At 37.7% G+C, this 144,179-nt stretch overlaps 2 long non-coding RNA genes across 3 annotated transcripts; both read left to right on the forward strand.

The window, feature by feature from the left end:
- Positions 1 to 13,093: 13,093 nt before the first annotated feature.
- Positions 13,094 to 17,170, forward strand: LOC109501462. 2 transcript variants are annotated; one of them, XR_006596477.1, is made up of 2 exons: positions 13,094 to 15,334; positions 16,622 to 17,170. It is a non-coding gene; the product is annotated as an uncharacterized LOC109501462 (long non-coding RNA). The 2 variants fall into 2 exon arrangements; XR_002159525.2 differs by having other exon boundaries at positions 13,094 to 15,281.
- Positions 17,171 to 37,582: 20,412 nt separating this feature from the next.
- LOC111560914 lies at positions 37,583 to 113,061 on the forward strand. Its single transcript, XR_002743240.2, has 5 exons — positions 37,583 to 39,129; positions 96,875 to 97,109; positions 101,361 to 101,463; positions 109,853 to 109,881; positions 112,965 to 113,061. It is a non-coding gene; the product is annotated as an uncharacterized LOC111560914 (long non-coding RNA).
- The last annotated feature ends 31,118 nt before the right edge of the window (positions 113,062 to 144,179 follow it).

Consider the following 144,179-nt stretch of genomic DNA (forward strand, 5'->3'; position numbering starts at 1 on the left):
TAAAGCCAAATCCTTTCTCACACTTGGGATATTTTCAAAAGATTCTCATTTATAATTCAAAAAGAAACTTATTATGCTTTAAACCTTTAAACCTGTTTGTTTTAAACCTGTAAGACATCCTGAGTCAAGTGAGGCTGGCATTTTACAGTTATGATATTGTAGAATTTATATTTTCATTTGTAAATTAAGCAATATTTTGGCTCTAAAATTATGCCCAGTATACTTAATCCAAAATAGATATTTTTGTACTTCTTTCTCTTATACTGTGTATTTATTGTATATATTATACTTATATTACAAATAAGTGTTCAATTAATGATAAACTCAGAATTAAAATCACGGAGAATACTTGATACATAACTTGAAATTGATAACATCATGAAAGAAGTTGTACCCCTAACATAGTTCTTCCACTTTAAAATAAATTGTATTCTGAAAGAAAATTATTAGGTCATTTTATGACCACCACATTATGAGTATATGAGGTTATTGCAAGGAAAAAGTATATAATGGGTGAATACATAAAGTATATTTTAATTATTTCCTAAGTACTGATTACTGGGTTTGCTTAAGTCTTGCATTTAATTTTTCAATTGTGCAATCTATTTGTTTATTAAGTTATAATTGACATATTATTATGTTAGTTTCAGGTATACAACATAGTGATTTGATATTTATATACATTGCAAAATGATCTTCACAATAAATCTAGTTAAAATCTGTCACCATACAAAGTTATGAAATTTTTTTTCTTGTGCTGAAGATTTACTCTTAGCAACTTTGAGATGTGCAATACAGTATTATTAACTATCATTATTATATCCCTATGACTTTAATTTTATAACTGAAATTTTATACCTTTTGACCCCTTTCACCTCCCCACCCCACCCTGCCCTCTGGCAACCAGCAATCTGATCTGCATACCTATGAGCTTGATTGTTTTGTTGTTTTGTTTGTTCTGTTTTTTTAGATTTCACACATAAGTGAGACCATGTGGTATTTGTTTTTCCCTGTCTGGCTTATTTCACTTAGGATAATGCCCTCAATTTCCATCTGTGTTGTCACAAATACCAAGATTTCATTCTTTTTTATGGCTGAATAGTATCCCAATTTAAAACTTTTGATATGTAAATCAGTTTTCCATAGGGTGGAAATCTTTTCAAAGCACCAGGCTTTGTAAAACACACTCCTTGTATATAACTCACAACATGTTCCATTTTAAGTTGTATTCTATATTTATCTAGAGACACTCTGTATTTAATTTAAAATTGCATTCTATATTTTTCTCAAAACATTCTGAATGTGTTGGATAGTAATTGCACAGAAAGAACTATCCTTGGAATTATATCATTTTTTATTTATTTTTCACTTTTGTTTGCCCATCATGAAGTGTGCACCAGCAGACTCTGGTGTTTTTTGCTCTGAAGAAAAAATTCTATAAATCTGTATGGTTTGTAGATCATCTGTCTTTGAGTTGAGGCTTATACTCCAGAATCTTCTTATGAAAGCAAAGCTCTTTTGCACCAAGGAGTAAACTCAAGATGTGAACTATTTGCTGTAGGGAAAAAAGATCTTTGTTCCCTGGCTGGATTAGGTGGTAGGATACCCCAACTGTGTTCTTGCTGGAAAAAGAACATAGCTGAGAAACAATTCTACTTTTGTCTCTTTCACAAATAAAGATTTCTCCTGTTTCATATCAACTTTGTGGATCAGCTCCCTCAACTTTATACAGAAGTGACAAAGATTTAACTACCTACGGAATTTTATCAATCTCTTCTCAAAGGAATATGTGGGGGAAAAAAGGATTAAGAAGCTCTGCTTTCTTATTCACTACAAATCTTTATTGAATCTTAATAATGGACGAATAGCCATTTTCAAGGAACTTTTTAGGAGAGAAGCACTAATCTTAGAAGTCTTAGAATCTGTTTTTAGTCCTATCTCATCTAGAACCTCAGACTCAAAATGTCTCATTCCTAAACTTGTATCTTCTTCCCTATTTGGCCCTTCCTTGAACTGCCACCCAGCTCCTGAGCTAGACATCTGGTTCATTCTTAACTCCTTCCTCTTCGGATTTAGCACATCTCTGCAGTGATATTCCCTGTCAGTTTTACCTTTTAATTAATTCTCTGGTCCACCTGCACCTTTTCATATGAACAACCATCAACCTAACCACGACTCTTATTTCTCTACTAGACTGTTGAAGACATGTGTGAATTGATTTCCTCTCTTCAGCCTTGGTTCCCTCATGTCTATCTTCAACACAGCCAACAGAATGCTATGTCTAAAACTGGGTATTTGTAAACACCACTTTTGTACTGAGAACCCAGCAGTATTCCCTTACCATCCATTATCTGATAATCTCTACACTCTTCCATTTTCCTTCAAAGATCATCATGGTATAGCATTTACTTTCTTTTCTAGGCTTTAACACTTCATGTTTCTTGTTAACCATGTTTGTTGCTCATTCTCTTTTCTCTACCCCCACTGGTCCTAGCCATGATCCTTTTACACCTAATTCCTAAGCATGCCCTTTAGGCCTCAACTTAAATGTAACATTTACTAGGAAGCTTTCTGTTACTCTCACTCCCACTTCTGGATTACTCTAAGTATCCTCCTCTGAGTTTCCAAAGTATTCCTTGAATATTGCTAATATTGTACTGCTACTTTGAATTATAATTTGTTTATATATTTGTCTCCTCCATTTGAAAGAAAGCTGGAGCTAAGACATTAATCCTTGTCCTTACAGAATTCCTGGTGCAAGGTAAATGCTCACTCAATGTTGGTTAATTAAATTTGGTCTTTAACCAGTCATGGAGCTTAACTAGAAAAATATAAGGCCTCAAGATATGTTACTTAGGGAAACCATGGCATTATCTATTTCATCAATAACAAAGGTGATAATAATTTCTAAATTTCAGAGCCCCTGTGAAGATTAAATAAAGTAGAAGGTAAAGTTTAACTTTTATTTTTAAAATGCATCCCTTCTGCGGTGCCTATCATCTCAGTAAATGAGCCGTGCATCTACCCTTCTACTAAAATGTTGATATAATTTATATCTTCCTCTTCCTCACTCCCATGAATTGAAATTCGTATTGCTTCTATCTCAAAAAATATTATCTGGAATCCTTCTACTTCTGGATGTTACCACTACCACCATCCTTCAGACACCTTGGCAGTATCCTAACTTTGTACTCCTACTTCTTGTCCCTTTTCAACCTTTTCTTATTTTAGAATTCAGAACATCTCTTAAAAATAAAAATCTTATCATAACTTCTTATTACTTTAAACCTCATAAAGACTTTACTCTTAGACAGAGTGTGAGCGGGGGAGGGGTGGAGAGAGGTAGACACAGAATTTGAAGCAGGCTTTAGTCTTTGAGCTGTCAGCACAGAGCCTGACGCGGGGCTCAAAGTCATGAACTGCGAGATCATTACCTGAGCTAAAGTTGGACGCTTTACTGACTGAGCCAGCCCCAAGATTAATGTAATTTAAAAGTACTTTTTGAGTACTCACTACATGCAAAACACTATAGAAATATAGAGGCAAACTGGAGATTTCTGTCCCTGCTTTAAATGTGTTTGATTTCTAACAGTGGAGCAAAACAGTAAACAAATAATTTAAAAAGTAACAGCCTCATATATTTAAGTAAAGAAAAAGTAGGCAGCGCCTTATATATGAAGTGGTAACTAGTCTAAAGAGGGAGGGAAATTTCTTTATTATAGGTATCGTTAATAATGAGTGCTCATCTAATTTCCACTGGTAAACTACAAACCTCTAAGGGGTGAGGCCTGTGGGTTAAATGTCTATAGTGCCTGCAGAGCCATCTGTCCCCTTGCATAGAGATACTTGCATCGATAAATCAGAAATTCAATTGCTGTTAAGCCAGCCCTTCTCCCAAAATTCTCCTATCATGATCAGTTTCTCAGTGAGTAGGTCTTTGGTGTATATGAGGAAACTACCTACATCTATACATGTAAAGTTACCATAAAGTAACTCACATATCTTATATTTACAAAGTGCAGCCAGGCTGGAGGCCAATTTTCTTGTATTGCTTCTGGATTAATTATCTTCATAACAGTAATAATATGCAGTTATTAAGTTATTGAATATAGGTGCAACTATAAGTTGTAACTGAGTAGTTACAGAATTAGTTAAAGGATTTCTTATTAATAAGAAAAGCTAAAATGCTGTCTTCAGGGAATGATAAAATAGTTCTAGGATCCATTGACGAGAGGAAATCCCTACCCAGGAGAGGAAAGTAACAACTATTTGGTTCAGCAAACTAGAAGTCTGTTGTTACTCACATAGGTAGTACAGGCGAAGCTTGTGTGGACAGTTGTTTCAGAAGTTTAAGAGAAATAGAGTCTAAGAATAATTTAACTATAAGAGCTTCTGAAGAGGGAATAAACAAAAATATTAGAGAATACAGCTAAAGATTCCACAGGCAAGGATGTGTGGATCAGGAAAAGGCTGAGTTAGAGTACCTGAATGAACATATCTAGAATTTCTAGAACTCAATTATGTTGGATTTTGGCAAGAGGGTGGAGGAAGGAAGTAATATAATATATCTTTATCTGTCTCTACCAAATTCTGAATCAATGTAGAAGGAGACAAGGTCAGATAGATTTTTTTAAGTCACTTTTACTAGTGATACTGTTTGCTGCAGAATAAGAACAAGGTATGGATCTTTCGTCAAAACAGGCTAGCTACTTCTTTCCCCAAAATGTTAAAAGCTTCCCACTGTGTGTACAGGAGGCAAATGAGAGCATCCTAGGGAGAGGCCACTTTTAAAAAGACTCTATAAGGGGCTTAGCCACATATGCTAGGTTCCTTCTTCCCATCTCAACAATCAGAAAGACCCTTTCTCCCATGGGAGACGTATGGAGAGAAAGGCAATGCTGCCATTATCTCCTCAAAAGAGAAAGCCCCCTTTTCTCTGGGATCAAGGAGGAAAACTACTGGGAGGAGGGGTGAATTCTTATAAAACATATATCTTATGTTGAACTCCTCTATGATCCAGATACCTGTTATTTGCCTGTCAGTATTCATTTTGCCTTCATAGGTCATTACCTATAGTGGAGTAGCCATTATTTCACTAAGGAAGGAAACCTCCTCAAGTTATCTAATTTTCATCAGAATTGTCCTAATTTGAATAAGTTGTTTTAGTATCTATAATCGAATTGATGCAGGAAGATTTTTTTTTCACTCAAATCCATAATCTCAGAGTTGCTGTGGTCCAGGTTACTCTTCAATTATCAAAGTTGGATAATACTATAAATCTCTTATGACAAAGTTTCTATGCTCTATCAAATTTAGTTTGTGCTCATATAAACTAAGATGTAGGTGATGCATATTTAATGAGGGAAGGAAATTTTTCTTAGTTTAGTATGCATACCTAATGCATATATTCATTATAATATATAATGCCCTTAAATATGGTCTAATTTATAGTCATTGGATAGTTTTTCATGTGTCTGTTATATTAACTTAAAATCCAAAGAGTGGCCTCTCCTGCCATTTCCTGCTTCTGTTTGAGTGTTTTGAACTTCATCTGTGTCTGTATGATGCCAACTGATGAAGTCAGCAAACACTAACCAGTCCTGTTGTTAGTATCCTGTAGAACAAGTAGTCGGTTGCTGGAGACTATAGTTCTTGTTGTCATCTGGTTCTGATCAGGTCATATGGTTTTGCTCAATTGTTTTCCTTAGTTTATTATGTTTACCAATCAAACTCTAAAGTGGTGTGGAATAAGAAGTTCATTTTTAAAATATACTAAGGAAAGGGAGTGGGTAGTCTGCCTGCCCCAGAGTGTGTCCTGTCATTACACAAAGTTCAGTGATGACATTAGCCGATAAATCTTTTGTAGACTTGGGTTACCTAAATGAATTAACTTTCCTGATTTGTAAAATATAAAATCAATGATGCTTAAGCCATATGTGACTTTATGGATGAAAATTTTCAAGTTGACTCAAATTGGGGACAAGGTATTTATTTTCCAGTATTCACTAGAAGTTCTCTGCTTGCCCACCATTCTTAAGATCAGAAAAAAAAAAAAAAAAGAAAAAAGAAAGAAAAGCAAAACATAAATGTAAATATCAAAGAAAGAGCCCACATTTAAACGAAATGCTAATTCATCATTTTCTGATATTTTTTCCTCTTGCTATAGTAATGTCTATGGTAGTGTCTATATAATCAAACAATCCAAATAGTCCTATTCAAGTCCTGTTTGAATCAAGGTGATTGAATAGCCAGTGATTAGCTTCATTTATATATAGGGACTATCTTAAGGATTCAACTGATAGCTGATAACGTAGTCTAATAAATATATTATTAAGCTTTCTGAAGTAGTTAGCTTTAGATCAATTCAGTGCTGTCAGTTTCTCCCTAACCAAAGCAAATCTATCAAAAATTTAAAAAAAAAAAAAAAAGAAAGAAAGTTTCAAGACAAAATTGCCCAAATGCTCAAAGACTACAAATTGATATTTTGAGAATTAGGTAAATGTGCTCTCATGGTTTCACACCCCCATCCTTCAAAATGTCTTCCTCAAAGAGAAATTATAGCAGCTTATTTTATGTAAATAAAAACGTAATGGTATTGGTATGTAAATAGGGGTTTGGGAACAGGAGTGTTCATAAGAATCCCTTGAGTGGTTATGAAAAAATGCAACTCCCTGGCCTCATCCCAGAGATTGTGATTTAGGAACAGATATTTTTAAAAACTTTTGTCAAGTGGTTCTGAGGGAGGTAGTCCAGGAAAATCTCTTTGACAGCACGGCTATAAGCAATTAATAAATATATCACAGCTCTACTTCCGTATGTACCTAGTGATGACCCCAGGTGTGCTTTGACTTTCAGCATTGGAATTCCACATACTGATTGGTGGCTGTGTGGCCTTCCTCTTCCACTTTTCTGGGTCCAAAGAAAGAAAGGTTGATTATGGAGCTAATATTACAGTTTTGTTTTGTTTTATACTTGATAACTTAGAGGGCCTTCCTATCCTCTTTTAACTTGAGAAAGGGGGTCATTTTCTCTCTGCTTTTCCTCCGGAAGCCAGTGTCTGGAGAGCCAGGATAATGGCACCTGGCAAGGCAGCACTGTTCCCTCCTCTTTGAGGACAGGCTGATGGCTGGCAGAGGTGGGGGGGGGGGGCGGTGCGGAGTGGCAGGCAGGGCTCTTCTGGAACCTGACCAGAAAAGTCCTTCACACTTAAACTTCTTAAAGGACAAATATCTTCCGGCTCCACAAATACCCATCATCTAAAAGATATAACTTGTCAGTAAACATGAGGCAGAAAAAGGAAAACTAATAAGCAGTCTAAGAGATTTCCTCCTGGCTCTACCATGACAGATGTTGTTTTCAACTACATGGTAATGAGCAATCAGCAAGTAGCTCACCTACAAAATGCTGAAACCATTTTCCAGGGAAGCCTAAGTTTCCATTTTAGAGAATTCTGACTATTTGTGTTTCTTTATCTATAATCTCTTAACAGACTTCCTTGGGAGCCAAATCTCTTATTTAGTTTATATCAAAGAGAGAAGTTTTCCTTGTAGTTAGAGGGAAAAGAAGGGAAGGTGAGGACAGACAAGTAAACTAGAAACAGGATTTTCCTCAGGAGGAGAAGCCATTAATTTTGAGAAGTAGAGACCCACAGAATATTCTCAGATATAAAGCTGAGAACTTTGGTTGATTTTTTCCTAATGTTGTCTAGAAGATAATTAGCTTAATCTTTGATGCATGCTATGTACTCCTAATCCTTGGAGATACAAGAGTAGGAAATGTAAAATTAGCCTCACTTTGCTCAAGTTGGGAGGAAATGTGAGTCCTCTATGATTTGAGAAGAAAGAGGGAACAAATCACAGCTTTTGCTTGATTCTTCATCTGGAAAATGCTCACATGTCTTTAAATCACCTGCGGTCCAAATATCCAATCTCTAAATCCACAGATTCTTAGGAAAGAGTACAGACCCAGCCTCTTAGGGACACATTCAAATGCCACATAATTACTAACAATTGGTCAAGCACTTGTGTGTATTCAACCACTAACTTCCGCCATCACGTAACCCTGTGTTCCTCAGGAGTTCCAGCATGTGACTGCCGGTAGCACAAAGGACCAGCTCCTGCCCTCTTCCCCTTTGGTGTCCAGACTCCAGCTAAGTTGTAGTTTCTGTGTATTTGTTTTGGATCTGCCTAGATCCGCTGTGGCTGTGAAGACTTGCCAGAAGGCAGCTTGGATAAATGCTAGCTCTATGACTGTAGTGATGTCATAGTTGGGGGCAGCAAACAGCACTATTCAATTAACTACATAGGCCAGGTACTAGCCTCCAAGTGGAGCTGAAACCATTGAAACACTGACACTATTAAGCAAACACTTTAAATTAAAACTCCTAATCTAAGTCACTAAAAAACTTAATGCAACTAATTGGATAACTTTAAGTGCATGGAAACAAGAACATTATTTTTATTATTATCACCTTTGAAAAAGAATGCAATCTTTCCTTTAATATGAAAGACTGTGTAGTAGTGTGGACAGACTATTTATGTGTTGTGGTCACACTTGATACGTGTATACTTCCTTGTGTAAAAAAGTACAGCCAGGAAACCAAGTTGATTTGAATGCTATTTCAGATAAGAGGTAAGAACCTAGCAAATAAACTGCCCAGGACTGATGATAAGTGTTGTGTCTGTCCAGTCCTCCCCCTCACCATTATTGCTACTTGGAACTGAAGATGAATAAATATTGTCTGTTTTAGGCTTTGAGTGTTAAGGATTCCAGAGAGAATACTCTATATTTTGCTTGAGTACTTTTCAGATATGCCACTGTAAAACTTCGGCTCCATACTTTGAATATTTGTTAATTCATAATTGATTAACCACCTGCTATGTGCCAAGTCTGTAATAGACATTGTAATTAGAAAGTCACAGAGGAAGACCCTATCCACCTTTGGGAATCTTACAGTTCAGTGGGAGGTTCACAGATGAACACTGATCATTTCATTACTGGATTTGCAAGTTAACCGAGAAGTAAGAAAGGGTACTGCTGGAGCCCTTGAAAATTTCACGGAGGCTACCAGTGAAGTCCTCTGGTAGGTGGTGACTATCAAGTAAGAATTTGTTGTGCAATTTGTGGAAAAAGGGGAGGATAATTTTGTCTAAGGAAGAACATGGCCAAGGCACTTTGGAGAATTTGGAACAGGTAAAAAGCTAAAAATACAATAGTTTAGTTAGACTAAGTGAGAGAATAATATGAGCTGAGTCCAGGGTTTGGATTTTATCCTGAGGATAATGGGCAGACATTGAAAGATTCTAATGGGAGGTGACATGATCAGATTGGCAGTTTGGAAAATTCATTCCGGCAGCCTTAGGGAGGATAAATTGAAGAGAGATAATCTTGGAGGCAGAACAAGGTAGTTAGCAGGCAATTACAGTGAAGAAAAACCATGGAAAGGAACTGAATAAATTTGGGTTAGCTGAGAAACATAAGCACATACATTATGCAGTCATGGAGCATGAACAACCTATGTACAAAGTGCAACGAGAGGTTGCACAAATTATCATCATACACTTTTTGAGGAGACGGGTCTACACTAATAGACATGATTTATTCATTTACACGCACCTTTTCTTTCTCCATGTACATCTCTCAGCCAGGTGTTAGTGTGTAATTCCATGCAGAGCTTGATAATTTGTTGCTATATCATCATTTTCCATAAAACTGGGTTTGGGAGAAAGAGATTAACGAAGGTCTTCTTCCCCCCACTTGTCTACTCAGAACCTGGTTTATGAGCTTGAAAGATAAACAGAGATAAGTGAACTTGAAATTAATGGTAACTCTCCCACGCAGATTTTATGTTTACCGTCTTTGCTTGAAATCATGCCAACCAAGTAATTAAATGCTATAAAAATGGCAATGCCGTGAGTTGGGATCCATTGGACTTGTCAATGATTTACAGAATATTGATGCAACTCTAAAAGTATTTTAGATATGGCTGGACTTTGTGGGGGGGATTCCCTTTTATGTTTAATGACTTGGTAAAGTTAGTAAGTCAGTGGTGGAGAACAAGAAGACAAATGCAGATACTGAGTAAAATATTTGGATTACCAGATCCCAGAATAAGAAAGATACTTCTGCATAAAACCAAATCAACTATGCCACACACTTAGTAATGGCTAAAGAAACAAAATATCTTGAGCACCTTTTATGCTTCAAGCACTATGCAATGTATATATGCACATGTATTATTTGTATGGATGTTTTATTTTCTCATTTAAGGCCTCATTTACTTCAAGTTAAAGCAGCCTCTAAAAGTTAGGAATCAGGATTCATCCCCAGATGTCTGACATCAAATGCTAAGCTCTTTCCTCTCTCCTGTTTATTCTACCATGCCTGCTGTTTCCGAAATAGGCACTCATTTCCTTATTTCAGGAGAAAGGAACATTTCCACGTCATATGTAGCCTTTTAGGCATTTAACCAGTATCGTGCCTCATTGCTTAACAAAATTTTTACCTTAACTGTCTGAATATTTCACATGGTCTTTGTTGTTAGTCACAGATGTACGGAGGAGAGTAAACTTATAATTTCCTCAATTATGTGGAAGTAACAACTGTAAGATAGGACATTTTAAGCTGAGCTCTTTATATATGGAGATTTGGGGCTAAGCATATTCCATTATTTGGTTTAAGCTTTACCCTAATATGTATGAGACAGGTCTATGCCAATTTCATCTATAAGGAAATTGATTGAAAAGCTTGAGCAGTTCATTCAGGGTCCTTTTACTACTGAGTTGCTAGACCAGGCAGGATTCAAACTCAGGTTTGCCTGCCTCCAGAATCCTACAGGTTAAGCATCACACTGGAGTGTCTTGTACTTAAAAATCTATTAGAGCACTGACGCTCAAAGTAGGCAGTCCATAAACAGTAACTGATCCCTAAGGAGACAAAAAAAACTTATCCCAGGGGGCACCTGGGTGGCTCAGTCAGTTGAACATCTGACGTCGGCTCAGGTCATAATCTCGTGGATCATGAATTCAAGCCCCACGTGGGGCTGGCTGCTGTCAGCCTGTCATCGCAGAACTCGCTTCCAATCCTCTGTTCCCTTATCTCTGTCCCTCCCCCACTTGCGCTCTCTGGAAAATAAATAAGCATTAAAAAAATAAATCAACCTTGTCCCAGAATGGAAATTAGTACACATCTTCCTTCTTTGGGAAAGTTACACTATTTTTTAAAAAGTGCCGGCTTCCTGATGTAGTTGGCTTACATTCCCATTAAGTTTCTGCTTATCTTGTTGCAGCCCAGTAAAGGAGTCCTATATGAAGGGCACTGATTGACAGACCACATTTGACTATCAATGCATGATAATTGTGGGCCCACCAAATTCATTAGGTGAGAAATATCCCAAAGAAGCTGTAAGGAAACATTTCTGAAGCCCATAAATGTCTCATAGTTAACAAATACTCCACCAAGGAAAAAAGAAGTTTTCATAGATATATTTCAAAATTTTAAATGAGATACATAAATCTTCTTTTTAAAAATTTACCATTGGAAGTTGTATTCCACAGGCGCCTGGGTGGTTCTGTCAGTTAAGTGGCTGGCTTTACCTCAGGTCATGATCTTGCAGTTAGTGAGTTAGAGTCCTGCACTGGGCTCGTGCTGATAGCTCAGAACCTGGAGACTGCTTCAGATTCTGTTATCTCCCTCTCTCTCTGACCCTCCCTGACCCCTGCTTTGTCTCTCTTGGTCTCAAAAATAAATAAACATTAAAAAAAAGAAGTTGCATTCCAAAATGTATTTAGGATGTCTGAGGTATGCACAGTTGTGTAATTATATTCAGATTTTAAGTACTATACTTGAAAGAGTTACAGTAATGACATTGTTCAATGATTTGGGCATGTGATATGTTTAGTTCATGTTAACATTTTTGATACTACCTTTAAAATTATGAATAAAGTGCTTCCCAGAAATTCCATAGAAATATACACAAATCAAATGAAAATAACAGAAAGGTGGTAGAGAATCAAATGAACAATTAGTTAATTTTTTCAAAACTACCATCTTTACTCTGGTTTCCCTGAGATTGTTACAAAGGTTTTAAAAAGCATGATTGCCAAATATAATACAGTTCTGAGGTCAACAATGTTTATGTCAAAGCCTTTAACTAGTAAAAGGACATTTACCATTCCTGTTTCAGGAAAGCTTTCTTTCCAATATCTCTAATGTTTACTTTTTTTTTTTTTTTTGCTTTTTCTTTCCTTTCTTCTTTCCTTCTTTCTTCCAGTGTCTCTCTCATTTTCTCTCTCCTCTTATTAAGAAAACTTGTCTATTCAAAACAAAGTTCATTGCCTCTGTAAATTCTAAGAAGGCAAGGAAACCATTAAGTTCATCTTTATTGTTTAGCAAGGAGCAATTTCAAACTCAGTACAGTTCTGTGTATTTGTTGCACAGTATATTGAGACTTCCTACATAATCTCAGAAACTGCCATGTATATACTAATGTCCATTAGTCTTAGAACACACAAGTTTGCAAATTTGAATGATGCAAAAGTTTAGAGTTGTGTTTTTGCCTATTATCTGTTGGATGTTTGATCAGGAATGCAACATGAATCTATCAAACTATTTATACAGGGTTTAAGCTTTTAATCCAAAAAATGTTTACAGAGCACCAGTTATGCGCAAGTAATTAGAAAAAGTCTTGGCCCTTTCTCTGAGAGGTGCTGGTAAACAACGCCATTTTTTCCTTTTAGGCTATAATTCTGTTCAGAACTGAAAGAGCAAAGGTTCTCAATGCCCCCCCCCCCGCCCTTTTTTTTTTCCCTTCCTGAGAATCAATAGGCAATTACCCTGACCTGGGAGGCAAAATAAATTCACTCTAATATGTGAGTTTACCATTGAGAGGACAACATATACTTTTACATGCCCATTTAAACACATGCTCCTCCAGTCATTTCTGAACTCCTGGGAGAAGAGTTTCTTTATATGTCATGAAAAAGTATTACCCCTAACTGACAGAGTAAAGGCTTTTAAATATTCAAATAATTCTTTCAAAAGATGATCACTTATTTCCAGTCTTTTTTTTTTTTTTTTTTTTTGCAAGGATGATATTGAGGTTTACTAAAATTTTTGTTGTTGTTGGTCTCTGGTACCTGGAATAATCTTCCTATCACGTCTTTGGTGATATAACTTCAGTCATAATCTTTTACTACTACAGATAATGATGCACTTTGGCTAAGCGGCTTAATAACAACCATACTTTACATTTCTGTGGCCTTTGCCTGTTCCAGTGTAGGATTATTATTCTCCTTATACCTTGGAGAAAACTGAAGCTCACAGGGCTGACCAGCTGTGAAGCACAGACTTACACTTGTCTGTCTGGGTTTAAATCCTGGCTCGTCAAATATGTGACTGGGGGCAAGTTACTTCACTTATTAGGCTTCATTGTCTCCATCAGGAAAGTGGGGGTAATGACAGCACCTGCCTTACTGGTTGTTGTGACAACTTGAATCAGTTAATATATGTTAGATACTTAGTGCCTGGCACGTAGTAATACTACATCTAGGTCAGCAGTTGGACCTAGATTTTTAGGTTGCACCTGGTACCAGTTCCTTTCATCACGGTTGTGCTTCACTTATGTCTCATCTCACCCCTTCCTATGGTGGTGCTAGAAGAATGGGATACTAGACCAGAGGGAAAAGAAGCATGTTCTTATGATGTAACTTCTACAGCTTCTTAAATTGAAAACCATCTAGGTGATAACAATGTCAGTGGCAACAATTTATTTAGTAAGGCATCCAACGGGCCAGGCTCAGTACCACCTGCTTTACATGCACCTTTCTACTCAATCCTCATAGCAGATATATTTATCCTCATTTTACAAATGGGGAAATGGAGACAGCAAGAGATTGTGCCTCTAATCAGAGGACAGTGATAGGTATCAAAAGGAAGTTTCACATCTGACTTAATAATGGTATCCTTGGAATGAAACAGGAATGTGCTTAATCACATCAAGTGATCTGATACTCAGAGCTCATGTTCATCCATTACCTATGATTTATGTTCTGGAGCTCATGTACTTATTCAGAAGTAGTGGCAGGTAGCATGGGGGTGATGGAGGGATCAGGATTACAGGATGTAGGTAATGACAGTAGCAAGCAGGTTGTGGGATGACATGACAGCACAGGAGGAAGGAGGAGAAATTTTAAAAGCATACCTAATAACTTAAAAACATTCCACTCTCTGACATTTCAGAGAAGGAAAGGTAGCCCTACACACCTCAATAGTCCCTTAAAGCTTCAATGTCTGCTTTTACTGAAGTCATGAATGTTCATAACAGTGGCAGGATTTCATCCAGAAAATGTGAGATTCTGCTTTGTGTCTTCTTTCTATTATACTTTTTGGAAAGTGTTTACCCCCAAATGGTAAATAACCATTTTGGTGTTAAAGGGGTAAGCTACAATTATTTGGAATGTTTCCATACTTAAAAATTTTTTGTTTTTGTTTTTAAGTAGGCTTCATGCCCAGCACAGAGCCCAGTATGGGCCTTGGCCTTGAACTCACAACCGTGTGATCAAGACCTGAACTAAGAGCAAGAGTCAGATGCCTAACCAAGGTGCCCAAGAACCCCAACCACACTCTATTTGAAATCTACCCTTTGGAGCAGTAAGGATGACTGAATTCAGAAGTCTGGTGAGCCTGAGGGTTCAGCATGACTAATAATTTGGATCAAACAACAGCATTTTAGAAGTATCTTGAACATTTTTTTTTTGTCTCAATGACATCAATGGATCAATAGATCAGCTCCTGTTCAGTGTTCTTCTTTGAAAAATCATCAATGTCTTCTCAGCTCATCATTATTAAGTACATTTGCAATTTGTTTGTGAAATATAACCCTGTGTTATAGGCTTTTCCCTTCTTTGCCCAATTGAGTTATTTCAATGTGATTATAGCCACTGATCCCTTCCAGGCTGGGTAATCAAGTTCTTTACCATCACGGGCAAGTTGTGTTTTGTTGTGTTAGTAAGTGACTGAAGGCTGTTCACAGGGCAGGGTGGAATCAGGGTTAGCTCAGTTTTCCTACTCCTTAAATGTCAGTGCTTGCCATCTTCATTAAGTATCATGAGAAAATATCTTAATACACACCAACAATCAACAGAACCACTGGATTCTATTCCTGAAGTTGATAGAGTTTGGACAAGTCACAATCTCTGCATTATGACTTCATCCCTTTTAAAGTAGAATTCTATCATTGCAGTTCCCCTCCTGTCACTAGGGATGCAGTAAAGATAAATGAGGTGATCTATGCTGAATATGTGGAAGTCCTTGAAAGAGGCTGTATCAACTGGTGGTGATTATTTCCTTGTTGTTGTCATTGTCTCCCATGCCCTTCTCCATTAGCGGTCAATATTGTGCTCTAATGGACTGGTGTGGGAGTGAAGCTCTGACAGTCAGTGAGGTTTACACAAGGAGTCAAAAAGCAACAGGATTAGATGGACCAATTCAGTCCATAGAAATCAGAAGGGGTGGGGGGGGCGTCTTTCTGAGAGACGACATCAACCAATTATGAGCAGGTGTCACAGTATAATTTTAAAGCCATATTTAACATTTTCTTCTCCTTATCTCCCTCCACCAGGCATCTTCCGTTCCCTTTCACCTTTAATGTCAGGGCACAGTCATGATGAGCTAGGGGTAAATTCAGTAGCAGGGAGGACTTTGAGGTCACACCTATATTTTAAGGGCATAATATTTTAGTCAGCGCTAGCCCACCACTGGGTGGAGTCAGCATCTTCCCATGAGGATGAGATGCAAAGAGGCATACATGTGGTTCTCTCCCCCACAATCAACCCTACACATTCCAAAATTATATTTTACAGTCACTCTTAGACATAAAGCCATATTTCCAGAAAGTCTATGAATATATAAACTCATTAAATTAAAGGACATAAGTGGATAGTTGATGTAGTTCCTAGCACATGGTTGATTAACATGAACCCCTTCCCTTACTCTCCTTCATTAGCAATCAGTATCATGTCTGATGGACTGATGTATTAGGACCTGGTAAAAAGAACATAGTGTGGGTGTGGATGAAAAGTAGGGAGAGTCAGGCAATGCAGAAGGTAATGAAGAAGTCTCCCAGAGGAGGCATTAAATATGAAACTCTGGGGCTTTAGGGAGTTTTCATGAGAACTTCGGGGGAACTAGAGCTTAGGGACCTGAGCACTACAATGTGGGCAATCTTCAGGTGTTATGATCATGCTGTACTTCTAGAGAAGGATCATTGCTTTTCAGTGATCTAGTCTTTCAGTGTCTTTGAGGTCAGTGGAAGATAAAAAGAGAATTGATGAGCTGAAATGACAAGGTTTTGATACAGTGAATTGGGTAGGGTAGACTTGTTCTTAAGGGACCTTGGAGAACATTGTCTCAATTTTTTTCTAGGGAGAGCAGAAGTGGGAGACTTCACCATTAAATCATAGGGACAGACTCTTATTCCACAATAAAATTTGCAAACAATTTCTCATAAATCTCTGCCAAAGGGTAGCACTTAGCATTTCTCTTTAGACACTGGAAATCTATCAGTGACTTAGGCACCTCTTACTCTGGAACTCATGTTTTCTTCCCCTGCATTTTTTCATAGCACAATATGCATGAATGTGACCTCTGGGACAGATTCAGTCATCACAGAGTCAGCATCTACTTTGGGTTCATCATCTGTTTCTTGTGCCACTTATGGTATCTTGTTATCTCCCACACCAACCCTTTGAAGTATGGATTATTACTATCCATTCATGGATGAAGAAATTGAAGGTCAAAGGATATAAATGACAAACTTAGCACACTACAGGAATATGTGGTGGAGACCGTCTATAGGAACCAAGATCTTTCACAAGTTTATTTTCTACACAGGAGCCGCTTTCTATCAAATGTTCTGTAAGGAAGGTCACTGGGATTAAGAGTGAGAGAAGGCTCCTGAAGCTAAAAGGATGATCCTCTACTATGATCCTCTACTACTCTCTGTTTTATAGTCTTGTTTTTTTAATAGAATTGGAAAGAAAAGTAAAGCTTCTCTCTTTCTTAGGTAAAAATGACCAGAAATGTGCAAGGGAAGAAATGGTTACAGCTTAGCTAGGTTGACGCAATAAAATGGCTATAATACTTTTAAAATAAAATATTTATACCCCATCAATAAAAATGTATATCTTTCTCTCTTTTTCTAAAAAAAATGTTGATTTATTTATTTTGAGAGAGAGAGAGAGAGAGAGAGAGAGAGAGAGAGAGAGAGAGAACACATGGGGGAGAGGCAGAGAGAAAACGAGAGAGAGAGAGAATCCCAAGCAGGCTCCATACTCTCAGCACAGAGCCCGACACAGGGCTCAAATTCACACATCATGAGATCATGACCTGAGCTGAAATCGAGTCAGATACTTAACTGACTAAGCCACCCAGATGCCCCATTTTCCCTCTATTTTTAAGACAATAATTTAGAATGGATGGTAACTTCAACTGGAGTAAAATTATTTTTGCTACTTTTGGTTTTTTTAATTCATCTCCATAGAATATTAACAGTTTTGGGGCACCTGGGTGGCTCAGTCGGTTGAGCAGCTGACTTCGGCTCAGGTCATGATCTCGCGGTCCGTGAGTTCGAGCCCCGCGTCGGGCTCTGTGCTGACAGCTCAGAGCCTGGAGCTTGTTTCAGATTCTGTGTCTCCCTCTCTCTGACCCTCCCCCGTTCATGCTCTGTCTCTCTCTGTCTCAAAAATAAATAAACGTTAAAAAAAATTTAAAAAAACAGTTTTAAATTACAGAGGTCATGAACTCCAGTGTATCCATTTTTCAGCAAGGAAGCTGAGTGCAGATATGCCATATGAGTTACCCAGGAGAGGAGTTATGAATGTCTAATAGCTAAGCTGAAAATCCGGGTCTGTTCCTTCCCAGACTTCTCATCTCCTCTCTGCCAATCTACTTCATCACTTCCTTCAGATTTGAATACACTTCTGTTTAAGGAGGTCTTTCCTAACTAATTCTTATCCATGACCACTATCTTATCCAACATTGCTTCAACATTTAGGCATTACAGATATACTATAAATTCTAAAACCAGATGTCAAACAGATCTATTTCATTAGGTAGCTCCGCTTTTTAGAAGCTTAAGTGTTGTTCCTCCCAACTAAACATCAAGTCTTTCAAGTCTACAAGTACTTTGTAATAATAGCTCCATTTTATTTGGCGAAAGGGCATGCTAACAGAATTCTATATAGTGAATGGGAAAATGAAAATTTACCATTAGAAAATTTTTCCAGGTTTAAGATGTGAATACTAAAGCATTTCCCCTACAATTTAGTGTGACTGATAATGGCTGTTGATAGTAGGATTTTTGTTATGTTTCACTCTGTTATCAGTCCATCACATGTTAAGCTTATTTCTGCAGGCATTTCTTTTGTAATAAATAAGAGTTTGCATCTTAACTCGAACATTGTTTCCTAGTAAATTAAAAGAATGCAAGGCATTAATCCTATGGAAAAGTGATGCAGCTATAGCCTCGGTGTAGTATAAAAGTCAATCAAAATGAGACAAACAGTTAATGAGACAACTTACTAAGAATAAACAGTTACTCTATTTATTTGTTGCAGTGGAGATTGGCAAGATGGGTTAACTAAAGCCCTATTGAAGTGTAGTAGGTCTGAACAGAGCTGAGGATGTTGAAGGATGTTTAAAGGGGTTACACAGGAAATGTCCTAGTGCACCCTCATGCATTCTGTGTGCCAAGGAACAGGCTCTGCATGCAACTAGTGAGTCAGAACACAGCAGGCAAAGAAAACATCATACGTACATTGTGACATTCAAGAAAAGATAAAAATGTCATTCTCAAGCAAGTAGAGAAGGATGCAGCATTTTGCAGAATATGTTGAAGGTAAGCGTAGTCTCCATAAAGACTATTTACAAGAAGGATTTTGGGTGTGTGCTGAACTAAAAACTAAAAGCTATCTGCAAATAGTAATGGGGCCTTAAAATGAGCCAGATGCATTCCATCATAGAACCGCATAGGACAAGGAACCTCTGTGGCTCACACAGAAGGAGCTTAACAGAATTGGGTAAGACACCAGATTCAATTAGGGAGAATTACCGGATCTTTACTGAAAGTTTATCTTGTTATCTCCAATGTTTAAAAATATAAATGTGTAAGTTAATGCACTGAAAATGATTCCCTGCCAGAGATCCACAGCTTAGCACCAACAAGATGGGGATTTAAATACACGATAATGTCTGCGCTCCTACCTCCTCTGTTGCAGGGGGTTTTAGAATAATGATGTTCATGCTGTCTATAGGATACAGAAATCTTGATATTTTTATTAAGCCAATAACCAGCCTCTATAGTCATAAATCCTATAGTTTTACCCTAAAAGGAGAGGGCATATGTTATAGACTTAATGTGTTTGTCCCCTCAAAATTCATATTTAGAAGTGGGGCCTTTGGGAGGAAATTAGGTCATGAGTATGTAGCCATCATAAATGGAATTCATACTCTTTTAAAAGAGACCTTAGGGAGCTTCCTTGCCCATTCTATCTTGTAATGACGCTGCAAGAAGACAGCTTTCTATGAACCAAGTAGTGAGCTCTCACCAGATAGCGAATATCACCTTGGTCTTGGACTTCCCAGCTTCTAGAACTATAAGACATAAATTTATCTTGTTTATAAACCCTCCAGGCTGTGGTGTTCTGTTATGATACCATAATGCCCAAATGGACTAGGACATTATATCTAGAATTTGGGGACACCTGGAGTCCTACCAAAATCTGTCAGTTTCTTAGGGTTCCCTTAACAAAGTACCACAAACAGAGTGACTTAACAGCTGAAATTTATTCTCTCACATTCTTTAGGCTAGATGTCCAAAATCAAGGGTTGGCAGGGCCATGCTCTCTCTGAAGGCCTTAGGGAAGGATTCTTCTTTGTCTCTTATAGCTTCGGATGGTTGCACGCAATCCTTGTCATGTTGCCTTCTAGTAATCTTGACTGAACTGACTAACTATACTAGATTGGTTCCTCCCAGTTCTGCAGTGAGGCCACCATGCATTTTTTTCATCCACAACTTTGGTTTACCTTGCCCTGGGTTTTGTCTTGCATCTGATAAATTTTGAGAATAAATCTATAAGACGTTAAGGCAGAGCACACCAGGGTCAGAATAAATTCCTTCCAGCAGTAATTTACCCACCAGCTGGTTAACAGGGAAACCTGCCCAACTAAACAATTTCTGTTGTCTGACACAAAGGATTTCTGTCTCCTCCCGGTCTCTCTCTTCTCTGTTTTCTGATACAGTGTTTGTGAAACTGGAAATAGTGCAGTTGTCCCTCCCTTTCAAGTTAGACACTGAAAAATCTTTGAGAGTGTATCTTTTTTTTCTCAGAGAGACCAACAGTTTGCCATTAGGCTTTCCTGGCTGATGAAAAGTGGATGCTTCAGAAGTGACATCCATGAGGTCTGCTCAGCTTCCAGCCTGAGATTCTAGGGCTGCTGAGGAAGCAGTCCTTCAAGGAGACTGAGTCTGGATGTGCATCTCAGGCAGCTCCATTGTGAGTCTGCAGTCTCAAATTCCTTTTAATTGACCAAAATATCCCTAGGAAACTTCACTTACCATCCTTCCCAGCCTTTATCTCCTGCTTCCTCCTACGTCCACCTAGAAGACATTGTTCTTCCATGACTGAGGGCATTAGTCTTGTGCCTCCTGTCAGCAGTATGCCTTGTGCTTTACACGAAGGAAGTATTGTCTCCGCTTCACATGAAGAAACAGAGGATCAGAGGAGTTAGTGATGTGTCTGACATCACACAGGAACAAGTAGCTAAACTGGGTTTTTTAATTCAATATGGCTGATTCTCAAATCCCTCAACTTCTACTTCACCATTACGTGTCATGATGACCTTCTTCCTTAAAATTTTTTGAAGGCAGGGGGAACTTGGGTGGCTCAGTCGCTTGGGTCTCTGACTTCGGCTCAGGTCATGATCTCGTGGTTCATGAGTTCGAGCCCCGCATCTGGGGGACTCTGTTCTGACACCTAAGAGCCTGGAGCCTGCTGCGGATTCTGTATCTCCCTCCTTCTCTGTCCCCTCCCCTACTCTCACTCTGTCGTTCTCTGTCTCTCAAAAATGAATAAACGTTAAAACATTTTTAAAATTTTTTTTGAGGGTAAGTATTTAGTTCAAAGTTCATAAGTAATACATGCTCAAACACACAAGTTGAAAAAACTAAAGTCCCAAATCTCCCTGGCACTTCCCTTCCACTCATCCTCTCCTTAGTTCACCAACACAGGGGTACATAGAGCTTCTCACTATTAACAATTCAGGGTTTATCCTTCCCTATTTTTCTCTATGTATTTCAATATGTATACAAATATATATATATATTTTCTTATATGTGAGTGTTGCTTTTTTCCTCCCTAAAAAATGGATAATGTTAGGCATAGTATCTTCAACTTGATCTTTTAATTTAATCTACCTAGATATCTCTCCAGATATATGCTTGCAGAAGTAGTTTGTTCTTTTCATGGTAACATGATTTTCCACAGAATGAATAAAATAGAAAATTTTCAATCATTCATTCATTGATAAGAAACTGCATTTTCCCTATGCTTTCTTGATTTGTTTGGTTGCTTTGGGTCATTATAAAGCATGCTAAAATAAATGTGTTTGTGTTATGAATCCTAGTCCTTTTATTTCTGCAGATAGACTCCCCACAGCAAAAGTATGGTAGTGTTTTTACTTAATAGAAACTTAGAGTTAGCCTTCCAAAAGTTTGGTAGCACCTCATTTCCGCATCAACAGTGTATCAGGGTACCCATTTCCCTATACCATTATAAAAACTGGATATTATCAATTTTTATTTTTGGCAAAGCTGGGGGTGAAAATGGCCTCCATTTATTTTTGCAAAGCTATTTTAAGTTAAAGCACAAGAGTGACCTCCACAACAAATCCTTGTTTTGCATTAAAAAAAAAAAAATGTGTGTGTGTGTGTGTGTGTGTGTGCATGTGTCTGTGTGCACATGTGTGTGTGTGTGCATAAGTGCCCTTTCAAAAAGATACATTTCTGGAAGGTAAAGGAGACAAATGGCTACTTAAATTCAAGGAAAGCAACATAGGTGATGGCTGAACAGCCAGGGGTTGACATTGGATCCTTGTCTCTGCAATCAGAAGCATAATACCTCACTCTTAGCTACTAAAAGGAGAGTAGGAAGATCCATGAGTTCATATCTTCAGCACATTTGCACATCCTTGGGAAGAATTCTTTGGATATGCAAGGATGTTTTATCTTTGTTCCACAGATTACAGAATACAATTTCTTTTTTTTAAGTTTTTTTTTTAACATTTATTTATTTTTAAGACAGAGAGAGACAGAGCATGAATAGGGGAGGGTCAGAGTGAGAGGGAGACACAGAATCCGAAGCAGGCTCCAGGCTCTGAGCTATCAGCACAGAGCCTGACGCGGGCTCAAACTCACAGACAGTGAGATCATGACCTGAGCCGAAGTCAGACGCTTACCCGACTGAGCCACCTAGGTGCCCCCAGAATGCAATTTCAAAGTAGACACTACCTCTTTTTTAGGGAACTCCACAAATTTCATGTTGTACATAAAAACAATAGCATTAAAAATCTATTGCACTTATTATGGAAGAGGCATATCATAACTAGATGCTTGTCAGTTTTATTCTCATTGCAAGGGGCTGCTGACGTCTTCAAGCTTACTTATTTCTGATTCTCATTGTCTAACTTTAATTCTGATGTTCTTTAGGAGACACTGCAGTCTAGGCACTGAGAGGAAAAAGAGGAAGAGAGATAGCTAAAAGGTCAAAGATATTTAGAAAGTGGGTTTCTATGGGTATGTGGAGCTGTACAGTTTGGTGTAAAAATTCCCCTCGGGTAAGGCTTGTCCAGCAGGGTATTTCTAGTTGTACTGAATAATGTGTATATTGTGAACAATACTTTTTTTGCAAGCAAGATGCAATGTTGCTAGTTTCAGGTAAAAGTTGCTGGAATTGGTCTCTACATAAAAAATAAACTTTTGATTCACAGAGAGCAATTATAAAAGATGTCACTTCAAACATTCAGCCTGGAGTGGGAGCCTGGAGAGGGTTGGCCTGAGAGCAAATTAGCTGAACTGACTTCTGCAATGCCTTCCAGCTGGTTAAGTGAAAATGACTCTCAGTGAAGATGTTTGGTTTTTTAGAGACCTACTTAAGCCCTGCTTACCATTTACCATTTAATGAGTATTCTAGGAAAACAACCCAAGTCATACCACACATGCAATGTGATTGTGGGTTATACCTCTCAGACTCTGTTTTCCAATATGTCTCATCGTGCTTATGAATATTATGCTATAGCAAAGGAAATGTATATTTACATCTGTGAGTATAGTTTGCAGCTGGACAATTATCTCATCAAACTGCATCTGGTTGATGGTTGTAAGAGAAAGGAATGGTCTCTACAAGGATGAAAGTGCGGTGGTTTATGGAATGCCACAGCCAGGATCAACAAAAAGAGGATGGGTTTTAAAGGCAGAAAACTTTGAATTAGAGCTTGAGGTCACTGCCTATTCCCTGCACCAGGAATTCTCTGTCTGCAGGTATCCATGTAGCTAATTCCCTCACCTCAATCCAGATTTTGCTCAATTGTCTCCTTTTCAATGAGACCTACCCTGTCTACTTAATTTAAATTATGTGGCGTCTGGGTAGCTCATTTGGTTAAGCGTCCAACTTCGGCTAAGGTCATGATCTCACTGCCTGTGAGTTCGAGCCCCGCGTCAGGCTCTGTGCTAACAGCTCAGAGCCTGGAACCTGCTTCAGATTCACTCCCCATCTCTCTGCACCTCCCCTGCTTGCTCTCTTTCTCAAATATAAAATTAAAAAAACATAATAAATAAATAAATTGCAACCATGTCCTACCTAGAATTCTAGATTTCCCTCTTGTTTTTATTTTTTATATATTATGTAGCATCTTCTAAGATCTTTTATCAGATATTTATTTTACTTTAATCTTTATCATCCTTTTTTTTTTCTTTCAAGTATATGAAATTTCCTCCACAATAGCAGGAAATTGTGATATGTTTCATTCCCTGATGTATCTTAATATGTAGAACTGTGTCTGGAAAATAGTGAGTGTTCAAAAATGTATTTGGTGAATGAACAAATGGACCACTTACTAGACTTTCTGGTACATAACAGGCTCTCAAGCATATTACCTGACTTTCCTTCTCTTCCCTTCAAATAACTAAATCTAAATAACAGATTCTTGTTCAGGCCTTTCTTACTATTACAATACCATGTGTATAAATCAAGTTATTGGATTTGATGCAGCTGAGTCCTGCTTATGCAATTTTATAAAAGAGGTACACTCATCTATAAGAACTTTAAAAAATAAAAATAACATGGGGCACCTGGGTGGCTCAGTCAGTCGAGTACCCAACTCTTGATTTTGTCTCAGGTCATGATCCCAGGGTCATGATATTAAGCCCCATGTCCAGCTCTGCACTGAGTGTGGAGCCTGCCTAAGATTCTCTTTCTGTTTTTTTTTCCTCTCTCTCCCTTTGTTCCTTCCCCTGCTCACACACTCTCACCCTACAATAAACATAATAAAATAAAATAAAAAATAAAAATAACAGCGTCTATAGTAAGGATTTTGAAAATTACATCTACCTCAATGTAATACATAATCTATCCTTAAAAAAAACTTTATTTATTTATTTTGAGAGACTGCAAGAGAGAGATCGAGCCAAGAGGGGTAGAGAGAGAGGAAGAGAGAGAATCCCAAGCAGGCTCCATGTTGTCAGCCTGTGGCCTGACATGGGGCTCAGTCTCACAAACCATGAGATCATGACCTGAACCAAAAACCAAAGTCGGATGCTTAACGGACTTAGGCACCCAGGCATACAGATAATCTCTCCTTAAAAAAAAAATAATAGCTAGAGAAGGAAATTCCATCATCCCTTCAAGTATTTATTCAGTGTCTAACAAACCTTACATTTCTTTCATGCATCCAATTTTTTTTCTTATTTTTACTGATTGTATTTTTGTCTGGTTGATTCCCAACGACATGCTTGGAGGAGTCCTCTTCTTGTCCAGTCCTGCTGTAGAAAGGGTCTTTCCAGTCCAACTTTTCTGTTTACTAACCTAATGTAGATTCTTTGCTTTCAGTCCAGAGGTTGACATTTTCTAGAACTCTCTTTTGAATTAGGGAATCTGTTGCAGGTTGGGTTCTCCAGAAGACAGACACAGAGATGAAGTTAAGAAAGGAAAAGGTAGTAACACCTGAGAAAGGAGAAGGGATGGAGGCTGACTGGGCAGAAGGAGCTGTGAGACTAGAATGAACCTGAGAAAGCTTCTACCATGAGGGGTGTGGAGCAGAGATCACTTGTCATAGAAGTCCTAGGTTAGGAAGAATGGACAGGCCCTTGCACCACCGCCTTACTCAGTCATTAGGTGGAATTATCCCAAGAAGAGCACTGCCTCACCTCTAAACCTGAGGAGGACCCAGAAGCCATTAACCATAGGAGTCCTTCAGCTAAGCATCTTGAAGGAAGCAGCTATCTCCTGTTCTGAAGGAGAATCTGAGCAGCACATATTCCTGTCTTTCACAGTATTACAGCGTCTGCTGTCATAACCCTGCCCCTGTCTCCTCAGCGCTCACCCTCCCTGTGCCTGCTGATGACTCCCTTGTGCAGACACTTGTGACCTGTCACCGCAGGATTTCTCTGATGTGCTTGGCTGGTGTGCACAGCAGGCCATAGGTGCTGGGGAGTGTTGTCTCAAGAACATTGCTCTGCCAGTGAAGGAAGAGAATTGGAGGAGAATATAACCCACCTTCCTCTCTGCTTAGATGGGAAAACGCTGACATATGTTCTATCCAGTCTTCCAGATGTCCCCCAATGGAATGAGCTTCAGCTGTCTGCAGTGGTAACCTGCTTGATAATGTACCCTATATTGACTTCTTGTCCTTCCCTCATTTCTTATCGCCCTATCCCCCTATCAGCACATTTTAGGATCACTTTCCAAATAAATTACTTAGTCTCATGTCCTGCCTCAGGTCTACTTTCTCAGGGAATCCAGCTTAAGATTGGTGTCTTGCTCTGTATGTGGTTTATAGCATTCTATTCACTGAATAGAGATGAGACTGGGAGTCAGGAAGCCTGGAGGATGTTGGATATTGGATGTTCTTCAGTCCCTCTAATCCCAGGAAGGTCAAATAACTTGGCAAAAATTATGCAATAAATTACTGGGAATGTTAGAAATGGAACAAATGGTCCATCATTGATTTAGGTTTAGTTGAATTCTGATTTTATAATAAGGGACCGATGAGTATTTAAAAACAGACAAAGTACACACACCCCAATATTTATAGCTGCATAATCTGCAATAGCTAAACAATGGAAACAGCCCAAATGGCCATCAACTGATGAATGGATAAAGAAGCCGTGACACATGTACACACACACATGCACACACACACGTGTGCGTGCGCGCACACACACAGATTATTACTCAGCCATCAAAAAGAATGATATCTTGCCATCCAGAAAAACATGTATGGAGCTACAGAGTATTAGGCTAAGCAAAGTGAGTCAGAGAAAAACAAATGCCATGTGACTTTACTCATATGTGGAATTTAGGAAACAAACAAAAAGCGGGTGAAAAAAGAGAGACAAACTCAGAAACAGACTCTTAACTGTCAAGAACAAACTGATGGTTACCAGAGGGGAGGTGGGTGGGAGGACGGGTGAAATAGGTGATGGGGATTAAGGAGTGCGCTTGTTATGATGAATACCAAGTGCTGTATGGAAGTGTTGAATCACTAAATTACACACCTGAAACTAATACTACACTGTATGTTAACTAATTGAAATTTAAATAAAAACTTAAGAAAATAAAAATAAGCAAGGGATGTTGGTCCTTCACCTCTATCTCTTGTCTGTTTCCTCTGAACAGGATACATCATTTCCTGCCGAGGCACTACAATTATGCTGTTTAATGTTTTTATGGCTTTGAGTTTTAATAATGCTCTCATTTATTTTATCCCATTCAAAATGTTTATTTATTAATTTTGAGAGAGAGATAACAAGAGGGAGAAGGGCAGAGAGAGAGGGGGAGAGAGAATCCTATTCAGGCTCCGTGCTGTTAGCACAGAGCCAGATGTGGGGCTCTAACCCACAAACCGTTCAGATCATGACCTGAGCTGAAATCGAGTTAGACACTCAACCCACTGAGCCACCCAGGTGCTCCCCCATTTTTTCCCGAAGTAACCTGGTCATACAGCTAGAGATTTGAGAAGGGTCCATTTTACTTTGAGAAAACTCAGGTGTAGAGAATGTAAATGTCTTCTTTTGTCCATAATTAAATTGTTAGCAATTGGAGGAGGTGATACTCAGGCCCAGATTTTTGTGCTCCACAGAGTCAGCTTGTCACGTTATCTTGTTGGTTTCTCTCAAATCTATACACAGGCACAAAGCATAGTTTTACCTTCTTTCCCCTTTATTCCAGCTAGCATCATCAAAATATGTGTTCAATGTATATACATTTTTATACTGCCATATTTGCATTCTGCTGGAATTCTGGGTGGAATTAATACATTGATAAATAGAAGAGAACTCCCAAGTTATACAAAATCTCAACTTCATTATTAGCTTTGCTGTTGCCTATCAAAACTTTCTGCAATGCTGGTGACAGAAAAGTGAATGAATCCTTTGCTACTAGATTACCCTCACCTTCTTAGCAAGTGAGAGGTCAAGAAAAAATAATGAATGAAAATCTAATCAGAGGAGTGAAGAAAAGCCACTTGAATAATCTATACACTGGAAAAAAGAATCCTTGCAAAGTCTTTATACTTTAGATCCATATAGAGAAAAGCTACAATTATTCAATGTGTACCGTAACCCCTGATGGGAATTTTGAAGAGTTTTCTCAACCGGCAATCTTTTCACCTCATCTCCAACTCCAGTTATTTAGCTGTATAGAATTCGCTGCCTGCAGTGTATGCAAATGGAGTGGGGAGGGGGGCAAAAATGACGAACATGAAATTCTATTTTGATAGGGAAGATATTGAACTTCAAGTTGTTGCGGTGGAAATTAATGCAAGTTGTTTTCTTCAGGACCAACAGAAATATGAGCAGCAATGAGTAGTGGAAATATGAATACAAAGTGAGGGCTACTGATGAGACAAGTCAGTCACTTACTTCCTTATTAGTGAGACAATTACACCTGACTATGGGAGGGTCTGTTTAGAATCCTTATGGTGCCAATTCTAGCCAGAGCTGCGTGGTTGGGACCTGGGCTTAGAGGCTGAGACCACAACTGAGGGGAAATCTCCCTTGACTTCCCCTACTCCTTATCCTGGGAGTTAAGAACCCCGAACTCCTAAGCTAAAGTCCTTCCAGAGAATATGATCTTTCTCCTAGATAGAGACCAAGGAAACCTGTGGGAATGAGAATATTCCATTCCTCTTAAGAAACTCAGGTCTGCATCAACTGATCTCCATCATATAAGACCAGCAGTGGAGCTCAGGGAAATGATCAGTAGGGCACATCTAAGCTGATCAGGATAAAAAGGACCAGCGCTCCTCCAGAGCACTTCTTGTCTCCTGGCTGACCCTGATAAAAGCTCTCCTGAGTCCCTGCTCAAATTCAAAGTTGCTGATTTTGGATCCCTGACCTATAGCCTTGTCTCTGTCTTTAATAAATCTCAAATAGAGCAAGTCCTGTCAAACCCTTCTTGTGTGGTATCTGCCTACTGTTACCTTGTTACCTAATGGACTAGGAAGTCTTTCCATACTCCTCTGGGCATTTCAGGATCTGACACAAAAAGGAACCATGCTCAAAATCCCAAAGGATCACTCACCTTACTAGAATAGGGAAGTTTATATGTCTCCTCATCTTAAGTGCACCATTCAATTTTATAGGCCAAAGACATTTTCCCTTGAGTTGGTCTGGTCAGAGAAGATGTAAAGATTTTTCAGTGTTAGAAATATTAGGCCAAATCCTGCTCTATGAACACACTTCTCTTTGGGAAGTGATACTTTGTAGAAGGTAGACTTCTGCATGAAAAAGTTAGTGTATCTGCTAAAGGCTGAGTTTATGTCCAGAGGTAACTCTAATCCAAGAGTGGCAGCCAGAAAAAGGGGAGCAGATCACCTGGACAGCTCAGTAGGTTAAGCATCCAACTTTGGCTCAGGTCATAATCTCACGGTGTGTGGGTTTGAGCCCTGCATTGGGCTCTGTGCTGACAATGTGGGACCTGCTTGGGATTCTCTCTCTCTCTCTCTCTCTCTCTCTCTCTCTTTCTCTCTCCCTGTCCCTTTCCCCACTCTTTCCCTCTCTTTCTCTCAAAATAAATAATAAACTTAAAAAAAATTCTAAAACTTGATGATAGCCTTCAGACAAAGCAGGTCTTACCTATATAAGTATCCAAGTAACAACAATCTGGAATCTGGCCTCTTCACACGTATCCATAGAGCCTATCCCTGGGGATTAGCTATCGCCCAAGTCAGTCCTCTGTTTCATCATAGTTTTACTTTTTTTTTTTAAATTGAAGTATAGTTCACACACAGTGTTACATTAATTTCAGGTGTATGACACAATAATTTGACAACTCTTTATATTATGCTATGCTCACCACAAGGGAAGCTACCATGCATCCCTATACAGCACTATCGTAATACTACTGACTATATTCTCTCTGCTGTACCATTCATCCCAGTGACTTATTCATTCCATAACTGGAAGCTTTTATCTTTGACTCCTCTGTACCCATTTTGCTCATACCCTCCACCTGGAAACTACCAGTATGTCCTCTGATTTATGGCCTTGTTTCTGCTTTCTGTTTTTGTTGTTGTTGTTGTTACTCCACATATGAGCATATGAGTGAAGTCATATGGTGTTTGTCTTTCTCTGCTTTATTTCACTTAGCATAATTCCCTCTGGGTCCATTCATGTTGTTGTCAATGGCAAGATTTCAGCATTTTTGATGCCTGAGTAATATTCCATTGTGTGTACACACACACACACACACACACACACACACACACACTGCATCTTGTTTCTCCATTCATCCATTGATAGACACTTAGCTTTCTTCCATATCTTGGCTGTTGTAAATAATGCTTCAATAAACATAAGAGTACATATACCTTTTTGAGTTAGTGTTTCCATATTCTTTGGATAAATATCTAGTAGTGGAATTACTGGATTGAATGTACTGTTTTCCACAGTGGCTGCACCAATTTGCATTCCTACAACAGTGTATGAGGGTTCCTTTTTCTCCAAATCCTCACCTATTCTTATTATTTCTTGTCTTTTGGTACCAGCCCTTCTGACAGGTGTAAGGTGATATCACACTGTGGTTTTGATTTGAATTTCCCTGATTACTGGTGATAATGAGTATCCCTTCATATATCTGTTGCCCATACACATATTTTCCTGAGAAAAATATTGGTTCAGGTCCTTTTCCCATTTTTAACTGAACTATTCATGTGGTGTGTAGTTGTGTTTTTTGGGTTTTGTTGTTTTTTTTGTATATTTTGATTCTTAGCCTCTTATCAGATATATTTTTGCAAATATCTTCTCTCATTCCATATATAGATTGCCTGTTCATTTTTGTTGATGGTTTCCTTCACCATGCAAAAATCTCAGTAGTTTACTTTTAGCATAGCTTTATTTTTAAATGATAGTTTTTGAGAGTCTTCTACGTGCTCTCACATACCTTACCATTATTTCACCTCTACTTTATTAGGTAAACATGCCAGGAACAATTTTAACCATTGTAAAGAATAGAAGGATCATATTAGTTAAATAATTTACCCTACATCACAGTTAATTAGATAGCAGTGCTGAAATTTAAGCCAACATTTGAACTAACTCCAAAATTTACTTTCTAGAAATCCGAGGTTCAAATTTTGAAAAATAATTCACATCAGAGCTCAGTCTAGAAACCAAGATTTCCAATTCTTAAGGATTATTTGTGTTTCACATCAGACTCTCAATGTATTTCTGTAGTTTTAAGTTTGGGGACATTTAAAGTTTTGGGTTATCATAAATGAGTAGCTGGTCATCAATGTACTGTTCACAGAATTTACACAATTCAATTATTAAAGAGAAATAAAGCATAACAGGTGGCATAATTATACGGTTTCAATGTGATAATCATTGAGCTATATTCCTGACTTGGAGGAAAAGTGATCACTAGTTTGTCACAGCTTGATGAAAATATTCTCAAAGGTGATAACATTTTTTACCATGAGAGTTTTAGCTCACAAAATAACCCTCTCTTATCAAATAGGTTTTCCAGGATTTGGGGATATAGAAGGAGATGCTAAAGGATGACTAAAACTTCTTCCCTTTTCTCTGCCTCTTTTTTTTCTGTGCTTACAATTTTCTGTAAGGGTTTCTTTATATGAACAAAATCTTACAAATCAGACATAACCTCACCAAGGGAATTCAGCCACACAATACAAAATTCCCATGATGGGATGGTACTTCTGACAGAAACTCAGCCTATGAAATAGTATGATTTTGTGTTTTATCAACTCTCCCTAGATAAAAAAATTGTCTGATTAATTCTGCTTAGATCCATGGAGTTACCGCTTATCTTCTAAAGCAGGCCAGCCCTTGCCTTCTTTCTCCTAGTGAGAACTGGTTTTTATTTTTAGTTTCGAGGCAATATTTCCTAGTGTTTTTAGACTTACATTGGTTAATATTGCTGTTGTTCTGTTTTGAATGAGTCTCTGTTAACTATCACCTTCATTTGCCAGCAGAAATGTTCCAAGAGACCAAAACAATTTATGATGAATTTTCTTTTATAGCACAGTAAATGATGGAAACTCAGCTGCCAGACTACCAAAGGAAAGAGTTTTAACTGTTTAGCTCTGGCTAACATGTTATAGGAAACATTGACGAATCAGCAGAAGCTTTATATAGCCCAACAGGAAAAAACACTAATATTTGGACTTCTTGTCATATTTAATTTTAGTTTCCGAACACGTGGACAACTTTGCTTTATTTCTTAACTCTCAGCAAAGAGACAAGCAGTTACCTTAGTCAAAAGTTGTTTTTGTGAAAGGTTATTTTCATGGCCCTGATGAAACCATTAAAAATAATCTTGCTTTCAGAAGTGGAAAAGGAAAAGGGCCTTATCAAACATAGAAAACAGTTGCATTACTAAATCAGAATTTGAGTACAATGTGAGATCTTTGGAAATTCTAGATAAAAATCCTGCTTGAAAGAGAAAAGAAAAACAAAGAACAACCCCAAATGGACAATAAACTTATACTCTTCATGAAGTTAAGGAAAACTAATATCAATTAACCACATGTTTTTAATAATGTTTCCTATTAAAAATGTCCATGGGAGTACCTGGGTAGCTCAGTTGGTTAAGTGTCTGACTCTTGATTTTGGCTCGGGTCATGGTCTTTCTCTCTCAAAATAAATAAACTTGAATGAATGAATGAATGAATGAATGAATGAAATGTCCCTGAATTTCAGAGACCTTTTTATATTACTGGAGTCTCTATTGGTTTGTCCCTAATATGGTTGAAATCCACTTGCTGACTTAGTTTGTTTCTCTGGCTACTGAGATTTCTATTCCTCCAAATGACATCTCCTAGTCACAAATATGGGATTTAACAGAAATGAAGTAAAAAGTTTTATTTCAAGAAAAACGAAAACTTATATTCACACAAAGACTTGTACACAAATGTTTATAACAGCTCTATCCACAAATATCCTTGAACAGCTGAGTGTGAAGACAAACTGGTAATGGAATATTCAGCAATAAAAAGGAACAAAATACTGATGCATGCAACATCATGGGGGAATCACAAAGTCATTATGCTGCGTGAAAGTTGTTAACCTCAAAAGATGACGTTAAATACGATTCCATTTAAACGACTTTCTCAAGTAAAAACTGTGGTGATAGAAAGCAGATCAGGGGTTGTCAGGAGTTACAGCTGGGAGTAGGCTTGTTGCAAAGGGGATTTTTTTTTGTGGTGGAAAACAGTTCTCTCTTCTGATTGTGGTGGTGGTTACATAAATCTGCACATGTATCAACATTAATAAAACTATATAACAAAAAAAGTCAATTTTACTCTGATGATTTAAAAAATACAATTTATTATAAAAAGTAATGAACAAGAATTTTAAAAAAATGATTTCACTACTTTTCCTTCTTCTGGAATCCCATAGAAAGAATGTTGCTATTGGAAGCTGACAAAAAACTATTTTTCTTTGCAATATCTTGGGCCTCTCCCAACTGAAACTGGCTTTTTCTTCATAAGGGCAAACCTGGTGGTGATGATGGTAATGATACCTTCATCATGTATTTAATCTGTGCCAAGCATCACTCTAAGTCCTGTACATGCATCTCTGCATACTTATAACAGTCCTGAGGAAGTTGGTCTTATTCGGGCCTCCATTGTACGATGGAAAAAACTGAGGCATGGGAATGTTAAATAATTTGCCCAAGATCCCTCATCTAGCAAGTGGCTGACTTTGTGTTCAAATTGAGGCACTCTGACTACAGGGGCCTTTGCCCTCAGCTATGATGCTTACTACTTCTTTCTAAATTCCGCTGAGTAAACCTTACGAATACAGAGTCTCTATTCAAACTACTTGGTTTGACTTTGTACATCCAAGTTCTTGTAAAGCATCAAGGGTTTTCTTTCCCCCTTTAGTCCCACTTTCTTTTCTTTCTTTTTCTGAAGGTGTATGAGTAGAACACAACCATTTTAAAAGTTTGTAGTTAACTTATCTGAGCATAGAGTCTAGATCTAAAAAAAGAGTCCATCTGCCATCTTCCTATTGCTAACGTAGGTTAGATCTTAAAGCACCTGGCCCAAGAAACACAGACAAATTGCTTTTTGTGTCATTTTTTTTTTGTGAGGAAACATCATGTATCATTGTGAGAGGTTCATGTAAATGGAACTTGTTCTAAGCTGGCAGAATTAACTAATATTTTCTCCTCAGCATTTGGATAAACACAAGACAGTTTTGGATCTGTTCAAATTCCATCAGCCTATTATTACCACTGTGTATTTAACTGAAGGAGGATGTTTAATATCTAAAGAGAAAACACTGCATCATAGAAAAAGCATCATTTATTTTAGATATTAGCATTTCCTCCCCCCAATTTTTTACTGATACTTAAATCATTTCATTTTATCATTATCCTACTGGTCAAAACAACTACTCTCACTTTGCCTCACATTCCAGAAATAATAAAGAGGAGTACCAAAGGTAAAGTCATTACCAAGAATAAATCTGTTGTTCAGTCCGAAAAAGAAAAAATGTATGGTTGCACATTTCCACCACAATGACGCATAGCTTGTATCTTGCTGAGGGTCCAAAAAAAAAAAAAAAAAAAAGGAGCCAAGCAGCTCCTCTGAAATAATATAGAAAACACTCAAGCAATGATAGCAATTTGAACTTTGGGGTGTGGTAGAAAACCATGGAGGCAGGAAGAAATAAAAGGAACAGATGTCACAGAAATGAACAATAGGGAAAGGCAAGAGGACAGATAGTGGCAGCTAAATGACAAATTGACAAAGCCCAACAAAGACCCCTCTGAACAGGCTCTATCATTGAAAGGTCTACTTTTGTAGATATTACTTTTGTAGATGGAGAAGTAATACAATGACTATAACCCATTTGATCAGCTTAAGTCACCCTATGTATAGTTTAGTAAGCTACCATGGGAAGTTCTGAGAGGTCTGGCTGCCTCGTGATTCTGGACTGATAAGGGTGGGAGACATTCAGTATTTCTATCAGCCCAGAAGAAAGGGACAATAGAGACATACTTGAGCAAAAACACATGATGTTATTCCCGTGCCTGCAACCTTTTCCTTGATTCTCATCCCACTTAGAATAAGACCCAAATAAAACAGGTGGTCTAGCTGGCCAAGATCAGAAATGAGATAGTCTATTGTAGAAAAGCATTTCTAGAGAGACAAGAAAGAAAGAGAATGTGGAAACAATTGCCTTTGACAGGCCTACTTCTAACTGATTTTCAGCCCAGCAATGTGGTATTGGAGAATTGTTAAAATAAGGGTACTTACTGTATCAAAACTAAAGTATTAAAATGATTAGCCCACTATTTAATTTTATAATATTTATTCATCAGGATTCTCAAAGAAGAATGAAAATTTGCAAGCACATGCTTCTACTAACAGCTCCCAGATTTTGTCATTATATCAGAAATGTATTCCTGCCAACAGTGTAATACATTTCCATTTCTTTTTTTAATTTAGCCTTTTGAATTTATACATATTTTTTCACAGGGTACTGACAAGGAATGTTGGCAGAATAGAGAATCCAGCTCCTGTTTATTTATTTCCTCATTTTATAAAGTATCAGAGAGTGCTTCTCTCAAGTCCTTAAATCCTGAGGCAGAGGAAGAGATTTTCTATCCCCTTGACCTTCTCATACAGCTTTTGAGTATTGAGACCCACTTAGCAGGAGGGAGATTATTTTCTCATGCTGAGTTTCACAAACACTGGGGGACTCCTCTACTTCCTCCTGGATCCACATCAAACCCTAGTGAAGCCTTTTCCAAGCTGTAAACATTTGCCATACAACATTAGCATGCCACACATGACCTGAAACACTGCTCCCCACAAAAGCAGAGGCAGGAAGGAAGGTTCACATCTGTGATTCATAAAGGGCCACAGAATAGTCTCGACTTCTCTGAGACATTTTTTTTTCCTTCTGAAATCTACCCTAACTCCATAGACTCTATATTCTGTCATGAGCCAACAGAAGTAAATGCATGACATGATGAAGGCTGAATCGAAAAGGAAGCCTCCCACACTTGTTCACTATTGGTGGGAGAATAAACTGATATATCCTTTCTTGAGGGCAACTTTGTAACTTACATCCAAAGCCCTTAAAAATAGCATATATTAACCAGAGAGTCTCACTTCCGGAAATATATCCTAAGGAGATAATCAGGCAGTTGAAAAGATGGGTCTTTTAGGACATTCACTCCAAGGTTATTTATAAAAACAAAATAGAAACAGTCAAGTGAATGCCCAACAATTAACACTTCTTAAATTCACGGTACTCCTGCAAAGGATATACATTTGTAGCCAAGTAAACACTTGATGCAGATCTATTTTTACTGTCATGTAAAGATGCTCATAACATACCATCATATTTTAAAAATTATTAAATAGTGGGGAGCCTGGGTGGCTCAATTGGTTAAGCGTCCGGCTTCCGCTCAGGTCACACGATGTGGCAGTTCATGGGTTCGAGCCCCACATCAGGGTCTGTGCTGACAGCTTGGAGCCTAGAGCCTGCTTCCCATTCTGTGTCTCCCTCTCTCTCTGCCCCTCCCCCACCCATGCTTTGTCTCTCTCAAAAATAAATGAACATTAAAATTTTTTTGAATTATTAGATAGAAATAATAGTTTGTTGCCATTAAAGATTTTAAATTATGTAAACATAATATAATTGCACAGAAAAACCTGAAAAAGGCAAGATGTAACAAAATGTTATGTGTACCAAAATATGGTTATTATTAGGCCCTAGGATCATGAATTTTTGTTTTTTCTTAATTTTTATAACAGAAATATTTATGTCCTGTGATGAGAAAAGTGATATCTATTTCTGTTTTGAAGAAAAATAACTGGGAGAAAAATAGGAGTGATTGCTTTTTCTGATTCACAATGACAGGCAGTCCCGTTCTTAGACACTGAGACACAGATAAATCATCAGATTCTGTTACTTCCTGTCAATAAGATGGCTCTGGGAAGCCTTCAGAAAGGTTAGGCCACAAGCAAAAAGGCCCAAGTGATATGAAGTTGGAAAAAAATCTGGATTAGTGAGTGGCTCCTTAGGGGTTTGAAGCATTTGTGCCTGTTCCAAAAGCTGTTGCTTAGAGCCAGTGGTCATTAGCGTGTGGAGTGGCATGGGGGTGGCGAACTTCCTGGGTGCATGAATGGCATGTTAGAGGGCTTCAGAGGCAGGCTGGGCACTGGTGAGCCATCACGCCCTCATCGGCATGCGCTTTTCCTTACAGATCCTTAAGCTCCTTCCCATGGGACTTCCCAGCCTTCACACTATACATACACACAAGTGCACTCATAGAATTTCAGTTGTCAATTGTGTCTAATACTAAAGGGAGGTGATAATGACTCTTTCTCTGTGTCTATTTTAGAAATGGGATTATGAAACAGACTGATAATTTTTTTTTGCATAAAAACCCTTTGTATGTATCAAAACAGATGAGTGACCATTTCATAGCCACTTAATCAAATATAAGGTTAAAATAAGTAGGTGTTTAGCTATTTGACTTACTTTGATGTATTTTATCCTAACATTGCTTCAGAGGTAACTGTGTAAAACTTTAAGGAGGAAAATTAGGAATATTCATATAAAAGCAATTTATTACCTTTCAAGACCTTTGAGGAGGCATCCCATAAAGTCCACTCCAGTCATTTCTTAAGAGTCAAATTCAACTTAGAAATATCTATCTCAGTTTTTCTCTTCTGAAAGTAAAGTTTATGAAATATATGTCTGTTCCAAAAAAATTAACTTGGCAGCTTTTTTTTTTGCCTTCAGAGATATAAAACTTAACATTCTTAGGTATAGCAAGTATTTTTATAGCATTGTATAGTTTAGGATTAAATAAGACTTCTCATTCCTCCCTCTTACCACATACCCTAAAACCAATATAAGGTTGAAACATGAAAATGCCAATATTTGGCTAAAGCAACTGGGAAAATCATAACTTTCTGACAGAGTCAGTGTTTATGTTTAGAAATATCTTTGAAGGGACGTATAACATAACCAGGATTACTTTTGGTTAGAATAATATATTTTATACTACATTCATAACCTGTGTTTTTAACCATTTCAATACCCACAAAGGATATAGTCTAGCCTCAGTTGCAAGTGTGAGTATTTTGGGGGAGGGGGTGAGAGTAAGAACATGGCTGGTCCTGTATTTGAGATGATTTCTATATCAGGTAGAAGGCAGAGAAACACCTCCCATTACAGGAAAGAGATTTGCATGTGACTTTACATCCACAACTGGAATTTCAGAAAAACATTCATTTTGCCTACAAGAGTAAACAGAACCATGCCTAGGGAAGTGTGACCTGAGCAAAATTCCACAGTGAGGTTCTCAGAGCCTTTCCTTGCATGGGTGGTAACAACATTCTCCCTCTACCTTTTCACTTTTTCCCGGACACACACATACCCACATATCCATGTGTCACAGAGCAGTAGAACGGGGCTTCACACAATCCATCAGTTATAGTTCTGAATAAGAAGAAATAATTAGGTTGTGACAATAGTCTCCTCATCAACAGGCATTCTTTACAGTAAAGCTTGTTTCCAGCCTGTATATTCTGTACTGTAACTATATATTCGGTACTGTATCTATAAGTCACTGTGTTGTCCCTGTCTGAAATGAGATTGCAGAGTGACTCACAGATAACTGAATGTATTAAGTTGAGTGAAATAATGTCACTGGAACCAAGAAACTGGACAGGAGACCAGCTTTCAGCTTCAAGTCCCTAGTTCTTCAATCTTTCATTGTTTTGTTTTCATTTTTGTTTTTTGTTTTGTTTTGTTTTGTTTTGTTTTACAAAGTGTTTAACATTATCCTAATGTCAGGTTTTCCTGGAGTTCAGGAAGAGTCTGGTTCAATTCTCAAGCACTTCGGGTCAATGCTGGACAAGGAACCCAGCCGCAATGGCTGCGGCTTCTATGTATCTTTAGGAATAAAAGATAAGCCCCTTATTGTGTGGCTCATCTTCTGCTTGGGTGCAGAAGGCAGGTGATCCAGGCCCTGCTGTGACAGAGTATGCTAGGCCCCAGGGGACAGACTTCTCACCATTTCCAGGGACAAATCTGTTGGTGAGACTTGGGGATCCTGCTGAATTCAGTGCAGCTACCCTTGGGGAGCAAATATCACCAGAACTGTGCCTCAGAACTTTACATAGATGCTCCTTCAAGTAGGGCAGAAGGACTTTCTGTTTCTTTTTCTTCTCTTTACAGGAGGACTTTTTTATCACATGGATAAAAGAGGAAACATCAAAAGTCTCCAGGTCACTTTGCCATTGTACAAATCTCAAAATTTCACAAGCCTACCCTCGTCATTTATGGAAAATTTGGGAGAAAAGGTAACATTCACAGTATATTGCTCAAAAATGTTCTCTTACTATCTGCTCATGTACTTGCCCTTGCTCGAAATCCTACATTACTTTCCCATCACACTCAAACTCCTTACTGTGACCAAACTTGTTCCTGTTCTGGGATTTGGGTCCTTGCTGTGGGTCCCTCGGCTTAGAGCTTTATAGGCTGCCCTTGCACATGCATTGCTTCCTGAGTCTAATCAAGTTTGCTTAGATGTCTCCTCTTCTTCACAAAGTCCTTCTATGACTACCTGACTACCATGACCCATCAATTCTTCCCCTTTTACTTTGTTTCTTGCTAGCTTAAACGTTGTTCATTGTATTTATTTGATGTTTGGTCTTTGTTCTCTGCCCTGAAATGTGAACTCCACGAGGGTAGATTCTTTGCCTCTTTTGCTCATTACCTGTATCAACATTGTCTGGAAGAGTACTGGAATATAATCAGCGCTACTCAACAAATACGTGCTGAGTGAATGGTGAATATCTATAGCCCATAGTTAGGTACATGAATATGTGACTTTGCTATATTCAGAAAAATTTAAGTGGTTGTTCTTAGTTCTCTTAGACTTTATGGACAAATGACAGTATTTCTAATATTATCTGAACAGTGAACACTGAATGGTGAGTTAGCTAGTGCTTAGATTTCCAATGTACTTTTTACCACCAAGAGGAGGTCAGAATGTGCTCAGTTTAAGAGTAGCTATAGTTTGGTTCTACTACTAGAATAATAATTAACTGAAAATTTCACATGAATATTCTAATTGAATAGAAACCTTTATTAATTTCAAACTGATGAAAATTATTCTAGTCTATTGTACATTTGAAAGATTAATGATTTGGGAATCTAAAGCTGTGGGTTCTGACCTGGTTCAGGAGGAACTTAAACAATGCATTGGACCACTGCATGTCTCATGTCTATAAAATAGGACATACAACTAAATGATCTATAAGATGTTGAGGGAATATGTGGAATTTGGTAGAAAATCTCCTCATTCTCAGACAATGCAGGACGTGTCTCGGACTTCAGAGGCACTCGTGAATTCATCACTATGGTGTAGTTCTAGAAATTGGTCTGAATATAATGCCAAAGATGAGAAATAATCCACAGGACTTTTTTACTTTGCTTTAGTGAAGCTGTAATAGTTATCTTTTATTTTATGTCTCTCTCTATAAATTTCCATTAATTACTCTCATTTTAATGATGTGATCTAAATCAATGGTTCTCAGCCAGTGGCTATTTTGGCTCCCAGTGGACATTTGACAATACCTGGGGACATTTTTGATTGTCACAACTTGGGGAGGGGAGTGGGGGTGCTCCTGGCATCTAGTAGGTAGAAGCCAGGGATGCTATTAACCAGCCCACAGTGCACAGCACAGCCTCACATCACAGCACATTACCCAGCCCACAATGTCAATGGTGCTGAGGCAGAGAGGGTGAACTAAATAAAAACACCTTGACCTGTGTATTCTTCCCATTTTGCACTTTTCCTACATGTAGAACATCAATTAAAATTTCAGGTACTTAAGGGATCCATTTAAATGAAAGTAAAAAATAATCTTGTAGAAATAAATAATCAATGAGGACCTAAAAGCAAATAAGTAAGCAAACAAAACAAAAAACTGTAAAATCTGGGTAAACTCTTTCAAGCCATTGATTGGAACATACATTATACAGATATTGTACAGTGACACAGATAAAATTCATCTGCTTTCCCAGCTAGCCTCTTAGTTCTTTCTCTAAAATGTCCCTTAACCATGTCTGTGTCATATCCTGAAAACTAACCTAAATTTTGGCGTTCGTTGTTAGCAAATATTTAGTAAAGAATAGTAACTCCTGAGTTTTGAAAAACAGAGACCTTTCAGCAAACAACTCCAATGGAAACAACTGAAGAGCTAATTTTTATTGCTAATTAAACAATGATTTCCTGTATATCGTCAGCTATGTTCCCAGGACTAAATGAAATGTTCACAACCCCACTTTGCACGTGGTTATCTCTACTGGGCTAAGCCCAGGACTTCTCAGCAGTCCTTGCCCAACCTTTCTGCTTGTAGGCGTGCACTTCCTCGAACTTCCTCGTGCTTGTCCCCTGCTCTTGTGACATAAATTCATCTTTGTCAGTCTCAGCTGAAATATGCAAACCTCTTGCTGATGTCATCTGGGAAATAGATGACCTTGTGGCTAAATATATACTGCATGGCTTTGCAAACTGTCAATTTTCAGATTTAAGACTTCGTCTTTGGCACATTGGGCTGGTCAGTGTCACAATTTTAAAAGGAAATGTTTCCAGGACAACAGCCTTGCCTTCTGATGACCACATGATGTTGGCCATTTCAGTAAAGACTTGACTTGGTTTTGTGCGTTTGAAAATTCACAAGTAACAAAGCACAAAAGTCTGCCACTATTTTGCATCTTTTCAGAGCAGCTTTTCTCTTGTCTTTGTTTTAGGCATAGATATTATTTTAAGTAGGTTCAGTCTGATAGATGATGACTTGATTGTCTTTTCTTCAGGAACATTCAGATTTGTGTGAAAATGTCAGCAAAATTGTGTAAGTCAAACAGAACACATTTCTTAGTCATGTAGGAATACTTTCTAATGTTGGAATTAATGTCATATTTTTTCTTTTGTTCTTTTGCCTTAATTTTCCTGTTACTGTTTCCCATCTTAGTTCTACCCAAACTTTCTAAGCTTTTGAATTATTTTTTTTTTTTTACAGCAGGGAACATGGTAATATAGGCTCTCTAAAATGTCACAGACATTTAACATTTACTTGGTGTTAAAATGTATTGAAATGTAATGATGGTCAAAACTGAACCCTATTAATTTAAAGAGAAAACTTTCCTGATAGAATGAAGATTGAAGAAATAGATTGAGCATCTGAGAATTTACTGACAACCAAGAATTAGCACAGCACTGAGAAGGGTACATGTGTTTAAAAGGGGATGAGACAACTTGATATTATTATGTCAACTATGTTAGAAGTTAAAACAGGTTAGGACACCCTGGTATGCTCCCTTGGTAATATTTTTTTAATCAAATAATTCCTACTGGATATCTATGTTGCACTAAACAGTATGCCAATCACTGCAGATAGACGAAGGAATCGGGCATCTTCCCTACCTTCTGTGGTTCTCAAGGTAGACCTTCAACATGCAGGTGCCTGAGGACTAGAGGTGATAAGACAGAGCATGTATTGAGTTTGTTGTGATCAAAGAAGCTGTAGGTTTTTCTCCTGGACAGTTAAATGCTAGAGAAGTGTGACTAGGAAGTAGTGACATATGGAAATAAATGAAATAGGAAGTATGGAAATATAGAGAAGGTCATTTTGTGTACCAAAAAAAAGTATATAATATATGCATATTAATTATAACTATGAAAAATATTTTTAAGCCTATGCACAGAGTTCTGATATTTACTTGGTCTTTTTTTTTTTTTTCCTTGTAAAGTTGCCTGCATTTGTTAGATTTTAATTACTAGTGAGAAAGAAAGCCACTTGTATTCCCTTTAATCATTTTTTAGTCCTTAAAATAATCCTGTCTTACATATAATGTTTTCTATGGTGGAGAGGAAACAGAACTTTTTGAGAGGGACCATGCTCTGAGCTTTATACATTTATGTCAACTCATTCAATCCTTCCTTCAATTCTGTGATTAAAAAAATAGTTATAGAAATAAGGAAACTGAAGCAGAGAAGGATTATGTAATATACGCAAGAAAGAGGAGTCGGATGGACTCTGAAGGCTACTTCCTCCACATGTGCTCATTTCTTAGAAAATGAAAACATCCAGCAAAATAAGGAAATTATATTTTAGCAATATTATAGTTCAAATTTTCAAAGTCTATTGTATGCCTAATAAACTGCTGGATATTTAACTGTATGTTTTTGGTTCTGTTTCTCATCTCCCTTTCTTGCTCTGTAAAGTGAAGAGGTTGTAGAGGGGACTAGGGCTGAGATTCTATGCCTTTATGGTTTAGGGTGGTATATTATTCAGAACTGTCAACACTATCCATCTCAGAAGCAAATGCCATCGTGCCAGATATCAGAAATTTAACAATCCCCCAAGAAAATCTGCTCCAAATCACTTGGAGGTGGGATGGTGGATAATTAAATTAAATGGAGAGAGGCATTTAAAATATTTTACTTCCTCTTAACGTTGGTGACACACTCATTTGACTTCTCTTAGTTTGTGCATGTATAATATGCAAAAGCAAAATAAACACGAGTAAAAATAAAGCCACTGGCTACTGCACTGGGTTTTGGTTTTTTTGTTTTTGTTTTTCAAATTTTATGTTTGGCATTGTAAATCTGACTCATTTAAAATAAGGATTAGCTTTCCTAAGATGAAATTTTATGAATGATAATTTTTAAGGATCCAGAAAGTATTTTTCTGTATATGTCATTATGTCACTAGCTATATTTAGTTCCACAGGATTTATTGAGCACTTTGATGAGCTCTGTGCATGTGATCTTCACATTATTTGCCATAGGGCCATAAGTGCAAATAACCTATACTATAATTTCTTTAATATTTTTAGTTAATGTTGACTTGGAGTTTTAACAGAAATAAATTGATTTGGAAAGAAAAGTTGATAAATGCTGATTGCTTGCCATAACTGCAAACTAAAAGTAGCGGCAAAATACATCACTCTTTTTTTTTTTTTAATATCTGCTACCTAAATATGTGCTGCATAAAGCTGTATCAAATTCCCAAATTCCACCACCAGCGTTGTGCCTGAAACATTTGCATACTAGGATTCTGGGAACAAGTTCTTGTCAACATCGGTAATCAAATTAGCTCTTACCACAATGCCTCTGCCACTTGTTCTCACTATGCACTCAACAAATAGGCATTTTTTTTAAAGACTATAAAACAGATGATTTCTCAGGACAAATAAATTGGTTATAACCTTACACATGTCACGGCAACTTTATTTATTTGATTTATTTAGGGTTCTGGTAAATAAATCAAAAGTAAATCCAGAAAGGCATCCACGAAAAATTGGCCTTGAGCTAAATTATAAACCTAGCAAGAGGCCTTTGTGAGCCCCCATTTCAAGCACCTGTTCTATTGTTGCCACCCTAATTCCAACTCAGGTCATGTTTTTCCTTTCGTGTGTCCTCCCTCCTCGCTTGACCTTCTCTGGATCCTTTTTGCTTTTCATGGCCTTCAGGAAAGAATTTGAAACTCATTCACACTAAACTGATAAGAGCTTAAAGGTTTGTGTCTCCCATGGATCACTGCCTTCTGCCTTCAAGAAAGAAGAAAGTCAGCAGTATGCTTGGATTTGCATCCGGCCTTCCTCACAATCCTCTCTCCACACTATCATCCCAAGACACTTAACAGCTACGTGATGCTGAGCAAGTTGTATCACTTCTCTAAGCTTGTTTCCTTATTGGCAAAGAACGAATGATATTTCCTTCCTCATAGATTTGTTATGAGACTTTAATGAGGTAATGTAAAGTGCTTAACATAGTGCCTGGCTCACAGTGTGAACTTCCTCAACAATAACTGCTATTATTCTTATACAGCGGTTTCCACCAAAGAGGAAACTTTGGCCCTACCCCTGAGTAAAATTCAAAACATTCTGTAAGCTATAGGTAGAGCCTGATAGCATTATACTGTTAGCAAGTGTTTGTTTACAACTAGCTTCGTAATTTGTCAATTTATTACTCTCTTTCCTGAAAAAAAGTGATATGATTAATAGAAATGATTCAACAATGTTGGGAGAGTACTAATTAGAAGGAAAACACTTTGAATCTGTTTTACTCAAACAGCAAAGTCACGATAACAAGTTTTGATAAACAAAGAGCTATCCTTCTCCCGCCTCTAAGCACTTCTGCCCAACATCAGTCTTAAAGTTTGACTAGGAAAAATGCCTTGCTTTCTCTTCTGCTCTCCTATAAGTGCTGAGCCCACCTTTCCAATTATTTTTATTATAATACATGTAATTACAATGGTTATTTTGGCAGATGTGGCTGACCTAAAAGCTTTGTTCTTTCTCTGCTTAAGCTATGGGAGTGCAACCCTGAAAATCTGGAAAACTTGGAAGAGTTCAGCTTTGAAAGTTCCTTGAACAGGAATGGAGAAAAAGGTTGTGATCAGCACATGATGTGCATTATTTCCTGAATGAGAAGGTTTTTATTTGGATTCCTTCCATAGGGTTCTGTTCCAGGGTTATCAACTGAGAAAATCATCTCCAACTGTTTTTGTTCTTGTTTGGAGGGATTCTCCACCCCCGTGCCCCAGCTAACTCTTTTGAAAGCACCTGCTTGGTGACATGGGGAAAAGGTCATGAGAGAGTCAGCAGTGTGGCAGCCATTTCCTGAGCCATCCTGATCTTATCCTAGAAGATGGATCACATTCTCTAGATGAACTTGTTATAAATAGCAGTTATCAGGAGCTAATGGTAGTAAGAAGACTTATCAGACACAGCATAGGATTGACAGTTTTGATCTGTCCTATTGGCTCTGTCTAAAAGCTGATTTCTATCTTGGACATGGATGGATTTGAATACTATTGCACACCCGTACCTCCAACTCTAGTCTATCTTTTGCCTCCCCAACCCGCTAAGATTCTTTTAAGTTTGACTTTCTGTACTTTGTATTGCAGAAAACAATAGATAAATAGGTTTTGTATTTTATTTAATACAATTTTTCAAATTATACTCAACGTTATTTGATATAGTACCCAAATTATGTGCATCCTTCATTGTCTGGCTATACCTGTTAGAGATTCACTGGCTCAGAGGTTTTAGACTGGCCTCAAGGGTATGATTCTTTCATTCTATAGGTCAAAAGGCCAAGTTTGTTTAAGAGAACTATTTCCATCCCAGATTTAGCATAAAAGGATCTGAATATTCAGGATGAAAAACAAACCTGTATGCAGCTTTCTGTGGTCATCATAACATTTCCTGTCAATGCAAAGGACCACCAGCCATCACAGATGCATGACCAACCACAGAAGAATCAGCATAGACTAGAAGTTTCTATCTGAAAACTCCACTAGGTATTAGCTTCCAGAAAATGTTAAAAGATTGCTTTTAAAGTAGTATTTGATAATGTAGACATGATATTTTCTTCCTTCAGTTTTGTGCCTCAAGAACATCTCTAATGTTTAGCTCATAGAAGTATCAGAATTTTGCAGGAATTAGAGAAGGTATGGCTAAATCTTATTTGACAAGAATTTTTGAACACATACCATGTGCTATGTAGTGTTCAAAAGAGCAAAATGTCTTCCTTTTTTAGAGGTTCAGTGTAGTGGAGAACTTCTTTACTAAAGAAAATAATAATGGACCAAGAAGAATCCTGAGGTCCTTACTGATATTTTTAAAAGTAAAATAATTGCTGTGTGGTTATAGAAACCTTTTATTTTATTTTATTATATAGAAACCTGTTTTTTTTTTAACACTTACTTATTTTTGAGAGACAGAGGCAGAGTGCAGGTGGGGGAGGGGCAGAGAGAGAGGGAGACACAGAATCTGAAGCAGACTCCAAGCTCTGAGCTGTCAGCACAGAGCCCGACGTGGGGCTCTAACCCACGAGTGGTGAGATTATGACCTGAGCCTAAGTTGGACGCTCAACTGACTGAGCCACCCAGGTGCCCTGGAACCTTTCATTTTATTGGCAATAGATATAAATTTACTAGAATGAGCTTCATTTATATTAAAATCCTATTAGAACTTTAGTACCTGGAAAATATCTCTGAGCCTTAGTTTCATCATCTAAAAATAAGGTGTTAGATGAACTCCGAGCTTCCTTCCAGCTCTGTTATTCTAGATCCATCCTTGTGTATTTCTAAAATTGGTAGACCAAAGTGCATTATTTGACTAGAAAACATCTGTTATTCCTCTAAAACCTACACATGCATGCATATTATGGTGATATATATATACATATTTGTCAGGGGAGTCCTAGTTGTGAAGATGACATCTTGTCCTTATTCCTATTATATAGATTCTGAGCTAATTCAGTGCAACCATCAACAACAAACATATGTTGAGCACCCAACATGTACATGGCATTTGAACAGAAGCAGGTTCAGATCATGGTATTAAGGAGAGCAAAAACTGGCCCTGTATCTCAGACCTTCCAACACTGCTGTTCCTTCTTATAAGAGCACAGTTTGCCCCCAGTCCTGCCTCTGCCCAGCCAGTGCAGGATGGTGAGGGGGACCCCACCCTCTGACCTTATCAGCTGCCTTCAACCTGGGAGAATGGTTATTCCCAGTCACATTGTTTCTAACTTCCTGATCCTACTTGCTCCCTCTGAGTCACTGAACATGAAATCATAGCTAAGGAAGCTTCAAAGGGACCATGGAAAGCCCTAGACACACACAGTCTAAATGATAAAATGGTATCGGCCGCAAGACTATAAAGAAAATCATGGGTTTATCACGACAGTTGTCCTAGGTAGAGTCCTACCCCCCTAAATAAAGCTGGGATTACTTAGGCTGCTTCCCAAAGCCTTCTCAATCTAAACCCACCCACTTCTTCCGTATGCACCAACATGATGCTCCAACAATACTGCATTCCTTATAGTTCTCTGTATGTGACACACTTGTTTCTAACTTTTTCCTTTGAATTTATACTATCATATGCCTAACCTTCTTCATCTCCTCTTCCACCTGATAAAACCTTCTTCTCCCATGAAACCAGCTGGAATGGTGAGTGTTCTGTGAAGTCTTTCCTGATAACCCTGGATTATGTTAGTCATGCCCTCTCACCTATCTGTTCACATTCCCATCAAAACCTCTATTGTGATTCTCTGTTGATATGTTTCTCTCTGGTCCAGATTTCAGGCTCTTTTGTGGGATCACCTTTTTTTTTTATTTATCTCTGGATCCCTAGAAATTTCCAGTCCCTGAGGCTCAAAGTTTGTTGAATAAGTGAACAAATTCTAGCTTCTGCCTCAAAGCAGAGACATGTTTAGTAGGAGTGTGTGTAATTGAGTGAAGGATGGTGGGTAGTAAGCCTGAGCAGTACTTCGAGCCAAACTAGAAAGGCTTAGGGAACACTTATCTGCACCTTGTTAGTGAGAGATGCCAAGAAGCAGACCCCAAACCATCGCTTTTTCCATTAGTGGAGCTCATAAAAACTAAATAATATAGGAGTGGAAGTTAATACACTATGTTTTGTTTCATACACTGTGTTTTGTTTCTCTGGCAAATGTTGAGAGAAGAGTTGCAGGTAACTGGAGGGGTCTCCCAGGCCGATTTGAGAGAACACAGGTATTTAATCTTCTAATAGGCCACAACTAAACTTTAACATTAAAGCACAATGTAAAACAAAAACAAAAACCCTTGGTCTTCTTCATTCACTTAGTCCATCTCAAGAATAAGACAAGAATATATGGGAAAACAATTAGAATAATTCTTTTAGGGGTGCCTTGTTGGCTCATTTGGTTAAGCTTCTGCCTCTTGATTTCTGCTCAGGTCATGATCTCATGGTGCTTGGGTTCAAGCCCCATGTTGGGATCCATGCTGACAGTGCAGAGCCTGCTTGAGATTCTCTGTCTCCCTCTCTCTCTGTCCCTCCCTTCCTCATGTACGAGCTCACTCTTTCCATCTCTCTCTCAAGAATAAAAAATAATAATAATAATAAGGAGAAGGAGGAGGAGGAAGAGGAGAATTCCTGTCTAATGATCTATAGGTAACTTTTTGGGTTGCAGAACTTCAGTGGAAAAGGTGAGGAAGAAGAGAAGGTATATTATTTAAAGTAATGAATACTGGTTGCTGTAAGAAGCATCCCCTAAATCTCAATAGCTTCCCATAGATTTCTGTTTCCTCTAACATCAAGTAGGGAGAAGTGGGCAGCTCTGCTCCAAGTTAATGTCCAGCTAGTAGCACGTGACTAATGATGGGAAAGTTTTTAGACTACAGGCCTAGAAATGCTGCATATTAGTTTCCTCACATTCCACTGTCCAGAAAGCGATAAAAAGGCTCCCTCCATCAGCAAGGGTGGGGTGGTTTAGCTGTTTATAAAAAGAGGAGGACCCAGAATTCTCTCAAAGAGGAAAGTAAAAAGTCAGGGAGAAGAAAGGAAGGGGAAAATCCAAATAAAAGGAGAGGTTCAGAAAGCACTCAGGGAGAAGTTTGCCCTCTTTGGGTCTCTCTTATAAAAAACATTTCTTACCTTAGATTATCACCCAGCTGAAGAGTAGAATCTATATAAATATGGAGCATATAGATGTTCCATTTCAGCTGTGTGTGAGAATGTGTGTGGTGTAGTGTGTGTGTACACATATGACACATTTGGGATCCAGAGTGTGAACAAGGACAGGAAATATTGAAAAGTGCAATAGGTATATTTTATTGTTTTTTTAGTGTTTGATTATTTTTGAGAGGGAGAGAGAGACAGAATATGAGGAGGAGAGGTTTACAGGGAGAGGGAGACACAGGATGTGAAGCAGGTTCCAGGCTCTGAGCTGTCATCACAGAGCCCGACATGGGGCTTGAACTCACAAACCATGAGATCTTGACCTGAGCTGAAGGTGGATGCTTAACTGACTGAGCTACCCAGGCGCCCCTGAAAAGTATATATTGAAGTGTACTTATATCAGCCGTATGCTTTTAGTAAACCCTCATTTCTTATTATATTCAAATTATTTGGGCCCCATACAAGCCATCTTCTTTCCTGGCCTATTAGTTTCAGGCACACATTGTTTACCCTGTCTATTCCAGCCAGAAAAAAATTAGTGATTAATTCTCACCTGCTTTCATCTCTCTGCCTTCTTCCCCTTATCTTTCAGCCAAATGTTGCTACCTATTTTTTAATAAATTTTTTTTAATGTTTATTTTCGAGAGAGAGAGAGGGAGGGAGGAGGACACAGAATCCAAGGCAGGCTCCAGGCTCTGAGCTGTCAGCACAGAGCCCGACAGGGGGCTTGAACACGTAAGCTGTGAGATCATGACCTGAGCTGATGTGGGATGCTTAATCAACTGAGCCACCCAGGCACCCCCAAATGCTAATGCTTTTAAAAGATATGGGGACGCCTGGGTGGCTCAGGCAGTTAAGTGCCCTACTTCGGTTCAGGTCATGATCTCACATGGTTTGTGAGTTCAAGCCCCACATCGGACTCTGTGCTGACCGCTCAAAGCCTGGAGCCTGCTTCAGATTCTGTGTCTCCTTCTCTCTCTGTTCCTCTCCTGCTTGTGCACTCTCTCCCTCTCTCTCTCTCTCTCTCTCTCTCTCTCTCTCTCTCAAAAACAAATAAAGACTAAAAAAATTTTTTTAAAAAGATATGGCAGAATTTCTCAGAAACTTGTATTAATTTCTGCTGTAGCACTTGCTGAATAACTGTTTTGCTTGTGTACTTGATTACCTTCTAAAACTGTGAGTTTCCCTGAGACCTGCTCTTCTCACATTCCCAACACCTCACAGAGCTCCAGGCACATAAGTTAACATGACCATATAAATTACTGAGCAGACATAGATATTTTTGAGTGAAAGGGTGAAGTGCTAATAGTTATGTGAGACAGCAGGAGTAAACGCAGGCTACATCTGGAAAATAGGGACATCGATGCTCTATAAATATGTCTTGAATAAGAATATAAGCCTTATTCCGACCATCATCTTTTTGACTGCCATTGTTTTATCTTGTATATCTGTGACTTAGAACCATGCCTGCTGTGTAGTCCATGTGTGATATAGATTTGTTGAATATTTGAAGGACTGGGAGAAAACAAAATATGTGGCAGTTTTACAAGATGCTAGTCTTGCTCAAGCAGAGAGCTTTGTCTAAAACCCTTTGACTACTTGTCTTCTCACTTTTCTATCTAGTATGTTCTTTCAACAGTTTTGTCAAACATGGTGGACCTCCCAGAGCATCTTTCCATAACTCTGCTCGGCCATTAAGTTTCCCTAATGATGCAACATGACGTAAATCTGTGATCCTTAAAATAGGAAACTAACCTGCTGCAGAGACCAAACTATTTTGATTCAAGGGTTTTTCCAGTGATTCATAAACATCATGTTAGATCTGAGTCCTCAGCCCTAGAGGCTTCTTTAAACTGTCCTAGACTTAGGCACAGTGAAGCAGCAGGGGAGCAGTGGGAGGCAGAATTATTCTGTCTGTTCCACTTTGACCGCTGTCACCCAGAAGCAGCTGCTGCTAGGGAGGAATGACAAGCTGAGGGATGTTTAAGGCCATTACAATTAGAGGAAGCAGGGGGATAATGGAGCTAGGAAGGACTGCGATGAATTCACTGAGTCATCACCCAAAAGAATTCAACGTCAGAAACAAGAGATTGTGCGTTTGGGAAACAGGTGATGATGAGGGTGAAGGCACACTATCGTAGATTCTTTTGGAAGCATCATAGAGGAATTTGGGGAAGCCACCCTGTGTGGACTGGATTATATCTGAAGTCAAGGTCAGTAAGATCCCAGAAGTCAAGGCTACTGGCCCAAGCAGGAAACCCCTCCTGAGAAGCGCACATCCTCCTCTTTCTGGGCAGGTTGTGATGCGGAAGCACAATCTTCCATGCCCTAATTAGCACTCTTGGTTTGACAAGGGTGGCTCCCATTCTGAAGTTTCCTCTCTGTGTTGTTTTACAGAAGATTTCACGGGAAAGGACCACAAACTCAGTTCCTCTCAATTTTGTCGAAGAATGTCAGCAAATTACAATTGTTCAGAATCAGAATTTCATAAGCTTGGCTGTAGCATATTTATGATGCAAAAACAATTGCAAAAGGCTTTGCTGCACCGCTTTATTGACACAGCCTTCCTGTCCCCACATCTTGCTTCCTCTCAGGAAAGTGGGACGTGTTGGATGATTTCCCAGCTTCTATTTGGAGAGGAAGTCGACAGGTTTTCCACCATCCAGCCCCCGCCAATCTGCGCTAGCTGAGAAACACCTGCAGCCAAAGGCTATGCCCATTCTCCCTTGTGCATTTGCAGCTATCAAAATAAATGAGCCATCTTGGATGGGAAAATTATATCTTTTTTCAGAGTAACCTCACTCTCCACATGTGCACGACGACGCATACGGCCTGATGTTATGAACACTGCCTCTGACTAGAATTACAATCAGGCATTTGGCATTCAAAACCAATGTCAATAATTGTCTCAAAAGAAAGAGCTTTCAAAAGACCTCATGCCCTGGCAGCTTTTCCCTGGTACTGCCCACTTATTTTGCACACAGTAAATTCTTAAACCCACATGATAATGCAAAACAAGGGAACTGCCTGCCTCCTCTGCCCAGATGTCTCACTTTTCCAATATTAATAATTCTTTCTGGACATAAGTCCTTTCTCTCACCCACTCATTCACTCCCATCCCTAACATCTGTCTCAGAAGTCATTATTCTACAAAGAAACCACAACTGCTCCATTCCTCAGCCAACTGCCTATCCATCCAGACTTTCAAGTTGGTTCAGACACCCTGGGAGCTTATGACAGCTTTATGCTCAGCCTAAGGCTTGACATAGGGATAGAGGGTGTACCATTTGCTCAGATGGATTTTCCTCTATTGCTTATCATGTGTAACTGTGGCTTTCCGAATGGAAATAGTAGTTTGAAATGCTTTTGATAGAAAAAGAGCAAAAACTCATAAGTCTGTAGGCAAAAACAAATCAAAACAAAACAAAACAAACAACAAACAAAAACACCTGATCAGTGGTCCAAGGAGCCCTAGTGGTTCATGAGATCTGTAACTTGTCTGTTATGTGGCATCCATAGCTGTGTGCATGATGGTGGTGTGAGGATGTAAGTGTGGTGTCTAAGTGTGGTATACAAAGTTCTGTGTACAAGAAGATAGATTGGGGGCACCTGGGTGGCTCAGTCGGTTAAGCGTCCGACTTCGGCTCAGGTCACAATCTCGTGGTTCGTGAGTTCAAGCCCTGAGTCCGGCTCTGGGCTGATGGCTCGGAGCCTGCTTCCGATTCTGTGTGTCCCTCTTTCTCTGCCCCTCCCCCGTTCATGCTCCGTCTCTCTCTGTCTCAAAAATAAATAAATGTTAAAAAAAAAAAAAGAAGATAGATTGCTCAGTGGTACAGAGCCCATCTCCACTCTGGAATTTGCTCAGTCAACATGGCTGGGTTGATGAGGACCAAGAATGTAATCCTTTTCCAGACTTTCTGACACACTCAAAGGGACCCCAAACCCAAGTGACTGTATCCTGCTTCATCAGTCTCTCCAGGGACTGGTCACTTCCTTTAAAATGACTCAGTGCCAGGAAATCAGAAATTTCAGATAACACCATTCTTAAAGGCCCCTTTCTGACCAGATTGTCTTCATGGAAATATCCACCCCAGTGTCCATCTCCTCCGAATCCCTCTGAAGTTTTTAGTCTTCTTGCAAACTTCTCTATTCTCATGCCTTTACTATAGTTTTCCAGTTAATCCAATAATATCCTACTCAGAAAATATCACATCTTATATTGATTTTTGCTGTCTGTCCCCAGCTCACCTCCTTTCTGCTTGTTTGAAGCCTATCAATTCTTTAAAGTCCCGACAAAAGTCTTTCTTCAAGAAGAAAGTCTACACTAGTTTTCCTCTCCACAAAATCCCAGGAGTCCATACTGCTTGCTGGACATATATGACAACAGTCATGTTCTTCTTTCCATTGCCAGTCACTTGGCATATCTTGGCACCAGCTAGATTGGAAGACTCCCTAAGGGTCAATGATTTATCTTGCAACAATTGTTATTTCTAATGGCATCTAGCACGTGCTAAGTTTTCCATTAGTGTATCTTGATGCTAGATCAATGGGAATATCCATGACTGACCAGTAAACTTACCTTCTATATCAGTTAAAAGGAATTGTGGCCATTAGGCATGACTTCCTTCAACCTGATTTCCCTTCTCTCATACTTACAAACATCAATAACCATTCCCTTCCTTTTTCCTGTACTTAGTCATAAGAACATGAAGTATCTCATGCACAAAGCTGATCCCTTTACATGTTTTATTAATTCTGTTTCTTTCACCTTCCTGTCATTGATCATTTGCTCTCCCATGATTCTTGGTTTCTCTTTAGTCTCTAAAATTGCCCTCCCTTGACCTCAAATCTCGCTTATTCAGTTACTTTACTTCCCACTCCTTTCATCTTCTCAAAAGATTAGTCTATTTTTGCTATTTTCATTTTTAATCCTTTTATTCTCAACTCTCTGCCACCTGGTTTCAGCCCTGCCACTCCATCAAATTTGCTTTAAATCCATCGATTATCTCCTCCTTGTACAATACAGTCAGCATTTTTGTATTGCTAACTTACTGCCCCTCTGCTATACTGGATCTTGTTAATTATCTTCATACTGAAAGATATAAAGTATATCTTTATACTGATCTTTATACTGAACTCCTGTGGCTTTTCTCCTATTTCTCTAATATTTTTCTGCTTCAAATCTTGCATGGTCTCTTCTTCCTTGAAACACTTTAAATACTAATTTTTCACAGCATTCTATGTTCAAGCAACTTCCCTTTGGTCATGGGTAACCACTTCACTCTGAATGCATGAGATTGTTACTGCAGTAATAATAATATGAACAATATTTACAGAGTTCCTTATTTCAATTATTGTTCTAAGGACTTTTACATGTATTAACTCAGTCTTCATACACATTGTATTTTACAAAAAAAACATTTTATACATGGGAAAAATAAACTGGAGAGGTTAAATACCTTGCTTATAGTCAAAAGAGTAGAGTTGGGATTTTAATCTGCAAAAATCTGGCCCTAGAGCCTATGCTCAGGTGCAAATTTGAGGTTGCATGTAAGAGATTTGGTGCTTAACTTTTCTAGAACAACAGTTAGTGGCTCCATCCTCTAGCCATCCCTCAACCTAGAACTCATGGAATCATTCTTAACTCCCTCATGCCTCACCTCCCACAGCACATCACTTATTGGCTCCTGATGATTTCATTTCCAATATATGTCTTCAACCTGGGCTCCTTTTTCCCCACAGGCCTTTCACCACTGTCTGGATGTGGGCCATCATTGTGTTTCACTGGACGACTTAAATAGCCTCTTAGCTGATTTCTTTGTTTCCATTGCCATCTTCCTCAAACCCATAGTCACCATGTGGCAACAGAAAGTTTTAAATAAGACACAAATCTGAGCATGTCAGTTCCCTACTTTAAAACCTTTTAATAGTTCCTGATTCCCTATGATTAAAGTCCACCTTCTGAATAAGGGAACATAAAGCATTCACTTAGTCTTGCTGATTCTTCAGCTTTATCTGCAACATAAAATTACTTGTTGTTTCCTACACATAGGACTTTTGTCCCTTATTGCTTCTGTTCCCTTGGCCTATTCAGTCTACCTGGATAATTTCTGTATTTCTTTACATCTCATCAAAGGCTACACATCCTGTCCTTGCATTTAGTGTCATTGTATTTTTTTGTATTTTTTTTACAAGATATAAATAACCTGTGTATGTCTCTGTCTTCTCTACTAGGTTATTAGTTCCTAAACGTAAAGACTTTGTCATGTTTTTCTTTGATTTTGCAATGCTTTCTATAGTGGCTAATATAAAATAGGCACTTTATGAATGTTTGTTTTAATGAATACATTAATGAACAAATGAAAGAATGAATATAAACCGCTGTTTTTCTTTTACTGTGAGTTATTTTTCAATAGAGCACACACACGCACATACAAATTTAAGTAAGAGAATGTTCCTGTTTACACTGCTGGACATTTTCTGTCCCTAGGTATTAATTATAACATGTTTATTTTCCTTAAAGACAAACATTATAGGAAAACCCTACTAAATTCCATAGCACTGCCCCTTGTTTTTTTGTCTTCCCTTACCAAAATTGCCATCTATATTTTCCTAATGCAAAATGCAAATTGCATATTCAGTCATTATATATGCTCATTAGTAGTGGTACGATTTATGTTAGGATTAGCTTCTTGTTATAGAGAAACCCAAAATACTAGTGGCTTAAGAACAATAGAATTTTTTTTATATCACATTCAAGAACTCCTAAGGAGGCAGTCGAGGGCTGATACACAGTTCCATGTTCATGAAGAATTCACATTCCTCCTATTTTGTTGCTTCTTCACGCATTTCCTCATAATCCAAATTGGCTTTTGGAAATTTAGCTATCATATGTGCATTTCAGATGGCAGGAAGAAGGAAGACAAGAAAATGTGTTTGCTCCTCCCTTTTAAGAATGCTTCTTGGAAATCCCATACAACATGTCCACTTACATGCCACAGTAGCGGTCAGGAAAATGACAGATGACAGTTTTTGTTCCTTTGCTTGTTGTATTTTTTTAGCTGGTGGTAGTGTGAGAAGCAAAAATTGAGGTTTTATTCTTAGGGAGAAGGAAGAGTGTATGTTCACGTAGGTAACCAGTAGTCTCTACTACAGTTTAGTCTGAATGTAAAGAGTTTATGGAAATCTCAGAAGTATTATACTGGTGAGCAACCTATGATCAGCTGAAAGGTGACCTGGAGGTGATTACTGCCTAGCTGCCGAGCCTGCAAATAAAACCAAGAGCAAATATGAGGCATCTGGGTGGCTCAGTCGGTTAGGCGTCCAACTTCGGCTCAGGTCACGATCTCATGGCTCCTGAGTTTGAGCCCTGCATCAGGCTCTGTGCCAACAGCTCAGAGCCTGGAGACTGCTTCATATTCTGTGTCTCCCTCTCCCCCACTCATGCTCTCTCTCTCTCTCTCTCTCTCAAAAATAAATAGACATTAAAGAAAATTTTTTAATAAAAAAAAAAGCAAATAAACATAGTTAAGTTGTACACCTGGCCTCATAGAACTGAAGACTGAGGGTTATGGATTCACTTCACTGAATCAAGAAAATGCATTGTGGTCTTTCTGCCATTATTTAAGTTCACTATAACAAACACCAATGAAGCAGATGATATGCATATTCTGATTTTATATACTGCTGTGTAATGTTGGTATTATAACAATAAGATTTATTTACATGGTTCATTATTTTAGACCAGCACTTCTGAAACTTATCTGTGTTAGGAATTACCTGATGCCTCACTAAAATGCAGATTGTAATTCAATAGGTCTCAGGTGAAGTCAAAGTTCTGTTGTACTTTGGGTTGCAAGGCTTTTGGAGCCTCAGCACATGTCAATCTATGTGTTAGTTTAGTTTTCCAGAGTATAGATGCCAAGTGGGTAGAGATATCCAAGTAATTTTTCAAGAAGCCTGTGGAGAACAGAAGGGAGGGAGAGAGAGAAAGGGGAGAGCTTTCAGACTGCAATGAAGGCTTACCAGATAGGAGAGAGAAGGAAAGGAAGAGTATGTTGAAGGAGTATCATTTTATAGATGGACCAGTAGGGAACCTGAGCCAAAGATGCCCATCAGAGTCCTACAGACCATAGGAATGGGCCTGCAATGATACTCCTGCCATGGTTAGTCATTGGCTGGGAGCAGCTCATGGGAAGCATAGCTTTGGCATTAACAGGGTGATAGACCCACAGGGGCAGCTAGGGCCATTATTCAATTATTCAATTACACTTCATTCAGCAGAAGACCTGAGTGGTATCTTCTAATAGCTGCTACAATCCATATTCTTGCCTTTGTAAGTACACTACACTGAATATGATTTAATTTTTATTTGAAGTCCTTGCAGTGTCTGGGTGTTTATTGAAAATATTCATTTTTCAACATGGATTTACAGCGCATGGCCCAGAGTGCCTTCAGTAAATATTTGCTTTTGAATAAACAAAATTGAAGAGGAAGGAATTACAGCAATAATGAATGAATTAGTATAGGGCCCAAGACACACCATTGAATTTGCATGGGCAGGAAGGATAAATTATTTCTAACCTAGTGTCTTGGTATTTGCCTCTTTCTCATAAAAGCTGATCCAGCAACTATTATCCAATTTTAGGTTCCAGCTAGTTGATGTTTGATTGTAATTAGTTTAACAATTTGAGTTCATTTCCTCTAAGGAGACCATGAAAAAAATAATTTAATGGAAACAAATCAGCCATTATGGAATTTATATAACTCAACCATATGCATTTTGAACACCAAATATAATTACGTAATAATTTTGCCTCAAAATTAAATCATTTGGCACACTTTTGTAGGATGAAATTAGCAAAGTCCAATTTAATTTGTGTAAGGCACCAACATTACTGACTTTTGGAAATAAAAGGCCTTGGGAGATAAAAATTCCATTGGAACTATTATGTTTTCATTCAGATTCATTTTCAATATGTTACACTTCATAAAATTACAAGTCAGAAACTACTATTTCTGAATTTATAAAATGTACAAACCTTGACAGAAAAGGACCTTTTATGAATTTGGGGTTCAGATTTTCTCCATTTTTTTCTTTCTTCTTATCAGAATCATAGGTCAAATGACTTACATCTTTATTATCACATAAGTGGTGATATAACTTGTTACTTCTTATCTACAAACAAGTGGCAGAATTCATAGGAAAATCTACCAAATATTACAGAGGAAAAGATTATACTGATAAAATCTGGGGGGAGGGATTTCTCTGAACACCAAAGTAGAATCAACAGTCTATTGATCGTGTCATTTTCATCATCATTATTACACCAAAAGGCATAATTCTTTGGTTCATTCAGTGAATCCGTACTGAATAGGCTAAGGACAAGTCACTGTGACAAGTTCTATTGTGAATTCAAGAATGACTTAGGGGTACAATATACCTGTAAAATACTTTGGAGCATATAAAGATGAGAGCATTTGGATAAATTACTCTATGTCACTCTCTCTGTGACCCCTTGAAGCACGTTTATTATCCCAAGTAAGTGAATGAATGAAAATGATGGAATGGGCATCCAAGACTAAGGGAATGACAAGTCAAAGAGACAAAGAAGAAAAAACAGCCTGTCTTCCATAAATAATTAGTATTCTGGATGGTTTAGAATGTAAGAAAGTAGTAAGTAGGAGTGACTAGATCTGAATCAAAGTTAATAGGGCTTGGAATAACATGCTGAGGTACTTGAACAGAAATCTCATAGTCAGTGGGGAAATATTTCAGTTTTTTAAAGAGGGTGCTAATATTACTTTTTAAGAAAGATGATCTGGTAATAGTATGTGGTATTTACTACATGAGGTAAAAAGTGTGAATTTGTTACTTTTTAGGAAATAAAGCTTTTCAGTGGTTATTGTGGAGAATCAATGAGCTAACTCACAACTGACAAGAAAGATTTCTAAGTAATAGAGGGGGAAATAGCTAATTACTAAATATGCATTGGACTACGTCTGCGTGTTTCTCAATAAAATAGGAAGTGGAAGTTGAAAAACAAGAACGTTGAGGTGATACCATATTGGAAGATGGCACAGTAGACATGGAGATGGTCAGAGGAACAAGGAACTCTGGAGTCTGTTGTCAATGAAGACAGCATGGAAGTGACTGATCACTTCTCTGTCGTGTCTCTTTGAATTCTTTTCTCTCTTTTCCTAGATCTACAGACATGCTGGACAGTTTGCCCAGGGGTTAGGAACAAGAATTTTGGAGTCACTCTTACCTGAACATGAGTCCCAGCTATGTCAGATCCTCGCTAGCTATGTTATCTTGGGCAAATTACTTTACTGCTCTGACCGTCACTTCCATGACAAGTAATATGGAGGCAACAAAAATAACCTGTCTAATAGAATTATGGGACTTAAATGAGAAAATGCACATAATTAACTTAAAAGAATGTCTCCTATGTTCTAAGTAGCCATTTTATTATCATTAATTATAATTTATTATTATTATTATTAGAACTATTGTTTCAAAGGTAACCGGTAAGCACAAATAAGCAGAGGCAGTGACCTATGCTCTACCTGCAACCTCTTTGATGGCTATCTTTCTCCATTGAGCACCCACCCTATCACAACTCCCCTTTCTTTGACATACTCTCTAGGATGTACCCTTATCTCCCTGGCTGCTGTTTACCTAACTTCTTTCTGGCTTGTCTTCCAGGTCATTGTGTAGGTATTTCCCAAGCTCTGCCTTTGGCTCCTCTTCTTTCTCCATGGTCACATCTTCTCCCAAAGCTTAGGCAATCCTTTCTAACTGATCCAATATGGAGGTAGCTTCCAAAATCTGAATCTCTAGTCTTGATTAATATCCTAAGTTCCAATACTGCATTTTGACACCCCCATCTAGATATCTTGTGTCACTATACACTCAACAAGTTCAAATCCAAATCCAATTTGTACCTAAACACAAACTTTCAACCTGCTCATTGCCATTAGTGACATTATTCTTTAACTAGGCAGCCAGAGGAGAGACTTCAAAGTAATCCTATAAACTCCATCAGCTTTCCCCCACTTCACTCTGATTAGGCAGTTGCCAAATCATATAAGCTGCACTACTCCATTGTCTCTCACAGCTGTTTCCAGGAGTTTCCCCTCTGTTTCAAGACATAATACCTCCTTGCCCAAATTACTGTTTCATGAAAGTCAAAGTGTTGTCTCTACCTCTAGTTTTGGTCCTTCCATACCTCTTAACAAGTGTTGCCACGTTACTGCCCTAAACACATTTCTGAGAAGGGTTCCTTCCTTCTCCAGCATTGTTGACTTTCATAGGCTAAAACTGTACTGCATTAATAATTTTATTATTAATAGCATACACTGACATGTTAATTATATACATAATGCATATATCTTGTCTATCCACTGAAATTGAGGTCATTAAAGTCAAATATCATGTTATAGAATTATATCCATTCATACTAGGGTCACTGCTTTAAACATAGCAGGTATATAATAAGTGCTTACTGAATTAAATTTGTTCTGAAGAATTGCATTTCCCTGCTCAAAAATCTTCAATGTTTCCACATTTCTTATCAAGTGAGATAAAAATTATTTAGCCTTAGGTTTGATACAATTTAACCCCAGTCTACCTCTCCCACTTCTCCAGTTTGTTTCTTTTTTGTGCCATGGAACGATGGACTGAAACGTATTGTTCACCCCCCTCTCCAAATCTGTATATTGAAGCCACAACTACCAATGTGATGGTATTTGGAAAAGAAGCCTTTGGGAGGTTATTAGAGTTAGATGAGATCATGAGGGTGAGGCTCTTTTGATGAGATCAGTGGCTTCATAAAAAGAGAGGCAGAGAGAGCATTCTCTCTCCCTCCCTCCCTCCCCCCCCCCCTCTCTCTCTCTCTCTCTCTCTCTCTCTGACCTGTGAGATGCAATAAAAAGGAAGCCACCTGCAAGACAGGAAGAGAGTCCTCACTGGGACCCAAATCAACTGGCACCTTGATCTTGCACTTCCCAGCCTCCAGAACTATGGAGGAAAATTAATTCCTGGTTTTTAAGCCACCTAGTTTTTGATAATTAGTTGTGGCAACCCATGCTGACTGATGCACATGGATTCCAGCAACACTAAAATACTGGTTTCCTGCACATTCCTTGCCTTTCTAGCTTTCCCATACTTCCTCAGTTTAGAATATCCTTTTCCCCCTCTTTGCATGATTATACCCTACCTAGCTTAAAATCCATCTTTTCATTTGAGCCTTCCCTGGTGTCTCCTTTAAAGTAATTTCTTTATCCTCTGGAATTCCTCACCACTTATTCCTGTCTTCTGGCACTTCACATACTCTGTGGATGTGAGCTTATCTTGTTTACTTGACTGTGAACTTGCTAACTAACCTCAATGACTTTGCCAGGTTCATGTTGTATCCCATGGTACTGACCACAGAGCCTGGACCATTAAAGGAATCTAATTCACATCATGCTTTTCCAGTTGAATAGATATCCAAGTACCATCAGAGGTTTTTCATAGGCAAGATGAAGCACATGAAAGATTAGAATCTGTGCTGGCATGAATGGAGAGTGGAGAGGTAATGGGTGAGAAATATCATGAAAGGAATAAAGAGGAAAAGCAGTGAAGTTGAGAAAAAAAAATCAAAAGTTTCAGCATGTGGCTTGGATGGAACAGATAAGTGGGATTTCTCCACTGAAGTCTTAGAGGAAGCTGGAAGCCGATCCTGGAAAGATACACAACAGAAGAGAGTTTTGGAAATGAAGAGTTATAAAGGTACAAATAGGGCTGATGGATCTCAAATGTAGAGCTTTTAGGTGATAGTTGTACCTCAGTGGTCTGAAAGAACAATGAAGGATGAGAAGCAGATGAACCCATGTTCTAGTTTTGATACAGGAAGTGGGAAGCAGTATACAACATAAATGATAAGACACTCTTAAGACATCCAGCTAAGAAAAATGAAGCCCATAATTAGATAGTCGTTGTGTAAAGAAGAATAGAAGAGAACAGCAAAAGACTGCACACGACAGAGTTGGGCACACTGTGGATGGGGAAAAAGAAAATCTGAATTAGATTGGGATCTAAAAGAGAGAGGAGCCCTAGGTTTGTGCTGAGGATAGCAGAAGTTTAGAATCAAGATGAAATAAGAGATTGGCAGGAATTATAGAGACACCTGGGCTGCAGCTCTGACTAGGTACCAGCCTGCCCCTGGATGTGAGGAAAAGCAGGCAGGCAGGGCCCTGCAAGGAGAGGGAGGTCCAGCCCCATTGCTACAGGCAGTGTTCTGGCCCTCACCCATCCCTTCCTCCTCACGGTGCTAAGCCCGTATCTGTGACTGCCTCTGAGCTCCAGTCCCAGTCTTCTAGCTCCCTTGGGCTTTGTCCACATGGATATTCTGCCAACACTTCAGGTTTAGTACACCCCAAACCAAACCCCTCCATTTCTGTCTCTGATCTAATCCCTGGTGAAAAAGATGGTCTGAAGGTAATCTTGGCTAAATTGAAAGGAAAAAAAAAAAAAAAGGAGTTTGTGGCCCTGGCCTGGTTTCATTTTTTTTTTTTCCATTAATGCCACTATTCTCCTAGTGATATGGCTTCAAAAATCTTGACATTTTTCCACAGTGTCGTAGGCTAAAAAATGGCTGGCTGTTGACGTCTTGATTTCAGACGTCTTGATTTCTGATTTATGGCCTGTGGAACTATGAGAGAATAAACTTCTGCTGTGTTAAGACATCACATCTGTGGTAATTTGTTATTGTGACAATAGGAAACTAGTACGAACAGCCTCCTTCCTCACACACAATTACAAAGTTCTACCTACCAGTTACTCAGGCTCCACCATTTACCCGCCACAGAACTGAGCAAGTTAATAAGCCTTTTAGAACTTGAGTCCCCATCTGTAATAACATAAGATTTGGGGGACTATATTGGGAACTGAGATAATCCACATAAGGCACTTATTGCAGTGTGTGTCTAAACTAAATGATCAATATGTATGTTATCACAATTGTCTACCAAAGGCGCTTTCAGTCCCTCACTCTTCTAATCCATTTTTCCCAGCACTTCATAATATTCATCCCAAATAGTGTTATGACCTTGAAACCCCTTCCTCAGCCTCCTTTCCTCAGTGAGGACAACCCCAGACTTGTTAGCATGGTATTTGAGTCGTTCCAGAGTGGACATTATTGAGGGGCCACCCTGATCCCCTGTGCAAGGCTGTGTGCACTTCCTCAGCTATGGGGAGTGTCACCTGCTGACTGTTGTCAGCTATTCCTTCTCCAGAGGATTGTTTTCAGATAAATGTGAAGTGGGCTCCCCACCTCTCAGGGCATCCCACAAACAAAGGTTGCAGGGGGGCAAAGGCTGCTCTTGCTTCAACGGGGGACCATGTCTGTGGTGCTGTTCCCGCGCTGAGCTCCTTGCAGTATCCAGCCTTTGCAGGACTCCAGCCAAAGCCGCATTCATGCTGAGCATCTTCCCTTGCTGAATCCTGCTGCCTTCGCTCCCTTTCTCCAGAAAGCACACGCATAATAACACCCATGGACCTGAATCCCTGCTTCAGACTTTACTTCCGGAAGCCTGACCGACGTCACCCTCTTAATGTGTCCCCAAATTTCCTCACTAGCCTTATCTTTTATTTCTTCTCCTGTGTAAACCCAAATCCCTAGTCACAAGAGCCCAATGTGCCTTTTGATCTCTTTATCTCATCTCTAATGCAACTTCCCTTCCTTGCCCTCTACTGGTCCAAATCATACACGTTTCCAGCTCTGCCTTGAGACCATCCTGGGCAACCCCACTCCAGTGACTTTTTCCTTCCTTCTGAACTTCTATAATGTGTATTTTCTGTAGCACTTATTTGGCAACAATTTAAATACTTGCATTCTTCTATCAAAAAAGGAGATGATACCTATCTGGCAGGTTTGTTGTGAGCATTTAAGTGAGATTGTGAAAAATTCAGAGCATGGTGACTGGCTCTGAGAAGGCTCATAAGTTACTGTTAATGATATTTGATGTCTAGAAGACATTCTCTTCCTCTCCCTCCTGCTTCTTTGTTCATTCTCAAGAATAGGCTAGAAACTGGAGTGCTAATTGGGATCTGTTTGCCTGTAGGAGAATCATTGGCCCCTGTGGTTTATCATTCTTCTCTTCCGTTATCCTCTCATGACCTACGGCTGTGCATCCACAATATGGGTATTTACAAGTCGAGAAGGGGGTGGACCACAGAGAGATCAAGACCTTCAAAGTCCAGCTTACTAAAAGACTTCTCTTTTGAGGCATGGAGATATCTCAGCTATCAGAAAAAAAAAATGGTAGGTAACTTTTGGAGAAGGAGGGGAGGTCTACTATTTGTCAAAATTATCCAGCATCCAATATAGCCAATAGATATGGCTGAGGAAAAAAGTGCTAATGAGCCTAAGACATGCACATTAAATTTCCATTGGGATGTACCTCATTCAAAAGATAAAGGGAAATACATTTTTGGCTAAATGCCCAGTCCAAGATTTTTGTAAAATATAATGAGATGTTTAAACAAGCTCCAAAGGACCATCAACTTCTGTCTGGTTTAGAATGGAAAGTCCCATAATTCATTTCCTGTCAGTCACCTGTTTAAAAATTATCCATAAATTTTGAGTTTCATTTCTACTAAATGAAAGCTTTTAAAGTCCTATCAACTACTTGAGTTCTGTGAAAATCAAGTAAATAGGTAGAAGGAGCAGACAAAAGATGGCGTGGGGGAATCATCTTTTTTCATAGCATATTGATTTTTTTTTATATTTTTAGTCATCTATTCCAAGGGGGATACCTGCTTAATATGTTTGAAATTCAATGACTCTCACATGAGAATTTCACATTAAGTTTATTGACATATTATGTAAGGACAGAATTGAGAAAGACATAAAAATTTCAGACATCATAATAAGCTAACAAACCAACATATGCCTACCATTTCATAATGTCCTTTATGTTTGTACTCCAAGTAAGTTAAAAGGAACATGCTGTTTTCCAAGAAGCTGTTAACCCATGCTGTATTTCAGAGTCTTTGCTTGTGGCTTTCTTCTGCCAGAAATATCTTTTCCCCCTCCTCAAAAGTAAGGGTCTGCCATCCTTCACAGCCTGATTCTCACATCTGTTTCTTTATTAAGACTTTCCTGATTCTCCCTAGCCCTAAGGGGTCTCCTTCCTCTCACCCTCCATTGGGCTTGACCAGTTCTTAATTGGAGGTGCCTTCTCAGATCTGCTGAATGACTTCCATGTGCTCTCAGCTCTTTTGTTTTTTGAGCCTCTTTCTCCATAACAAAATTTTAAAAATTGTATGTTATAACTGCATTGACATAAAGAAAAATGTAATCTGGGCTGAGCTCATAATTATATACCAACTATAATAATGATATTCCATTTTAAATCTGATTTTGTTAATTAAAAAAAAGCGTTTTCCCCAATCTCTAAATGTTATCATGGCACTCCACCTCCAATTAGTAATGGGTCATTTCCACTCAGACTTGTGTTGTAACTACTTTTGTCTATGCTCTCTTTCCTCCCAGAGAACAAGCACAAGGTGGGAAGATCGAGAACCCCTTTATATAGCAGTTATCTGAAAACATATGATCTTCTAAGGTCTCCAGAGAAAGAATATTCAAGAATCTATTTAGTCCTACATTTACTAAGGCAGGGTGACTACCCCTCTTTGGTGTGACTAATTATGATTCTTACTTTTTTCCAGTGATAAAGCTACATTATTATTGTTAGGCCATAATGTTCCTATTTTTGATGAAGTATTAAGGGAACAAAGTTAGAACAACCTAGTAATCGAGAACCCTGGAGACTTGTTTCCATTTTCAGAGTTTCCTTTGTTGATTAGTACTTTGTTTTTAGAAAAGGGTGTGTGTGTGCACGCGCATGCATGCATGCACGCACGTGTGTATGCTCACACATGTACAAAACAATCTGAAAGGAATCTGGAAAATAAGGCTTTTCTTAACTTGATCTACAACATGGGATGAACCAACTTAAAACTGTATTACCACCTAAAATGAAAAAACCCATGTCTGTAATTGGTTGTAAACCTGCTGTGTTGGGCATCTAGTGAAATCTTTATTTCCACTATTCAAGTCACCCCACTGCTCTGCCTCTAAAATCCTAAGTTTGAGTGACTTGAAAATGAAAATTGCCAAACTTACACCATTAACAGTGTTCTTGACCTACATGGGTTTTGATTCGAGCCATTTTACAGACTAAGTTGCTCTTCCTATAACTGGTCTCACAGTCAAGGTTGCAACCCGCATACACCACTCAGACTTCTGTTCTTGAAAGAGGAGGCACATAACCCGCTCACTTTTAAAATCTGTTTTTCCTGCCATGGCAGATGTCTGGCAGAAAGCACTTAATTCTGCCTGCGTTGTTACAGAGTTAAGCAAATAAAATTCCTTTAGTGCACAGTATCTCCTGAAACTTCCCAGAGTTCTCAAACAAGTGATTTTTATGGCAGTGTCAAATCACATTTCTTCCAGGCAAGGCCCTCCCTTTTGGATTTTCTAATGGTGTTTGCAGCAAAAATTTGGGGAAGTGGTGTTGTGGGGAATAGTCCAGAGGTTTGGAACGCTGGTCATGAGGGAGGGCTGCTGAACAAAACTCAGTCATTTTATCTCCTGTCAGTGGGAGCATCCAGGGTTGGCTTTGTGGAAGGGCGGCAGCCTTTCATCATTATGCTCCATTAAGATGTCACTCAATGCTGCCTCAAGTTTAAAAATAAAATAAAATTCTGGGGCGCCCGGGTGGGTCAGCTGGTTAAGCATCTGACTTCGGCTCAGGTTATGATCTCACAGTTTGTGGGTTCAAGCACCTCTGTCAGGTTCTCTGCTGACAGCTCAGAGCCTGGATCCTACTTGGATTCTGTGTCTCCCTCTTTCTCTGCTTGTGCATGTGTGCATGCATGTTCTCTCTCTCCCCCTCAAAAGTAAATAAATAAACATTAAATATATACATATATATGTGTTTATATATATGTATATATATGTATAGATATTATAAAACAATCGTCATGGGGGGGGTAATTCTCATTTTCTCACACTTATAGTATGTATAAAATCATCTTTGGAAACATTATTTTTATTGCTCTGTATCAGTTGAACTAAATAAATACAATATCCTTGCCATACATAGGCATGTCCAAAATCTGGGCCTCCAGGCACTCCCACAGATGGTTACCTGGACAGAAGCCCCTCCACTCCAACAGAGAGATAGGGTGCCTTCACTGCTTCTGATTGTCTTCTCAAAACACCAAGTGTTACTGACACCATACTTTCTTTTGGAGCATAAAATCAAACATAACTAAAATAAAAATCACACACACACACATAGACCAATCTTCTGATGTGGCTGGTCCTTTCGTTCAGGGTGGAAAAATAAACATAAAATAAAACAAAATCATAAGCTTCGGGAAGTAATAGAATGTGCTTGTAAATTATCCAGATAAGGTAGCAGCTAGTTTACCCTATGTTTGATTTCAAAGTGTTAGATTCCTTCAGAGGGACTTTCCCAAGTTCATATGGAAATCACACTAAGCTGTTGTAATTCCTTTGGAATGGAACACGTTTTAGTGACCCAGGTAGCTGTGCAGGCTACTTTCCAAGGGCATTTTGAGCTCTCCTTCTCTCTGAGGTTGAGGGAATACATTCGTGGCTGTTCATTGGCCAGTGATCTGCAGAGAGGAATGGAGTGCAAGCCCAGCGTGAGTCAGCAATATCGGCTATTAAAAAAGAAACTGACCTGATTGGGGTTATGAAGTATGAAGAAGTAGGAAGGAAAGAACAACAACCCAATGTGCCCAGCCTAGCTCGCACGCTTGCTGGATGCTTGCCCAATGCTGAGTTCCAAGTAAATTTGAGGCCATGTTGCCAAATAAAATACAGAACACCCAGTTACATTTGCCTTTCAGACAAACGAAAAGAACAATCAGACTTCTACCTTTCCAATATCCCTTTTCTCTGAACCCTCCGTGAATCCCTCCCCTCATAGTCCAAGAGTGAAGAATTACAGCAACAGCAGCACTTAAAACTTTCCAAAGCACTTTGCACATTCATTAGGTTTCTTTTTAGTTTTTTACCACATTCCAAAACGTTTGTTCTAATATGGCTATCGATTGATAAAACTTGAGGCTGACCTGAGATTAAGTTAATTACTCATTCAAGCGAATGTTGAGATTAGGATTTAAATCCCTAATATCAACTCCACCATCTCTCCAAAGCATTTTGTATTTGCATTTTCTTATGACAGAGTTTATTAAATTCTCTCATATACTCTGTTTATTCACCTTGATTTTACCTACATTTTGAGTTTTGTGAGAATGGGAGATTTGTTCCTATATAACTTTTAACCTCACAGAGCTCTAATGTCTATGGATTTGAATCGGGTCACAAACTCCTTTTTTTTTTTTCCTTTCAATTTAGCCAAGATTACCTTCAGACCATCTTTTTCGCCACATTTCTACAAAGTAGAAGACAATCACAATTAGGTTCTACATATTTGCTTAAGGGAACACAGTGGATTATTGCAAACAATGAAAATGGAATTTAGGGCTTCTTTTTCTCAGTTCATTGTGTGGTCCACCATCCTCAAATACCTTTTGTGATTTTATTATCATTACCTATTAGGAGCTCTGAGGACTTTCCATCTTCTGAAATACGTGTTCATGAGTCGATTTGTGTGCAAATCCACGAAAGGGTGTCTGGAAAAAAAGGTGCTTTTGAAGCTTGAATATTAATCTCTCAGCCTTGATTTGCTGAAACTGGTGATATGGGCAGGGTTTAAGTCTCTTAAAAGTCATGTGAAAAAATGCAATAAACATGAGTGAAATTGTCCTTGATGCCTTTGAGGTTACTGTATCTTGGTGCCCAATGGTTAAACCCCAAATCTCCATCAGAATGGGCAGAAATGATAAAATGTGCCTTTTACTTAGCATGGGATAGCTGGCTCTCCCAGCAGGCACTGACATAATTTGCTTAGAAAGTGACTGCATTCTAGCTTAACACAATGGAAGCAGGCTTTAACCAGCTGGAAATGGATCCCGGGCAAGTTCAGTTCCTGGCCCACTCCCGGATTTTCATCCTGCATTAGCACTATGGTCTCCATTCAGTAAGGCTGGCATTTCTTGCAACGAGCCATGATGCCAAAATTCTGTCCGGGTGCTTTTCTTCCTGTGTCATCATGTAACCACAGGTCCAGAGAGAGAGGAGCTCTTTTGAAATTGTTGGAGATTTTATATTATGTTCTTTTGACAAAGGCTTACTTTACTTAATAGCATAGCAGAATTATTAAAGAAATGCAGGGGTGTGGGAGGGAGGATAAAGTGGTTTCATATCCCATTTTAACTTTGTGAGATCTTGGACAAGTTACTTAATTCCTCAGATCTTCAATTATTTCTTCTGTGAAAATAGATCTGATGACCCTGACCTCATAGGATTTGGGGGAAGATTAAGTATAATGCCATTAATTGAAATCATGTGGCATAATGCCTAACATATAGAAAATCCTGGATAAGTGTGGAGATGGCTATTATTCTTAACTACTTGAAGTATTAAAATGTTACTGAAGTGTGTGTCTCTGTTTATGCATATATTCCAATATTTTGAGTTGGAACATAGGCATTAGTCATTTCTAAAAGCTCCCCAGGTGATTCTAATATGAATCAGACAGACTATGAAACAAGTGATATTAAGAATACTTAGGTGGGAGCCTGGGGGGGTCAGTTGGTTGAGCATCCAACTTCAGCTCAGGTCATGATCTGTTCAAACCCCACATAGGGCTAGGTGCTGTCAGTGCAGAGACCGCTTCATATTTTCTGTCCCCCTTTCTCTGCCCCTCCCCCCACCTGCACTCTTTCAAAAATAAATAAACATTAAAAAAAAAAAAACTTAGTTGCCCAGCAGGCACCCACCAATCAGAAAGAAAACCTGATTAATCAGAAAGTATTCTGACAGTAAACAACTAGCACAGCCCTCAGCCTCGCTCTCATGAAACTATGTTCCTTGATCAGATACGATTAGGAAATGCTGCTTATTAGAGATTGCACAGGATTATTAAAGGCTCTGAAAGACCTTGAATTAAAAATAAACTACCAGGGGCACCTGGGTAGCTCAGTCTCTTGAGCATCTGACTCTTGGTTTAGGCTCAGGTGATGATCCCAGGGTGGTGGTGATGATTGAGATCTGAGCTGAGTGTGGAGCCTACTTAAGATTCTCTCTCTCCCTCTGCCCCTCTCCCCTGCTGGCTCTCTCATAAAATAAAATATAAAATAAAATAAAATAAAATAAAATAAAATAAAATAAAATAAAATAAAATAAAATAAAATAAAATAAAGAAATAAAATACCAGATTACAAATTTTCCAAACCAATGGGTGCATGGAATGTTTTTGTTAACATCAAATAGCATCTTAGTAAAAATGCTGAGGGAAAGAGAAATACCCCAGTTTGAAAAAGTTTGGTTGTATTTATCTTTTTATGTCTCTGTATATCCTCAGCAATTCTGACTATTGGAAATTATACAGTCTAAGGCAGAATTCTAAGATGTTTCCCAAACATTCTGTCCTTGGAGTGCATGTTTCATAGAATTATCTTGAGTGTGGACATAAGCTGTGAATATAATGAGGTATCACTCCCATGGTTATTATGTTATATGACAAAAGGGGAAATATTTAAGGTGGGCCTGACCTACTCACTGAACTCTTGCAAAAAAGAACTTTTTCTCTAGCTCGTTGCTGAAGTCAAAGGATGTGCTTCTGGTGGCCTAGAGTTCCAAAACAGCTATGTTGTGAACTGCCTGAAGCAAGGAGTGGCCCCTAAGAGCTGAAAGCAGTCCCCAAGAAATAGCTAGCAGTTCTGTGATGTGAGGAACTGTATTCTGCCACTAATTTGAAGGAACATGGAAGAGAACTCCAAGCTTCAGATAGCACACAGGCTGTCTTTGCAGTATCTTAATGATTCCATCCAAAAGTATATCAGTGGATTGGATATGGAAAGTTAGAAAACTGGTTTGTAACATCAGAACTATTTCTACTGTAAGGGCTTCAGCTTTTAGGGAAAGGGGATGTCCTCTAGGGTTGGAATGAAGAGAAAAATTTAGATCTTGTGAACATAAAGTAGCATCCAGAAAGCACAATCTGTGACGTTCCATAAAGTTATTAACTCTGTAAATGCAGGATTACCCTTTATATTTGAAAGCAAATGTTGTATTGTGAGAAAAATATTAAAGAAGTAGAAACAAACTAAGAACTATCAGAGGCAGCTTATTAGAGTGAGGAAAGCACTAGAACAAAAAGAATTTTCAGGTCCTCTTTCCAGCTTTACTGCTACACAGTCATATAACATAGCTGCTCAATGACTCAACTAATGCCATTGTTTGATCTTTCATGTATAATTTATTGTGCATATTCTGGGCATCAGCACTATTCTGCAGTTAAGGATACAACCATGAACAGGGTATGCGAAGTCACTGCCTTCAAGGAGTTTACATTACAGTGTGGTGATGGTGATTCAGCCAGTCAATACGCAGCACCAATTTCAGAAGGTGAAGAGCTCCACAGAGAAACACAAGTGCCAATGAAGACATAGAATGGCTTGTGGGATGGGAGTCAGGGATGGCGTCGTTACAGATGGAATGAACGTTTTGAGCTGACACATGAATTTAGACTGGCTGATGGATTAGATGTCAGGCTGAGAGGGAAAAACAAGAGTCATGAATGGCCTCAGGACTCATGGCCTGAGCAATTGAGTATATGTTCCTGACATTTATTTGATTGGAAATAATTGTGGGAGGAGCAGGTTTGGGGGATTATAAGAGTTCATTTGGGGACATAAGACGTTTGACTTGCCTGATCAAAGAGGAAATGTAGGGGAGGCTGTTATATTTGAGACTGGAGCTCTTTGTCTCCTGTGTAAAATGCATGTGTTGAATTAGATCCTTTGTGAGACCCTTCCACTTCCAATATTCTGTGAGTCTGTGAACTAGAAATCAAAGAAAATGAAGGGAATTGTTGATTAAAGAAAAAAAAAAACACCAGAAAACCAAATGAAATTTTCATGGAAATGAACAACAGTGTTCATTTAGAAAGGAGGCAAAGTAATGGGCCAAGATGGGAGGAGAGACTAATTAAAATGGAAAAAGAACAGAATAGTTCTTATCTGATATGTACACCTTTTGTTTCCATGAAAGATAAAACAGACTTTCTCAAAGTGAATGATTGGTAGCAAATTTCTTATTCTCAAATGCCATTAAAGATAATGATCTCATGCATGATTGTTTTTCCAAGTGCTTTAGTTTACATAGAGTGTTTATTGAATGAATATTCCCAAGACAGATTTGTATCACACCAGGACTAAGTGGTTCAACAAGTACACACCTATTGGATATGTTTTGTGCATTTCTTCAATATTTTTATGAAAATCACAACCTGAATTTATCTCTGGATATGACACCTTCTCCTTAATAGCCCCAAGGCAACATGAGACATTAATAATTCATAATACACCACTGTTTTCCATTTTAAAATAATGAAGCAAGAAGTTGATAAAAAATTTAAAAAAACTAATCACAACAATTTCCATTTTAAATATCTAATAAAGTTTATTTCAGTATATCAGCAACCAAGAATCTGACAGGTATAGATAAATGGGAAAGATGCCCTCAAGTGAATAGACTTATATTTCTGCCTTCTGTAGTTTCCATGGCTACAAGCCCATCTGAATTGCATTAGTCACACATAGCACCAAGAAAGAACAAAAGGGAATGGAAGAATAAATGACATTAGAATGTCATATTAAGGGAAAAGTGATCACAAAGTTTTTTTTTAAAGGAACACAATATCTAGTATCTAGAATTCTTTCCTTTAGAGCCCTGCTGCTTCGGCAAGAAATGTTTCTATTCGGGTTTGGAAATTTTTTCAAAGTAGCCCAAGATTTCAAACCTGAAATTGGAGAGAATTGTTCTATGTTATGACCAAATCAATGTATCGGTGGGTACGTGGTAATTAGGGCACTCAGAATATTCTGACAGAGTCACAGAAATGCAAACTTGAGAGTGTCCAAAAGCGGAAAATAATCATTCCCCAATGTGAACTGATTTTGGTAGTTTTATTCAAGTTGTTTTAACGTATCAAAGTAATACAGGTAGGCTACTGGCTTTTATTCCAAATATATCAATAAATGGTACTATTTTAACTATCAAGATAAGTTCTTTTCCCAATTTACAAATAAGTACATTTCTGAAAAAAACAGAAATGAAACAGTTCTAAGCAAAACTTGCCATCTTCTGATAAAGTACAGACACAGAAATATAAGAATCAACCCAAGCCCCAAACTGAGGCCAAGATTCTCTTGTAGATGCTTAAGTTTTAATTATTTGATTAAATGCAGTGTCTACTACAAACTTTAGATTTTATGAAGAACTCTGCCTAGGTTTGCCCCTCATTGAATTTTCAACATTTTATTCAGTGAATTGAGATACTCAGTGAATGACTGAGTGAATGAATGAATGAATGAATGAAAGTAAACAGAAGCTTAGCAACCACTGAATTTCACTTATCCTTCCTTTTATTTCTTGAAGTTACCAAAACAGCAATAAAAGACATATCATGATTTGAGATTCTCAAGTAAATAAACCCTCAGTGGACATTCATGTCAATTAGTGTTACTTTTTAAAAAGTGTTTATTTGTTTTTTTTGGGGAGAGCAGAGAGAGAGGGAAAGAGAATCTTAAGCAAGCTCCACACCCAGCACAGAGCCTGACATGGGGTTCGATCCCATGAACGTTGAGATCATAACCTGAGCCAATATAAAGAGTTGAGTGCTAAACCAACTGAGCCACCCAGATACAGGTTTTTTAAATGCAAAGACTAAGCATGAAACTTGTAGCATTGATTTATGGCCAAGATTTAGCAAAGATGTGTGCCATTTGAGTTAAACCATGCTAATCACAGTGACTGGAGTGTATTGGTCAGCTCTGTATTCATAGAGGATGTTTTCCTTTGGTGATGTCTCTGGCCTTCTGTGAGAGAGGTTGGTGGTGCTTCCAAGAATTTTAACTTTAAGGGAATCTTGAGGGGCCCCTGGGTGGCTCAGTCATTAAGTGGCCGACTTCGGCTCAGGTCATGATGTCACAGCTCGTGGGTTTGAGCCCAGTGTCGGACTCTGTGCTGACAGCTCAGAGCCTGGAGCCTGCTTTGGATTCTGTGTCTCCCTCTCTCTCTGCCCCTCCCCGGCTTGCGCTCTGTCTCTCTCTCTTTCAAAAATAAATGAACATTAAAAATATTTAAACAAATCTTGAAATCACAGTGTTCTCGGTTATGAAGTTACCTATTTCACATTTTACAGATACTCAGGGAAGTTAAAATGCCACTTCCATCTCAGATAGCTTCACGTTAAGTTGTTCTTGACACAGATTTTCTTACTAAACTTCTGCTGTCACAGTTTGTCTTCACTCCAGCTCTCGTTCATGTCCATTCTTTACCTACATACCCCTCCTTCTTCTCCCTTCTCCTTTTTCTCCAATTCCTCTCAATCCTCAGCTCTCCCAGTCCCAAAGAAAGCTAATCTGGTAAGTCACACACACACAAATATTTGCATATCATATTAGAACTCTAAGCAATGGAATGGAAAACTACAAGTTCATAGGGCAGCCTGATAGTAAAATCTCCTCATTTGCAAATTGTTAGGGGGTGGGCTGGGGACCTTCTGTGCATGTCCAAAATCACACTTCATAGCAGAAAACCATTCCAGTCATTAGAAAAAAAAAAGTTTTGTTGGCTTGACTTCAATTTCTCCTGTACCAACATTCTACTACCCTTAGCCCATTAGGGTGGGTGGTGATTCTGTTCATTAAGGGCAGTTTCAATCTGGAAAGTAGAAGCTCATTGAGTTTATGAGGGGCCCCTCAAGGTCATTAAACTCTCTCTTGATGGTGTTGGCCATTAATTCTGCAGCTCTGTGTCAAGTGAGGGGGTTTAGCAGCCCCACCAGGCTTCCCCTGCGTCACTCCTGCAACCTGTTTCCTGCTCACCTTGGCCTCTGCGGGAACCCAGTTAAGCATTTGGCAACTCTCCACCCTTGTGGATGCGGATGTCTCCTAACAACTTCCACCCTCCCGTAGTACCCACCCACACACTGAGCAAGGGTGCAAAGATGACCTCTGATTTTCTCATAGGAATTTAAGTGCATATAGATTGAATCTGGCAGAAGTTTCCATTCATTTTCCTTGAATACTGCAGATCTAAAATAAGAAGCAAAAAGACGCTTTTTTGACCATTGTTTAAAAATTGCCTGCATTGGAAACTCTACAAAATAATTAACTATGTCCCTGGATCCAGTGGTTTGCACAGTTTCTAGCACTTAGAAGACACTTAGTACGTACCTGTTGAGGGAATGAATCCCTAAGACTGGGATTTGAAAAGTATTGGAGAAAAGAATGGGAAAGAGAAAAGGGAATAATATAATACTTGAATCCCAAATAAAGCAAAAAGTATTTAAGGGAAAAATAAGGTATATACTTCATTCTTTGCTGGTATATCTTTTGAATGCCACCAAATATTTGAGGGTTAATCTGCCAATAAAGCAGCATTTATTGGGCAAAAACTGATTGAATGCCCCGCATTGGGTGATACAGAAACATATGACACAAGCTTTTCTTCCAAGGAATTTATAATCTACATGAAAAGAGAAAATTAACCACAGAAGTAATTAGGGGTAAGCTACAGTCCAGAATGCATGGTTCTGAGCTCAGAGCTAGAGGATAGAGAAATACTGCTGAAAGATACGCGATATCATTCAAAGGTAATTACACACACATTTGACGTACACAAACTCGGTTGTACATGCTATGAGAAAAGTGTTTTTAAAAAGATAATATAAATGTTGTGGGGCATTCATGTGGCCATTCTAGAGAGATAGCAATATCTCTCTACCCTGAGAGATAGCAATCTCCTCCTACAGAGGGTATCAATTCCCTCTTGCTTCTTACTGTAAGAGCCTTTCTTCCTTTAATGTAATTTCAGGACTTACAACTTTTTTTCTATGATTGATTTAAGGCAATTTCCAAGACTAGTTTAAGTATATGCAGTTATCACCTTTAAAAACATATTCCATACATTCACCAGCCTTACTTATACTATTTAGGCTTTTCTTTTTAAAAATTTTTAAATATGTTTATTTATGTTAGAAAGAGAGAGAGAGAGAGAGAGAGAGAGAGAGAGAGAGAGAGAGAGAGAGAGAGAGAGAGAGGTAGGGGCAGAGAGAAAGGGAGACACAGAATCTGAAGCAGACTTCCTTTTAATCAACTAACTGGCCAAAGAAATAAAAAAGAAAATGTTTAGTATAGCGATTGTTAATTGTTATTTGATTGGTTGATTCTTTAATTCATTCATATTTAAGTAAAGGTCAACATCAGCCCAGAGTCAAGGCCTGAGGTAAACACAGATAGAGACAACTTTCAGTACTCTCTTACTGAAAGTATGGCTTTATTTCTAGTTAAGGTTGGGAATGTGTTTTTGTTACATGCACTGTATATGGTACACAATGATTCAAATGCACAGAAAAGAAAGTTCCCTTTGCTTTGAAGCATGTGGCTGTGTTGACAGTCAGGGTTTGCAAGCCAGAGGAGATACACTGCTGTCTTGTACCTGTTGTGCTACCTCTCATTATCCCTCAGTGGGAAATCAACAGACACTGTTGCTGGCTCTGGGGTTGAAGCAACACATGGAAAATTTGAGAAAGAGACAACCCTTTTCCATTTCTGAAACTATTCATATACTTTCATGTCTCTTAAGAACATCTGAAAACAACATGTGTCTATCTTTGGTGAAGTCCAATGCCTCAAAATGCATATAATGTAAAGGCCAGAATGCTGTCAGGTTTGGTGGATTTTTGTTGTTGTTGTTGTTGTTGTTTTTTTTTTTTTTGGTAAATAATCCTTGCACATATTATTATAAAGACAACTCTGCTACTTTTCCTTCTTCAGGAATCCTGAAACCTTAACTTATTTTCTCAGGATGGACAGAAATACAGCCAAAGTGTATTTGCCAATATGAATATAAATATGTTCACAATTTAGTGAGAGGAGCTACCAAAAAAAAAAAAAACAGCTATGAAAACGAAGTTAGCTATGTATTAGAATTCTGTGCTAAGCCCTTCTGTAAAACCACTGTTATTCTACTGATAATATCATCATTGTTCTTGCAGATAAAAAAAGGGAAACAAAACATTTTCTTGAAACTTTTTATATTAGGATATGAAGTGACAGTCTAAATTTTGAAACAATGAGGTGATTCAACAATAGAAAAATAAAATTCAAATTTGTTTTAATAAAATGCACCCTAATTTCAAGATGCTAGCTCCTCTCCTGTGCAGGAAAGGAGGAATGTGATTACTGGGGCTGTAGATATTTAGAGTAAATACTTCCACAAATCAAAAATACATGCATTAGAAAATGAATTCAAATGATTTTTCCATAAAGTCATAAAAACCAAACTGTATACCATGAATAAGGTTATCCATTATTTGAGTGAAGTACTTTCGATTCCAGGGTGGGGGCTGGGTGATGTGATAGAAAAATACGTCTTTCAAAGAGAAGGACTTGTCAAAAGTGAAACCATGCCTATACCAGCATATTGTTAATTTTAGGGTCGAAATATAATATAAAAACAAAATTGATAGTGCAAAGTCCAGTGTTAAAGAGCCTTTATCATAAGGAATTTTCATGCCTGCTATATCAGAACTAAATATATAGTCATATTGTGGAAATCTGAAGGGATCTTGTGACATCCCTTACCTTTCATAGTTTTGATTAGATTTACAAAATGTACTGCAGTTGTGAAGGTATTTTAGTAGATTTCAAGAAGGCTCACTTCACCTAAATGAAAACTTTAGTCATTATAAAAATAAGAAGACTTGTTTCTTCTTCACTAAAGGGTGGGATGGAAGGAAGGGGAATTGAGAGAGGCTGGGAGATCGTTCCTTTTCTCTTAACCAGGATCAGCATTTTGAAATTAAGGCAAAAAGAAATGTGAGCCTGATTTCTGGCAACCAGACAGTATTTATAATCTACTTCAGCAGATTTCTGCTAGGAACATCTGCCCTGAAGTAGTGTTAGGCTAAGACTGATTGTCACTCTTCCGAAAGGAATTCCTGTTTGCCTTCCTCACACACACACACACACACACACACACACTCTCTCTCTCTCTCTCTCTCTCTCTCTCTCTCTCTCTCACACACACACACACACACACACACACACAGTTTATGTGACAGTCTTGAGAGAACCCAGAGAAATCTGGGAAACTGAAGAGTGAAATCCCAACCCACCCTTGTCACTCACCATCTTCCTTAGCAGAAAGGAAATGTATTTTAGGTTTCATTGAAATTATAAACAATACTATGCTTGCAGCTGTGTTTCAAAAGTCTGATGTCAGTGGTCCCAAATACATGTTTTCATCTTAGGCAAAACTTATCAAAAACATACAGAATCAGATTTTAAGATTTTATTGAAAACAGTCCACAAAAAATGTCTTTCTTTGCTTTGTCACTATGTTGCTTGTGTTCATCATTATTTATTGACAACATAATTATTTATTAGTAATTAACCCTCTCTTTGAGCCTAGCAAAATAAGATTTCAGGAGCCAGAACTCTGAATTTAATATTTTTAGTTGATCTTTAGCATCATGTGTTACTGTTACTCCAACAACTAAACAGAGGGAGAAAATAAAATTTTGTGAAGTCTGTACTCTGCTGAGAAAAAAAAAAACGCAGAAATACCAACAAGAAAAATATGACCTATAATGCCAGATGTTCATATAATGTTTACCATAGTTGAAATGGAATCTTTCTTTCCCTTAATGAATGTTTTTATTCTTTCTGCAAGCTAGGTAGGGAAAGCTCTTGTCTGTACTTGGAGATGAACCAACCCATTCATGGGATATATCAAGGCCAAAAAGAATAATTCATCAACAATAAAGGGACATATTTGTGACACTTTGATCCAATGTCTCACCTGGCCAATGTGTCCTGTGGGCTACCCAAGTACCAACATGCTATGTTACAAGCATGGCAATTTCTCAGTGGCAATTTAGCAATATATCAAGGCTTTTTAAATGATTCATATGCTTTGCTTCACTGATTCCATGTTCTGGAAATATTAAGAAGAGTAGGCAAAGATATCCATCACAGTATTAGTTCAAAGAGTCAAAAATTGAAGACATAAATATCCAGCAATAAGAAAATAACCATAAATTGTGAAATAACCATATTCAAAAATTCATTGCAACCATTAAAATGTTTTAATAAAATATTGAATAAAGTGAATGGCAAAGAAATTCAAATATATATATATATAATCCTAGTAGTATAAAAGGAAATGTATATATGTATATACTTATGTACATGTAAATGGCCATAACAGTATTAAAGGATGTATATAAAAATACATATATCCTTTCATATATAATATAAATATTAGAAAACAAGCATGAACAATGGTTATTTCAATTTTTGAGTGGAAAAAATGAGATTTTATATTATTATTTACACCTTCCTTCTTCTTCCAAAACTTTCCACAGTAAATTTTTTTGTGATTATATATAAAGAGAATTAATGTTTATTTTAGTTTTTAAAATAAACTCCATTGACCTCATGTGAAGCCTGTTGCTTATAAAATTACTGGAAAATAATGGAAGACTCCAAACCTAAAAACAGTATTTATTTCTATGAACGAAATCCAGAAAAATTGATACTGTAACATAAGAAAATAATTCTACCTTAACAAAAAAAACCCAAGAGTAGAAAACAAGAAATCTTGCAATATTTGGAAATTTTGAAGTGTAGTTATGTAAATTGTATTTGTGGGTTTGGATAATTCTTGCTTACTCTTGCTACAGGAAACTTACTTAAAAACAGTTGTTGAACAGTTTAACAGCCAATCAAGATTTTGTCCAAATATAATAGGAGTCTCAAAAAAGGGGGGCGGGGGGGGGAGAACTATAAAAGAGAACATAAAATCTGATTCACATAATTTTGTTCATAATTAAATTTTCAGAGTTTATTATATATCATCATCTGCATAATATGTAACTCTAAGAGAAAGTGGTCTATTTTTTAAAAATTAATTTAAAAAAGCATTGTGTTACTTCCAAGTATGCAATAAAAATTAGAATTCATTAAGCGGTTTTGTTAAAGTTTTAAAATATATTTAAAATGCAATTAAATTAGAAGTGTCACCCTCTGGCAACTAAAAAGCAAAACAGTCTTAAAACATAACTTTCTTCAGAGAATTAAACGTATCTTGCTATAGCTTTATGTGCAGTATTATTTTACTTCACTAATTCTTTTTTTCAGGTAAAATATAAAATGTTCAGATTTAGGAGAATTACAATATTTTTTTATATTACACCACTACTTACTGTCCCCTTAAAAGGTAGAGATCACTTAAAAGTCCACAAATATTGTCGTTTTACATAATTTTAAACAGCTCTTCAGTAAAACTTTCAAGGCTTTAGAATATCAAATAAAATGTTTACTCAACTATGTAGCCCTGGATTTTTTGAAATTGTAGAGGCAATTTTTTTTTTAGCTTTTTTCCAACTTTGTGGGAAACACCACAGGTGTTATGAGCAAATGGACATCACTTTTTAACTGTGCATTTGGCCCAACAAGCTTGATCCTGAATGGCTTCTGAGAAATGAGAGACTGCAGAAGCAATCGGTAAAACTTTAAGGAACAATATAATTTAAAATCACTTAAAGTATTTTCCACAGTTAAGAAAATCATTAGGCAAGATAAACAAATTGGAAGAGAGCTGATTAGCATACATAAAATTCTATTCTTCCCTTGTTCTCATGCTTCCTGGAACAATATCAGGGTGATTTTTTTTTAAATTAATGATTGTTTATTTTTTGAGAGAGACAAGACAGAGTGCAAGTGCAGGAGGGGCAGAGGGAGAGGGAGACACAGAACCTGAAGCAGGCTCCAGGTTCTGAGCTGTCAGCATAGCACCTGGCACGGGGCTAGAACCCACAAATCAGAAGATCATGATCTGAGCCAAAGTCGCTCAAACCGACTGAGCTACCCAGGCGCCCCTCAGGATGATTTTTAAAATTACTAGTTTAAATTATTTATTTTTAAATGGGGATGGTTCATTTGAGAAATGGAAACAAAGTAAGTGTAAATTATTATTATTTTTTTTTAGCTATAAGAGAATAAATTAGATGGAATTGTTAAAAATACTTTGATGCTCCAGGTGTTGACATTGGAGCCAATCATTTGACTTTTCTGCGTCCAGAGTAAGGATGGGGTTGATCAAATGCTTTCAAGGAAGCTTTGAAGTTTGTTAAGAGAAACAAATGACAAACAAAACACATATAATCAAAATGATTTTTAAAATAGCTAGTTGCATTTTGATTCACAACCAGTTCTTTAAAAATTTAATATTTTTCTTATCCCAAATGTTTATTGTTGTTACAAAAAATTAATATTTTGTCATTAGAAGTTAAGGTGGAAATTTATACCAGATCATTGAAATTAATTTTCAACTTCCTGGTACCAGCTAGGTACTATGTCTAATAGTCTGTGTAATTAGTCTTTCACTCCATTAAGATCATTATCATAGGAAACATTTATATATTAGAGCCATCATACTGTATTCTTTTTTTTAATATATGAAATTTATTGTCAAATTGGTTTCCATACAACACCCAGTGCTCATCCCTACAGGTGTCCTCCTCAATACCCATCACCCACCCTCCCCTCCCTCCCACCCCCTATCAGCCCTCAGTTTGTTCTCAGTTTTTAAGAGTCTCTTACATCATACTGTATTCTTGAAATAAAGCAGGAAGATCATGTTATCAGTGTATTTTCCTCCCTTTGAAGGGAATTTCTGTTTCCTGTGGCCTGCTCTGCCCTCCTTTATCATAAGAAAAAAGTCCAGATGGGTTCATGATGAAGAAAATGCCCAGTGAGAACTTAGCCATTATTTCATTGTATTCCTGCTTGAGCTGAGGATCATCAATAAGTGTTACATTATTGCATCTGAAAGGGCCTTAGTTGTAAAAAACAGAAACCATCTCTAAAAATGACATTTATGAAAAAGTATTAGGTTGTATAAGAATTTCTTAGAGGGCTGGAGAACCAGTTAGGAGCTACACACTGAGAAACCACACCCAAAATATATTACAAACTGCTCCAGCGGAGTCTCCCTGTTTGTTTCCCAATACAACTTCTGTCAGTCATTGGATACATTCACTATGTCCCTTGCATTGTCATCACAGACCTGGAGATACTTGCCACCCTATATGCTGTACAGCCCACATGGCTTCTGATGCCTTGAACCTCTCACTTCCTATTCAAAAATTAGCTTGGATTTATGTGTTCATGGAACTCTGAATCATTTGCCTGCTCCCTAGTCTCAAGAGAAGGGAGGCATTGTTTTTAATGGTTTCTGTTATGAAGAGCAAGGACTCACAAAAAATGGAGAATCCCCCAGAGAAGGGATTCTGCTTTCAGTATCATGAGTGAGTAGGTTCTCCGTAAGACCCTCCTATTGCAGCAATGAGATTGTGGATAGGACAGACTCTTTGCAATAACTGCTGTCTCACAATATAAGAGAGGTCTCCAGGCAACACTCCTCTGCTCAGAGCAAACAAACAACGAGGAGTGGGACCCAGAGTGGTTAGAGACTTCTCCTGGGTGCTAGGAACCATGACTTTAGAGGCATTGAACCTCAGGTGGAGCATCTAAAAACCAAAGCTGGGAGACCCAAAGCTAAATATCCAGCACAAGATGCTAAAGCCACAGCAGTGGGGAGTTGGAACAGCTGGGAACTAGGGTGGTGGGACCAGCAGGCATCTTGGAGGTGTGGTGCCCTGGGGTGGATCCCTGTAGCAATACTGCTATGAGGATAATGAACCCTGGACCAGCTAGGAAGTGAAGCATTATAATCTGGCACTCCTGATCTAAACTAGAATTTACCAGAGGTGTACCTACCTGCAAAGATAAGAAGCAAACCTAGTATTCTTTTTTTTTTATTTTTTTTAATGTTTATTTATTTATTTTTGAGAGAGAGAGACAGAGAACAAATGGAGGAGGGGCAGAGAGAGGGAGAGGGAGACACAGTATCTGAAACAGGATCTAGGCTCTGAGCTATCAGCATAGAGTCTGATGAGGGGCTCGAACTCAGGAACAACGAGATCATGACCTAGGCCAAAGTCAGACACTTAACCGACTGAGCCACCCAGGCACCCCCCCCACCCCCACCCCCAGGTATTCTTAAGAACTACCTCAGAATAAGATCAATAAGCTGACCAAGATGATCAGAACTACCAGAACCACTAGTAGTGAGAGTCAGCAGGAAGGAGAAACAGCGTATATGTCCAGCCTGCAAGGACTGCAATTGTCAGACACAGGATATGGAATGGCTATACGTTATATGGTAGAAGAAACAAAAGACACAATTACAGAAATGAGCAAATAACAGGAAACTTTCCAAGTGAACACACACACAAAAAGCATACTCATATGGAATGTTTAAAAATGAAAATAGGTTGAAATGTTTAAAATGGAGAGGTAAAATGAAAATGATGAACATTTGAAGGAAGTTAATAAAGTGAAATATGAAACTGAAATATTTAATTAAAATGAGTGCTGCAAAGGAGATAGAAACCAAGATAAAGCAAAACAAACAGTAATTGAAATGTAAGATGGTATTTAAAAATCCAGGTTTTCCAATAATTGAAATACATATACATAAAATGGCCTATTATATAGATACACACACACACACACACACACTCACACACACATATATACACACATACAACATACATAAATATAGCACATATAAAACCATAAACTCACCAAGTAAAAGATTCTCAGATAGGGTTATTTTTAATCCAGTTAGATGTTATTTATAGGAAATATTCCTAAAGAGTAAGAAAACTAACAGGAAAAAATATAAAGATAAAAAAGATACATTAAGCAAATAATAACCAAAAGTAAGCTGGAGTAGCTATATTACTCATAGGCCAAATATATTTTAAGAACAAAGACTGGGGCTTGGAGAGTGACTTTACGATGAGAAAAAGCTTAATCCACTCGGAAAGTATGACCAGTGTAAACAAGAATAGAAAAATAGCTTTAAAGTGTAGGCAGTAAAAACTGTTAAAACTACATAAAAATTTGACAACTCAATCAACATAAGGATACATTGCAAAACAGATCTCTCAATTATTATTGATAGCAAGGAGAAAAAAAGTCAATGAAAATAAAAATAGAACCCATCTGACAAGCTTCATCTAATAGCTCTATGTAGAACAGCATCCAAGAGTTAGAAAACACTTGTCCTGCTCAAGGACATATGGAATATTTTTAAAATTGTGTACAAGGCCATAAAGCAAGTATCAACACATTTCAAAGAATAGGTATCCCACAGAGCAGCTCTCTGATGAATGACCTAATGCATAGGTCAAAGAAGAAATGTTAATGGATAGCAACATGCATGAGGTGCAAAAATCCTGAACAAAATATTTATAAGTGGAGGGCATCTGGGTGGCTGCATTGGTTGGGTGGCCAGCTCTTGATTTGAGCTCCATCATGATCCCAGGGTCTTGGGATTGAGCCCTGGTCAGGGTCCATGCTCAGCATGGAGCCTACTTAAGATTCTCTCTGTCCCTCTCTGTCTCTCTCTCTTTCCTCCTCTGCCCCTCTACCCCACTTGCTCTCTCTCTCTCTCTAAAATAAAAAAAAAAATTTAAGGTAAATATGTGTGTATATACATATATATGTATATATATATGTATATTACAAATAAAATTCATCAGTATATAAAAATATAATGCATGATATCCAGGTTGAAATTACTTTCTGAAAAAAAAGGTAGGTTTTAGAAAATCTATAAATATTAGGGTGGCTGGGTGGCTCAGTCATTTAAGCATCCGACTTTGGCTCAGGTCATGATTTCATGGTTCATGAGTTTGAGCCACACGTCAGGCTCTGTGCTGACAGCTTGGAGCCTGGAGCCTGCTTCTGATTCTGTGTCTCCCTCTCTCTGCACCTCCCCTGCTTGTGCTCTGTCTCTCAAAAATAAACATTAAAAAAATTTTTATAAAAGAAAATCTATAAATACTATTCAGGTTATTAATAAATTAAAAGGGAAAAATAAGATCATTTAAACAGATGAAACAAAAAGGACTTTTAGAAAATTCAATACCTATTTTTAATTCAAAAAGAAGGCAATAAGATAAGAGAATTTTGTTAATCTGATAATGTACATCTGCAGAAAACTTAGAATAAACATCAGTCTAAATAAGAAAATATCAGAAGGCTTCCCTTTAAATTTGGTAACAATAATGAGAATGCCCATTATTGCCATTTACATTCAACATCTTATAGGAAGTTCTAACCAATCCAATAAGACCAGAAAAGTAAATGCTATGATTTTCTGTTTATAAATGCATATATAAATTAATAGAATATTATTATAGATATCATAAATTCAGATAATTTAGTAAGAAAGCAAGGCATAGAATCAATTTTTGAAATCTTAAGTCAGTTGCATTTCTGTGCAGCAGTCATAGACAACCAGAATATGTAATTTAAAAAGCATGATTCATACAACAAACATAACTATCTAAAAATTATAAATACCTAATGTTGAACAGAAGACACGAACTACCTATATACAGAAAATCATACATTTTCTTTCCTGAACGATATTAAGAAGACCTAAGCAAATGAAACAGTAGCTCCTATTCATGGATAAAACAACAACAACAGCAACAACAACAACAAAAACCATAAACCTTAAGTGCATTGAGATTTTACTGCTCTCCAATCTGACACGTAGAATCAATGCAATCTAGTTTTAAAAAATCACATTTTTTTCAGGAGGCACCTGGGTGGGTCAGTCAGTTAAATGTCTGACGGTTGATTTTGGCTCAGGTCATGATCTCATGGTTGTGAGATTGAGCCCCGCAGGCTCCAGAGCCTGCTGAAGATTCTCTCTCTCTCTCTGCCCTCCTCCCACAAAGAAATAAATAAACATTAAATAAATCAGAAAAAAATCATATTTTATTTGATGGAACTTGAAAAAGTGATGCATCTGTACTGAAATGCAAAAGGCTCAAATTGTCTCAGACTATCTTAAAGGAGAGAGTGGAGAAGGAGCAACAAATTGCTATTTCAATTTAACAAAATTTATTATGAAGCTATAGTGATTAGACTTTGTGGCTGGTACAGGTATAGACAAACTGAAGAGAGCAATAGAGCAGATACCCAGAGAACCACACACATATATAACTCAGATATGAAAAATACAGCATAACATATTAGTAGGGAAAGGAGAAACTGAATATATATATGCATATACATATGCATATGTGTATTTATATATATGCATGTATGCATATGTATGCATATATATTCACAATTTCTCCTTTCCCTACTAATATGTTATGCCGTATTTTTCATATGAGCATATGAAAATATATGTATACGTATACATATATATTCATACATATACGAAAATATATATCATGCTGCCGGTCTGTCATGCTGCCGGCCTGTCATGCTGCCGGCCCGTGATGGAGGACCCAAGGGCACAGCCCAACAGACCCTGCTGCCACCGCCCGACGCCATCGTCCCCACACACCCCCACAACCCTTTCCCCTTCCCAGCTGCAGGGGTTGACCGGCCAGGCCCCACCCTCACTTCCAAGCGCTCCCCCGCCCAACACCAAGCAGCCTTGATGTATGAATATGCGAATATGAATATATATTCTATATATATATATATATATGATCATATATGAATATGAATTTCCAACACTGGAAAGAGTCATACATCTTAATTTTTGTTATTTAAATGAATGTGAAACAGTGGGTCATTGTGATACGTGATTTGAGTATTACGAGGTTGAACATATCACTGTATATGTATGTTACCTTACATGGCTGTTATTCATGACCTTTTCCCATTTTTGTATTGGAATATTCTCTTATGCTGTGTCCATTCAGCATGTCCACTACTAATTACATTCCCCCAAAGAACCAATGTGAAACATTTATAGCACACTTTGTAAAAGAAAATCGTGAAAGAAATCTAGGTGCCCACTAGTAGGAGTGTGGATAAATAAAGTGTGACGTAAGTTACACAATGGAATCTTCTGTACTAGTGACAATAAATGAATTTATAGCCTTATGAACAACATGGTTAAACTTTTTTTTGAGACTTTGCTTTTTATTTTGAATTCATAAAATTAGAATACAAAATTCCATGGTAAAAATATACGCCAACCAAGCAGAAAGATTCAATTTTAGCCTTGATAGCAGTTAGAATCATAGCCTTCTAGAGGTTAATCTAAGCAAATAGACTTACACACTTTAGAAGTACATTCTACATGTTATTTTAAATTTTGATAATCTAACTAAACAACATTCTATATCAAAAATTTCATAAATGTTTTATAATATAAGCATTTATAAAAGTTGCATAGGATTCTACTATATGTCTATATACTGATAGACAATCTTATTTGTTAAAAGTTGTGATTGAAGTAATATTTCATTTTCTGCCTTTTATTGGATTCTTCCCCTTAGCAAGCAAATATGTTCTCTCTTTTTTTTTTTTTTTGGTATTTTTATTTAATTTATTTTTTAAATTTACATCCAAGTTAGCATATAGTGCAACAATGATTTCAGGAGTAGATTCTTTAATGCCCCTTACCCATTTAACCCATCCACCCACCCCACAACCCCTCCAGTAACTCTCTGTTTGGTCTCCATATTTAAGAGTCTCTTATGTTTTGTCCCTCTCCCTGTTTTTATATTATTTTTGCTTCCTTTCCCTTATGTTCAGATGTTTTGTATCTTAAAATCCTCATATGAGTGAAGTCATATGATGTTTGTCTTTCTCTGACTAATTTCACTCAGCATTAAACCCTCTAGTTCCATCCCTGTAGTTGAAAATGGCAAGATTTAATTCTTTTTGATTGCTGAGTAATACTCCATTGTATATATATACCACATCTTCTTTATCCATTCATCCATCGATTGACATTTGGGCTCTTTCCATACTTTGGTTATTGTTGATAGTGCTGCTATAAACATTGAGGTACGTGTGCCCCTTCGAAACAGCACACCTGTGTCCTTTGGATAAGCACCTGGTAGTGCAATTGCTGGGTTGTAGGGTAGTTCTAGTTTTAATTTTTGAGGAACCTCCAGACTGTTTTCCAGAGTGACTGCACTAGTTTGCATTCCCACCAATAGTGCAAAAGAGATCTTCGTTCTCCGCATCCTCGTCAACATCTGTTGTTGCCTGAGTTGTTCACGTTAGCCATTCTGAGAGGTGTGAGGTGATATCTCATTGTGGTTTTGATTTGTATTACCCTGATGATGAGTGATGTGGAGCATTTTTTCATGTGTCTGTTAGCCATCTGGATGTCTTCTTTGGAGAAGTGTCTATTCATGTCTTTTGTCCATTTCTTCACTAGATTATTTGTTTTTTTGGGTTTTGAGTTTGACAAGTTCTTTATAGATTTTGGATACTAACCCTTTATCTGATATGTCATTTGCAAATATCCTCTCCCATTCTGTCGGTTGCCTTTTAATTTTGCTGATTGTTTCCTTTGCTGTGCAGAAGCTTTTTGTTTTGATGAGGTTCCAAAGGTTCATTGTTGCTTTCTTTCCCTCATGGTTAAGCTTTAATAACATTGAGTACAGAAAGCAAGTACTAGAAGGCACTATGATACCATTTTTATAGATTTCAAAATAAGTAAAACAATATATTTTTATGCATGTGTGTGTGTATATATATACATATACATATATATATGCAATGTGTGAGGATGTGTGAAAAAGCAATATGCATACACAACCATTTAGGAAGATGTACACATATGTATGTATGAATACGTTATACATGCAAACCTTTTGTAGGGCAACATCACATACGAAATTCACAGCAGTGGTTATCTGTAATAGAAACACGAGAAGATGAAATAGAGAACATAGGTAAAGTGGGTTAATGGGAATGTTTTCATTTTTGGTTTTAGTGGTAGATTTATGAATATTATTTTATTACGTAATAAACAAATAGAAAAAGTGCAATAAAAGAAAGTCATGTCTGGACAAATGATGGTAGCACTTTATGAAAACAAAGGGCTCTGATTAACCTAATGCTATACATCATTTTTTTAAAAAGTTAAAGATATGGGCACACACACCAGAAAACAAGTACACAGAAGAATAAAGACATAGCACAAGACATAAACAAAAGGTAGCAACTTACCTAGTGCTTTATAATTGTTACCTAAATCCAAAGAAGGTTAACTGAATAACATCTATGACACTGGAATTTCTGAGATATTTAATTCACTTCCAGTTTTTTTTTCTATAATTGTTTTACACTGTGCCATAGAAATCATCACATTCGTATTGAGAGGGGAAAGATGCATCATTAGGGAGGGTGACCTGATTAATAAGACATGTCTATTTAAACTGTTTGATGACAGTAGACAGATTCATATGGGTGTAAAGGCTAGGTCAGCTGTGAAATATCATATTTTAATAGAAAAATAATGTGAATAATAATAGCTGAACTATCAAATAATTGCAAATTATTTACTTCATATACAATAATTCTACTCTTACTTGCATTTTAAAATGTGTTTGTGAATGAGAAACAAGTAGATGACATTCCAGAGAAGGGGAAGACAGGCTGCATAATACACAGCCTGGTTTATCTTCATTTCCCAGAAGGCCATTTGGTCCATGTAAGCATGGGCCACGGGAAGCATTTGGAATGAGATTTGGGAGGTCAGGTGAAGAAGATACGTTGCTTTATCTTCAAGAAGTCTGTGAATGACATCCTAGTATTGCTTCTTTCTGGCTTTTCTGGTCAGGAAACACAACATCTGGGTTCAAAGCTCCTATGGCTCCTGCCAAGTTTCCTGCTTTGGAGTCATGTATGTGGTTAGCTTTGTGATACAGGGCAGCCAGCATCTTGTACAGCACACCCCCATCATCACAATTGGAGGTGAAGCCAGTCTAATAAAGGTTTCGGACCATCCTTGTGGGTTGAGCTCAGTCTTTCAAATTCCATCTTGAGCTTGCTTTCCCAACTTGATGTTCATCTGCCCTTCTCTGATGCTTGACCTCTAGTCTTCAGACTTTAGCATCAGACACAGCTTCACAAAGACTGTGAAACAACTCCTTCAACTGCATGACATCAAATCCCTATAATAAGCCATTGTTATATGCACTGCCTAGATCTTCTGTTTCTTTGACCACACCTGAGTATAACCCAACCCAGAAGATAATTACGAAGGCATGCTTTTCCACATGAGTTCACCCATCTCAGGTTTTGATTGGAGGCAACCCGGCATAGCAGTCTTCGCAGTAAATTTGATCAAGGATCAAATTCCAAGTCCCCTGCTTGTGGTTGGGCTTTTCCTTCATTTCTCTGAGCATCAGTATCTCCCTGTATAAAATTCTGGTAATAATTCCTGCATTCAAAGGTTGATTAAATAACCCATTTAAGTCCTATATTTCAAGCCCCAACCCAGTACCTGGCTGTTGGTAAAGGTTACTGTCCTTTGTTCCCAATCCCAGGCTTTGCAGTCCTTAGAAAACTGTTGGATGCCTGAACTCATGCAGTTCATGGGATCTTTTACATAATTAACGGACTGTTTCATTTCTTTGCATGAGCTCTTCTTTACATATTTTACAAAACTACAGGGAAGATATTTAGTGGATTTTCTAAACATATTGGAATATATTTCAGACCTAGGTCTCCACGGATTTGAAACTTGCTTCCCATGATGATTTCTGAATTATGGGAGAAGTTAAAGAAGAGTTGCTTTTTAAAAAAAATTTTTAACATTTATTAATTTTTGAGAGACAGAAAGAGATAGAGCACAAGCAGGGGTGTGGTAGAGAGAGAGGGAGACACAGAATCCGAAGCAGTCTCCAGACTCTGAGCTGTCAGCACAGAGCCTGACAAGGGGCTTGAACTCACAAGCTGTGAGATCATGACCTGAGCCCAAGATGGACACTTAACAGACTGAGCCAGCCAGGTGCCCCAAGAAGCAATGTTTTTATTCACAGAAGTATGAATAAGCTAAATTCTAAGAATACATACGGCCCAAAATAATGAAAAACTGGCAAACCTGGAAAAACTCAAATGCATTCCACGGAAGTGACCTAAATGTGTGTGTTTGTGTTTTGTTATCTTACTGAAAATCTTTTTGGGATGCATGATATCTATATCCAAAAATTCTTTCTGCTTCAATATTGAAGCTGCCATTTGGTAAGTTAGGTGCCAAAAGAGACAAAGAAGCTGTTTTCCAACCGTTAGAACGGTCTGCTATGCCCTCTTAAAACGATACATCTTGCCACTCAGCCTTGAAGCCACCTCCCATATACTGTATTAGAACAGTACAATACTGTAAGAGGCACAAGTAATATGGAAAATCCCCACCCCTCCCCCTGCGTTGTTTTCCCTAGGTAACATAGGAGAAGTTTTCACAGAATTATGTGGGTTTTATGAAGATGAGTCAGTCTTAGAAAGAGCTCGACATCAAGGAATATTTGAACCTGTGGTTTTTGCACTGATTGTGACTGAACCTCATGTACAAATAAGATGTTTGGTTATGATTTGGTATGTATTGAGAGTTAGCCTCAATAAATCATACTGAGCTCTGCCTCCCTCCCCAGGCCTCCTCCATTCAGAGAGGGCTTCTTGAGGGCGCTTTGCAGATTCCCTGAGGGCTCTCAGACATTCCTCCCCCTGACCCCAGAGCTCTGGGACATTCCATTTGAAAATCCCCCTTTAAAGACGAAGACAGTGTGCAAGTTGCTGGACTGAAGACACGAGAGACCTAACTTTTTGTTTTTATTCTACCTACTCCTTACTGAACAAGCCTAGCCAAGCCACTTCAGTATCTGGCATTCTTTTCCTGGGGTTAATACCATTTGCCCTCTCAGGGTTATCTTGTTGATCAAGTTAGGAAATGCATGAGGAAACACTTCTAAAGCTTAAAATGGAAAGTAAGTTCTTTGCACTGACTTTTCCTCAAGTCCTCAAATGATAAGCCTTCTCCAAAACTATTTTTCCCCACCCTTACTTTACTTCTTTCCCTACATCAGGTCCCCTTCTCTGGTGATTTCAATCGCACTTACAGCCTAAAGTGTCAACTCAAGGCATATGATTCTCAGGCTTAGGTCTGTACCTCTAAATCCTTTTCAAATTGCACTTGAGAACTTCCAGCTGTTTTATAGACAATATGTATTGCCGACCTCTCAAATTCACCAGGTTTAAAACACCTTTGCCACGTCCTCAGTTTCCCCCAACTCCTCTTCATAATTTCCCCTTTCTTCAGTGTATATTGCTGCAACCATAGAGACGAAAATATCCTAAAAATATTTTGGCCACTCTTTCTCCCTAGCCCCAAGTCCCCACATGTAGCTTCAGATTTGGTTAATTCTCCTCGCACATGGTCCTCCCTTTTCATCCATATCACTGGGTCCATCCATGCTACTTCTTTCAGGTGTTCGTTATGTCATGCTTGAATCACAGCAACTGTTCCCTGATTGATCTCCCGATCTGGCAAAATACCCACAATTCAACAAATCATACACACCCATTCCAAGTAACTTTTAATAAAATGAAGCATGGATCATATTGCTCCCTTGCTTCAAGACATTTAATAGCTTCCTATTGCCTAAAGAATACAGTATCAAATTTCTTGGTGTTGGTGGGTGTTGTGTCTTAGAGGCACCTATGTATGTATGCTAAAGGAAATAAGTAGTAATTGTTACATACTGCTTACCACTTTCTCTGTTAGATCTGACTACTTCTGCATTCTCAAACCATGGAGGACAGTAAAGTCTGTCCACAGGTATTCCTAGTTAATCTTATGAAGTTTAAATTCACCCATTTCCCCTCAAATATCTGATGTCCTCTTTGCCTGTGTTATTATTTCTCAAAAACATTTTCTGCTCAACTGTCTATGTGGTTTGTCCCTGTTCCTCCTTATACCTGAAGTGTTCATATTTGCAGATTTCATGGGCAGATGTTCACCCTGTGTTTGGAATGGAATATGCCCCCCAAATCCAAACCTGGAGCTGAAGCATACACTTGCATATGGAGCAACTAACACAGCACAAGATCTCATTTTTGTTTGGAAAGGAACTGAACATACATAAAGATTACATCATCCAGTGTGTTTAAATGCATATAAAATAGCCTAATTATAATTATTGGCCGATGTATTTTAGAATTTACATGACAAAGAGAGTTCACTTGTAAATTCCTTACCAGAAAAACATTCTGTGTTAGTATATAAAAATAATTCTTTAAAGATGTTAAAGCAATGCACTGGCATGTTATAACAGCATCAGCATAGGCATGTATAGAAGATGATACAAGAGCTATGTAGGAGTTAAAAAGACCAAATATTGCCCTGAATGAGGACCTAGTTAACATAAGCCTGCATAATGGCAATAAACATATCTTTGCAGTTTCTTTCATGTTTTAGTGAAGGCCAAATTTCAAGAAACAAAAATGTCATGGAAAATGGTAGATGATGACTTCTCCCCTTTGTAGACAGAGAGCCAAGCCATCCATTTAACCATCCTTTCCCCATTTAGCCCACCGAAATACCCTTCATGGTACTTCCAAATGCTTTGTGTCCTTACATTTTAAAAGAAGCTATTTCCAGAGACCGTTAAGGCACAGTGCTCCAAGCTGTTGTAGTTGCTACCACTCATTAGCTTAGACAATGTTAGGAAAGGGAAATGTGCCCTGCATCTCCTCCTCTGTGCCAAGGACAATGTAAAGCTAGAACTTTGGATAAAGGGCAAAGTTTGTTTGTTGTTTATCCATCTGAGGAGGAAACTGACACACTCTAAAAGGTTTATGCAAACATATCAGCGAAGGGAACATATACGAAGATCTAAGTATGGTTAGTGAGCTCGTGACACATAATGACTATCCCAGTACCTGACACAAATAGGAAGCCATTACCAGCCCTAGATCTAAAGCAATAAGAGGCGGAAACAGTTACCAAATGCTGTAAGAGGCGGAAATGGGGGAGCTGGGTGGGGCTGCATGACTAGAGCTCTGGGTCTAGAAGACGTTCTGATTCCCCACTCACAATTCCCACTGGCCAAACCAAAAGGGTAGCAGAGGGCAAAGGAACCAGGGAGATTTAGTCCATAGGGGTCACTCTTCAGAGCAAGGCAGAGAGCAGTGAATAATGGATAGAGAAGAGGCTCAGGGAGGAAACAGAGAAAAAAAACTAGCACCCTCTTCTTCTGTAAGGAGCTTGGCAACTGCATTAAACAATAGAAAATATTACAAAGGAGCATATCTGTCCTAATAACTAATTGTAAGTCTTATTGGTACTAATAAATGTAATTGATGCAGTGCACTGACTCACAGCAAGGCCAGTAGACTTGGCGGCCTTAATGATTTCTGAGGATACAATGATACATACAGAGTATCTGTTCAGCACTTGAGTGGCTAAATAATTTTTAGAAAGCCAATATGTGGAATGATGGAATAGAAACAAAACCCCAGGCATGTCTACGTACTCAACCACACAGCTACAGTCAGCTGTTCAGACATGTGCATCATGAAACATTGAAATTTGGAACAAGATGGAAATCCCTGGGGAAGTTTTCCCCTCTGCTGCATTGTGGATGGGAAATAGTTAATTATTTTCCTATTTCTGAAGATAACTAACTACACTCATTCTGTCGCCCTGAGTATAATTGTCACTATGAATACTAGGAGTAAAATTGACAAGATCTTAAAATCATGAACCAAATGATTTAGTTTAAATGATTGTTTAAAGCCAACTTTAAATTATATTTACTTATTCTAACATAATAACTTATTGTTTAGTCTTCATTAGCCTATGTAATCTAGATGAAAAAATGAGAATACGCGGAAGTTAAAAGCTGTGCCCAGAGTCACACAGTTAGTAAGTAATAGAACCAGAATTCAAATTGGTTGATAACCACCAGAATCACCTATGGATTTCTTTAACACAGAGAACCCCTGAATCCCACCCTGTATGTACTGAAGGATCATCAGGATGGGGTTAGGAGTGAGCAGTGGTGACATAAAAATTGACATCTGTACTTTTAAAGGCTCCACAGCAAGACTGATGTAGTGGCAGGGTCATAATTGCTACAGATACAAACTGGCCAAACTTTGAAACAGCAGATTCTAAGGAGCCACCACATTCAGTTCTTGATTGATTCTCTGTCTCCAAGTGGGTCATCAGTTACAACCAGGAATCTTATCAGGTCGAAATTTTCACGGAAGCTATATTTGGAGTCATGCCCTATTATTGTCAGGTAGTGAAATGCACTTTAACAAAACGCTTTCTCTAAGACCTGATGTGAAAGTTCAAAAGTCTTCCTATTTCATCTTTCTGTGCATTACAGTTTGCATGGAAAATAGGAACATGGTGAAAAGAAAAACACTTAACTTCAAGTTCTGGAAATGACAACTGGGCACCATTCATCTAACTTCTATTTCTAACCCTGGGGTTATCGCAGTAACACAGCTGCAAGTGAAGACAAACATAAATTCAGAAATAAATATTTGAAGAGGGAGACAAGATCCAGCCATCATGGGTTCCCATTCCCTACTCCACTAAAACATGCAAACAAACAAAAAATCATTAGCTTCAAATGAAGACTTCTTCAAAGGAAGGAGGACACAACCAAAATAATAAGAGGAAAGCATAATGCACTGTAGACCTGACAAATTGGGAAATTCCTAAGATTGATATAAGGCAAATGACAGAGGAGCTGCCTTATTACTCAGTTTAATAAAGTGCCATGGAAGAGTGGAAGGACTCTGAAGAGTCCCCGGGAAGTGGAAAGACTTCCACACCTGGATTTTTGGACTCAGACTGACCCTGAACTAATATTCTTTGTCTGTCCTTTATCTCTTTCTAACAACTTGCTGGAGTACTTTGATGGTGGTATAATCTTGTTTAAGGGAAGGAGTTTTTTAAAACAACAACTCATCTTCCTTTGTACTCATCTTTAAACTAGCCGACGTTTCCCACCAGATTATTGTTAACCTCTCTGTACAATAGAATAAGATTTGAAATCTGGTTGCTCTTATGCAAAATTAGTCGTCACTAATACAAAGTGTACTTTTTGTTGAGTTTTAAGAGCTGGTATGCCATTCATCCTCAAATGAAAGAAAAAAAGAAAATCAACAATAATCAAATTTCTTCCTAATGGTTGGATGGAAGCCTTCTGGGAGATGAGTTGCATTAATTCAGGATTGTATTATGGTAAGATAGATAAAGCACTATGTTGACTCAAATGGGATACTACCACAAGTAAAAGCTATCACTTGAACAACATAACTGCCCACACACCACAGATGTATTAGTGAGTACAGAAGAACTTCATGAGGAGTAGAGTGCATAAGGACAAGGCCATTCAGGGTTTGTGACTCAGAAGGTTGTCCTGGTGCCTGGCTCTCTTTCCTAGTGTAATCCTCCCATTTCTCCATTCCTTTCTAAACAGAAGCTGAAGGAGGAGTGGTCAGCCAAACCAGGTAGAGCTCGACCTTCTGAGGGCATGCTGCCTCCTTCCATGCTGTCCCCACTGAGGTTAGAGGACCAGTTTTCCTTCAGACATGGCCACCTCTGATCATCTGACTGAAAAAGTTCTTTGGCTCAGTCCAGCTGTACAAACCACGGAGGTGATTGAGAAAGACATTTATCTAAGAGAAGTTGAGAATATTATGGATAATATGAAGGTATATTATTATGTACAATAACATATATAATGTAGAGGAAGTGTGATTGACTGGGAAGAGAAAAGCAAAATAACTGCAGTATTTCAGAAAATACCACACTCCTTTATTTGGCAAAACACTGTTTTCTACCAAAATAGCCTCATTCCATACTTCCTTGAATATGTTTAATGAGATTGTTTCTGAAATTTGCTCAATTTAAGGTTTACCTCTAAACACCTTTTAAAGATTACTGTCAGATTTGGGGAAATTAACTTAAATACACTTTTTCTTTGACAATTAAACAGAGTCAGATACCCCTGAGAATTCCTCAAACTTGTATTTCTAGCTCTTTTTTCTCTTTCCTTACATAATAAAGTATAGCCATTATCTTTTCCATTTTGCTTATTTGAAAATAACTAACCTTAAATATTTGAGCAAAATACATTTTGACTTAAAAATATATATATTTCCATGGACTCCTTAAGTCAGTTCACATGCTCCTCAAGGCACTGTGTTACTTGTGTGTCCTCAGAAAGAGCTTTGGCACAAGAAGCAGAGTATGCCAACGGCTGGCAGCAAAGGAGGTGTAGATCCATTGTAAGAGACACCCACAGCAATAACATCAAGCTACAGGCAAATTGTAATTAGGCAAAGAATGTTCTCTTCTGTATTCTTCTCTTAAAAACACTAGGGAGATCGGCTTTAAAATGCAGAGTTATATTAAGACACATTTGTCATATATTCTTATTGAATCACCTAGAATATTTTTGGTTTGATGTCTTGTTACACAACTAATACATTCTTCTCTGTTCACCAACTTGTGTGGCTGAAAGAATGATGATATGTGAAATGTAACTTGGAACCACAAATCTAAGGAACTCAGTCTCTTAAGCAGGCATCAAGACTTATTTCAAGTAGCTGTGCTGTCTTAGGGCCCAGATAGCATCTCAGAAAGTCACCTGGGTACCTTGCATTTTTTCCCACTGTGCTTTAATGTAGAAGGAAACAGAGGTAACAGCAGAACTCAGAACTCATCCTTATCTGCTGAAAATATTGCTCAGATACCAAGGGAGGGAACTCACACAAATCCTTGGCAAGAGCATGTTAACCATGAAAAAAGGTAGGGGAACTGAAGTGAATTTCATATTAAAGGAATAGCAGTTGTTTCTCAAAGGAAGGGTAAATCAGTACATGCAGTTAGGGAAAAAAAAAACAGATCATTCACTCCGTTCATCTTAGTTAATAATCTTTAAAAGCTACAAGGAAGGTAACTCCCTCAGTGAGCTAATGAAAAGGACGAGTCTGAGGAGTGACTATTAAGGAGGAAGAGTAGAGCCAAGATGCAAAACATCTTCCAGGGCTACAAGGCCTACCTAAGTGGATAGAAAGGAGTAAGGGAGAAAGTCCATACTTACTCCATATTTGCATGTATCAGGTACAGTTCTGCATATTTTCCATTTACTATTCTAACTGCAAAAAACATAAATAATATATAATTTCCTGATTCAATTGGTGAGTAAATGGACGTTTAGAGAAATTAAGTACTTTCCTAATGTCTCACAAATGCTAAGTAGAAAGTTTGCCTTTAAAGTTGCCTGCCTAACTAATTTCAAAGCCTATTTTCTCTCTGTAACAAAACCAACACCAAATGGAAAGCTGATTGTTTATAACGTCAGACAACTTTCACTGAGAAAGGAAAATGAAGTCTCAGGATGTTAGGAATCTTGACAGTTTCCAAGGATTTCCAGTAATCACTCCTATTCTCTCCACAACCATATGTTCCTACCCCCAGAACTTTACATTGTTAAGAAAATAGTGAAAAATACATTTTGCCCCTAGGCATTCATGATGCAAGAAGTCAAAATCAAAATCAAGAGTGGTAGAGTTTTCTGAAAAGATAGAGATAAAAAAAGAATGAGATTTGTGAGACTGTAATTTTAAAATAAAAGTTATTTTAGGGACTCCTGGGTGGCTCAGTCATTTAGGTGTTCGACTCTTGATTTTGGCTCAGGTCATAATCTCAGGGTCGTGAGATCCAGCCCAACACTGAGCTTCATGCAGAGCGTAGATCCTGTTTGGGATACTCCCTCACCCTCTCTCTCTGTCCCTCCCCCACTTGCACTCACTCCCTTTCTCAAAATAAATAAATAACTCTAAAAAACGTTTCAAAATTAGCAAAAGCTTTAATAATAGTAGAGTTAGGGTTCTCAAATCAGAACTATAATTTCTGCATATAGAAACATGAGAATATCTATATGAATTAAATATTCCACTAGGCATTTTCATTTATATATTTGTAAATAAACATTAGATAAATATTAGAGATTAACCAAAATAGCCAAAAAAGAGAAAAAAGCAGCATAGGAAGACCTCTGGTTCAAGTGGTTTTTCTTTTTTTTTAAGTATTAACATACCAAAGTTAAGATTAGCTGGTTAGACACTAAAATGATACTTTCTTGAATATATTTTTACATTAGTTCATGAAGGTAATATATATTGGTTGGGTATGTGTTGTGCATTGGTTGAGTTAGAGTCACAACCTGACCACAAGTTTTAAAATGTGTTTTCCAAATGTGAAATCCCTTTGTCCCTCAATTGCCTGAAACTTAGGGTGGAGTTTTGTGGGTTTTTTTTTTTTCTTCCATTTAAAAACACCTGAGAAATAGAACTTAACTTCTGAGGTATAGAGATAAAACACTTTGAGCATATATTATTATCATTTATTTACAGATGAAGAAATCTTTATCCAAAGTCAAGCAGCTGGTAAATTTTAAAACCAAAATTCCATGTCATCAAAACCAATTGTTCTCAACTAGTGGCAATTTCTGATATTTAGAAGGATGGCTTTAATATGTATTCTGAGACAACTAATAATGTTGAATCTTTTTATTCAATGTATTGTGTTGTTATTTTTTTTTAATGCTTATTTATTTTTGAGAGAAAGAGAGATAGAACATGAGCAGGGGAGGTGCAGAGATAGAGGGATACACAGAATCCTAATCAGGCTCCAGGCTCTGAGCTGTCAGCACAGAGCCTGACTTGGAGCTCAAACCAATGAACCATGAGATCATGGCCTGAGCCAAAATCAGATGCTCAACCATCTGAGCCTGCCATGTGCCCCTGTTCTTGTTGATGTAAGTTATTTGTTAGTATTACAGATTGCAAATACCTGCCCCCACTCAATAACTTGTGTTTTTACTTTCTTAATGGTGTATTTTGACAAATATAAGTTCTTACTCCAATTTTCAGACCTTATCTATATAGGACTTATGATTCTTCTTTTAAAGACATCTTTGCATAACGTAAGACTGAAAGGATATTCTCTATTTTATTGTTTAGAGACTTTCTTGTTTCACCTTTCACACTTAGATCTACAACTAGCCTAGAGTTAATTTTTTACACATGGTGTGAGATAGGGATCAAGGGGTATATATTTTCACATAGTAATTCAATTGGTAGAGTAGTCATCTGTTTTCTCACTGCTATGCAATTCCACCTTTGCCACAAATCAAATCTCCATTTAGATATAGGTCTGTTTGGGGGCTCTATTTTATCCCATTGGTTTATTTGTCCATCTTGTTCCACTTCAATATTGAAACAATTACTGTAGTTTTACAATAAGTTTTGACATCTGGTAGCATAAGTCATAATATTTTGTTCTTTTCCCTCAAGATAGTCTTGGCTATTTTCATCCTTCTGCTTTTTCACATCAGTTTTAGAATTAACTTGCCAAATTTTACCCGCCCCCCCCCAAAAAAAAAGTCCGCTCGATTTTTATTTGTGAGTACATTTATTATATAGATCAATTTGGGAAAAAGCAAAATGCTAACTATGTAAATTCCTTCAGTCCATAGACATGGAAATACTTTTCTTTATATTTATTTCTTTTAATACAGTTTTATAGGTTTTGTGTGTGTGTGTGTGTTGAGGTTTTGCACAATTTTCACTTATTCCTAGATATTAGGTATTTCTGAAGTTATAATAAATTTTTAATTTTAATTATCTACTTCTTACTACTAGAATATAGAAATTTAACTGATACTCGCACACTAATCTTGTATCCAACAAATTGCTTAATTTCTTTATTCTAATTGTTTAATAGATTCTCTACAAAAACCATTGAGAGTGACTAACAACAGTTTTTATTTTTTGCCTTCTTCATATGCCTACCTTTTATTTCTCCTTCTAGCTTTATTACACTAGCTAGGACAGCAAATACAATGCCAAATAGAAGTGATAATAATAAGTACCTTGTTTTATCCCATGTTACAGGGTGAAAGACTAAAAATTCAACACCAAGGATGCCGTTTGCTGCAAAATTTATTGAGATAGTTTTTTAAACAGGTTAAGAAAGTTTTGTTCTATTTCAAGCATGGTGAGTTTTGTTTTGTTTTGTTTTGTTTTGTTTTGTTTTGTTTTGTTTCATAAATGGCTATTGGATTTTATCAAACACTTTTTTTTTTGCATCTATCCAGATAGTCATGTGATATTTGTTCTTTTGTTGCTGAAGTGGTAAATTATGCTGACTGGTTTTTGAACTTTAAAATAATTTTCTTTTTATATATCAAGAAGAACCCAACTTGGTCACGATGTATTACATGTTGCATACATTATTGCATTTGAATCGCTAATATTTTGTTAGGGATTTTTAATTTCTGTTTACATCATCAAACAATTTGAATTCTTTACATCATCAGACATAGTTTGTGTAAGAGAGATATTCCTATTTCCTTAAATATTAAAAAGAGTTCACTGTAAAAACTATTCACTGGTAAAAGAAAACTGGAGATTTCTTTTGGAGAAGATTTTAATATAGATTTAACATATTTAATAAATATACAACTATTTCAATTATCTTTTTTCAGCTTTGTAATTTGTGTATTAAGGAATCCATTTAACCTAATTTTCAAATTTTTGTTAAAGTCATTCATAGCATCCTTTATTAACATTTTAAGTCTATGCTCTGTTCCCTGTAATATTTTTGTATCTTTCCTTCTCATTTACTTAACATTCTCACCAGAGTTTAAAATTTTATCTTTTCAAAAAACCAACTTTTGTTTTTATTGATTTTCTCTATTGTGTTATTTTTGTTTTTGTTTTCATTCATTTCTGTTTTCATTCATTTCATGTCTGCTTATTACTTTCTTCCTTCTACTTTCTCTGTGTTTCACTTGATTTTTTTTCCTATCTACTTGAGTTGTATATTTAGGTCATTTGAGTGTTTTAGGGGCTCCTCAGTGGCTCAGTCAGTTAAGCATCCAACTTCGACTCAAGTCATGATCTCACGGTTGATAAGTTCAAGCTCCGTGTCTGGCTCAGTGCTAACAGTTCAGAGCCTGGAGTCTGCTTCAGATTCTGTCTCTCTCTCTCTCTCTCTCTCTCTCTCTCTCTCTCTGCCTCTCCCCCACTCACACTCTGTCTCTCTCCGTCTCTCAAAAATGAATAAATGTTTTAAAAGTTTGGATCATTTAGGTGTTTTAGCTCCTTTAATGTATGCATATAAAGCTATATATTTTTTCTAGGAGCACTATTTAGCATTATCTTATAATTTTTGATATGTCTCTTTTTTGCTGTCTTTCAGCTCAAAATATTACCAGTTTTCCCTGGGATTTTTGTTCTTTACCCAATGACTTATTTAGCAGTGTATTGCTTAATTTCCAAAAATCTGGGGGCATTCTAGTTATTTTGTAACTTATTTCTATCTTTATTATACCTTAGAACCTACTCTTTGTGACTTCAGTCCTTTATAATTTATTGAGACTTGATTTCTGGCCCAGTATGTATTCAGTTTAGGCAGATGCTTCATGTGCTTTTGAACAGAATATGTATTCTGCAGATGCTCAGTGCTTTCTATATAAGTCCACAAAGTTACCTTTTATTATATTTTTCACATATTCTATGTGATCACTGATTCTTCCACTGCTTACTCAGTGACTGAGTTTTTGTTTTTGTTTTTGTTTTTTACATGTCACTGTATTTATAGGCTTGCTTACTTTTTCACTTAGTTCTGTCATTTTTTGTTTTATGTATTTTGAGACTATTTTATTAAGGATGTATACAATTTAAATTATATAGTGTATCATCCTGGTGGATTGAACTTTTTATCTTCATGAATGCTACTTTACATCTATCAATGCTTTTATTTTATCTATTCATAACATGGTATTTGTCTATTACTAATACCATCTCTCTTTTGGTTTCTGTTTTCACTCTATATCTTTTATGTTGCTTTTTCTTTTACCTTTACTACATCATTTTTTTAAATGTTTATTTATTTTGAGACAGAGAGAACATGAGCAGAGGAGGGGCAGAGAGAGAGGGAGAGAGAGAATCTCAAGCAGGCTCCACACTATCAGCACAGATTCTGATGCGGGGCTTGATTCCATGAGCCTTGAGATCATGATCTGAGCCTAAATCAAGAGTTGGATGCTTAACTAACTGAGCCACCCAGGTGCCTAGCCTTTCTTGTGTCTTCATGTTTAAAGTGTTTCTCTTTTATGCAGTATATGATGGTAATTTTTAATCATTCAGTCAATTATATTAAATGTAATTAATGATATAGTTAGTGTCATAGACTCTGGGTCTGGAGTTCTTTCTTGTCCAGCAAGAAAGCGGGATGCAGGATTAAAATGCGAGAGATGGCTAATGTCCAAGAAAAGACAAGAGCCCTGATTAAGGGTCCTTGCTCCGTTTTTATTAGGATCAGAAGGCTTACAAACATGGTGATGGATGTGCACAAAGGGACGATGAAACTTTGAACGTTACCTCATGGGCATGAGGTAAAGGGGGTTTTGAAGATATGCGGGGCTAGGGGTTTAGGTTAATACAAAACAAAACCTTGATGCCTGGAGGGAAGTTGTTTACAGCAGATGTGAGGCACCACCTCTGTTTACCTAAACTAGTCTACGGGACAAGAAAGACAGAGCATGCTACCTCACAGTCAACAAGGAACCTTCCTTTTGTTAATCAGCTCCACTCTGGACAACTTTGCACTGCAGCAGGTCTATAGCCCCATTTACCTGTTTACCTAATTTGATCCTTCCTTCCTGTGGAAGCAGCTTTCTGCTATAGTACTAAATTGGGGGGTGTTTCTGCCCTGAATACCTAGCCTTGTTTACCTCATGTATCTTTGCTCTATACTGGGGCCTTTGCCCAACCCTATCTGTACTGGGGCTTTTGCTTCACCCTCTCTATACTTATTTACCTAATCTTGTTTACCCAAACTTGGGTGAGAACATCCTATGGCTTTCTAATTCTTTATGCCTTGTTAACCCATTGGTGAAAGCCCAGGGAATTCCTAAGTTTATTCCCTACAGTTTCCCCTGTTTTGTTTTTCTTGGTTCTTTTAGTTTAGTGTTCAAGGACTGTCATGATGAGCTTCTGGTCCTTCTTTTGCTTTTGGATGATCTGAGGGGTGATTCTGCAAAGACATAAGAAGAGACACAGTAAAAGCACTCCACTTCCCAGAGTTATCCAGAATTTGAGACGGGTGCTAGCTGTAAGTGAGAAAGGATTTAGGTTATGCCGCATTACCCAGGAATCAGCATATTCATTTTTAAGCTGATCTTTTGTATATTGTAGCTGTTGGCACAATGTCATATCTAAATTTCCTATATTGTCAGAGAAATAGGAAGAAAAGACACTGTGAAGGTGTGTGTGGACAGCATCCCAAGCTTGAGAGTGATTATAAAGAATGCCAGTTATGCGAATATTCTGGTAATTAGGGTCACAGGGCAGTTTAGAGTGGAGGAAGAAGGTCTCCTGTAGTTTTCTAATAAATTCCACTGCAGCCTCAAGAACTTCTAGGTGGGCCAAAACTTGTCTATCAATGGAAGTCTGGCTTATAAATTTTTTGGTAGTGTTGACCATAAATTTATTAAGGACCTGGGCTATCTGGATAGTATGATGCAGGCTGATGCCAGCTACAGTGGCAGAGGCAATAACGCCTACTGCTGCTAGGATGCCCATGATTAACAGGCCAACAAATCTTTTTTGCCTTAGAGTAGAGTGCCAATGTCAAATGAGCTTAGAAAGTGTGCCTAGTCTTGATGAATGCATATAGGGTTCAGAGCTATTAACAGGAACCCAGGCTGAGACGCACTGTTGAAGTTCAAATAAGGAGGAGATATTTAATTGGGTAACGTTATCATTACTTACATAGGACATAAACCAGCCCTGGCAGGTAGAGATATTATAACTATTTTATAGTTGTTGGGTCTGTAAAGTGAAGGTAGCAAAGAGAACGTAGAGAGAAGGGACACAAATAGTGGTCCATGCAAATTGATGGTTGTGCCAGGGAGGCCCAAGTTAGGTTAACATGTCGTTTTACATAAATTTCACCAAGGCTAATAATATAAGTGAAGAAGGGAAGACCTAGTTTCCAAAGATTAACAAGCCAAGGTCCTTTTAATTTCCCTTTATGTGCAGAAATTATAGGGCCAGACAATCCTCTGTCTTTCCAAAAAATATTCTCCCTACTAAACTAGTCAAAGGATATGGTCTTATTTGAATATTTCATTTCAAGATGTCCTCTAGGACCCTGTCAATAACAGCCCAATTACCCCAGTGAAGATTATGCTCAGTCTCTCCATAACAGGTTGTCCAAGATACATTATTCCAGGGCCTAGAGACTAGAGTAAACTATAACATTAGGAGTGTGATATATGCTTGTTTTTTGAGGCATATCAAAGCTTGTGGCTGAGAACAAGGTAAAATTGGCCTTGTAGAAGTTTTGGGCTGTATATGCAAAATCCAGTTTATTTTTAGTTTAACACAAGTAGATAAGTTGCTAAGTTTAGTAACACACATAGGAGGTGCTGAAGCAAGCCGTCACTGAGGTCTTGGCATATAAAGCCAAGGCTCTTGTTCTGTTTGGAAGGGTGGCTTAAGATTGGCTCCTTCCATGAACTCAATGTCATTATTGCTAATAGGAATATCCCAGTCTAGGAATGTTAAGCTATCAAATATAGGTGGGTTAAGGCAATGAGCCCAATATGAATATTGAACTTGGCCTGGACAAATGAGGGCAAGGAGTAGAATCAGGATTACACAAATCGAATTTCTGTCAGTGATGGAGATCATGGTCATCAGAAGCGAGTCAGGGGTGTATGCAATACCATTGTGTTGTAACAGGATGCCGGCCTGGTTAAGCAGGTGTTTAAGGCTTCCCCCATGTTATATCAGGGGCAAGGACTTGCATTTGTAGAAGGCTTCAGGATGATGAGTCCATGAAGAGGCTTCTTCCATGTTGAAAAAGGGGGCTGGTGGCCACTCATTCAGAGTCATTCTCTGGAAGTCTTGGTTCATTGGAAGATATCCTGGGGGTCTCTACCATGCCATGGTGAGGCTTCACCAACCAAGAGGGAATCCACAGAGGTCCGGAATCTGAAAGAATACAAGCATATCCTCTACCCCAGGTGAGAAGTTTAGTCGGCCCAGACCATGTGGGCCCCCTTTGGGGGCTTTGTACAGCACCATAGGGTGAGAGGGTTTACTTGGTTTTGAAGAATGCTGTTCAGCTACAGTTAGTCCTTGAGGGTCAAGATTTAAAAAATGAAGAGTAATCACAGCACGATCGACATGAAGTTGAGGTTGTAATGTAGACAGTCATGGGTTCCCCTTTTCTGTTTTTTTTAACATGTTTTTGAGCATGTTATATGCTCGTTCTATAATAGCTTGGCCTTGTGGGTTATAAGGAATACCCGTAATATGTCAGATATTCCATAAGGCACAGAAGTCATGAAATGAAGACATAGGTTGAGCTGTTATCTGTCTTACTTGTGTGGGGGAAGCTCCAGGCTGCAACAGCATGCAAAAGACGATGAATGACCGCTTTGTTGCTTTATTTTGTATGAGTTGAGGCAAAAATAACACCTAAGTAAGTATCTACAGATGCATGGATATACTTATGTTTACCAAATGCAGGGTAAACTGTAACATCTGTCTATCAAATCTCATTAGGCTTGAGGCTGCAGGGGTTTATTCCTGCTGGGAAGGAAACAGGGGATAGTAATTGACAGTCTGAGCAGGAGTGAATGATTTGTTTGGCCTCATTCACAGTAAGGTTGAATTGTTTGGTTAAAGCTTGCCAGTGTTGATGGTAAAGATTATGGGAGGCTCTGGCTTCAAAAAGATGATAACATTCTTCAGAAACAATGTTGTCAACTAGGGCATTGCCTTTAGCAATGGGCCCAAGAAGGGATGTATGGGAAAGAATGTGAATGAAAATGTGAATGAAAAAGAGCCAGGAGGTGTAAGAGATTAGAGCTAGTTGAATACTTTGGAGGAGTATAGTAAAGGCAGTGTCTGGTGGGAGGTGAAGAATGTGAAAAGGAAAATTTTTCATTAAATTCACTGTATATTGAGAGTCAGAAACAATGTTTAAAGGTTGGGGAAAAGTTTCTAATGCTAATAATACGGCTTGTAATTGTAAATGCTGCGTAGAGCCAGGTCCAGTATAAGAAATATGTCCCCAGTTTTTCCCAACTCTCCAAAGGCAAGAAGCCTTTGTTGTTATAGCATGACTCTCTCAGGAACAATGTTAATTTCCTGGTGAATCTTAAACCAAGGGTCAGAGGGGAGCCCATAAACAATATTGCCCACATAATCTGTGAGGGCCAACTGTAGCCAGTGATTTAGAGATGGCCCTATCAAAAATGTGCTGCAAGTTGGCAAGTGGATGCTTGCAGGGTCCTGACCTAATAATTCTCAGCATCTCCAACATCCCTTTTGGATTAATTGTGCTATGTTGAATATGAGTGGGGTGAGAATATGTTTAAGACTAACGTGGATTAAGGGCCATTCTATTTTTAAAACTTTTTAACAGCGGCTTGCCCAATTAACGCAGTAGAAAAATCTTTAGTATTAAGAATATATAGCTGCAAAGAAAGGTTGGGATTTTGCCTATCATAACTACAAGAGGTAAGAATGGACTGAATATTCTCCAGCTCCTTCTTTGCTGCCGGGGAGAGCTGGTGTGGTGATGTTAAATTAGGATTACCAGAAAGCAGTGCTAGGAGGTTGGTTAGATGGGTATTAGTAATGCCTAGGGGAGGATGAACCCAGTTAATGGTGTCCAACAATTTTTGTACATCATAAGAGTACAAACATCATTAGGAATGGACTGAATGAGGGGATGAATTTGAGTATGAAACATTTGCAGTCCTAAGAAAGAAAAAGGAGTTGACTTTTGTACTTTCTCAGGGGATATTTTTAAACCCTGTTTGTTTAGTGGGTCAGGGAGAATGGCAAAGAGCTCATCTAGAGGTTGTTGATGCTGGGCACAAAAAAGGATATCATCCATATAGTGATAAATGATCAAAAAAGGAAACTGCTTTCTAATTGGTTCTAATGCTTCTTTGACATAAAATTGGCATATAGTTGGGCTACTAAGCATCCCTTGGGAGAGGACTTTCCAATGGTTACGGCATGTTGGCCAGCAGTGATTAAGATCAGGAATGGTAAAGGAAAATTTCTCTCTTGTTCAGCTAACAGGATTGTGAAAAAGCCATCTTTCAAATCAGTAGTAAGAATTGGCCAATTTTGAGGCAACATTGAAGGAGAGAGGGTTCCTAGCTGCAAGGACCAAAAGGCTCAATTCCTGAATTAATAGCTCTAAAATCATGAAGAAGTCGCCACTTGCCAGTTTTTATAGGCGTATTCCAAGGGCACCTATTGGGCTCTATATGCTCATTTTCTAACTGTTCATGTACTAATTGTTGGAGATGAATCAATCAATCCACTTTTATTGGCCACTGCTCAACCCATACAGGTTTGTTAGTTTTCCATTGGGAGGGACTTAATTTGAGCGGTGGCTAGGAAAAACTTGTTTTACGCTGAATATTCCATTAACTCAGTACGTCTCTACCCCATAAATTGATAGGGATATTCATTATATAGGGCTGTATGTAGGCTATCTGGTCATCAGGCCTTAAACATTTACATAAAGTGAGACTTTGTCAGGAAGACTGGGTGCCTCCCACTCCAACCAGGGTGGCTATAGGTAGCCCAGTGAGAAGACCATTGGGTGGAGGATATAATGGTTATATCAGCCCCTTTATCTATTAACCCCGAGAAAAGTTTAGGACCACCATTCAACCCACCACAATAATCTAATGAGTTCTTAATATCAGTTATTGTTTTTATAGCTCTCTAATTTTCTTTTGATTCCTTACTCATATTCCAGTTCTTTGCAGGAATTCTTCAGGTTTATCTTTAGTTTTTGAACTTCTTAATCCCAGTGATTTTAATATCCGCATCTGATAAACTCCAATAGCAACATTTTCTGCACTCTGTTTTGTTATCTGTTTCTTAATCTTAATTTATAGCCCCAAGTCTTGTCTCTTGGATAAATTACTTTTACAAACAAAAGGTACATTAAAGGTCCCCACAGTTAACTGAAAGAATTATGCAATTCTTTGAGCATTTTTATTACGAAGGGAAAATACCTTATTCGTAAGAGTGAATAGTACTTGTTTTCTTTTTTGTCTGCTTTTATTTGATCAGAAGATGATAAATACAATTTCTCCTTTAATTTGTATATGCCTATATACATGAATGGTATCACATAAAGAAATTTTAGGTAATGATTATGGCTTATTGAAAAATATCTATTATTGTGAGATATTGAGCATTGTGAAAATCCATGAAAAAGATATTAGAAAAAAGAGTTGTAAAATATTTTGGTTCTTTTGCACACTTGTAAAATCACAAAGATGTCAATATATTTGAGTTTAAAAAACTTTTATGTTTTCTTTTCCCTTCAGACTTGGTACATGTAAATGGAAGAAAACAGGTAAAACCAGCATTTAATAATTTAAAACTTAAAATCCTACCAATGAAGACTTGGGCTGACTTATCCAAAAGGAGAGTCAGAAATAATCTAGATAACCAGCAAAATAACCAAATTGCAATTTAGCTTTAATGTTGAAAACACGGTTAGCATGTTGCTTCTCAGGTGTGATTTCTGCAATCTTGTTCAACGTCTCTTGTTAAGCACAATGAAATCTGTCCTTAGTTTTTTGCTAAAAGGTATTTCTTCCTCCACTTGTCATATGCAACAAATGCAGGTGGGGGGAGCCAAGTTCCATCCTAGGCTATTTCTGTAGGAGCTTCAGTTGGGTTTTGGGTTTGTGGTATAACAATTTGGAAAACCTTTCAAGATAGTATCTTTGTTGAAACCATTGGCTTTATGGGTGTAGTTCAGGACCCATTGTTTCAACCTGACCTTTGTCAGAATGACACAGAAAGTCCCATGATGCAGGAAGGGTCTACTTACTCATTGGTTTGGTTAGGATGTATTTAGTTGGGTCCGTGGAAGCAAGGAAAAAGTGAGTAAACCTATTTTGATGAGGTAGTAGAATAAAGTAAAAATGGATCATATTTCCAAATTCCAATTATTTCTTTATGCCAAAACTAAAACCTTGTAATAATTATTACTTTTGTATGGAATTTGAGACTCTCTATGTTAACAATTGTGATAAATTAACTATGACATGACTGACATAGGAACTTTTTAACATTTCTTATTAGGAATGGTGGGTTGATTTTCTCCTTTATTTCTAAGAGCACATGAATAAAGGAGAGTCTTACCAGAAACTAATCAGTTTATTAGGATGATTCTAATTGAGACAGAGACAGCCTGAAACTAAGATTTACACCACATTCCCAACTACACAGTAATTGATAAAGGGGTCAGTGTGACATACTTTGGATCCTTCACCACAGAATTCTAGCTGACTCCACAGCACCTTCTAGAAACATCTCTTATTTACACAAAACTTAGTTACCCCACTTTTATTTTCCCTCCCATGTCTGCCCCAAATTTAGAGACCCATTTTACCCATCTTCCAAGTAGCCCGTTATAAACAATACATTTTGCTTCAGAACCCAGTGCATACACATACATGTGTGTAAATATATACACACAAAAGACATCCAGGCCATATCCCACATCTCCAGAGTCAGAGTCTTTGGGGACGGGGCTCAGCCATATGTCTATTTTATTCCACAGGTGAGGAAGATGTTTAATCAGGTTGAAAATCACTTATGTATATAGTTTCCAAGGAAGAAACTGAGGATCAGAGAGATGAGAAGACTTGAATAAGATTCAGTTGTAGGTGGTGGGGAGCCAAGCTTAAAATTCAGATCTCTTGACTGCTTACAGTTGTTATTTTAGTCCAGAATTTGCCAATTTGTATTCTATCATATATGAGTTTTGTAGAATTACAGATGTCATCCTTAAAAAAAAATGTTTTCACTGGTCAAATAACAAACTCAAATAGTTTTATTACTGAACTTAAAAGGGCTTTAAATATCCTAAGAGGCACTATTACCATCCAACAGAGGTATATGGTATATATAACTTTCTTTACTTGTTTGACCACAGATCCATTTTATTTTCTCCCAAAGAGCTTGTCATGGGTCAATATTCCATGTAACATATGGCAAAAACTATTGTAGACCATCAATAATGATATTACCAACAACTAACATTTTATAGCTTTTATGGTTTGAATGGAACTTTCATATTATGTTATTTTGGTTAATCACTTAAAATACTACATATAAATATCTAGTTTTGTTTACTGCTAGCACAAAGTTATGAACTCGTGCCAAGTTTGTGTTTTTCTGTGGCAATGCAGATCTTAGAAGAATCCATTAGTGGAGCAATCATTCTATGATTGCACAGTAATAAAGAAACATCAATGACTAAATTTCATACTCAATCAAGGCAAATGCCATCACTGTTCAAGACCATTGCTTATTAATTAAAAATAAAAATCTAAATCTATAAAAACATACTTTTTTGAGAAAAAATGGTCAGACATGTGTGTGGGTAAACAAAACTAGGCAATGCACATGCCAGAGATATATTGGGTGCCTACCATCCGGAAGACACTGCCATGTATTATGGGAAATACAAACCTAGAAAATAGACCACACAGTGCCTGGAACATGGATTCTCAAGGGATATGTAGTGGATGAATGTCTATAGAAAACAAAAATGCCTTTCAATGAACATTCTTTCTAGAAGGAAAAGACAAGCAGTAGATAGAATATAAAGAAAAAGTAAATAAGTGCTGAGTAGAGTCAAAAAGCATCACAGTAGAAGAGAAAAAGGGTATTAGTAAGAGCTAAAGTGACTAATATTTATGGAATGTTTGTGATTGTCCCAAGAGTACACTGTTCAGTATCCTCACTACAAATGACTATTGAGCATTTGAAATGTAGTCTATCTAATTTGAAAAGTGCTTTAAATGTAAAATGCCTACCAGATTTCAAAAAGTTAGTATGAAAAAAATAATATAAAATATTTCATTAATAAATTTTATATTGATTACATGTTAAATTGACAATGTTTTAGGTACATTGGATTAAAGAAAATATTATTAAAGGTATTTTAACTGTTTCTTCATACCCTTTAAGTTGAACTAAAAGAAACCTCAAAATCATTGATGTGGCCTACATTTGTGACCAGCTATTTTTATTGGACAGGGTTATGAATCTAAGATGCTTTGCACATGCTATCTCATTTAATTTTCCAAACCATCCTAAGAAGTCAGAACTGTATTTGATACAAAGTATATATTAAAGAAACTGTCTAGAATTATCCCAGTGAGTAAAGAGCACACTCCATAGCTGATGCTGTGGGAAACTGAGGAAGGCTGCTGGATGGATGATAATGATGGCTCAGTCACTAGGTAGTGTCAGCTAAGTATCTTCCCTCAGCTAAAACTGCATGAATGTGAAAGTGTCAATTCTAATCTCAGTAGTTTTTGCAAATTGGGTGGTGAGGATTTCTAAGTGAAAGAGTAAAGGAATGTTATTGGGTGTTATTTGAGAAACTAAGCTTGTATCTTCTTTGTATCTTCTCAGGTGTATCTATTGTCATTTCCATCAGAGTGCCTTTGGAAGACTACATAACCAACAGTTCCCATTTCACCACAATTTCTAGTAAGACAGCATGACTGACTGTGGCTCAATGTTCTGTTTCGTAATGGGTAAGGACAGACAGGGTGCTTCTTGGGCTTTCACCTTTTGGAAGCCACTAAACTGAAGCAAATTTGGATTTCCCACAAAGAGGAAGTCTTATTATAAGTTCCATCATACATTTGTCGCCAGGTGATGTGCAAATATCAGTGCAAAAGGCCCATGACAGCAACTCATAGAGCTTTGATGTGAAGTCACTCACACTTAGGGCCTGCTGGCGTTGTCTAATTATGTGATACACATACTTAGGAAATGTCAAGAAGGTCTGAACTCCTATAGTATCTACCTCAATGGAATGCTTGTAAATCAGAGTCTAGAAAAAAGGCTTCAGCGTGGGCAGTGCAAAAACTTGGCCTATTTCCATTCCCTGTGCATGAAAAGAGGGAAATAATATTTTTTTCTGGATTAGTACAATATCAGTTATATAAGATCATTCATGTGAAATGTTTCCAGTACTGTTTTGTTGCTGGAAGTCAGCACCAGGCTGATTTATCTGAGCAGCAGAGTCTGAGCTATACCTCAAAGGTCTGGGCTGTCTTCTGAAAACAATGGGGAAAAGATTTTCTGCAGCACTTTCCAAAGCCTCTGAGGATGGGGCAAGCCCTCCATTCATCTTAGGCAAAAAGAGAAATAGGGAATGAAAATTTCTCCTGGTAATGGCTTCAGTGGATAAGGAGAACATATTTAATATAACTTTAAAAATTTATGTGACTAGGCAGTGTTAGAATTGATCTGTACAACTGTGATATAGATCTCACATGTTCTACATTTCAGAGTCTAAAATGACTTCCAAGTGACCCCTAGGAAGGTCCATATGAAAGTGGATAATTTACAAAAAATGATCCACTTGAAAGAAACCCTTACATATAGTTCTTAATTCCTAATCTTCAGCAAATCAAAAATTAAAAGAAGGCTACTTGTGCTTTATATTTTTTTATATAGATTCACCTTAGGTTTCTTCTGAATGGTAAGCTTTCTCAGAAACTTGATTTAGGGGCACCTGCGTGGCTCAGTTGGTTGAGTGTCCAACTTCACCTCAGGTCATGACCTTAGGCTTGTGAATTCGAGCCCCGGGCTCTGTGCTAACAGCTCAGAGCCTGGAACCTGCTTAGGCTTCTGTGACTCCCTCTCTCTTTGCCCCTCCCTCGATCATACTCTGTCTCTCTCTCTCTTTCTCTCTCTAAAATAAACATTGAAAAAAAATTTTTTAATAAATAAAATAAAATTTGATTTAAATCTACAGGTATTTGGAAAGTAAATAATAGCCAAATTAAGGTGAACCTCATAGGAAGGAAAATTATAGAGACCATCTCCTCCACATATTTATGATCAGCAACAACAAGAAACTTATTTGAGAACGTTCTTTCATGATAATGAACTAAAGCAATCTGGTCAACATTGTGATTTTTGACCCTGAAATTTAACATCTGGGAATTTTTCCTAGAGATATATTGGGAAAGAGTGAAATAGCATATGTTTAAAGATATTTACTGCAACACTGTATATAATAGCAAAAGTTGGGAAAATATTCTAAGTGACTACCAAAAGGTACCTAGTAAAAAGAAATCATTATATAACTATAAAATAGGCTGTTATGTAAGCATGTTAAAAAAGAGAAAGCTTAATATGTACAAAATTGTATTATGTTCCTAATAGGTATTAATTTTTTTTTATACAGCAAATAGCAGAACAATGCTTAAAGTACACGACATTTTGCAATTAATATGTATACTTGTGTAAGTGCAGCTCATCCACAGGGAGATTCTTGACCTAACAAACAGGTCAGTTAGACACAGTGTCTGTGTGCCAGGTGAATTGCACGGTGGCTGGAGGTGGGGGTGGGGTACTTACTTTCTCTCCAAATCATCTGTGCCATTTGAACTTTATAATGTGCACTTGCATTACCTACTCAACAATGTAAATAGTGTTTTAATTGGGGGGTGGGGTTACAGATTTGTGCTTTAAGGAGAGAGATGGCGGGAGAAAGAAACAAAGGAAACATCTCTTAACAAATGAACCAACAAAGTACTCTTTTGTAAGCAACGTAAGTTTCAGGAAAGGAAAGACCGTCTTATTTTGACCGGTGCAATTACCGATAAAGTGTGCCAAGCATGGGAGTGCTTAAGAAACACTGCTTGGTGATAAATGTTCAGTTGAAGGTACAGGGGAAAAAAGATACATGTCCAGTTGAACAGATTCTCTCTGTTGTCTATATTGCATCACATATTCTGGGCAGAACCGTCTACAAGGAAATCCCTCTAATGGAGCAAACATTAGTTTGGAACACATGCAGGAAATGGGTGTGATAAATCAGTAAGGCAAAGGGAACATAATGGATGCTGGAAGCAGCTAGAGGAAGGCAGGAGGATATCAAAGTGTTCAAAGAAGAACCAGAAAAACAAGACTGTTTAGATGACATCAGTGAGAAGAAAATAAAACTTGGGACACACCAGCAAAAGAAGCTCAAAGATGATTTGATAGCTCATCAGTGCAATGAATAGAATAGCAAACTATCCATATTTATTTGCTGGAAGAGCTGCTAGTATGGCCCACAGGGGACATTGTGGTAAAGAGCAAATGCTTCCTTCCATACAAACTTTGGCTTTTAATCTCTTGGTTGAAAAGTATTTACTGAGCACCTGCTTTGCAAGGTGCTGTGGATGATTCACAGATACAGAGATAAAGGTCTGCCATCTGGGAGCATACAGTCTACTCTAAAATGAAGACCTTCAGATCAGATGAAAACCTAAATTCAACATTATGTTTTTTAAATATTAAGGGCTTCTCTCTAGAATGCTTCTCTCAGGCTCTACACCTGCAAAGATTTCTGCTAAACGGTGCTTTCAGTTCCTTCGATGCACTCTTCTGAGACATAACCAGTGATGTATCTGTGCTAAGAGTCTATGTGTTCATAAAGGTTCAGTCTACTTTTCTCCATTGTTCAAACAGTTTGGTCTTTATACCTAAAGTATCTTAGAGTTTAGAGTCAATAATATCTCAGAGGATCTTGGATCTTGAAAAAGTTATGCTGAGAAAAAGTTTCTGTTTTAAGATATCCAAAACTGCTGAGTCAAAATAACTTTCCTTAAACCTAATCAAAATTCTTCCTGCTGCAATTCTGACGCATTTTCTTTGGCCTCAACATAATTTAGCTTATCCTCTCATCAAAAATATTCTTAACACAAATAAAATCAAACTCTTCATCTAAACAAAACAAAGAGTGTTGATTCCCCAAACATTTACCTATTATATGTGGGACTTTAGTAGGGTTGCAAGATTAAATGGAGGATATCCAGTTAAATTTGAATTTCAGAGAAACAATAATGAAGTGTTTTTAGTGTAAGTTTATCCCAAATACTGCATTAAACATACATATACTGGGGCGCCTGGGTGGCGCAGTCGGTTAAGCGTCCGACTTCAGCCAGGTCACGATCTTGCGGTCTGTGAGTTCGAGCCCTGCATCTGGCTCTGGGCTGATGGCTCGGAGCCTGGAGCCTGTTTCCGATTCTGTGTCTCCCTCTCTCTCTGCCCCTCCCCCGTTCATGCTCTGTCTCTCTCTGTCCCAAAAATAAATAAACGTTGAAAAAAAAATTAAAAAAAAATAAACATACATATACTAAAAAAAGTATTTATTGTTTCTCTGAAATTCAAATTTAACTGGGTAATCCTATATTTTTATTTGCTAAATATGACAACCTTACATTTGAGAAATAACATTAAAAAGAAACATTGTTTATAAAATGGAACACCTGAGTGTTACTTAATAGATAGCACATTAAGATTTTAAAATTGGCTTTTAGCAGTTTACCAAGTCCAAGATGAAGATGACAATTTCTGGAATGTACAGAGCTTCTCCACTTATTTAGCTAGAGTCAAGAGACAAGGGTACTCTCTGGGTGGAAAAGTTAGTGTAAGTGATTGACTGTTAAGAGACTTTCAAAACAATTCATGACTTTATTTTCTTTTTTTAGCACACAGGGTGGTGGGTGTTGATATCAGAGAGTATTGTTCCATGTGTTACTGGTGGCTTAACTTAGAAGGAAACTCTTACCAGATACATAGTGACTCATTTGGACCTGAGAGGTGATCCCAGGATACTTGTAGGTGTCCTATTCCAGACTACCAAAAGACTTCTTTCTGGAGGTATGTGAGATGAACAGCGCAAAAAAATTACTCTTAAATGTGGAAAGTTGACAGTGACATAAAATATGAATTACACTCTAAGTGATACCCACAGAAAGTAGAAAATAGAGATTAGTGACTAATACCCCTTTAAAAACACATGTAAGAAGAAGACAGGGGCAAATACAAACCATAAGAAAATAATTGCAAAGAATTTTAGGGGATTTAAGTGTAAGTAGATGGTAGAATCAAGTGTCTCAAAATAAAGTTTTGAATAAAAAACATGAGTACCCTTGTGCAGTGAGGTAACACAGATTTTAAAAGACAGCAGATGTTGATTTGCCATTTTCATTCAGCATTCATTCATTCACTCATTCAAAAGGTGTTTATTATGATGTATAGAAAGAATGTCAAATCTTTACTGTAAATGTTAAAATAAGTTTGTATCACCCTACCATATGGTTAGCAACAGATTTACTTTTTTTAACCGAATATGGACCCAATGTGACAGTTTTCCTACCTACCAGGTGTTTACTATTGGGATTCTAATTTGAACTAGATCATTTTAAAACTAAAACCTCCCAAATAGTCCTAAAGACTACAGGATAAAATTGAAAAAAAATATATACAGGATTACAAACATGGAATAGTACTTGGGTATCCTTTTCTTATGTCTTTTTAACCGAGTTGACAACTAATGAAACACATGCTTAAAAGATTCACAAGATAATTTGCATGACATGATCAGGGCTGCTCTAGGTCAAATTGTAAAGTGTCTTGGACACCTGGGTGGTTCAGTTGGTTAAGTGTCTGACTCTTGATTTTGGTTCAGATCATGATCTCACAGTTCATTAGTTTAAACCCCTCATGGGGCTCTGTGGTGACAGTGCAGAGCCTGCTTGGGATTCTCTCTTTCCCTCGTTGTCTGCCCATCCTCTGCTCTCTTGCTCTCTCTTTTTAAAGATAAATAAACATTTAAAAGGATGTTTATTGAACATCTATTATGTGCCACACACTTTTCCAGGTCCTTGGGATACAGGTGTAAATGAGATCTATTCAATTCCTGATCTATGTTCCTTACAGTGTGTTTGGAAAACTTAAAAATAAAATAAAATAAAATAAAATAAAATAAAATAAAATAAAATAAAATAAAATAAAATAAAATAAAATAAAATAAAATAATAAAATAAAATAAATCATGGTTTCCCACTCTGGAATGTAAGGAGCCTGGAAGTCATCATTCCCTTTTAACAATGAGAAAAAATTCGAATAAACTGAAAAATCAACAAATCTTTTTACACCCATCAGAGAAGGATGGTCACAGACCAAACTGCTGTCCACAAAATTGGAAAGTCAGGTGAATAAAAATAATTACAACTTCCTGGAGCAGAAACCCATGAGTAGAAACCTCCACTGGAAACCAATACTAGGATAGAAAAAACAAAACTATAATTGATGAATAGCTGAAGGCTCAATGTGGACAATTCTGAGAGTTAAAAACTCTAGTAGAACCCCATAACCTTACTCATAGAGGAGCAAAGATAAAAATTAAATCTGACTTCTCCTCAGAAGCCATGCAAGCAAGAATAAGTAGAATGAATTATTTAAGGTGTTGGGAGAAAATAAAAGCACACCAATGTAGAATTCTGTGTCCTGTGAAATCACCACTCAAAAGTGAAGGGAAAATACAGACTTTGTCTGACAAACAAAAAAATTGAGGTAATTTGTTGCCAGTAGACCTGTCTTGCAAGAAATAATAAAAGAATTTCTTCAGAGAAAAGGGAAATGACATAGGTCATAAACTCAGAACTACATAAAGTAAGGAAAAACATCAAAAAAAGAAGTGAAAGTAAAATAAAACTTTTATTTTACTTATTCTTAGTTGAACTAATATAACAGTTTTTTAAACAATTAATAACAATGTGTTCAATTAGGTATGCTTACTTGTATATATATGTGCTTATTTATGTATATGCAAAATGAATGACAGCAATGATACAAGGGACAGGAAGGAGGAATTAGGGTTATTTTGTTATAATCATGTAGTTGCACTATCCATGAAGTGGTATAGTGTACTTTGAAAGTTGACTTGGATTAGTTGTGAATATATATTGAAACTCTAGGGCACTAAAAAAATAATAAAAAGAAATATAGCTGTTTTATTCACATAAGAAACCGGCATCATAAAATGCTCAGTTAAAATCACAAAGGCAGAAGAATGGAAGACAAAACTTGGAAAAAAGAACAGAATAACAAATAGAAAACAGTAACAAATATGTTAACTATTCATCCAATCAATAATCACCTTAAACATCAGTGGTCTAAATACACTGCTTAAAAGATAGATACTGTAAGAGTGGATCAAAAACCATACCCACCTGTATGTTGTCTGCAAGAAGCCCTCTTTAAAAAAATTTTTTTAAACATTTATTTATTTTTTGAGATACAGAGACAGAGCATGAGCGGGGAGGGGACAGAGAGAGAGAGGGAGTCACAGATTCTGAAGCAGGATCCAGGTTCTGAGCTGTCAGCACAAAGTCCAACGTGGGGCTCGAACTCACAAACCGTGAGATCATGACCTGAGCCAAAGTCAGACTCTTAACTGACTGAGCCACCCAGGCGCCTCTCAAGAAGCCCTCTTTAAATATAAAGACAAATATAGATTAAAATTATGGATGGATGGACAACTGACGAATGGATAAAGATGATGTGATATATATATATATGTGTGTGTGTGTGTGTGTGTGTGTGTGTGTGTATATATGGTATATATATATATATGGTATATATATGGTATATATATATATGGTATATATATGGTATATATATATGGATATATATATATATATAAAATGATAGGCAAAAGAATGCAATCTTGCCATTTGCAACAATGTGGTGGAACTGGAGGGTATTATGCTAAGTGAAATAAGTCAGAGAAAGAGAGATATATTATTTCACTCATATGTGGAATTTGAGATACTTAACAAATGATCATAAGGGAAGGGTAGTAAAAATAAGATAAAAACAGAGGAAGGCAAACCATAACAGAGTCTTAAATACAGAGATTAAACTGAGGGTTGATGGTGGGGTGCTGGGTGGGGAGTTGGGCTAAAACAGCAATGGGCATTAAGGAAGGCACTTGTTGGGATGAATACAGGGTGTTATATGTAAGTGATGAAGACTACACTGTATGGTAGCTAATTTGAGAATAAATTAAAAAATGAAAAGATAAAATAATTTTTAAAAAGTAAATGGATGAAGTGAGATATACCAATATCATGTTAACACTAATCAAAATAAAGCAGGAGTAGCTATGTTAATTTCACACAGAGCAGACTTCAGAGCAAGGGAAGTTATCAGGGATAAAGAGAGGCATTACCTGATGATAAAGGGTTCAGTTTTCTGAGAAAACATAATAATTCTCGATGTGTCTATACCTAAAAACAAACACATCAGCAGGTATCAAAATATGTTGGATAAAAGCTCATAGAATTGCAAGAAAAAATAGATGAATCCACTACCATAGTTGGATACTTTAAGACCCCTCTATCAAAAATGGACAGATCTAGGAGACAGAAAGTCAGTGAACACACTGTTGAACTCAACACTACCACATGTAAACTAGATATAGTTGACATATATTGATTATTTCACATAACAACATCAGAAAACACATTCTCAAGCTCACATGAAACTTTGATTAAGATAGATCACTACTGGGGTCATAAGATAGACCTTGACAAGTTTAAAAGACTAGAAATCATATAATATCTGCTTTCAGATTAATTATAGTGTAATTAAGTTAGATCAATAACAGAAAACTAGAAAATCTCAAAATACTTGGAGATTAAACAATATACTTTTATTTTTTTAATTTTATTTTTCATTTTTTAAAGTTTACATCAAAATTAGTTAGCATATAGTGCAACAATGACTTCAGGAGTAGATTCTTTAGTGCCCTTACCCATTTAGCCCATCCCCCCTCCCACAACCCCACCAGTAACCCTCAGTTTGTTCTCCGTATTTATAAGTCTCTTCTGTTTTATCCCCCTCCATGTTTTTATATTATTTTTTGTTTCCTTTCCCTTATGTTCATCTGTTTTGTCTCTTAAAGTCCTCATATGAGTGAAGTCATATGGTTTTTGTCTTTCTCTGACTAATTTCATTTAGCATAACACCCTCCAGTTCCATCCATGTAGTTGAAAATGGCAAGATTTCATTCTATACTTTAACACACAGGTCAAAGGGGAAATCTCAAAAGAAATTTTAAAATATTTTTTGTTAAATTAAAATGAATATAACACTTATCAAAATTTGTGAGACACAGCAAAAACAGTGCATGGAGGGAAATTCATAGCAATATATAGAATGCATATTAAGAAAGAAAAAAGATGAAAAGCCACTAAACTAAGTTTCCACTGTAGGAAACTAGAGAAAGAAGAGCAAATTAATCCCAAAGCAAGAAGAAGAAAAGAAATAATAAATATTAAAGTAGATATCAATGAAATTTAAAACAGGAAATCAATAGAGAAAAATCAAAACCAGAAGGTGATTCTTTGAAAAGACCAGTGAAATTGGTAAAGTGCTAGTCAGGTTAACTAAGAGAAAAAGAGAGAAGATACAAATTACTAATATTAGAAATGAAAGAGAGGCCATCATTATAAATTCCATGAACATTAAAAGAATAAAAAGAAATATTATGAACATCTCTATGCCCACAAATTTGATAAGCTAGATGAAATGGACCAAGTCCTTAAAAGACATAATATACCAAAATCCACACAAGAAGAAATAGACAATTTGAACAAACCTTTATCCATTAAGAAATTGAATCAATAATTAATGATCCTCAAAGAACAGGAAGTAGCAGGCCCAGATTGGTTCACTGGTGAATTCTATCAAACATTTAAGGAAGAAATTATTCCAATTCTTTAAATGTTTCCAAAAGAGAGAGGTAGAGGGGGTACTTCTCATGCTGAGGTCTATTACCCTAATACCCAAACAAGACAAAGACATCACAGGAAAAGAAATCACAGATTTTTCATGAACATAGATGAAAAATCCTCAACACTGTATCCTAGGAAACCAAAACCCAACAATGTATAAAAATAATTATCTGTCCCAACCACATGGAATTTATCCCAGGTATGTAAGACTGGTTCAGCATGCCTACATGGCCGCTCTTAAAGGTGTGTGTGTGTACCTATGTATCTTAGACAAAGGCTCACAAATTCTACTTTATTAAGGAGTGCAATCCATTGGACAGGAATGAGGACAGGGGAATGGCTCAAAAGGAGAGATTTCTAACAAAAAGATATTATCTAGCTGGTGGAAGCTATGTGTTGCAGATTTCTGGGTCTTTCAGGATTACCCTTTAAAAGGCCTTATAAATTGCATCTGAGGACATCCCTCCAGCAGTGCCTGGAACAAGAGATGGGTGAAACCAAGAGGATATGAGGTGAGACATGTCTGATGAAGAATCCTTCTGGTCACAGTTTATACTGTTTCAAGCATTATATTACTTTTATGAAAGACCTAAACTGGCATTATGCATACTGTCATGCAACTTTTTTCACTTATTATTATTTATATTAGATGGTCTTTTTCTTTTCTTTTTTTTTAAGGTTTATACTTATTTTTGAGAGAGAGAGAGCACAAGGGGGGAAGGGGCAAAGGGAGAGGGTGACCAAAGAGCCAAAGTGGGCTCTGTGCTGACAGCAGAGAGCCCAATGCAGGGCTCAAACTCACAAACGGTGAGATCATCACCTAAGCTGAAGTTGCACGCTCAACCCACTGAACCACCCAGGCACCCCTAGACAGCCTTTTTCTGCATACAGATAGGTCTATTTCATTCTTCTACAGGCTACAGAGTAAAAAGATAAGTTTTAGATTAGAGGATAATAAATTTTGGAGTTATATTGTATTTTACTTTTTCCCTTCTTTGTTTTGACAAATAAGGACATATTTTATTACGTGCATTAGGATATAACTTCATTTACGTCTAGGAAAGTGTTATGACACTGACCTTTGAATGCTTATTCAACAGTTTTGCATTTCATTCTTTAAAATGACCATCTGTGTTGGCATATGTTTCTGATTTACCAGTATTTTATTTGGTGTATTTCTGAGGAAATAAAACCTAGTTATTTCAAGTCAGAAGAGCATGGCTATTATTGCACTTGTGAGTTAAAACCCTAAAAAGTTAACCAAAAAAAAAAAACCTTAAAGATAACTTTGATGCTCTACTACAAAATGAACACCTAACATCCTATTGATCTTGTCTTTTCAGCTCGATATTGACCAGTTTGTCCCATTAGTCATATCTTCCCTGCTTCTGGACATTGACTAGAAGGAAGGAAGGGAAGAAGGAAGGGAGAGAGGGAGAAAGGAAAGTTGTTTTTTGGGTCCAGTACTAGATTAATTAATTTAGTTTTACAAATAGCTTGATGTCCTTGTGAGTTTAGCTATCTATCTGAATGGGATATGCAACCTACCCCTGGGTTCTCATCTAGAGGGTCAGTCTAATTCACACTAGGGAACAATCTGGATTTGCCAGCTACTGAGTTAGCAAAACCTCCCTGTGTACTTGTTCCACCCCAAATAAAATAGGACCTGCTTCAAATCTTTGAGAGGGCCATGGTTACTTTACACTGTTAGAGTTTTAGCAAAGGGAAAAATGGTGTTCCAGGCAGATAACAAGATGGCGAAGAGATCAAAACTTCCTCTGGCTTCTCCCTAAAGGACACTGATCCTATCGGGAGGTGGTAAACAGGAAAGTCAGGGCAGCTTTCACTTGGCAAACATTCCTAAGCCGTAAAACAAATCATGAATCACTGCACATCATTTTTCCCTTTATCCTCACCAATAAGTAGAAAGAACTTCTCTTCTCAGCAAAAATGCCAACATTAGGCCCTCAGGCAAGCAATGTGACCTTTCATGGGATTCCTTTCAGTATACCAGTTATTGCTGCAAGCATGGCCTTTGCACATCAAGTGTAAGACAATGTGAGATGGAGAGTTTAAGGGAAACCTAAGACAAAGACTGAAGACAAAAGATCCGTAAGGCAGTACAAAGGAGGTCAATTGCCTTGACTAGAAATCATCTTTTCTTTCAGAAGATGGTTAAGGGAGAAGAAGGAATTATCCATACCTTTGTCTTCTTGGTCTTTTTATACAAGTTCATTCCACTTCACAGCTGAACTTCTAGAAACAAAATACCCTTATTACTCTACTGGAGTTTGTTAATATCTGTATATTGGATTTGGCCGTGGCTGGTCCCTTAAGACAAATAGTTCCAAATGAAGAGCAATGTATTTATTCAGCTTCATGTATATCAGGTATGTGCAGTGTATAAAAGATGTTGTAAACAAATGTTTGCTTTTATTACTCTGAATTGTAGGGAGGATCAATTAAATCAGAGTAGCCTCACTGAGAGCTGAATTTCCATAACTATGTCATAAAGGCAAGTCTTTATTTTGTTATTCAAAATTATTTGAAAATGTATTTGATGTCTATAGTGTAGGTATGATAAACTGTGTCAGAATTTTGGTTGTAAGAAATTAAGATAAAGAGCAGAGAGGGGCACCTGGGTAGCTCAGATGGTTAAGCGTCCGACTTCTACTCAGGTCATGATCTCACGGTTTGTGAGTTTGAGCCCTGCTTCAGGCTCTGTGCTGACACCTCAGAGCCTGGAGCCTGCTTCAGATTCTGTATCTTCCCCTCTGCCCCTCCCCAACTTGCGCGCGCGCTCTAAGAAATAAAATAGAAACGTTAAAAAAATTATTTAAAAAAAGAGCAGAGAAATGTTAGCTTTTTCTGACTCTAAAGAGCCCTATCTCTCAGAAATAAAATGAACAAAAACTCTACCCTAAGAAAAAGATACAGAACCAAATTACCAAATTTGTCAATTATGGAAGGAAACATTACATTTGTCTAATTATTTGGGTGTGTTTAGGTTTCTTTTGTGTTCTGCCACTGAATAAATAGACATATACACACTAAATATATCACTGTAAATAAATATATATGTGTATATATATATATATATATATATATATATATATATACATCTGCACACACGCGTATGTACACATACACAAACATATACATATCATGTGGGGTATGTGTGTCTGTGTGTGTATGTGTATGAAAATGAGGGGGAATTAAAGTGAGAAAAACTTGGCTTAAATTCCAGCTAACATACTGAGGAATTGTGTAACAATATTCCAGGCACACTTCCTCTCTAAGTCTCAGTTCTCACCTGTGGAATGATAAGCATAGCCTTTTAGCCTTTTGCCTATATCTTAGATATCTCAGATTTTGGGGGCCTGATTCCACCTTCTTTATTTCCTACTGTTTAACTTGGACAAGTTATAGAACCCTCCTGTGCCTCCATTTCCTCATCGGTAAAACAGGATAATAGTGGCCCTTCATAAGATTTAATTTATTTAATATCCACATGCATTTCCAACAGTGCTGGAGACATAGTGGAATTCAATAACTTCGTTATATCTACCTTCACCTCCATGATCACCACCATCATTATATACAAGCACTTAGCAAGGTGTCTGGTATGGAGTAGAGATGCACTGGATATTTGTTGAAAATCCAGGCAATTCTTACATTTGGGTTTTTATTTAAATGAGATATGCCTTTCTTATTTGTTGTCCTGAACTAATTATAGATTGGGAGCAATAGGCATGTTAGTTTCCTGTCCAATTAAATATCTCCATGATCCTTATATCTGGCTTTCTTGGCCATCTATTCTCAGTAGAATGCAAACCAAGACCACCATTTATAACCAATGTAAATTCAGTTAACTAGAAAACCACATCACCCTAACTGGTCGAGATTAATGAAATAATTTTTTCAGTGTCACCTTTTCCCTAATGTAGAGTATTACTGGCGTCTCATTTTCTTAACTTACATGTTGCCTTAATTTCCTGAATTTTCTTTCTTTATTAAATCAAGCATTTAAAAAATTCCATTAAAGGGGCACCTAGGTGGCTCAGTCGGTTTAGTGTCTGACTCTTGATTTTGGCTCAGGTCATGATCTCACAGTCATGAGATGCGAGCCCTGTGTTGAGCTCTGTGCTGAGCGTGGAGTCTGCTTAAGACCCTCTCTCCTTCTGTCCCTCTCCCCTGCTCACACTGTCTCTCTAAAAATAAAATAAATAAAATTCCATTAAAGAAAGCAGGAGGAGACTGAAGGATTGATAGCTGTGGAGCGTTAAAAACCTATTTGCCCTAAAACAAAAACAAAAAACAAAACCCATTTGCCCTTCATGCAGATTCAACACAACAAACATCCCAAGACCTACCAGGCTCTTACTACTGAGCTCGTCAATTTAAAGTACCTTTTTGAAATAATTAAATGTCTTACATGTTTACAAGAAAATCAAGAGACTCGCCTAGGCTCACCCACCTGGTAATTTGCAGTGGCCACAGGAACTTCATCTGCGGTCAATTCCTGTCTTTCTTCTCCAGGGCCTGACTCATTTGTAAAAGAGAAACAAAAACATCTGCCCTTGAGGCCTTGGGGTTGTTGTGTTACTAGTACTGCTAATATTATTATCATTATTAATTGGTAATAGTAATCATGTTTTTTAAAATGTGATGGACTGAAAGGTACTATAAAAATCATATAGTGGAATCCAAAAATCTGTAAAACATGTTTTTCTTTTTTGAAAATTTGTTATAATAATTATTGGAATAAATCAGATAGTAACTGAGGTTTGGAGACAATTTTTAATATGGATGTTATTGTTAAGCTAATGTATTTTATCTGCAAAATATCTAAATATAAACTTTTATAGAAAAGGTTTTAAGCTCTGAAATCATTCAGATTTTCCTTGCATCAGATTCTATAGAATCTTTCAGATGGTATGTTTTTCCTGCCTCTAAAGAATCAGCTTTTGTTTTTATAATTGTTCCACATTTGTACTGGAAGAGATTATAAGGAGCAGGAAAAATAATTCATGGTAAAAGCTCTCTACAAAAGGTGAACCCATTTATCTTCCAAGTCATAATGAGCTAGTTTGAGAAAGGCCTTTGAACTTGCTTCTGGCAAGTGGAAACATTAACTAGCCTGATTTGAGAAGAGCGTTTGAACTTCTGGCAAGTGGAAACATCAGTCCCAACAAATCATCAGGAAAGCTTGGGTCAAAAGTGCAGAAGCCGGAAAGTATTTCCAACCATGTTTCAGAAATATCAACATATCCGCATCAGCTATCATGTTTATGCATATTTTAGCCAGTTTTCAAGGAGGCTTCATATCCAGGAATGGATAAAGATGATTCCAGGATTGCCCAGAGCAGTATTTTTCAAACTGCAGCTTGCAACCCATTAGTAGGTCATGAAAGCAATTTAGTCGGTCCTGACCAGCATTTTAAAACAATGACATAGACTAGAATAAGCAGAAAATATTAGAGGGCACCCAGTAGTTAGAAGAACTATTGTTTGGCAAACTTCTGCTTCACGTGTGTTTTGCATGATCCCGATGTAAAATACCCTTCTTACTGTGAGTTGTAGTCAGAAAAGCAGAAAAGCATTGATCTGGGGGCTTGTGGGTTCTGACGGGGTTTGGATAAAGATGGAGAGACAAAGGGCTTTGCATCTGTCTGAAGTCTGAACCAGAGAAACTCTCCAGCATTAAATTGCTTCTAGCCCATTCTCAAAATCAGGATAACACAGTAGGGACAAGATGATGAGTGGGATCAGTTATCTGTGTCATTTGCCTTGGGTAGATAAATTCTAGTAGCTATAAAATCAGTTATTCAGTGTCTGGCTTTGGCATCAGCTAGTGTGCTCTCTAACAGGCCAATGGTGGTTTGAAAATCACATTAAGACTGATGAAAGTCTACCCCCCCACATTTTCTCTTGCCTTCAGAAACTGCTGCAGGAGATTCATTGTTTTGGTGGACATAGAGGTTTACATTGTCTTGCAGCTTATATATTTACTTAAGCTTTCCGGAGAATTCTACGAATGTATCAACACTTGCCTTTGCCCTAATTACTTCTCATTTAGTTTTGAAATGAGAATCACTTGACATTAATGCTACCGAATCATTTCAAACAATTGCAGTTGGATTGGAGGGAAGTTTGAAATATCAGTTTAAAGAAAACCAATTTAAAGCAACTCCACACCCAACTTGTTTAGTTCACATTAGCTTTTGCTAATCGAAGCGAATGTTGGCTGGCTGATGACAACTAGCAGTTACTGTATTTTAGAAAGGACTATAAAAATACATGGGTTAATTTGTGTACATTTGGCAAGTGGCAATTTTAGTTTTTGTGAGAACATGACTCAAATGTCTCAAAAGATGATATATTATTAGAGAGTAGTACTGCCCAAACGGACTTTCTGTGATAATGGAAAAGATCTACATCTGTACCGGTCACATGGTAGCCACTAGCCACACATGCCTTGTGAGTGTTTGAAATGTGGCCAGGGTGACAAAGAAAATGAATTTTTAATTTTATTTTATTTTGATTACTCGAAATTTAAATTGTTACATGTGGCTAGTGACTAACATAGTGGACAGGACAGTTCTAGAGTCTTGAATTTCCATGCTAATTCAAAACAAATAGAAAATTCCTCTTTTCTATCAATGTCTGAAAATTAACTCACTCATTTATGATAAGGTGACTTTTTACCCCATCTTGTCAGTCACTCTTTTCAAGTCTTGTCCCTTACATGCATCTCTTAATGCTGTTCTACGCATAGTCAGTACTAAATAAATGATAGCCTTTATTGGAATTACTGCTATCAATATTTATTTATCACCTACCTTTGACCCTAAATTCATCCTTAAAACTTAGGTTTATCAGAATATTTTTATTTATTTTTAATGTTTTATTTATTTTTGAGAGAGAAACAGAGTGTGAGCAGGGAAGGGGCAGAGAGAGAGACACAGAATCCAAAGCAGGCTGCAGGCTCCAAGCTGTCAGCAGAGCCTGATACGGGGCTCGAACCCACAAACAGTGAGATCATGACCTGAGCCGAAGTTGGATGCTTAACCAAGTGAGCCACCCAGGCGCCGCTAGAAGAATATTTTAAGGATCTGTTATGATGAGTTCAATCACATAAGGCATTATTTTAGGCAGAGTTGTTGAAACTGCATATTGAAACCCATTAATCGTTCAGGAAAGCAATTTAGTGACATATCAACATTGTTATATGAATTGTTTTTGTCGCGAAGAATTATAATTAAAATTTGTTTTATCAAATAATTCTAAAGTAACATATGGTTGGTACCAAGTGGATAAGTCATTTTTAATTTACTTGGGCGATTCCTTTCACTTCTTTGGGCCCAACTGTATTGATTTGTTGAATGGGGATTGGATTAAACCAGGCATCACATATGTAAAGCCTACGGGATCTTGATGGTGTCTTAACAAATGAGGCCTGCTAAGTATAATACAGTAAGGTATAGCGGAGACTGTCAAATTGCAGAATTCCTGTGTCACCTGAAAAAAACAAGACAGTATCAGAACCCTGTGTTCCTAAATGCTTTAGTTTTCCAAGATAAACTAAAAGTTTAGATTTTTCGAGTGGTGAAACTAAATGCATTAAACAAATAACATATCAAGGGGTGCCTGCCTGGCTCAGACAGTGGAATGTGAGACTCTTGATCTCAGGTTGTGGGTTTGAGCCCTGCAATGGGTGTAGAGATTACTTTAAAAATAAAATCTTAGGGGCGCCTGGGTGGCGCAGTCGGTTAAGCGTCCGACTTCAGCCAGGTCACGATCTCGCGGTCTGTGAGTTCGAGCCCCGCGTCAGGCTCTGGGCTGATGGCTCAGAGCCTGGAGCCTGTTTCCGATTCTGTGTCTCCCTCTCTCTCTGCCCCTCCCCCGTTCATGCTCTGTCTCTCTCTGTCTCAAAAATAAATAAATGTTGAAAAAAAAATTCAAAAAAAAAATAAAATAAAATCTTAAAAAAAATTACATGTCAAGTGAATTTTAAGGTATGTAAATTATATTTCAATAAAACTGTTAATGTGTGGGTCTAAATGCCACTAGTTTGCAATTTCTGGACCATTTGATCTAAGATTCCTTCCTGTGTTGCTACTCCGGCCTTTCTAAGCCCTCTGCATATGTCTTTCTTTTTTTTTTTTTTTTCTTTTTTTTTTTAATTTTTTTTTTCAACGTTTATTTATTTTTTTCGGGACAGAGAGAGACAGAGCATGAACGGGGGAGGCGCAGAGAGAGAGGGAGACACAGAATCGGAAACAGGCTCCAGGCTCTGAGCCATCAGCCCAGAGCCTGACGCGGGGCTCGAACTCACAGACCGCGAGATCGTGACCTGGCTGAAGTCGGACACTTAACCGACTGCGCCACCCCGGCGCCCCTGCATATGTCTTTCTTAAACATTTTAGCAGAGTTTGTATCTGAGGAAAAAGTTTGCTTCAGGGAGGGACTTTTTTGAAGACAGACAGCTAATGTAGCACTGATTCTTTGCATTCAGGCCTACACAAGAAAAATTTAAATAAGCCAATTGACAGAGAAATAAGTTATAAGCTCAGTAAAGGAAGAAACTAAAGTAAGTAGCCAATATTTTTTTTTTATATAACACACTGAAGTGAGAAAAAAAATCCAGATGAACAAGAATCTTAAAGAAAAAGCAAAGAAATACTGTGATTACTCTGTAACCCTTACATGTTTTTTAAAGACATTCGCATACTCTTTTTAAGAATACCAAAATGAGGGGCATCTGGGTGGCTCAGTTGGTTAAGTGTCCAACTTTAGCTCAGGTCATGATCTCATGACTAGTGAGTTTGAGTCCTGCTTTGGGGCTCTGTGCTGACAGCTCAGAGCCTGGAGCCTGCTTCAGTTTCTGTATCATTCTCTCTCTGCCCCTCCGTCACATGCAGTGTCTCTCTCTCTCTCTCAAAAATTAATAAACATTTAAAAAAGAATACCAAAGTGAATGTTAATTTATATTTGTTTGAAAAGGGTTCTTACTGTATCTATATTAAATCATGAATAGTAGGTAATGACAAACCAGAGCTTTAATAACCCAACTCTAAGAGAGTGAGGATAAAAATCAGCTAAGATGGGGTTTTTAACCCAGTCCTGGAACACTCGTCACTTTAGACTTCATATGAGTGCTCCAAACACACATGTGGCAATCATGTCTGGAAGAGAATAAAACGGCACCTTTGGACTCTAATCAAAGCCAGAAATGGGAGCACAGAACCAAAGCCAAATCTGGGAGTCAAAAGAGATTCTCTCTGGTGTCTGTTTCATTTCAGTTGGACATTTTTCAGTCCCTTTAACACCAGTTCTAGCCCAATAAATTTACATTTTATTCACAGAAAACATTTTATTCACAGAATAGATGAAATTTAAATCACTATTAAAAAATGATCAGAAAATATTATTAAGTAGTATTACTAAGTAGTGAGTAGAGTAGGGCTGTGAATTTAAGTTCTGACCAATATCTGTACGACTGTTCGTTTATGGAATATCAACCTGTTTATCTGATTGAAATCTAAGTTCAATTCTGTTCTTTTTTCACATGTCCTATTCCCAGCTATGCTTCATCTTTATGAGCATAAGTGCACCATATTATCTTTTCAAAAGTCTAGAAATAAAGTTGCCATTATTTCCCACAGTCTGTGAAGAGTTAAAAGAGCAAGAGAAAGGGGGAAAAAAAAGAAGGTATCTTTAAAGCGTAATGACCGAGAAAGACTTCAGTACCAGAATCAGAAATTCTTAAATCTAAATAATGTGCTAGGATTAAAACTATTAGAAACAACAAAAGCTGGCCAAATTTTCAGTTTAGCTCTTTAAGTGTTTCAACTCAATTATGTATATAATGTTCAATGAGCTTCCTGGCACACTTGTCTGTGTTGATAAACACAATATGGACAAAAACGTGACCCTTACCCTTGCATGTGTTGTCTTTTTAACTCACTGAGTTCAAATTTATACATAAGCTAGAAAACACATTAAAAAAAAAAAAAAGATGAGAATGGACACTAGGGTCTTTAGAAGGCCAGAAAAATAGAGCTATCCTGGGGACTGAACCTGAGAGGAGCTTATGTGCTCCAGGTCCTTGGAAGGATGCAGAAGCTGACAAGGCGCCTGGGCTCAGTTGGTTAAGCATCTGACTTTGGCTCAGGTCATGATCTCGCGGTCTATGAGTTTGAGCCCCGTGTAGGGCTTTGTACTGACAGCTCAGAGCCTGGAACCTGCTTTGGATTCTGTGTCTCCCTCTTTCTTTCTCTGTCCCTCCCCCACTCATGCTCTGTCTCTCTTGCTCTCAAAAATAAATAAAACATAAAAAGATTAAAAAAGAAAAAGCTGAGTGCAGGCCAGTAGAGGTATTTGCATAAAGCTCTTGGGCCTGGAACTGAAACAGGTTCTGGACTCCCTGTCCAGTATTCTGTTTATGTTATATGGTGAAGCTGTATAAATCATATTTTATTTAATAGGTCTCCTGATCGCAGTTTATATTTGAGACCTACAAGTTCTTGTCCTCACCTGGTTCACAGGAGTTAGTAATTCAGAACAATAAATCTCAGGAATATTTACCTGGTTTATTTTCAAAGGAAGAAGAAGTGATAGAAAGTGTAAATTCCCTCCTATAAATAGGCTTTGTTCACTCAGCTCACTGACGCTGCGCTGGGTGCTAGAGATAGAGCCACGTGCTAGGTCAGGCCCCTACTCCTGTTCTCAGCTGACCTTTCAGAGGGAAGAAATATCACGTGTTACTGAATGCATGAAGTCATGGGGGATTGGAAGATACATTAATTTAAATATCACTGAAAAAGAAAAACGACTTCCAGCTAAACAGTGTGGTGCTGCCTTAAGAGCAGACATGTTCCCCACATGAATCACCCACACAGCCCTATTTGGGGTTTTTGTTTGTTTTTAATGTTTCTTTATTTTTGAGAGAGAGAGAGACAGAAGACAAGCAGGGGAGTGGCAGAGAGAGGGAGACACAGAATCCAAAGCAGGCTCCAGGCTCTGAGCTGTCAGCACAGAGCCTGACTTGGGGCTCAGACTCATGAACCTCGAGGTCATGATCTGAGCCGAAGTTAGATGCTTAACCGACTGAGCCACTCAGGTGCCCCTATTCTGTTTTTGAGTTTTCTTTTTGGTGTGCCAGGGGCTGAGGTCCTAGCCCTGCCTTCAGCTGCAGTTCTTGGCTTGTGACAGAGATCATTCTTTCACACATTCCAGTGGCAAAAATGTCACACAGCTTCCTCAGCTTGCCACTATCTTTCTCAGGTCCCAGAAAGCTTTAATGGTTTTCAAACTTTAATGGGCATATGCAGTTGGATCTCTTTCAGATGAGGATTCTGATTCAGTAGGCCTGGGGTGAGGCCTGAGATTCTGCATTTCTTACCCACATCCAGGTGATGATAGTGTTGTTGTTTGTGGACCACGTACAGGGGAGGAGAGAGACAATAAAAGAAATTGGTGATTGATTCCCAAGAACAGAGAGTTGTGTTTTTTTCCTGAAACGATGAATAAAATCAAGCTATAATCCACTACTCAGCACAAACAACCCTGCTTCAATGACAACTATGATCCCCAGATAACAATAATGATAGGACATCATTGATTTTAAGACACATCAGTGGTGTAAAAATGTACATATTAGAACTGATGAAATGCAGTATTCAACAAATCAATCACTGAGTTGTACTAGGTGCCAGGCATGTGTTGAGGTAAGTTATCAGACAATTACAGCACGGATTCATAAGACCACACCAGCCCCGCACAGTTTACCAGGAATACACAAAGAAGGGATATCTAACCCTGTCTTAGAGGTGGGGGGTTGGCAATAGGGAGTGGAGGAAAATGGCTTTGTGGCAGCAAAAAACATAATAAGCGTTACATATAAACTTAAAACCTGGGGAATGGGGTGCCTGGGTGGCTCAGTAGGTTAAATGTTTGACTTCCTCTCAGGTCATGATCTTACAGTACATGAATTGAAGCCCTTCATCAGGCTCCGAGCTGATAGTGCAGAGTTTGCCTGGGATTCTCACTCTCTCCTTCTCTTTATACTCCCCCCAACTCACTCATACACACACTCTCTCTCTCTGTCTCAAAGTAAATTTAAGAACTTAAAGGAAAAAATGTGTGTGTGTGTGTGTGTGTGTGTGTGTGTGTGTGTGTAAAACCTAGGGAATATTTTTCTCCTTTTTGTATTTATTAGTTGGCCTAAATCAAGATCTGGAAGGATATTTTTCAACAGGTGTCCTTGTTTTTCCATGGAGGCAATGCTGACATACTGCAGAATGCTACGAATAGCTCAGACATAACAAATCATGGTCCTGGAAACTAGGACGAGCTGGGACTTAATTTCTTAAAAATTATACACAGGTTTAAAATTTTCCTCCCTGGGACGAAAATTGGGCCTGACAAAATGTGCAATTAGTGACCAGAGTTACTGACGTTCCACTCGAGGTGCTAATGAAGCAATTGCTTAGTGGCCTCCAGAAATACCCTGTTCTCTGCATCATTCCAACTTTTTCAAGGAAGCTGAACTTCTGTTTTCCATTTGGGTTCTACCTGTGAGCAATAGATTTTAAAATTCAAAAAACAAAGTACAATTGCATAACAAAATGAGAGATTAAAAAAAGCATCACTGGCTTTGTACCTATGAATTTAAGAAAAAATGTATTCACACAAATAAAGGCAACCTACTTTTAAAACAAATTTTCCTTACTAAATATGTTAAGTATATAAATGTGTATGTGTGTATATATGGATACATGCATATATATATATATATATCACCTTAAGTAACTGGATTTAAGAATTTCGTGATAGCATTTTAAATATTACAGTTTTAGTTACCTTAGACACATATCAGTGAAAATCAATGATTATAATTTTTTTAAGTTTATTTATTCATTTTGAGAGAAAGCACATGTGTGGGTGGGGAGAGAGGGGAGAGAGAGGAGAGAGAGAATTCCAAGCAGGCTCCACATGCTGTCCGCGCAAAGCCCGATGCAGGGCTTGAACCCACAAATCGTGAGATCATGACCTGAGCCAAAATCAAGAGTTGGACGCTTAACCGATTGAGCCACCCAGATGCCCCTCAATGATTATAATTCTATGGAAGTTATCCTAATTCACCTTCTCTTTCTAAGAAAAGAATGTTTGCATAATTACTTCCATCTCTTAAATAACTGTCTGGCACATTAAAATTGTAGCATATGTATTGGTAGTCAAACTGGTTTTTAAAAGGTAAGTCACTTGGGACACTTGGAGGGCTCAGTCGGTTAAGGGACCAACTTTGTCTCTGGTCATGATCTCTCTGTTCGTGGGTTTGAGGTCTGCGTCAGGCTCTGTGCTGACTGCTCAGACCCTGGAGCCTGCTTCAGATTCTGTGTCTACCTCTCTCTCTGCCTCTCCCACTCATGCTCTGTCTCTCTCTCAAAAATAAACATTAAAATTTTTTTAAAAATTTAAATAAAAGATAAATCACTAGAGATAAAGAAAAAAAAAAGTTTAGTTGTCATTTTTTACAAATAGTAAACATGTCCAGATTTGAGCTTAATGGGTGCTTTGAAAGAGTTCATAGGAATACCTAAAATGTGATTGTTACGGATTGCCTTATGCATGCTCATTGAAAGCAAATGCTATAACCATACACGTTTTGTTAATAAAAGACAGAAATAATAAGGGATGCAGTTACCACTGTCACTTTCTGGTAAGAGGCGTTGCCTACCTGCTTTACTTCTCCAGGTAAGGATTACTCATTTCCTGTGACATCTTCAAACGTTCTCCTGAACTTCAGGTGACATAATCTGTTGCTACAGTAACTTCTCCAAATACATCAAAAGACTATGAATCAAAGGAATTCAGCTCTAACTTTGATTTGCCACAGCATAGAGCTCCTATTCTCCAAGTCTACCAACACTCCAGTTTGAAAGTGTCGGTGTGAGGTTGCCAACCAGAGATGCATTAAAATATATTAAGTACTCATTAAACTCCCTTAATATCTCAGCTACAGATATTTGCTTCCTGCTGAGATCTGACAGGATTCTAGCTGGAGAAACTGTTAATTATTTTGGACAGCAGAGTTATTTTTTTGTTTTTTTGTTTTTTTAACTAAGTATCCTATCTTTCCTTAACAAGTTAAGTGGGATTATAATTAGGCATAATTAGACTTCTAGAAAATAGCAAATAAAAGAATAAAAAGTCCAAATTGTCTCTTTTTTTAAAAAAACGTGAGGTGTAATTGACCTATATTATTATATTAGTTTCAGGTGTAGAACGATTCAATATTCATGTATATTGTAAATGATCAGCACAATAGATCTAATGAACATTCATCACCATACATAGTTACAGATATTTTTTCCTGAGATGAAACTTTTAAGATCTACTCTCTTAGCAACTTTCAGATATGCAATGCAGCATTGTTAACCATAGTCGCCATACTGTACATTACATCCCAGTTACTCTTTTATTTTATAAATGCAAGTTTGTACCTATTGACACCCTTCATCCATTCCTGTAGAAGAGATGGCTGGAGCCGTGGTATATCCATTGTGATGATGAAGGAAAGATCAAGAGAATCAACTTTGACCCTGACATTCTTGGGCTGCTGTGCCAGTCCTGGATTACCTATTTCCATAAAGCTCTATGTGGGAGAGGGAAAAAAAAAAACAAAAAAACAAAAAAAACTGTCTTGTTTAAGCTACTAAATTTAGATGTTGTGTCACATGCAGCTAAACCTAACTCCTAACCAATAAAATAGTCTATCCAAAGTCAAAGTCCAGCTCAAATCCCAACTGCTTTATCATATTCTCTCTCCACATAATTTTTCAGGTAGGTCAGGAATTATCTCTCCTCCCTTTGAATTCTTATATTATTCACTTTATACTTTTTTCTAATTTGCAACTTAAACATTGTTTATCCCTTCTTAGACTGATAGCTGGTATCTGAAACAGGACTGTAAACTATGTGAGGGCAGGGACTACGTTCTATTTATCCATGGGGTTGATAGTATGTTGTGCTAAAGATATTTGTTGATTTCCTTGTTGATGTAAAGATTAATTCCCTAACAAAAGTTTTTATGATCTGAAAAATAGGCAGATTAAATCACATGTAAAGTAATAAATGTAAAGGACAGACGTCTCAAGAGTTTTGAGTTAGAAAGCTGTTTTTGCTGTTTTGTATTCTTTTTGAAAGACAACATACATTGGCATTTAGTCATTTACATGCTAAGAATAAGTAGTAGCTGAATCTGCCTTCTGTTTCCCAAAGCAGAGCTTGATACGTTATTTTACTCCATAGTTACATCAAATAAAGAGGAAGTTTCCTTTGGGTACAGGTAGATTGAATGTACTGTTTCTATGTCCTTCAGCTATAAGAAATTTTATCAAAGCTAGCTTTGAAGACATATCTGGGGGATATATATATATATATATGGATGTTTTTACCTCTTGTCTTTTATTTTTATGAAGTCAGCCTCACAAGGGCTCTGTTGGCATGGAGTCTATTACTTCATCCAACGGGATAATAAAATTCTCAATTATTCCAGGGAGACTGATGCCATATTTCTCAAATGCCATGACAGTGTATGTATTCCTTTGTAAAGAAGGATGAATTATTTTCCTGTAAGTAACATTGGTGGATAGAGTTAGAATAATGGAACAGTATGGGTTTTCAAGAAATCACTAGGTTCATTCACCAGCAGCCCTCCGAATGAAGTTTAAAGCCCCCAGACAATGGAGAATCTATAACTTAATTTCTTGGCATTGCCTGAAACTTGGCATCTGTAATTATAATTCCAAGTGCTTATTAATGCAAGGGCATTCCTGTTCTCCATGTTTGATGCATTTCCCACCCTCATATCTCCCAATACCTTCATACACATGGATTTTAATAAGGTAGATTAGGCTACAATAACAAATAGATCCACACGTGTATACTGACTCAAACACAATAAAAGTTTGTTTCTCACTTATGTAATAGTCAAAGTGGGTGATTCTTAACAATGTGGTAACTCTGTTTCATGTGGTGACTTGGATACCCAGGCTCATTTCATACTGTGGCTCCATCATCTTCATCATGTGGTTCCCAAAGCATCCCTAGGGATGGAAAGAAGGAAGGAGAGTAGTGGGAGGAGGTCAGGGGCCATCATCCACATCATTCAAAAGGAGAAAATACTTGGAAGAGTGTGTAAATGGGAGACTTTAATAGATCATGCCTAGAAACACCCCACATTGCTTGCATTGTTTCATATAGCCACATCTATGTGGGAACCTGACAAATAAAGTTGGCTTTCTCCAGGATAAAACCAAAATGAATTTTGGTAAAAACTAAGCGTTTTTGTCATATGGATTCTGTTTTCCCATGTCTTTAAAGCACCCACTCATTAATTCAATAAATGTTAGAGAATCCTTACCCTTTATTGCTTATAATTTAGTTGGGGAGAGATAATATTAATTACACAGACAAAAAGATATAATTAATTATAAACTGAGACAGGCACTTGAAGGGAAAGTTCAGAGTGCTCTGAGAGTGTGTAACAGGATATCTGACGTAGGCGCAGGGGTCAATGATAGATTTCTGAGGAGGGGACACCTGATCTGTCATCTGAGGAATATATGAGCTTTAAGCATCATATCCTTTTATTTGTCCTGAAATAGTTTTCTAGTTTTTCTTTCTTCTTTCTTTCTTTCTTTCTTTCTTTCTTTCTTTCTTTCTTTCTTTCTTTCTTTCTTTCTTTCTTCCTTCCTTCCTTCCTTCCTTCCTTCCTTCCTTCCTACTTTCTTTCAAGAGAATTATCTCTTCAGTTTGTAATAATGAAGGGGTGATATAGACAATTTAATGAAAGAGGTACGTATTTATATCTCCCATTACATGGGTCTCATTAAATGGTTTTATAATAGGTAACCAGTATGTATACATACCTTGTACCCTGCCTCAGTTTTAACCAACTGCCATTACCAAGGATCCAATAGGTGAGTCTTAAGTTCTTTTGAAAAAAGAATTGGGGTCAGCTTACCTCAAGTGACAAACATTACTAGAAAGATTCAGAAGAAAGTAAGGAAGTATTGGACACTCTTATAAATCAGTATAACCACATTTTTTTAAGTTTACTTATTTTTGAGAGAGAGTGAATGAGCAAGGGAGGGGCAGAGAGATAGAGAGAGAATCCCAAGTAGGCTCTATGCTATCAGCGCAGAGCCTGATGCAGGGCTTGATCTCATGAACCGTGAGATCATGACCTGGGCCAAAACCAAGAGTCGGACACTTAAACAATTGAGCCACTCAGGTGCCTCAGTATACCCAAGTTTTATAGTAAAAGGGAAAATCATTTAGAATACAACAGAATCTCTAGTTGCCTTCCCCATGACCCTTCTCTCATTTTTTTTTTCCATCTTTATTTCTACTCAAGCTACCCATTACCAACTCTTTTCTTCCCTCTTCTATTTTCTATGCTTCTTTCTCACCCATGGCTTCTATCAAACATGGTTTCTGACCCACTTTCTTTGTGCCTCTTGGCTTTTGGGTTCTTTCAGTGCCTATGTCTGCTGATCCTTCTGCTACCACTGTCATTTTGGATGCTTCGTCTTCATTGTCCTCAAGAGAGGAAAGCATTTGGAAACATTAATCATTTTCCCTGGCCAGCCTATAGTGGCTACCTTAGGCTCAGGAACAAATATCAAATGGAATCAGTTGTGTGTGGCCCAGCTGTGAAGTACGTCTGTGGTTCATGATACAAAGTATGAGAACTCATTTTCAATTATGGCCAATATGGATCAGATTTACTTTCTCACCAGAAATGATTTTTTTTTTTAATAGGCATAGTGTATGAAATAACATTGTTTAGACATTGACCATCTGTGAGTGAAGAATGGTGAATCCTGATAAAGACAAAACAAATCAGGTGAACTCCACAATTCACCCAGTTAACTGGTCTGGAGAGAGTAAACAGCTGAAAGGAGACCCCAGGCAGAGACAGGTGGTCCCAGTCGGGTGGGGACAATGAACTAGTAGTCTGGGAAGCCACACTGAAGAGCTGATCATTTTGTAGGTTCCATGCTTATTTACAAACGAAGTGAATGAGATAATTATCAGAGACACAAACAGATGAAATAAGATTATCTTCAGGAATCCAAGCAACATAAACCAAGCCACACCCAAGGAGAGCTCCACTGCACTTTTCTCCTCTCCGCCCACCCTCACCTCCCGCTACCAATACTTCCATGATTTTACCTCATAGGTGACCTGTTTTATTTTATAACTTTTCCCAGGGCTCCCTCTCCAGCAGTGCCCCTGCTCTCAAGTGTTTCCCCGTTAAGACACTGTTTTCTGCATATTTTACATCAGCCACTCTCCACTCTTCTTCCTGTTTTGTTTTTTCAAGCACAGGTAATTACTTTATATTTTATTTATTTAAATATTTAAGTAAATTTATTTATTTAAATCATGTATTTTGTCTTTTATTGTCCGTTAAGTGAGGAACACTTTCTGTCTTGTTCACTTCTGTTTCTGTGTAAGCTAAAGACATTGAGAATGTAAAATAAAATAAAATAAAATATAAAATAAAAATAAATAAAACAAAATTGTGGGTGGAAGGAAGAAAAAAAAAAGGAAGGTGTTCACAATAAGGTATCATAAATAACTGGCAGTTTAAACCTGCTGGGTGTGTTTGAATTTTAAAATAAAAAGTTAAATTTGAGGGCGCCTGGGTGGCTCAGTCAGTTAAATGTCCAAGTCTTCATTTATGCTGAGGCCATGATCTCATAGTTCATGAGTTTGAACCGAGCATTGGGCTCTGTGCTGATAGTGTGGAGCCTGTTTGGAATTCTTTCCCTCCCACTCTGCCTCTCTTGTGTGCCTGCTCTACCCATCTCAAAAAATAAAGAAATAGGGGCACCTGGGTGGCTCAATCAGTTAAGCATCCGACTTCGGCTCAGGTCATGATCTCACAGTTTGTGGGTTTGAGCCCCGCATCGAGATCTGTGCTGATATCTTGGAGCCTGGAGCCTGCTTTGGATTCTGTGTCTCCCTCTCTCACTATCCCTCCCCTGTTCATGATCTCTCTCACTCTCAAAAATAAATCAACATAAAAATAATACATAAATAAATAAACTTAAAAATAATAAAATAAAATAAAAAGTTAAAATTTAAAAACCTGGTCCTTTTGAAATTTGGGTGTAGGGGGTGGAAATAAGGGACTGTCTGCATAGACTCTTTGCTTGGAACTGTAAAGAGAATTACCAATTACCAGTAATGACCAATTTCTGAGATAAGTTACCTCTTCCTAATAGTTCTCATTTTTCCAATATTTAAAGTCTCTTCACGGGGCGCCTGGGTGGCGCAGTCGGTTAAGCGTCCAACTTCAGCCAGGTCACGATCTCGCGGTCCGTGAGTTCGAGCCCCGCGTCAGGCTCTGGGCTGATGGCTCAGAGCCTGGAGCCTGTTTCCAATTCTGTGTCTCCCTCTCTCTCTGCCCCTCGCCCGTTCATGCTCTGTCTCTCTCTGTCCCAAAAATAAATAAACGTTGAAAAAAAAATTAAAACAAAAATAATAAAATAAAGTCTCTTCTGACTAAGGAAATTGGTGTCCGAAGTACATGAAAGTTAGCTTGTATTTGTTTTACAATTGAAAAAGTGGAAACAAAGAGAATGATGGATTCCATTGGCAGGGATCCATGAAACACTGGAGATGTTGGGGCTTTACCAAAGTTGGAACAAGAAGTAGGGACAGGAAGGAAGGGAAGCTTGAGGATTTCTAGTTTCAGGAATAAGAATTAAAATTTAAAACCCCAAGTTTCTTCCATTCCTTCATATGAGAAGCAGACTTGGAGCCACAACTAAAAAATCTTTGATAAAATTCAGGATGTTTTTAATTTCCCTACATTTACGTCCAGTTTGTTATTCATAAGGATTTTCAATAAAAGTCTCATAATGGAAAGAATATGTTTGCTTGTCTTGATGGTGCAAGGAAGGAGGATACAGAGACTCGTCTTATTCTGCATAGAGTGTCAGGCATAGGGAAGGGGACAGAGAAGAAAACTTGAATGACCCAAAGGGTGGAAGTACCTGCCAATAGAAAAAAAAGGTCAGGGAGAACCATTCTTGAGGCTGCCTTGGACTGAACTTCAGGAAGACCCAAGAGGTACTACTTGATTTCCTTGTAGTCATTCTCACCACCACCCTTGACCCAGAGTGTGGAAGAATGGTGCATCCGCTTTGATTTCTGGTGACTAGATTGTTTGCCTAAATGCAGATTCCTGTGCCTATACCATCCCAAAGAAATCAAACTCTGGAGGCATGCCTAGGAGTGTAAATAACTTTCATTTGGGGAGATACTGGTAGAAGGCTACAAACTGGGGCATCTGGGTGGCTCAGTCAGTTGAATGTCCAATTCTTTTCTTTTTATTTTTTTATTTTGTTTTCAACGTTTTTAATTTATTTTTGGGACAGAGAGAGACAGAGCATGAACGGGCGAGGGACAGAGAGAGAGGGAGACCCAGAATCGGAAACAGGCTCCAGGCTCTGAGCCATCAGCCCAGAGCCTGACGCGGGGCTCGAACTCACGGACCGCAAGATCGTGACCTGGCTGAAGTCGGACGCTTAACCGACTGCACCACCCAGGCGCCCCTGAATGTCCAATTCTTGATTTCAACTCAGATAATGATCCCAGGGTTCTGGCATCAAGCCCCGTGCACAGCGCTGCATCAAGCATGGAGCCTGCTTGAGATTCTCTCTCTCTCTGTCTCTCTCTCTCTCTCTCTCTCTGTCTCTCTGCCCTTCTCCCATTTGTGCTCACACTCTCTCTCCAAGAAAAAAAAAAAAGGCTACAAACTCCTAGTTATAAGATAATATGTTCTGGGCATCTAATATACAACATGGTCATTATGGTTAACAACACTGTATTGTGTACTTGAAAGTTGCTAAGAGAGTAAAGCTTAAATGTTTTCACCACATACACACAAGGTAGCTACGTGAGGTGATAGATGTGTTAACTAACCTTACTGTGGTAATCATTTCATAATATGTATGTACATCTAAGCATCACACCATATATCTTACCCTTTCACAATGTTATGTTATGTGTCAATTATATCTCAATAAAGCCAGAGATGGAAAGATATAAATAAATAAATACATAAATACATAAATCCACTAATGATTCTAATGCACACTGAAGTTTGCATCTGGGTCCTGGAAAACAATGAAAAGGAATTGACTGTTTATTCATGAAACTACTTCACTGGTACTCTTAGCCTCTATGGTATTGAAAGCACTCACAACTTCAGTGTGTACATAGGAGTTCTAGCCTAATTTTAAGTGGCATGCATCTCCTTAAGCTACTGGGTCATTGTAGTGGACAAGTGAGAGGATTTTCTCTACAGGTTCATCCAGAGATTTTTCTGGAACAGAAGTTCCACTGTGAATAAATGGCACAAAAGACACCAGAGAAACTGGGGTGGGAGTGGGCCTCCCAACTTGGTCATCTGGACAAGAGGAAAGGGTGAACAAGAAGCCGCTCTTGTGATGATAAAATGTGATGATTGCAGCAGAATCTTTTGATGCTGTGTAATGCTATGTATGTCAAATCTTGCAGTTGGCTTTGTACCTGGCCCTGAGCATTTGCGCCGGCTCCAAGAAAAATAATTACTTCCTGCCAACTATAGTTCTTGGGGCCTCAGACAGTTTGTTGTGCTTTTTTTTTTCTTTTTCTAATTAAAGGACTAGAGAGACCACAAATGAGATTTATTTCCTTTATAACTCACATAATATATTCCAATCCCAAATGCCACTCTCCAAATGTGGCAGGAACCAGCTTGTCAGTCCTGAGATTTCTCTGTGAGCATCTCTTTGTTTTTAACTGCCAGAGTGGAGACCTAGGGACAGAGGAAGGATAATAACTGCTAAGAGACCATCTAATCTGTTGCTACATGCGTCCACCTTACAGGTTTTTCTCTAAACTTTCACAACGTTCTTAGGGAAGCTCTTCAAGTTATAATTATTGCACTGTGCTTACATGC

Source organism: Felis catus, chromosome A1 (assembly GCF_018350175.1).
Source record: "Felis catus isolate Fca126 chromosome A1, F.catus_Fca126_mat1.0, whole genome shotgun sequence".
NCBI lineage: Eukaryota > Metazoa > Chordata > Mammalia > Carnivora > Felidae > Felis > Felis catus.